The 144179-nt window shown below is 39.3% G+C and overlaps 1 protein-coding gene, 3 long non-coding RNA genes and 5 pseudogenes across 5 annotated transcripts; 3 read left to right on the top strand and 6 right to left on the bottom strand.

Annotated features, from left to right (window-relative positions):
- Window positions 1-20875: 20875 nt before the first annotated feature.
- Window positions 20876-26352, bottom strand: LOC114284104 (G-type lectin S-receptor-like serine/threonine-protein kinase At4g27290). Its single transcript, XM_082880015.1, has 7 exons — window positions 24947-26352; window positions 23406-23546; window positions 23146-23303; window positions 22316-22526; window positions 21779-22016; window positions 21538-21694; window positions 20876-21299 (listed from the first exon to the last, which is right to left on the bottom strand). Exons 1-7 carry the CDS (start codon window positions 26208-26210, stop codon window positions 20994-20996), a joined length of 2475 nt encoding a protein of 824 aa, XP_082736141.1. The 5' UTR covers window positions 26211-26352; the 3' UTR covers window positions 20876-20993.
- A 5328-nt stretch (window positions 26353-31680) lies between these two features.
- Window positions 31681-73752, bottom strand: LOC114284077 (G-type lectin S-receptor-like serine/threonine-protein kinase At4g27290; annotated as a pseudogene). The gene is made up of 6 exons (XR_014336844.1): window positions 73734-73752; window positions 34332-34462; window positions 33745-33953; window positions 32462-32699; window positions 32232-32382; window positions 31681-31968 (listed from the first exon to the last, which is right to left on the bottom strand). The product of XR_014336844.1 is annotated as a G-type lectin S-receptor-like serine/threonine-protein kinase At4g27290 (transcript).
- Window positions 73753-73754: 2 nt separating this feature from the next.
- LOC145796344 (G-type lectin S-receptor-like serine/threonine-protein kinase At4g27290 pseudogene) lies at window positions 73755-77596 on the bottom strand (annotated as a pseudogene).
- Window positions 77597-78322: 726 nt separating this feature from the next.
- LOC145796343 (G-type lectin S-receptor-like serine/threonine-protein kinase At4g27290 pseudogene) lies at window positions 78323-81327 on the top strand (annotated as a pseudogene).
- A 6120-nt stretch (window positions 81328-87447) lies between these two features.
- LOC114284089 (uncharacterized) lies at window positions 87448-93515 on the top strand. Its single transcript, XR_003636773.2, has 5 exons — window positions 87448-88248; window positions 88615-88667; window positions 91396-91503; window positions 91687-91743; window positions 93157-93515. It is a non-coding gene; the product is annotated as an uncharacterized LOC114284089 (long non-coding RNA).
- Window positions 93516-100997: 7482 nt separating this feature from the next.
- On the bottom strand, window positions 100998-105512 carry LOC145796342 (G-type lectin S-receptor-like serine/threonine-protein kinase SD1-1; annotated as a pseudogene).
- Window positions 105513-114313: 8801 nt separating this feature from the next.
- On the top strand, window positions 114314-114630 carry LOC114322417 (uncharacterized). The gene is made up of 3 exons (XR_014334823.1): window positions 114314-114346; window positions 114431-114508; window positions 114589-114630. It is a non-coding gene; the product is annotated as an uncharacterized LOC114322417 (long non-coding RNA).
- A 2647-nt stretch (window positions 114631-117277) lies between these two features.
- Window positions 117278-118553, bottom strand: LOC145796341 (G-type lectin S-receptor-like serine/threonine-protein kinase At4g27290 pseudogene; annotated as a pseudogene).
- A 1640-nt stretch (window positions 118554-120193) lies between these two features.
- LOC145794862 (uncharacterized) lies at window positions 120194-122292 on the bottom strand. Its single transcript, XR_014334822.1, has 2 exons — window positions 122188-122292; window positions 120194-120429 (listed from the first exon to the last, which is right to left on the bottom strand). It is a non-coding gene; the product is annotated as an uncharacterized LOC145794862 (long non-coding RNA).
- Window positions 122293-144179: the final 21887 nt, after the last annotated feature.

The following is a 144179-nucleotide window of genomic DNA, read 5'->3' as shown; positions in this document are numbered from 1 at the left end:
GGAATGCTCAAAGATGGCTATGTAACGCATTCTCAAAACAAGCTTTACATGAGTGTAAATGATCCGACATTTCTTTCCAAAATTAAGTCAAGACAAAGAAAACATATGCTGGGAGTTAAATTATTATTTTTCATCTAGGGAAAACATGCTGGGTACCAACCAGGTTTTGGAATGGATGCACAGAGATGATCTAGGCCAAAATGACCTAGCTGGGTGAACTCGGGAGGTCTTGGCTGAGGTGTGGTCTCCTAGGCTTCGGTGTGCAGCTGCCTGCTGAGGTGTTACAAGGTGCCGGCAAAGGTGTACCATAGTCGGCCTAGGTGTGCAGGGGTCGGCCTAGGTGTGCATGCAAGATAAACCAAATGCAAGTGATCGTGCAAGGTAGGCCAAGGTGAGGTACGATGCTTGGCCTAGGTGTGTGATCTAGGCAAGAGTGGGTCTCAGTGACCACACTTAGGGAACAGTGAAGTCTGGAAATCTGGGTTTCCTTCCTTGAAGAACATGAAGAACATGAATGCTAAAATCATAACCTTTATTCCAAAATCAGACATTTCATGAGATGAGTTCAAAAACATGGACCTGGGTACCCATACTTGAAGATTTCATGAAAACAAACACAAAAACATGGATCTTGATACAAACTTTCAGATCAAAACATGGTTTTTCTTTAAGAACACATGAACATCACTTTCTCTTTCTAAAACAAACTTTAAATCAATGCATGGCTCATGAATCATGCTAGACCATGCAATGTGATCGGATCAATATAAAGAACAACAAGAGTAGATCAATAATCTAACCTCAAAACACGACTCTAACGGTTCAACGTGTGAAGATCAAGCTTGGAAATCTAGCTCTCTCTCTAAGAACTTCTTCCTATTCTTCCTAGAGCTTCTCTCTCTTCAAGGGTATGATATGACAAAATGATATGGGTTTATCACTGCTAGCTGGCTACTACCCACTTCTGGGACACGTGGCAATGTCTGGTTGGATCTCCTCAAAAAGGTGCCAGAATGACAAGACAAGAGTATGACAAAGTGTGTACAACAAGTAAGGTGACAAGGGCATTCAGACAAGGCAAGGATCTCGGATCAAGACATAGGCTTCAACAAGTAAGGTCTCAATGATCTCGGCTAGGAAGGATAACACTTGACCTAGTTGTGCCACACCTTGGCCTAGATGTGCCACACCTCGGTCTAGGTCATACCAGTCCCGAAACAAGATCGCTAGGTGCAAGGATCAAAGATGTTGGATGCCTAGATGATAACATCTCAGCCTAGATGATACAACTCTTGGCCTAGGTGATGCACACCTCGTCCTAGATTATGCACATCTCGGCCAATATACCTAGGTGACGAGGGAGGTCAACCAAGGTGGTTCCAAGATGGTCCTAGGTGTTGGTGCTCAATGGCCTACGTGTGAGAGGTTCAAAGGAGTGACCTAGGCTTGAGATGACCTAGGCTTCAGACAGCTAGCAAGGAACAAAGCATGCATATAACACTTAGGCAAAACACATAAGCACAAAACAAGACAGGGACCTTCACTTAGGCAAAACAAGTCAAAGTCTACAAATGCAAGCTTAACAAGACAAAATCATGCAAATGCACATGAGCATTACTAAGGCAAGAATGTGGGTTATTACAGTTCATTATTGACGGTATCCGACAAGGAGGCCTTTTGGTTCTTTTCTCCACCATTTTCTCCACATTGTATTTCTCGGCCAAGGCAACCCTATCATCATCCCCCAGTGCTTCAGTCCTCAGGACGGGAGTTTTCTTTCAGGCCATCTCTCTCTCATTTCTGGAGATTGCTTTTGTTGCGGGAGCCAAGAAGTCAGAAATATGGAAGATATGAGAATCACACAAACTGAAAGAGGTAAAGTCTAGAATGTGTCAATTTTTTGCAATATGATATGTGACACGCACAAATGCAAAGGCCCAAGGTTTGCCTGTTTTCCATGGGTCGCAGTCACAATTTAGATTTGCTAGTTTGGAACTTTGCCAAGGATTGAGGGAAAAGAGGAAAGCCAAAAGGGTTTATTCCTGAAACCCTTCAACTCCACGCACTTTAGCGACTTTTCACCTCCGAAATAATTAAAAATCTCCATCAACGATCTAGATTGCTCCATGTAGACAGTCGGGATTAATTCCCCCACCGAGCATCTCTCTTTTTCCACTCCCACCTCATATCCGCTTAACATACTCACATGCATTCCTGCTCCTTTAGCCCCGCACCTTGCCGAAACATTTAACCCTTCACCTCCCCATTTTTTGGGCAATTCGGTCTACCACTCAGCCACCCTCGACCAGTCGGCGTTGTGACTCAGTCAGACACCTCGCCAGTCAGACATGCTCAGTCGGTCATTTTGACGGTCGGGCACCTCGCCAGTTGGACCCCATTGATTGGCCATCATGATGGTCGGCCACTCTGTTGGTCGGACACCTTTGCTTGACCACGTTTTTATAGTTTAGAGGACGAAGTGATACTTCTCAGTACTGAGTCCATTTATACATTTTTATAATGTAGGGGTCAAAATAATATTTCTCAATATTTTAAGGAGTCTTCGTGTAAATAACACACCAAAAAAAAAAAAATCCAAAAATAGTAAATTTTATCATATAAGTTTTGGGATGAAACTGTGAAATTTCATCCTATTGATATTTTTGCAAAAAGATCAAGAAGTTGAAAATTTTCTCCATGATTTTAGAAACATGGAAATTTTGTACAAACTTAGTAAATTTGACAAATGAAAATGAGAAATTCTTACCAAAAAATTGTAAATTTCATCCTAATAAGAGAGAAATTTCATCTCGAAAAGGAAAATTTGGAATAAAATTGGGAAACATTATTCAAATTTCTGAATTTTAGAAAACTAAAAATTTCTCAATTAAATTTTATAAATTTCACTTCTATGAAATTAAGAAAATTTTCATTTTAGAACTTCTTAGTTTGCAATAGTCAATTGAAAATTAAAACAAATAAAATATCTCACACATTTTTCATAATTTTGAGAAGTTTCACAATTTTGAATTGGAAGTCCCTCAATTGACAAACTTTTCAATTTCCAGAAAATATTTTCTAATTATTCATGAGCATCAATTGATTCTATTTCACCGAATTCTTTCACCTTCTATGTGGCTGCTTAAATAGTGGGCCTATTATTTTCCCTTCACCATAAAAATAAGAGAGACAAATAAATATTAGTATTAGAAGTCTATTATGGATAGGGTAAATTCCACTAAATTTCCCTTGAGGTTTCTAGCTAATAAATTCGGTTTTGAAAATTACATGCCCCTCCCTATATTTTTTAGTCGCATTACAATTTTCTTTATCTGTTAATCAACTGTTAGGTTGACAAATACATAGAGATGATCTCAGCTATTAAGAATTGTTAGGACCCTACTTGTTGTCAAATTCCATAGACAAACTTGTGTTTAAAATTGAGTTGTAATTTTCCAGTTTTTGGTCTTCCCGCTTGAGCAGGCAAAGTGGCGCTCGAGCGGAGATTGCACTCTCACAGTATTTTGTGCGCCTGCAAAAATACTGAGTGGTGTGTTTTTACGCTTGAGCACTCTCACCCTCACCCTCCCTATATTTTTTGCGTCTGCACTCTCACCCTCCCTATATTTCCCTTGAGGGTAAAATATGTAAATTTGGGCCGAGCTAGGAATGGGAAGAAGCGAGCCGAGCTGTGGGCCGAGTAGAGTGGACTTCCCCATTGGGCCTAGCTAGCTTGGCCATAAGTCTGAGGTAGCCCGATTTGAGTATGCTAAACCGAGGTGCAGAGAGCTGAATTACGAGAACAATATGGAAACCTAGCTAGGTGAAGCTCGGTTAAAACTGGCACTTAAGCATGGCAGTATTCACTCGGTCGTCTTGTCATGCTACCGAGGTAAAACGCGGTGCGGTTCAGAGCAGGTTATCTCGGTTAGGCATCAGCAGTCGAACAGAGTGTGGCCATCTCACTTGGCTTATAGTGATGAGGGTGTTGTAAGGATAAACATCATCCTTGGGCACGAGACTCCTAGGAGGACTTTGCTAAGAAGAGTAGAGTCCTACTAGGATTGTGCAAACCATCTCACTTGGTTAGTAGTGAGCAGGGTGTGTGATTTCTAGAAGGACTCTTAGAAGGAGAGTTGGAATCCTACTAGAATTGAGCCAGACAAAATCTATAAAAGCTTCTAGCAGGACCTTTGTACAGGTATCATAACTTTGATTCTCGAACACACTGAGCTTTTTGTCTATTTGTCTATTTTGCTGACTTAGGCATCAGAAAGGTATCCGGCACACACCTGCCAGCTAGCTCACGTTTGTGTTTTCAAGGACTAAATCGACGACGTTTGGAGGAGCGCAGACTTGATCAACAGGATTATACGAGAACATTATTTTGTGCTCGTACAATTAGCGCCGTCTGTGGGAATTACACAAAGAACAAAACCTTTTGATCAAGTTTTCCTCTCTAGTTGAAAGCAATGGCGCACAATGAAGACTTGCCGGAATCTGCTATTGATGGGTAGACCTCGGAGGGAGGTGGGAGGCGCGAAGGTTTGCCTTCTATCCCACTAATGGCGGACTTGGAACCCTAGCGACGGAACTCCTGGAGGGACACAAGGGAGAGACGGGGTGCTAGTCCCCGTTGCTCTCAAAGTCCTGAAAGACAGACGCGGAGGCTAGATCCTCAAGTTCTAGAGGATCGTGTAAGGGAGCAGGATGAGTTAATAAAGAGGATGGCGGCAGACATGGAGACAATGAAGTGCCAGATAAATGGGAAAGGAGTGGCGACAGGAGAGGGGCGCAAAGGCAACACGCCCCCTCGCCACTCGGAGGATCATGATAGGCATATCACACCATCGCAAGCAGAAAGTAGGAGCCTTAGAACAGGCGACAGTCAATCGAGGACTTCCAGGACTCGTTACTCCAGGTCTGAGAGAACGAGAACTAAGAGGTCGTGTACTGAGGGAAGCACCTATCGGCCCTCACACACGCACCAGACGTCATCTAGGCACATGGAGTTGCCTAGATCATCTGACTTGCGAACTGTGCATGAAGAAAGGGCCCAATAGAAGGAGGACACTAGGGCTCGCGACCCACGCAGAGTCTCAGCACTACAGTGATTGGCCTTTAGGGCACATGGGAGTGTCGAGGTAGGAATGACAATGCCGCACCTTGCTTACGAACCAGCGGACAAAGCATTAGCAAGGTTACAGAGCTTGCCATTTATTTCAGCAATAGAGAACGCAACACTACCTTCAGGCTTCCACCAGCCCAAATTCACTACTTATGAGGGGAAGACAGACCCCTACATGCACTTAAGCCACTTTCGCCAGGTTATGGCAGTATACCGGCGGAACGAGGCCTTGATGTGTATCCTGTTCCCATCTAGCCTTGCCGACCTAGGTCTGACCTGGTTCGAAAGGCTACCAGAAGGCAGCATCGCCTCATGGGCACAATTGGCAGAGGCGTTCGTGACTAGATTCAGAACGAACACCAAGACACCGGTGGAGATTGATCAGCTACTCTCCATTGACATGGGTGAAAAAGAAACATTGAGATCTTACAACAGTCGCTATTGGGAGACCTTCAACCAGATTGGGGATTGCCCTACCAATCTAGCCATTGCACAATATAAACGAGGTTTACCAGTCAGAAACAAACTAAGGGACTCAATAACAATGATGCCACCCCTCATAATGGAGGCCCTAATTGAGAGAGTGCATCAACATATTCGCATAGAGGAAGAAAGCGCCCGTGCCAAAGCAAAATCTGGCACAACAGCAATACCAGATAAAAAGACTACAACAAAAGTCAACACAGTAGAACAACCAAGCAGGAATGGGCGAGCCAGGTGGGCTAACAGAGAGGACCCAGACAAAAAGTGGTTAACAGTCCGCACTGCCATTACCACAGTGTTCAATAAACCGATCTATCGAGTTCTCAGCGAGATACGCAATGAACCCTTCGTCCGGTGGCTAGCCAAATTGGGAGAAGCACAAAAAGGCTATGACGAGAGGTCCCGGTGCACCTTCCATGATGAAAAGGGGCACCGCACTGAAAATTGCACGCCATTGAGGCAACATCTGGAGGAGTTAGTGGCTGCTGGACACTTGGATCAGTACATAGAAGGGGAAACACAGCCAGCCCCCCAGGACCTCAACGGACCGAACGGGATGCCAGTCGATGGTCCACCCCAAGGCATAATCAACGTTATTCATGGGATCATCGAACCTGAGCAGATATGTGAACTCAGGGGGATGATAAAGAAGGTAGAGCACTTGAAAGAGGTACTAAGTGCACAACTAACTGTCAAAAAAGGCAAAACAGAATTCGCAAACGTCATATCCTTCTCTGATAGAGACTTAGCAAGGCTACATTGCCCCCACAATGACGCACTAGTGGTCACGTTGCGCGTCAAGAATTTCGATATTAAACGGATTCTGATTGACCAAGGAAGCTCATGCGAGATAATGTACTACGAGACCTTCAAACAGCTGAAGTTGAAGGACAAAGACTTGGCCCTACAACATCTCCCCTAGTCGGCTTTAACTCAATGCTAGAGTGGCCAGTAGGCAAGATAATCCTCCCAGTCAAAGCAGGAACAGTGACAAAACAGGTGGAATTCTAGGTATTGAAAGTCCCTTCCACTTACAACATAATCCTGGGGAGAACATGGTTGCACGCCATGCGATCGGTAGCATCGACCTACCATCAAGCATTGCGGTTCCCCAACGAAGCTGGAGTAATTGAAAAGGTCTTGGGAGACCAAATTATGTCAAAATAGTGCTTCGTCACAGTAAATGGCAGCCGGGCTGCCAAAGGGTATGTACAGATGGTGGAAGAGCCTAAAAGCAATGAACTGTTTGCGGATGTTGGCAAGGCAGCTGAACAGAAGGCAGTGGAAGACCTGGTTGAGGTAAGGATAGATGAAAAGAACCCAGAAAAGTTATTTCTGCTCGGCTCATCTCTGTCTAGTACTAAGAGGTTAGAGGTCATGGAATTCTTAACCTCTAACATCAAAGTGTTTGCCTGGACACCATGCGACATGCCTGGCATTGACCCAAACTTCATCTGTCATCAACTGAACGTCCACCCAACTGCCAGACCGATTATACAGCGTACTCGTAGATCAGCACTCCACCACGCAGAAATAGTGGTAGAGAAAGTGGGAAACTTGCTGGAGGCAAGACCCATCAGAGAAGTGCACTATCCCAGGTGGATCTCCAATACTGTAGTAGTACTAAAGAAGAACGGAAAATGGCGTGTCTGCGTGGATTACAAAATAGTCAACAAGGCGTGCCCAAAGGACAGCTTTCCCTTACCACGGATAGACCAACTGGTGGACCTAACGGCAGGACATAGCCGACTTAGCTTTCTTGATGCGTATAGAGGTTACCATCAGATCGTTATGTATGAACCAGACCAGGAGGTCACATTTTTTACAATGCCTAGAGGATTGTATTGTTACAAGGTCATGCCCTTTGGCCTAAAAAACGCAAGGGCTATGTTCCAACGAATGGTCACCAAAATGTTTGAACCATTGTTAGGCAGAACAATGGAGGCTTACATAGATGACATGGTGGTCAAAAGCAAGGATGAGAAGGACCATCTCAGGGATCTAGATGAGATGTTCCAAATTTTGAAGAAGAACAAGTTGCGCCTAAATGCATCCAAGTGTGCATTCGGCGTAGGATCAGGTAAATTCCTAGGCTTTCTGGTGACCAACTGAGGTATAGAAGCAGACCCCTCTCAGATCAAAGCAATTTAGGATCTTGAGAGGCCCAACATAGTTAAAGAGGTGCAACATCTCACTGGCCTAGCTGCCGCACTCAACCGGTTCATAAGCCGGCCATTAGACAGATGTCGACCGTTCTTCCAAGCACTGAAGGCCAAATTTGAGTGGAATGAAGAATGCGACCGCGCCCTAGAGAGCTTGAAAGACTATATGGCCTCTCCTCCGTTTCTAGTAACCCCACTACTTGGAGAAGAGCTTTTCTTGTACTTAGCAGTTTCGCAGCACGCAGTCAGCGCAGTGTTAGTTAGAGCAGAAGGAATCCAACACATGCCTATCTTTTATGTTAGCAAAACCTTACTGGGTGCAGAAACCAGGTACCTACCATTAGAAAAGCTGGCCTTAGCTTTGATGATGGCTTCAAGGAAGTTATCGCATTACTTCCACGCCCACACCATAAATGTCCTAACAGCTTTTCCCTTAAAAGCTTTGTTTGAGATAGCAGATTTTTCAGGATGAATCTTGAAGTGGGCAGTGGAATTGGGACAGTTCGATGTCAAGTTTTAACCCAGAACCGCAATAAAAGCCCAAGCTTTGGCAGACTTTGTGGTTGAGTTCACACCAGGAAGTCATCATATCTGCCCAGTTGACTTGACTGGTACAACCGAAATGGGGATGGAAAGTGCCGCAGGAAATGCGCAACCCCTGATACAGGATACCCAACCATATTGCAAGCCTCACAGGCTTGAGGATCAGAAGGAATGAATGAACCATGTTATTCCCAATGAGGACTCATCAAAATGCAAAGACTTGAGGCAGTCTGACAGTGAAGATACAACACCTACAACTGGTATGGACTTGGAAGAAAACACCAGTAACACTCATGATCTCAAAACATCGTCCGATCCATCTACTTGCTGGAAGCTATTCGTTGGAGAGATGTGGAAACTCTTTGTGGATGGAGCATCCAACAGGCACAGTGCAAGACTTGGCATAGTCCTCATCTCACCAGATGGCCTAATAGTGGAACAAGCAATCAACCTTGGCTTCCCAGCATCAAACAATGAGGCGGAGTATGAAGCGCTTTTAGCAGGCCTAAAATCAACAATTTTCATGCAGGCCACCGAGCTAATGGTTTACAGTGACTCCCAGCTGGTAGTAAACCAGATTTCAGGCGACTACGAGATGAAAGATGAGAGGATGGCTAAGTACCAAGAGTTAGTCAAAAAGCAAATCATGAAATTCGAAGTAGTGCGGATAGAGCAGATCAGCCGAGAAGAAAACAGTAGAGCAGACGAACTAGCTGGCTTTGCTTCAATGGCAGATACATCCATCCCACATCCATTACTGATTGACTTCCTACCAAGACCAAGCATTGAAGAACCCGAAGTAGCGGAGGTATGTTGCGTCGAACTAGGCCCTTCATGGATGGATCCCATTATAGTATTCTTAAAAGACGGCATCTTACCCGAAGAGAAGAAAGAGGCCAACAAAATAAAAGCAAAGTCACAGCGATTTTGGCTCTCTTCATCACTGGCCTTGTACAGGAAATCCTTCACAGGACCTTGCCTGAAATGTGTTCATCCCAGCAAGGTCGAAGCATTCTTGTTCGAGATACACGAAGGCGTATGCGGAAGTCACGAAGGGGGAAGATCATTGGCCTACAGAGCAATTTCACAAGGATATTGGTGGTCGTACATGCAGGTAGATTCTGAGAAGTATGTCAAAAAGTGCAAGAAATGTTAGAAGTTCACACACCAGATACATCAACCAGCCAGAGAGCTTCTACCATTAACTAGCCCATGGCCCTTCGCAATGTGGGGCTTGGACATAGTAGGACCACTTCCAACAGCACCCGGCAACAGAAAGTTCTTTCTTGCAGCAACAGACTACTTCACAAAGTGGGTGGAGGCAAAAGCACTCGCATCAATAAAGGAGAAAGATGTGAAGAAGTTCATCTAGCAGAATATCATCACTCGATTCGGCATACCCAAGGCTCTAAAATCTGACAACGGCACCCAGTTCGATGGCAAAATTTTTAGAGGCTTTTGTAAAGAATACAAGATAGAATTTTACAACTCTACACCAGCATACCCCCAAGCAAATGGCCAGGTGGAAGCATCAAACAAAGTCGTCTTAGATGGATTGAAGAAAAGTTTGGAGAAGGCAAAAGGCAAGCGGGAAGAGGAGCTTCCTCATGTTTTATGGGCTTACGTACCACACCTCGGCGGTCAACTGGAGAGACGCTTTTTTCCTTGGCTTATGGCATGGAGGCAGTAATCCCTCTGGAAGTCAGTCTCCCCACAATTAGAAGTGAAAATTTTGACCCAGACTTGAACGGAGAAGCCATAGCCTTGGAACTCGACCTTGCAGAAGAGAGAAAGGAAAAAGCTCTAGTTCACATTGCCTCATACCAGCAGGAGTTATCCAGAAAATATAACAAAACGGTGCATCCGAGGCAATTCAAGATTGGGGATTGGGTATTACACAAAGTAATGGGCAACACTTTGATACCCGGAGACGACAAGTTAGGACCTAACTGGGAAGGGCCATACAAAGTGGTTGGTTTGGCTGGAAAAGGGGCATATCACTTGGAAGATGGAGACAGCAAGGCTATCTCCAGGCCATGGAACACTGCCAATCTCAAGTTATTTTATTTTTAGCTTTCTCTTAGAGTACTTGTAATTTTTCTTTTTTAAATAAAATAAGTAGTTTCCTTTTTAACATAATTCTTTCTACTGTAAAAGTTGTCCTCAGTCATTGCCAGCAAGGGGCAATCATAAAGTTTGGCCGGAATAACCAAACATTTAGCTCTTTTCAGCCGAGATATGGATCTAGGCTGAAGAATGTTGGCCGAAATAACCAACATTGAGCTCTCTTCATCTGAGATCAGGATCTGGGCTGAAGAGGTTGGCAGGAATAACCAACATTTATCTCTCTTCAGCCGAGATCGGGATCTAGGCTGAAGAAGTTGGCAGGAATAACCAACATTAAGCTCTCTTCAGCCGAGATCAAGATCTAGGCTGAAGAAGGCTGGCAGGAATAACCAAGATTTATCTCTCTTCAGCCGAGATCAGGATCTAGGCTGAAGAAGTTGGCTGGAACAACCAACATTTATCTTTCTTCAGCCGAGATCAGGATCTAGGCTGAAGAAGTTGGCTGGAATAACCAACATTTATCTCTCTTCAGCCGAGATCAAGATCTAGGCTGAAGAGGTTGGCAGGAATAACCAACATTAGGCTCTCTTCAGCCAAGATAAGGATCTAAGCTGAAGAAGGTTGGCAGGAGTAACCAACACTTAGCTCTCTTCAGCCGAGATAAGGATCTGGGCTGAAGAAGCAAGAGATTACTGGGCTCATTGAACCATGATGGGTTTCACGGTCTCATACAATTATAAGTTGAAAAATAAATGCAAGAATGGAGTAAACCGAACAAAAAGACAGGCAAAATAGTGGATTTCATTTAAGTTTGAAAAACTACGACTTCAGCCTGGTTACAAGTGCTTTCAGAAATTGGTATCAAAAGAAGAAAATGCAAAATCAAGCAAACATATCATCTAACTTGGTATCCAAGTCAACCCGAATATCACCTACTGGTAGCTCAGCTATAAGGTTAGCCGCTTGATTGGGCTCGGTTGAAGGCACCTCATCACTCACAGCATTCAAGGGGGGGCTGGACTCCACTGGAAAAGTGGAGAAAGACTGACGGTCGAGCTGGGTGTTCGCAACTTTCTCAGGAGCTGGGACCTCTTCCACCCCCACCTGAAGAAACTTCTGTTGGACCGCCATGTAGCCCGGTATGAAGTGGGGAGGAGGATTTAGGAAGACGTTGGAGTCATGTCCGCAACCGAGCTTTTCTGTAGCAGCTTTCCAACCGCACTTGAAGAAAATATCCTTCGCAGCTTCGCACTGTTGGACGTATGTCTCTTCGCCCTCCTTGAAACCTCGGTCTTTAGCGTCTTGCATCTTTTTCTTCATGTCTTCCAGCTCGGCATTTTTCTTCCTCTCCAGCTTGGCCAACTCGCATAAGTAGCAGTCTTCCTTCTCAGCTAGCGCCTTCTGCTTGTCAGCCTCCGCCGTGCTAACCAGTCCTGTGAGTCTTGAATTTTCGGCCTCCAGTTCGGCCAGCTTGGCTTGTAAATCCTTCAGCTCGGTTACTTTGGATTCTGCCTCGGCAATGGCTGATTGTGCCATCTTCCTGAGCTCAAGAACTCGTTTATGAGCTACTTGGCTCTTTTGCAGAGCCTGCATTGTTTAAGACCGGTTAGGAGACAACCAATACACTTAGACCGTAAGAAATGTTCAAAAGTTTGAAGGGATTTTTTGGGGCTTACCAGAATCATTGATTTTGACGCCGAGGGAATAGCCTTCAGCTCGGTTAGACTCTCATGCTGCTCCATGTCGGCAGGAAGGCAGACAATCTTTGTTAGATTGAAGGCTAGCAGATGGTCCTTCTCAGCACTGACAGAGTCTGAAGCCGTAATAGCTCGGCCCCTGAGTGTGGCTGTTTGCGTCCAGACTGGCAGAGAGGGGAATCTTGAAGAGCTAGGTCAGTTGCGGCCTTGGGAGATTGTCACATCTTCAAGCTCGGTTTGGGATGGATCATCTTCATCCCTCAGGCTTTGTGCGCGCGGCTGTTTGCGGGGTTGGGATGAAGTAGCTTGGGCTGAGGGGAGGGCCACCACTACTTCATGTGTCTGACCTACTTGTGGAATCTCAGTCTGAACATCAGCAATGGGAGCGGTTTTTTGTTCAGTGATTAAGGCCAGAACAGGTCGGCACTTGGCCATTTCTTGCTCTTCGGTCAAAGGGATGAGGTTGATTTGTGGCAAGTTTGGGTCCAGCTCTGGAGATGGTTCGAGGAGGAAGTCAGTTACCCTGGTCTTCCTCCTACCACTGTATCTGTATGTTGGTTCAAAATTGAGTAGCTCGGCCCAACCTCGATCGCGGTACTGAAGCGCGGCGCGGAGTGCGTCTAAATTGGGGTATTGGCACTGCGACTTTAGCTGGTTCAAGTCTGCATAAAGACAAAGGCAACTGTTAGCACGATGTAAAACTTATAAACAGTAGGAGTAAAGAACGCACAAGCTAAGTCGAGGTATTCATACCGGCTCCTCCTTTATTCCAATTAATACTGTATCCTAGTATTAGGGCTTCCTGGTCTTCAAAATTACCAGAAACCCAAAAAAAGTCGTCGTCATTCACGTCTTTGTCCGGTGTGTTTTTAATTATTTTCTCTCGGCATCTTTTTATTCTTAAATAATATACCCAGCCGTCTTCATTTTGGCCAAGCGAGTATTGATGATATAGCTCGGCTAAACCGAGGTTGAGGCCAAGCCGGCGGTTTAGCTCGGCGATGCCATTTATTATTCTATATGAGTTTGTGGAGAGCTGAGTGGGGCAGAGTCTTGTTTGCCTAAGGAATTCACAAAGGAGTGGCTGGATTGGGAATCGAAGACCGGCTTCAACAATGGATGTTATGGTAAATGGAACGAAACCTTGTTTTCCCCAGGGCATGGTATCTAGTTCGGCTAAAGAGAGATGAACATCATCAGGGATGTTGTAGTCCTTACGGAATTCGACAATGGCCCCAGGTGAGTTTACTAAGAACCGGTATTTACCCATTTCAAATAAACTAATGTATAAAATAGCTCGGGATCTTAGCTCGGTGCTGAGATGACGTTGAGTGTCACGGTTGAGTGTGCAAGGGTGTGCCTGGCCAACCTAGTCAAAGTCTGCAGAGTGGAGATGAAAAGTGTTATGCCCAAATCATGGAGCCGGGCTAAAAAAGAAGGATAAAAAAAAATAATAAAACCCTAGTACGGTGGAATGGAATATAGCCCGTTCTTAGTTCGATTGTGACACAAGGGATGGCTCCAAGTTTTAGCTCGATCCATGGGTAAGGGTTCTAGTTCGGTCTAATACGCATCTATGACAAACAAGTTCCTATCGCGGTCGTAGTATTATTTTGGATCAAAAGCATCATTTTACAGATTGTTTGTGAATCCAGCGGAGGATCTATTACGTGGTTTTTGGGACCAAGTGGTTCCAAACCCATTGATTTGAAAACTATACTAGTATGTGTTTTGAAAAGCTACTGTGCTATATGTTGCTATATTATACAAAATAAACGAAAAGGAAAAAGATTAGGGCCACTTACAGCTTGGAGATGAAGTGATGGAGATCAAGATCGTAAGGATGGTGGTGAAAGTGCAAGCCTTACAGGAGGTACAGTCGTGAAAATGGAGGTTCAGAGGACAAGAGCAAGAAGATGAACAGTGGTGTATTTGGTTCGAAAAGTAGAGTTTTTGTATAAAGCTAAAATTTGGGGGGGACTGTTCAAAATTTGCGAGGTACGAGGATGGCTGTAACAGCTGTGCTTGGCCAATGGGAGCTTGCCACGTGTCCAAGAGAATAAAAAATGGTTCAGACGTGCAGAGCAATTGAAAAGACGTTTGTGGACCGAACTTGTCGGTAGCTCAGTGGAAGGTGAGCTCGGTTGGCTTGAATATTTTTAGCTCGGCAGGAGAAGTATAATCCCAAATCATGCGTTGTAGATGGCATGAAGGGGCAATTGAGAGGGTAAAATGTGTAAATTTGGGCCGAGTTAGGAATGGGAAGAAGCGAGCCGAGCTGTGGGCTGAGTAGAGTGGACTTCCTCATTGGGCCTAGCTAGCCCGGTCATAAGTCTGAGGTAGCCCGGTTTGAGTATGCTAAACCGAGGTGCAGGGAGCTGAATTACGAGAACAAGGTGGAAACCGAGCTAGGTGAAGCTCGGTTAAAACTGGCACGTAAGCATGGCAGTATTCACTTGGTTGTCTTGTCATGCTACTGAGGTAAAACGCGGTGCGGTTCAGAGCATGTTATCTCAGTTAGGCATCAGCAGCCGAACAGAGTGCGGCCATCTCACTCGGCTTACAGTGATGAGGGTGTTGGAAGGATAAGCATCATCCTTGGGCACGAGACTTCTAGGAGGACTCTGCTAAGGAGAGTAGAGTCCTACTAGGATTGTGCAAACCATCTCACTTGGTTAGTAGTGAGCAGGGTGTGTGATTCCTAGAAGGACTCTTAGAAGAAGAGTTGGAATCCTACTAGGATTGAGCTAGACAAAATCTATAAAAGCTCCTAGTAGGACCTCTGTACAGGTATCATAACTTTGATTCTCGAACACACTGAGCTTTTTGTCTATTTGTCTATTTTGCTGACTTAGGCATCGGAGAGGTATCCGGCACACACCCGCCGGCTAGCTCACGTTTGTGTTTTGAGAGAGTAAAGCGACGACGTATGGAGGAGCGCAGACTTGATCAACAGGATTATACGAGAACATTATTTCGTGCTCGTACACAACCAATTGCCAAAAAAAAAAAAAATAGAAACTTATCACTAGAATTGTTGTAAAACACACAACACAACACATTTATAAAATTATAGAATTCAAAGAAAATGAGACAAAGCTAAAGAAGCTTACAATAAATGTGGGTATTATAGCTTGACCTCTGATGCAGACTGGTTAATGCTTACTCATTGTGGGAGAATTTCCACAGTAGATATCACACTCACAGCTGGTGGCCGCAGAACATGAGTCTAGCAGCTGCATAATTTTTGAAAATAAGTACAATTACTCAAAATAATTTTTTCAACTTTTCTTAATCTCCTAATCGTTCATTAACTCTTTCAAATCCTTTCTTATAATACACTTAACACGATTGAAAGTTTTTGGTAGTGTTTGGTAGAATTTTCTAAATATGATTTGAGATCTGTATTTTGAGTTTGTAAGTTTTGGAATTATGATTTGAGTGTGGAAATTTGTTTGGTTATGAGTTTTGAAAAAAGTTTTGAATTGAGTTTTGGAGGAAGTTTTTGAAATTAGAAAAGTTATTTGATTCAAAAACTTACAACTCATAACCAAACACACAACTCAAAATTCTATTTAAAGCTCGTATAAAAATTTAAAAAATTTCTGAAAATATTTTTTATTTACAATATAACAATAATAGGTGCCAAAAAAAAAATACCGAACACTGTTCCGGTCAACTGGCCAGATGTCAGGGGGACATCTGGGAGGACGACTAAATTAGCCAAATTTTCCTGCCTGGAAAGGAGTTTTCAAAAGTAGGTGTGCAATTATAATTTGAAAGCTCAAAACAAACACCACACTCAAGTTAGTAGATAGAAATGTGTTTGGAACACATAACCAAACACAACTTTGTTTTCCTTTCTCTTATTTTAGCAAGATTGTAAACATTACTTTCTTTTCTCCATCTTACTATTTAATCTAGTATAAAGTTCTTGTTTTCCCCCTCATTAGGTCGTTATTTAGAAAAGCATTTAGTTTTCTAAATTCTAAATGCACATTTCAAAATTCACTGGAATACAAGATTCATTGACCATATAAATTCTTGTTTGCTTGTTCGTTGTTGATTGGGTAAATGGCTTGGGAAGTCCTTATTTTGTGTAATGCTCATATAATAATTATATGTTTGTTGAGTCTTGTTAATGAGTGCTCGAAAATAGTTAGTTAAGAAAATTTAAAATGGTAGGGAATTTTATTTGATACACTTTTATAAATAATGTATAACCATTTCAAACTTCTTAACAAGTGTTTTTAGGGAAATTGTTTGCAAAATTCATATTTTTAATGCATCTTTTGTAAATCCCAAGTTTTTTTTATCTGTGACAAGCTTTAATTATCCTTTTACTTTTTTATTTAATTTAAAAAAAATTAAAATCATTAGATGGTAGTTTGAAAAAAAATATTGTCTTCATTTTGAAAGTTTTGATGATTTTTATAAAATTGACGGTTTAGATTTATTTTCCAAATTAAAAGTTTTCAAAGAATTCACACAAATATGAGGAAAGGAAAATATACCAATTGGCATACTAAATTATATTTTAAAAAATCTAGATTCTTTTTCAAATGCATGTATTGCTTACAAAATATTATTAACAATATGCGTAACAATTCACTACAACAAAAAGCAATTTTGGCAACCAAAATTGCATTTTTCGTCGCTGAAAGTAATAGAATTGGCGACTAAAATGGAATTAGTCGCTAAAATTGATCACTTTTGCCGACTAAAAGAGTATAGTCGCCAAATATAAGGATATTAGCGACTAAAAGGCAGTTTAGTCGCCGAATGTAGGGGTTTTAGCGACTAAAGGTTGTTTAGTAGCCAAAAGTCACGGTTTTTGGCGACTGAAAATGATTTAGTAGCCAAAAGTGATGGTTTTGGCGACTAAACGGCAGTTTGGTCGCCGATTATAGGTGTTTTGCCAACTAAAAACAGTTTAGTCGCTGAAAGTGAAGCTTTTTGGCTACAAAAAAAAAAATAGTAGCTAAAGGTCAAGAATTGCCGACTAAAATGCAGTTTAGTCGCCCAAAGTAGAGGTTTTGGCGACTAAAATTCAGTTTAGTCGCCAAAAGTGCTATCCTTAGGCGGGATTTAATTCTTTTAGCGACAGAAAACAAATTAGTAGCCAAAAAATGGAGAATTGGCGACTAAAATTCAGATTTAGTCGCCAAAAGTGCTATCCTATTTTTTTTAGTAAATAATTTATTTTATACATAAAATATATTAAATAAAAATAATTATTTTTATATATATAATTTTGTATTAATACCAGTTAATATAGTATATAAATAATAAATGTTGCATTAATATTCATGTGATGTTGTAGTGGCGTAGTGGGGAGAAAGTGTTGGTAAAGGTTGAGAATGTTGGGACGTTGCGGGTTCGAAACTTGGGACTAGCAGAGGCAATTTTTTTTTTTTTTCTAAAAAATGGTTTTGGCGACTAAAGTCTGTGGTCGCCAAAAGGTGTACTTTTTGGCGACAAAAAGTTTAGTCTGCAAATGTTTAAATAATAAAAAAAATCAGTATTGGCGACTAAAAGTTTAGTCACAAAATGTATAATTTCCAAAAATGGAATTGCATTTGGCGACAAATTCTTTCGTCGCTGAAGACCTGTATATTGCCGACTAACAGTTTTTTAGTCGGCACAGGTATTCGCGACCATGTATTCGCAACAAAACCGGCGACTAAAAGTTTTTGTCGGGGAAAGTGAAAATTCGACATTTGGCGACTAAAAAAGGACTTTTGACGACTAAAAATTTAGTCGCCAAAGGTGTTTTTTGTTGTAGTGATTGCTTCAATAGAAAAAAAGTATTTCTAAAATTTATAAAGTTCTACCTATGGTTAATTATATCACAAGAAAGATTAAATGTATTTGAAATTTATCCTTGAAAATGATATGTTTAGAAACCTGATTACAAAAGCTTAATTAGTAATTTTGCATCACAAAAACTAACAAAAATTAATTTTTGATGAAACTAAAATAATAAAAATTAATATTTAAATATAAAATGTCTCATTTTTAAAATTTTGCATCCAACCAGCCAAAGGGTTGGCCACCCCATATGGCTTGATATGTTCTTCTCTGATGGGGCCTGATGAAGCTATTCTCATTAACACTGAAGAAGTTTCAAACACATATCAAGTCATCCCTCTTAAAGACTATCAAATTCGAGAGCATACTATTTTTTTGGAAAAGTTATACAGATTCCTATCAATTAGTGGTCCAAAGTGGTTGAGTATGAACAATCAGTTATGGTCAATAGAATACTCTAAACCAAATTGGCACTAGAATTAAACAACTTAAATCCCAGTTGATCTGGACTTTTTGAGAAAAGCAAGGCATTTGAAAAACACACAATATAACAACAAAATTATGGAATTCAAATGAAAAGGAGGCAAAGCTAAAGAAGCTTACATTAAAATGGGTATTATAGCTTGGCCTGGTAAACAGTGGTGGCATTGAAGAGAGAGAGAGAGTGATGAGAGAAAGTGGGGCACGAGTTTTGCTACCAGCCCTGTTCTACCCGACCCAATATGGAAGTGGGGTAGGTACCAATTTTGCTACCCGTCCCGTTTTCTCGACTATCTGATTATTAAATATATTAATAATAATATAGATAATATATATATTTTTTTAATTATAATAATATTAAAATATTATACTTAATATTAATTTTTACATATTTATTTTTTATCTTATATTTTTTTTGCTCATATCTTGTATCTTAAAATTCTTATTAAGTATAAATTGTTATCCATAATATACTATATTATTCATAATTTTTATTAATATTTCTATTGTTTAACTTATAAAATTAATCCATTTCTTGTCCCGCACCCACCACTCCCGATTTGTCCCTTCCTTAATATGATACGGGACGAAAGTAAATTACCACAAAAGCCTATTTTATCAATTGGGTTAAAAGTCAGCTTTTTAGTTTTTTTGGCTTTTTTGAGTCACATCACCTCTTTATTTTTTTATGCATTATTTTTATAAAAAAAAAAGGCAAAAAAAAAAAAAATCAAATAACTGACTTTTAACCTACTTTGAAAATAACCCATCCCAAGCCCACCCTGTAAAGCAAAGAACTTAGACTAAGGAATGAAGGTGATTGTAATATAGTAATTTCATTTATTTCGTTAATTTATTAAGATGACTGTTGCTCCTTTGTCTCTCCCAATTTCTCTTTTGGTAGCTTCTAAAAAAAATAAAACTCTTTCTATCTATTGTTTAATTAAAGAATTTAATCAAAACCTCTTCATAATAAAATTTCATACATTAAGTACAAACACAAATTTTTTTTCTTTCAAAAGTTCAGCACGCATCATTATTATCAAAATATTCTTAGTAAGTAATTTAAAATTTAAAATTTTAAAATGATATAACTTTTTATCTAAATGTTGGTTTTTTTATAAAATTAGTATTTTTAGAATTTTCTTATCAATATCTATTAAACAAGTTTTATGTTGGTTATGAATTTCTTTTAAAAAAGTAAAATATAATTTTCACCATCGAAATTAATGTCAACAGTAAAATTTTACTCTATCTCATAGTAAAATTTTATTCTAATTTACAATAATATTCCTATAAAATTTTAATATTTACATAGTAAAATATTATCATCAACACTAAGCACAGTAGTCACTATAATAATTAATAAATAAGGGAGTTTTGGCCAAAGTAAGTCTACCGTCATTTATAAATAGATTGTCACTAAACGAAACTTAAATAAAATTTTTACATCACAAAAATGGTCCAAGGAGAGGGTTTTTGCCAAAAACACCCTTTTTAATTCTGCTACCTTTAAAAAAAATAATTAAAAAGTATTTTATCTCTTTATTACACTGCAAAATTCCACTCATACCCTTATTTCTCTTTTTTCAAAATTTGTGTCCCTAATATTTCTCTTTTTTTAAATGAAAATAAGTCAAATTTTCAAGCCAAAATATTCTAACACAAATTTTGAGAGAAATAAATATAATTTATCTTTCTAAATATAATAAGTTTTATACATATATATAACATTTATTGTATGAATGAAGATAAAAAGAATTTGGACATGTTTACTAGGAAGCAATATAGATACACTTCTCTAGCTTTAGGTAATGAATAGGTGCCAAATTCAATCTCTGATTTATTATGTTTGTAGAAACTACCCAATATATTTGGTAGGAAAAACAATTATTCACTGTCGCATGTGATAATAATGTAATCGTGCCACAAGTAGATCTAAATCGCCCATTTACATAGATTTATAAATAAATAGTTCAAATCTATTTTTGAAATGACCACTTTTGATGTGAAATTTTTTTTGTGACAGAAGACAATTCATGATGATGTTTAATTGTTATGGTCCAAGACCCGTGAGTCTGTTTAGCAAATTAACACAATGTTAAGGCTGTCTATCTTTCTTGGCAACTAGCTTCAGAGATCTTGTATAAGAACAATGTTAAGCCCTATTTTCTTCTCTTACAACCTTACCTAGCTAGGTCATTTGCTTAGTTTGGTTTGGTTGTTTTTCCTTGTCCCGTGTTGACTATTTGAAGCCTTTGAATGTTGTTCCACGTACATATCTGAATCCCTATAGCAATTGTATATAACATTGTAATGTGTTTGGACTGGGCAAATTCACGAATAAACAAAGATTTGGTGCTAAGTTGTAGATACACATGCTCGTTCTCAAAATAAAGTTCCCTTTCACATGTACAAGTAGGCAAACTAGAATTAGTTACATAAAACAAAGAGTAATGAATGCAAACATGAAAACCAAATTTGTATACACAAAAAGAGTACATGTTCATGATACTTTTTGATTTAATTTCGTGCATGTGAACTTTTTTGTGGGTGAATCGTGCATGTAAACTTGTAACCAGAAACAATGATTAAGCTTTCACCTTGTACATGGTATAATTTCTATCGAGCACTTAACGTAGTACTGGTGACTTCATTGCCCGTAGTTGTTGCTTCCTTGCTTGACGAAGAACCAGTCTGATGAACATTTCTTGCACTGAAGAAGCCAGGCTGTTGGGCTTGAGGCAATGCAGCTTCACTGCCCAACATCAGAACTACAGATGACATGCTCGGCCTATCATTTGGACTTTCTTGCACACATAAAAGACCAACATGGATTGATCGCAACATTTCAATTTGGTAGCATGAGTCCCATAGAGCCTCATCAATCAATTCCAATGACTTGCCTTCTTCATAGAGTCTCCATGCCTGAATAATCCACTACAATATTAGCAGTACGAGACACAAGATCCTCTATCTCAAAATTTCTCTATTCTCCTTTCTCAAGACACTCACAGTTAGATTACACCCCAAGATACCCGTACCTCAAGATTCTCAAGGATCCAATGATTGAGTGTTTCAAAATAGAAGAGAGAGATAATTTAGGAATAGAGGATCTTTTATCGTTATTGGAGCACATGCATATGAGATTACTTCTAATCAGTACACTTAAATGGCCAAGGAGGTTGTGGTTGTGCCCTGGATGATAAAAACCTTTGTTTTTCTTTCCACTCACAATTTCTAACACCAAAACACCAAAGCTGAATACATCTGATTTTACTGAAAATAACCCATCCATTGCATACTCTGGAGACATGTACCCACTGCAACAAAACACGGAATGAAAAACTGGATTTTGACACAACAATATAAGTGAATTAGACAAAACATATTACAGAGATTCTTACTATGTTCCAATCACTCTATTTGTATTTGCTTCTGTCTCATTTCCTCCAAAACTTCTAGCTATTCCAAAATCTGATATTTTTGGGTTCATGTCAATATCTATCAAAATATTGCTAGCTTTGAGATCTCTGTGAATAATTCTCAACCTAGAATCTTGATGAAGATAAAGAAGTCCCCGTGCAATCCCATTGATAATGTGGAAGCGCTTCGACCAATCCAGTAATGTGCTTTGGCTTTGATCTGTCCAAATTTTTTGTCTAATTTAGTCCACACTCTTGCTAATTTGACAGACAAATTTAACAAGATTCCTCAATGGAAAATCCCAAATTTTGGAAGACCATGTTCATGCAAATGCACATATAATAAAACCACATATAATTTTGTTGCCCTTATCAAATAAAGCACAAGGTTTATATAAAACCAAAAATAAACAAAAAAAAAAGTATAGGAAAAAGGAAAGAAAGAATGACTGCTGGTTGTGGTCTTAGAGTGGAATAGGTGCAATATATATAGTATTATAGTTTTGAAGAGAGCCAAACCAAATATAAAATAGTCCAAGCTTTTGTTGGGCATGTATTCATAGATTAACATCATTTCTTCTCCTTGAATGCAGCATCCTAGAAGCTTCACGAGATTTCGGTGCTGAAGTTTGGCAATACAGATAACTTCATTCTTGAACTCATCAAGTCCTTGGCTAGAATTCTTTGAGAGCCGTTTCACAGCTATTTCTTGTCCTCCTTCCAGTATACCCTGAGAATTACCTTTATAATTGATAGAATGATCTTCTGCTACAATTAGCTTGAAAGCAAACAATTTATTTATTTATATATTTATTTTTTGCCATTCTTAGTAATTGTGTCTTTACTTACTGTTTTTATGCTGCTCTGGCTAACATTATTTCAACAAGTGCAGCTATGACCAGTGATTTATGTTACAACTACTTAAAAGAAAAAATTGCACAGATTTATGAAGTTTCATAGGGAGAAAGGATGAATCAAACCAATTGTCTTCTTTGAAAGTTGAAAGAAAAATATAAAATTCAACTTCTCAAAAGTAGGCATATTTATAAAAATTTTACCTTTAGAATAGTGGGGTTTGTATTAAAAGATTTAGTAAGTTTAGGAATACAATTTTTTTTTTTTTTTTTTTTTCTGAAAGTGGGGACCCAAACTTCAAGATGAATGCAGTGCTGCTGCCTGCAGAACAACATTCTATGCACCTTTCTGTAGAAAATTTTATGTGTTTGTAGCATTACTATTTATGAAAAAGCAGTGATAAAAAAGTTGAATGGTTTTATGGCTTCTGGATAGGCTCCATGAGATTGGGCATTGATCTTGTAGACTACATAAGAGTGTCTTTACATTATTACCTTGTAAACAGGTCCAAATCCACCCTCTCCAAGCTTATTGTTGATTGAAAAATTATTTGTGGAATCAGCTATTACAGTTAAGTCGAACAATGGTAACTCTAGATCTTCGTTTTGGGTTTTGTCAGTGTAACCTTGTTCAGACTTGTGCATTAGAATTCCTACAAAGCGGGGACAAAATGGATATCAAGATGACAAGTAGTTCAAAAAATGTAGCATACCAGTACATAGTTTCACACAGAATGACATGTATGGATATATACCTTCTCTGTTCAGTTGTGAATTCCTCCTTTTCCTTTTTCGGAGATACACGATCAGGCTTATACCCAGCAGAAGAAGTCCAATTAACAATGCCACGATCACTACCACTATCTCTCTTTTCTTGCTATGGGCTGTTGAATCCTCTATCCATTTAACAGAAATGGTCAATTGATTAGTTAGATAATACAATCAGGAAGCACAAACCTAAAGGGATTGCTTTAGATTTCTATCCCTTGATGTATTGAAATTGTTATGGCAAAAGGGATGAATAACGCTAAACAAAACAAACACACAAGAATTTAGAAGCTTATGCAGGGGCAAAAATAGAATTGCGACTTGAGGAGGCCAAATCAAAAGAAAGTATTTTCACCAATCAAGGCGACTCGAGATGCCCTTGATAAAGCCGAAAGGAGAAGAAGGATTTATGTAGCCGATCTCATTTGATGGGACTTAAGGCTTGGTTTGGTTTGGTTAGGGCGACTCGAGATAATTTGACGTCTAAAGGGATAATTTTAAATGAGGTTCTCTACAATTTTCAGTATTGTTTTAATTTTTTTATTTAAAATTTATTCTCTTTTTGAGATGAGAAAATAACTAATAATTAAATCTTCTATTCAAATTTCATTAATATATTCTTTTACTTGATAATATGGCTAATTCACTTAATCTTTCTTGTGACAGACAATTTTAGGTAGAATTTTATCATTTTTAATTTTAGAATTGCTATGAGCAAATCTTTCTATAATTTTATATAAGATAGACATAAAGTTATAAAAATCATATAATAAAATATCTCAACAATATAAGTTTAGTCATTTGATAAGGTTTTGAAAATTTATTTTGAGATTTAAAGTTGATCAAAAAGAGAGTTCTGTAGTAGAAAGACAGTTTAGGTGTTGATAAAAGTGAAGATGGCAACTAATTGGACTTTTTTTATCGCTATTCTTGTATTGATAAATAAATCTGGTTGTCATGTCTTTTTTTTTTTTTTTTTTGGCCAATGCATTTTTTTTTTTTTTAAAGTTGACTAGCTTAGTTGATTTCCAGCCTTCATTTTTAAACCAGGGTCTTCATTAAAATAAAAGTAAGGTTGTGTTCTAATCAAAAGATTTGTAGAGAGAAAGGAAAAGGGTAGGAAAAAGTAAATGATGCAGTTTCACTTTGAGTATAGAGATCAAAGATAATCATAACTCTAGACCTCTGAAATAACACAAAATAAACAAAAATCCAAACGATAATAAACCGGGGTCAAAATTGACTCAAATACAAATACAAGTATAACCTACTGTGGTGGGCATGTGGGTTTAGATGGGTAATAAGTATCATCCAGATTGAATTCCCACAACAAAGATCAACATTCAAGATGAAACCAAAATGAACTCTCCGTTTGCTAAATTATAGTTAGATGTAGAAAAGTAATATAGTGAGGAATTTTTTAAGGAAGAAATGTAAAGGTTCAGTATAGTTAGCTACATGGTTCTTACAGAGGTATAATCTAATCAATCTATGTTCACTAATCTATGTGTTTGGTATGAATTCTTACCTAACTCAGAGGAAGCCATCCTTATGTAAACGTCTTGCTCATTTGTATTTAACTCTCTCATATCAATCAACTCACCAAACCAAAGCAAGCAGCCACTTCCACCTCTTCTTATGTCTAAATTTGAGTAAGCCATACAAGAGCAGTTTTTCAAGCATACCATCTCACATTCCCCGAGTGTCATGTTCCTGTCAAACCAGGAGTTCCGTGTGTCCGGCATTTTATAGCCTGAATACTTGACAAATCCATCTCCATTATGGCAATCCAACGGTGTCCTCCGAACACACCCATTAGACCAATCTCCATTTCCCCATTCCCTTTGGTTATGGGGCACAAATTTGCTCAAACAACCACATACCGGATTGTTTCCAACGATACAGTTACCATTCGGACCACACAGTTTATAGGCATCACAGTTATCTGTCGGCGAAGTCAGGACACGGACCCATTGCTGGGTTCGATCAATCCAGTTCCAGCGCTGCACAACGCCAGTATGATTCAGAGAAAACCTTGAAACAACTGAGCTGAGGAGTTTATAATCATAATACACCTCCTCCTTGGTGTAAACCAATTCAAATGCGTAGATAGAATTAGATTTAAGGCTTGGTCTCCCGCTGAATCCGATACCATTCCATGGCCCAGTTCGGAACACCTCAGCAGAACCACTGCTCAGAATATTTTGTGGGTACCCTTGAGGATCACACTGGTATGTAAACTCACCTGGAGCTGGATCATCGCTGCTCTTCCAGGAGGAGAGGTGGCGCTCTAGGCCCGTTACAAAGTTCTTTCCAAGCTTCATGCCCGGTAAAAGAGTATCACACGGATAATCAAAACTTTGCCACAGAAAATGCCCAGACTTATCGTTGGCATCTTGCACAACAAGATTTCCAGTCTCCATCAGTCGTGCAACAGGGTCCCGTGTAGATCCTGTCATATTGGGATACCAAATGACTCTGCCAGTACCATTGACAAGGGCAAGAATTCCAGGGTTGATTATAGTTAAGACGCTTGACGAATCAAGGAGTGGGATTTCTCTATTGGCAACCCATACAACGGTTCTAGGAGAAATATTCTTGTACCATATTCCTAAGTATTGATTCCGGGAACTGCCAGGGCTGAAAAAACCCATCTCAAAGCTTCCACCAGAAGAGACTATGGTGTTGCTGCCTGTAATCGAGTGAGTTTTAGTTATGGTGTCTACTGTATTGGAGACTATTAAGATGGAAAATAAAGAGGAAAAAAATAGAGGTATTTTAAGGCTTTCCATTGACAGTCTCCTCTTCAATCCATGGACTACCTTTGTTTTTCCATTGTTTATGCAATTTAAAAGAAATGTAGTAAATAAATAAATAAAAAGAAACAGAGAAAGAAGAAGAAAAAAGAAAGAAAGAGGAAGACTCAAGACCTCTTGCAGTAAGTCTTCCTTTGGCCCACATTGGTTTGCTATTTGCAATAAATCTTAAGTCATTATTTAGAAAAGCATAATTTTCTAAATTTTAAGTGTACCTTTCGATTGGAACAGCTAGATATTGGGAATCTTGGATAACAAAATTCATAGACCATGCGATTTTTTGTGTCTCCTTGTTTGCTTGTCTGTTGTTGATTGCATAAATGGCTTGATATCTTTTCTGATGGAGCATGGAGAAGCTGCTCTCACTGAAACTGAAGAAATTTCAAACACATATTCAGTCATCCCTGCAATGTCAACTTCAGAAATTGTCATTTTTTTTTTCTACTGATCAGTTTATTTATTTATTTTCATTTAATCTGTAGGATAAGCATACAGATAACAAACTCTGATATCACAATCAGCACACCATGCCCTTCTTTTTCTCTCTATTAGACACTAAATTGGAGAGCAGGTAAAGATTCCTTTCAATTATTGGTCCAAAGGGTTGGAATACCATTGAGGGAATCCCATTGCGTATAAACAATCAGTCATGCCCATCAGAATAGTCTAAACCAACTTGGCACTAAATTCAACTGACCAAATTAACAATCGATTTGGACATTTTTAGAAAAGCAAGGCATTTGCAAATTCATAAGACAGGAAAAGTAAGCTAGTAAATAGAATGAAAATCATTCCAACAACTCTTCAATAGTCTTGTTTCTTCTTCTTTTACTTTTCTTTTAACAGAGTAGTCTAGCTTCTCAACTGAACAACTCCATTTCATGCATACTGGAAAATAAAAGTCCAGTCTGCTATCACTATCGCCTTCTTTATTACCATAGATTTTTGGACATCTCATCATGTGCAGCTTCTTCAAACAGGGGCTTCCTAAGGATTATGTATGAGATAAAAGGAGCATCAATTGATTCTATTTCACCAAATTCTTTCACCTTCTATGTGGCTGTTTAGTAATATAGTAGGCCTATTGTTTTCCCTTCACCATAAAAATAAGAGGGACAAAGAAAGATTAGTATTAGAAGTCTGTTATGGACAGGGTAAATTCCACTGAATTTCCCTCGAGGTTTCTAGCTAATACATTGGTACCCCTGTAGTTTTGGAAATTACATACTCCTCCCTATATTTTTTAGTCGCACTACAATTTCCTCCATCTGTTAATCAGCTGTTAGGTTAACTAATACATAGGGATGATGTCAGCTATTAAGAATTTTAAAATTCCAATTTTAACTCTATTAACATATTCGTGTTCCCTTTGATCTGTCACTCCACTGCCTTGTAACAAACTAACAACAGGCATAAAAACGCAACAAAAAGACTGCTTCTCCCCAAAGCTAATAACACAACAATCTCAAACCACCCAATTTTATGAAAAGTATCAAAGACGTAAAGCCCAATTTACCAAATAAAGCCATAAAACCAATCCATTAACACTGACTGAAGATTATGGCTCACCAGCCATGAGTACTTAAGGGGAAATCTGTTGATCTACAAATCACCAATTGCAAAAAACAAAAACAAAAAAAAAAAAAAAAAAAAAAACGAGCAGAAACCCGTCACCAGAATTGTTGTAAAGCACACAATACAACAATAAATTTATTAAATTATAGAATTCAAAGAAAACGGAGACAAAGCAAAAAGCCTATCCCAAATAAGACTTTTTAGTTCAAGACTTAAAAGAGCCAAAGAGCCAACCCACATCCCAAATGAAGCCATTGTCAACATCTAGGCCATTGTCAACATCTAGCAATTGCTAGCTTTGACATTTTTATGAATTATTCTGAGTCTGAAATCTTGATGAAGATAAAAAAAAAAAAAACCACCAAGAGATACCATTGGTAATGTGAAAGTGCTTAGTCCAATCCAATAATGTGCCACGGGTTAGATTTGTGCAACATTTTGGCTTTGTTAATCCATGCTTTGCTCGTTGAATTTTTGAATATATCAAGAAATGAACTTCTAAATATAAAACCACTTCAATGTTGAGAGAACTAAAATAAAGAGTGGAGTTGTTAAGCTTGAGAGAGAAGAACCAAAAATAAAGAAGTCAGAAGCTTTTGTTAGGCATGTATTCACACCATAATCCCCTTGTTGATGCATCATGTTTGGATTTAACAACCAGTAAGTAGCTTGCGTATGTTCTTATTACTAACAAAGACCATTCCTTGGACCTCCGTGACAAAACTTTCTAAATGACTGTTAAAATTTACCTTCACCTACCACACCTACTACACCTACCACCACCTACTACCACCTACTCCTCCACCTACTCCACTACATCTCCTATATAAAGAACCCTCACCATTTGTAATAAATAGAACATATCAATCAATAATACATCAATTCTAACATGGTATCAGAGCAAGATTAAGAATTTAGTATTTTTCGCTTCACCGGCGGGCGGCAACCTCGCCTTGGCCGCCCGCCGGACCTCAACCAATTTGAGACCTCCATCAACTCGCAAGACCTCTCTCACACTTTCTCTCTCTACTTTCTCTTTCTAGAACAAGCCTGGGCTCGAAACCCTGCGTTCGTTTTTCCATTTCTGTTCTTCATAGTGTCCGGCGTCGGAGCTCAGTCTCCGGCTTCTTCTCCTCCGGCTGTGGCTGTTCCATCGCCGGCTCCGAGCAAGAAGAAGACTAAGAAGAAGCTCAATAGGAGCCGTTGCTATATGTTTTTCCTTCATCATCAAGCTCGAGACGAGGCAGCTGCCTTAAGAACGGGTTCATGTCATCCATTTCTCTCTGATAATCTGTTGGCGGAGTTCATCTCAACGTTAATCTTCGTCTTCGCAAGAGAAGGCTCCGGCATGGCCTTCAACAAGCTGACTGGCGACGGCGCCGCCACCCCCTCCGGTGTCCTCTCTGCTGCCATCGCCCATGTTTTTGCTCTTTTCGTCGCCGTCTCGATCGGAGCTAACATCTCCGGCGGCCACGTCAACCCCGCCGTCACCTTCGGCGCCTTCATCGGCGGCCACATCACCCTCCTACGTGGCATCCTCTACTGGATTGCCCAGTTGCTTGGTTCCATCGTGGCTTGTTTATTACTCAAGTTTTCCACCAATGGCATGTCAACATCGGCATTTTCGTTGTCCTCCGGAGTGAGCGTATGGAACGCTTTCATGTTTGAGATCGTGATGACCTTTGGATTAATCTACACCTCTCTCTCTCTCTCTTTTTTTTTTTTTTACTTTCCAACCCATGTGCATTTTTTTTTATTCTACTTTTTTGACAACCCATAGGGTCCCAAGTCTCTCTCTTCTTTTTTCCAACATAATCATCTCTCCCAGAGCATCATACACACAAACCCATTCTTCTTTCTAGATTCTCTCCCCTTCACTCCACTTTCTCACATGGATTTTGTCCCCTCTTTTCGTTTCTTTTTCTTTTACTATTCTCTACCAATTAAAAAAAAAAAAGAAGCAGACGAAGACGATCTGCACACCAAACTCCTTTTATTCATGTCGGGGCTCACCCCCGTTCACCATTTTTATATCAAAAAAAAAAAAAAAAAAAAACAACACACAAACAAAACAACCACACCCACAGTGGGCTTTTTCTTCTCTACTCTACTGCAGGTCTCTTCTTTTTGCCTCCGTCCTGAGCGGCCCTTGCCGGTGTTGTCTCCGTGTTTCCCCCGCCACCGAGCACGTTCACTCCACCCTGCTCCTCCACTACAGCATATGGCGGACCTCCAAATCGGAACATCACGGTGGCCTTCCGCTTCAGCTCCTTGTTTTCTGCCTTTAGCACACTTATCTCTGCTCGCACATCCTTATACATGCGTTGGAACAGAGCCAGTTGGGCATTTAACTGCTGCACCTCATTCGTCCTACTCTGCAGCCGGTGCGACAAGTTAGTGACCGCCGTCATGGTCTCCACACATGACTTTAAAGTATACTGATTGGCCTCAATATCAGTTTGCACCGCCATTTTTTGCTCCACCGACCGCATCGAAAAGTTCAACGGAGCAAACACAGAGGTGTTTGGTTGAGGTTCACTGGCCACCGCACCAGTTCTCTCTCTTGTTGCCTCATTGAGGTCGGGAAAGAGAGTGAGTAGACCACGGGATGAAGAGGCCATATTCTGGGTAGCTGAACGGGAAGAAGAGGCCATTGTTCAGATGTTTCAGAATGCAAATATTCCGATGTTTCCGAATGAAAATGTTCAGCGGTTTCAGACTGGTTTGCACAGCCTCCGCCTCAACCTTGGTTTAAATAGCCAGGGCCGATCCCCGCATCGCGCGCCACTTGACGCCAGATGACAAAACGGGCGCGCAAGCCAATGTAATCACGTGCCTCGCCATTATGTCCGGTACACCTTTTGATAAATTGGGCACGCCTTTTGATGGCACGCTTTTTGACAAAATTGGGCACACCTTTTGAGAGTGCAACTTTTACAACGGTCCGACATGACCCCATAAACTGTCCCGACATTTGATTCCGGTTAGCATACAGTGTCCTCTACAACGTTATGACACACCCCTCCAGTGTCCTCTACCCCGTTATGACACAACCATCCAGTGTCCTCTACAACGTTATGACACACCCATCCAGTGTCCTCTACAACGTTATGATACAACCATCCAGTGTCCTCTACAACGTTATGACACAACCATACAGTGTCCTCTACAACGTTATGACACCACCATACAGTGCCTTCACCAACGGTCTGACACGACCATACAGTGTCTCCTATCCTCTTTTATTTTTATGTATTTTCTTGTTTTGTTACTCTCTCCAAACTCAAGTTGGTTAGTTCCTATCCTCCTTGAGTTTGCGGGGGGTTGTTAAAATTTACCTTCACCTACCACACCTACTACACCTACCACCACCTACTACCACCTACTCCTCCACCTACTCCACTACATCTTCTATATAAAGAACCCTCACCATTTGTAATAAATAGAACATATCAATCAATAATACATCAATTCTAACAATGACGGACTATTGGTCAATTTTCCGTAGTAAAAATGAAACCAAAGTCATTACGGTATTCAAAACCTTGTGTTATATACAATATCTGTTGGGATTAAAAGATATGATTACCCATTGTTTATATTTAGATACACATGTGAAACAACATTCAAAGTCTGCAAATAGCCAACACAAGACAAGGAAAAGCAACCAAACCAAGTAAAAGACATAGGTAAGCCAGATTGTAGCATAGAAAACAGGGCTTAACATTTTGTTTATCAGCCAAGATTTCTGAAGCTGGTTGCCAAGAAAGACAGCTTTGACATTATGTTCATTAGCTAAACAAACTCAAAGGTCTTGCTTGGATCATAACAATTACACATCAACAAGAATTGTCTTCTATCGGGCCTCTAACTATGTTATGGTGGCCATATTGGCGGAACATTGTTCAATCTCTCTTCTTTCTATTTCAAGAAGATTTCTTTCAGTGAAAAAACCAGGTTGTTTAGGCTGATGAGTCAGAGCACCCTCTTTGCCGAACATCCAAACCACACTTTCCATGCTAGGCCTATCCTCAGGCCGTTGTTGCACACACAATAAACCCACGTGAATTGAATGCAACACTTCAGTTAGATTGCATGAGTTCCGTAGTTGTACATCAATCAATTCTGTAGCCTTGCCTTCCTTGTATAATCTCCAGGCCTGAATAGTAGAACACACTTTCAAGTTGTCATTTGAATTATTCAAAAAGTGACATTGAAAGTATTGTACATAATTTTTATACAAAATCATGCAGTTGAATTGAGGCATTTTATTTTAAAATAAAATATCCTTCAACGTGGCTCATAATTGGATTTAGAGATATTATTGCTACATCATTATAGATAAATTTTCTGTATATAACCCTTTTTTGTAAGATCACGATTTTCCTTTTCAAAAGAAAAATTATTCAACTTTATGGTTACATGCCCAAGAAGGTTGAGGTCGTGACTTGGGTGAAAAAATCCCCTGTTTCTCTGCCCACTCACTACTTCTAATACCAAAGCACCAAAGCTAAATATATCGGACTTTACTGAGAATAGCCCCTCCATTGCATATTCTAGAGACATGTACCCACTAAAGGAAAGCAATAAAAAATTAACAAATTTATATAGTTGAAAAAAGAAAACTTTTGAACTAGTTAGAAGATTCTTACTATGTTCCAACCACTCTTTTCGTATTTGCTACCGTCTCATTTCCTCCAAATATTCTAGCTAAGCCAAAGTCTGATATTTTTGGATTCATCTCTTGATCTAGTAAAATATTGCTACCTTTCAAATCTCTATGGATAATTTTCACTCTGGAATCTTGATGAAGATAAAGAAGCCCCTGAGCAATTCCATTGATGATGTGGAAGCGCATAGGCCAATCCAGTAGGATCTTTTGTGATTGATCTGTCCAATTTTTCGCCCAAGTTAAACAAAGCTGCTAGATGGTTTCTCGATTATAAATGCAAAATGATTCCAATAAATAAAAATATAATTTTGCATTGGAGGAAGTCTAAGAGGTCAATTAGTAAGACCTTCATCCTTGATTCATAAAATGGGAAGGTTCCCATTGAAGGGGGCATAAAAGACAAAAATGTCACTGGTTTGTAAAGTAGAAGTGCCTCCCTTTTGGCTATGAACCTCGTAATTCACCTTTTACAATGAGACATTGGTCACAATGTTGCTCCAATATGAAATAAAATGATTGCTTCATTGGTGGGCTGGGTTTAAATTTAAGAAGCTTGAGTGGATGATTTGGAAAACAATTCCTATGCCTTTGCTGTGGTCCATCTGGAAGTGCAGGAATGATTGTGTTTTTAGAGGAGTTCAGCCACAGGTGATAGATCTTTGTGAGATGGTAAAAATTATGATTGCTTTGTGAGTTAAGTATAATAACCCAAGCTTTGCTTTTTCAGTGCATGATCTGGTTCATAATCTGCAGCTGATTAGGGGCCACGCATCGTGATCTTCAAGGACTTGGTGGACTGATGGAGTTGGGAATCTGGGTGGTCTGAAGCTTGATGGTTGCTCCATGCTAGTAATGACAGAGGTGAAGTAGAGAAGGAGTACATCATTGTTCATTATGCTGTTGCTGATATTGCTGTGTGATATATGAGGATTTGGGAGGTTAGTTTGGCAGTGTGATTTAGTAGGTTAGTTTGGTACTGTGCTGATATTGTGTCATATATGGTGGGTTGTTGATTTTGGTGTCTTTATGTTGGTCTCTCACCAACTTTTTTGGCTTGAGCTTGCATATGATTCGGTGTTTTTCTTGGTGCCAACCTAGTTAGGATTAGGAGGTTCACTATGATGCGTGTTTCTCTTGCCCTCTTTATTGATGTATTTAATGTGTAATGCATTTTGTTTCCATCAATAAAATTTATTTTCTTTAGCCGATTAAAAAAAAAATGAAATAGAATGAAACTAGCTAATGGTTTTAAGAAAGCCATACTGAAAATAAAGGAGTCCAAATTATTGTTGGGCATGTATTCATATTAACAACCTTTCTTCTCCTTGAATGCAATATCCTAAAAGCTTTACAAGATTCCGATGCTGAAGCTTGGCAATGCAGATGACTTCATTCTTGAACTCATCGACTCCTTGTTTTGAATTCTTCGAAAGCAACTTCACAGCAATTTCTTGTCCCCCTTCTAGCATACCCTGACAATTAAAAATAATCTTGTTTGTTAGGTACAATATGGTGCCATTGAAAGAAGCCACATCAATTTTTCTGCATTTTTCCTTTATGCTTTTTCTTCTGTATAATGTTTATGTTTGATTCTACCCCATGCTTAGCATAAAGTCTATGTTGAAAGTCACTCTACATCTTCATTGGAGCTTGTTCAGATAATAACACTATTAAATATGTGTGCTTCTTAAAAATTTTAAAATGTAGAGTTATTAATTCTGCATGACATAATGGGAAGTTTGTGGCAAAATACTGAATCAGTCATTGAATTAGGCAATCTACTGTCAAAAGTTCATGTGGTTGGGCATCAGTTAGTTTTCAAAAAACTGGAAGTGTAGTTATATTTTTACCTTGTAAACAGGTCCAAATCCGCCCTCTCCAAGCTTATTGTTAATTGCAAAGTTTTTTGTAGCTTTAGTGATTGTAGAAAAGTGAAATAACAGTAATTCTATATCTTCATTCTTGGCTTCTTTGTAGCAAGCTGCTCCAGAATGATGTCTTATTTGTCTTGCAGAAGGGAGCCGTTGAGAAGATGTAAATGAAACAACTTGTTCAAAACAGGTAAACGTTCAAGCAAGCACACCTACAAACGTGAGATACTGAAGCATCAATGACTAATTTTTATTTCCTTCTCTCTTTGGCTGCCACTTTTTCTTCCAAATGTACGATGAAATGCCCAAGGCAAGTGTTCCTGTCAAGATTACTGAGATGACTACAATCCTCTTTCCTGCCTTCCAGTTGTGGCCAGCTTGACCTAATACCGAAGGAATTTAATTAAAATCATTTAAAAGCCGGGCAAAGATGCTCAATCTTCCATCCAAACTGCATCAAGCATGGGAGCTCAAGTGGAAGAGTTGTTTGTTCCCGCAAAGAGTCCAATTTACCCACCTCGTATGAAATGTCCAATCAATAAAGAAGATGCAAACTTATTGAAACCGAAAATAAGTGGTTAATAGTTAGATTAGCACCTGTGGAGTTGAACTGTCACACCCCAAATCCAAGCATGACCGGCCGTAGCCCACAGGGACTCAGCCCAAGGCACACGTAAGCCTCACCACTAATCCATAATCACATTGAACAACTATACAAAAGTCCAATAACAAATAACCAAACTCAAACCAGTGACATGCCACAAGTATAAACGGCAAAACCAACCGTAATCAATACCATCCAAACTTATGGGATATAAATAGCCCACATATCAAAATAATCCTAAATGAACCTCAATAAAAATAAAAATAAATATGCACAACTTTGACATAACAATCTAAACCAAAATCAATGAATGTCCTAGAGGTCCATGCAATCGAGTCCCCACTATGTCATGAGTCCACTCTAAATCCTTCTAACACCTGGAAATGGTAAACAACTAAGTCAGCTGATAGCTTAGTGAGTAACAACATGGATAGTAAATACAGTTTTGAAAACAGGGATCAATTCCAAAATAAGATATATCTCACAGAAACTAGATTGGCATACAGTTTTGATAAAGATAATCTGTTTCAAAAAGAAGGTTCCACAGTTCAACAGTTAAAATACTTATGTCTCTCATGATCATGATAAATGACATTTTCCACTTAAAACAGGTTACAACATGAACACCAATAATTTTCTGGGTACCAAGAAAATAACAAGTAACATGCCACACAGTTTTCAAGGCTGTAAGCCTCGATGGATCCAATACCGAACTAAGAGTCATCCTCAAGTTGGCAACCTGGGCCTTTTCTTTAAGACGATCCGATTGAAGGTCACCTAGCTTAACCTAGGTCTTTTCCTTACAATCGTTGAGCACTAGAGTCAACACGGCCCAACCCGGATCTGTTCCCTAGTGGCCAGAGTCACCACACACAGTGGAATAATTTTCCTGCACTAAATACACAGATGGTCCCAATAATCAATACACATCAGTTTCGCAAAACATGGTACTTCATCATAATAAACATGGGACCAAAACAAATAGTTTATAGTATGCCAAGTTCACACATGTTTCACAAATAATTTGATTCCATTGATAATATAATAATTTATCAAAACTGTTTAGTCTTGAAACAACAATTAAATTTTCCAACAGTTCACAACATTTATAAAAATATGTAGCATGAAACTACTCATATGAAAACGAAATAATATAATCCTCGAATAGAGTATGAAAGTCCAACCAGTGCCCTGAACCAAGTATGAAAACTACACGTCACTATTAATTTAAAAATACTAAAGAATAGGAACTAAATAACCTCAACTAAAGCGCACTAACACGGCTCAATTCAACTCACCGTTACTCTTAAATATTACCTAAGCTCATGTTCTTCAAGGTCTAAAATCACCCAAGACATGGGTTCAAATCGAAACTTAATTAAAAGTGACTTTAAGATAAAATAGAATTTTAAACTAGTTTTCCCAATCTATTCGCTAACTTTGAAAATTAAAAACCCACTCCACATTGTTTGAAAAATTTTAAAACCCTCCCGATATCAACTAATATATCCTAAGTTTCAAATTGGTTTCACTTGATTTGCTTATCAAAATAATTATTTACAATTAATTATATTCAAACAGGTTGTTTTCTGCAGCACTTTAAAGAAATTGACGGTTCTCTTAGTATACATGAGCAATCAATGCAAGGTAAAAAATGTAAGAAACTAGACTCGTAACCGGTTCTAATGACACTGATTTGATAATTTTCGGATTTATACCCAAAGAGAACAACACTCCCGAACTTACTGTTTAAAACCAGTTTTCTGGACAGATTTCAACGTATCGGTTTATATGGATTTTGACTCCCAAAAATTATGAAAAAATTCATATATTCAATTCAATATGTAATTAATCTACTGTAAAAATTTCAGTTCAAAATTCATTCTTTTGATATGGTTTCTTGATTTTTAAATTTCGTGATTATGCACAGAATTTTTGAACTAAGAATAATACCCATTCTTTATACATGAATTTAACTCCTCAGATTTCATAGCAATATATATATACAGACACAAAATACATACACCTACAACCTCTCCATAAATGAATTATATAACAATAGAATAAGGATAAAGAACAAAGAAAGAAGCAAAGAAAACCTAAGAGGCCACAAGGCACAACACACACAAAGCTCTCCTTGGCTACAACAATAATCTTGATGATTGAATCATCCCTCACTTTCCTTCATAACCCACGGCTGCTAGGGAAATTGTTAGAAGAGTGTAAAACCCAAATTGTGTGTAGGATTATTTTATTGGATAGATTAGTAATTAAATTAATTTATATGGGTCATTTATTAATATCAAAGAATTAGTTATGAGATGGCATTATATTTTCTATTACTTAGATGGGTAATTTTGTAACTTTGAGAAATTAGGTTAATAAGCCCACCTATTGTGGCTTTAAGTCTTGGGAAACAAACAAAATAGAGGCTGGGAATTGCTCCATAGGCGGCTAGGGTTTGAGAAGGTAAAAGAAAAATTAAAGAAAACAAAACAAAACCAAAGTGAAGAAGGAGGATTCATAGAGTGGTGATTTTTCTTTATTCATCACTTAAGGTAAGATTTATTTTATTGCATTCTTATCTATGATTTTGGTGTTAATATATCAATAGATGATTTTATGGGCATATATGATTAAATAGATATATTGATGTAGTCTATGTTGGGGGTCTCGATTTTGCTCAATTTTAGAGTGTATTTTGCATCCCGTTTGGGTGGTTCATATTTTGAGATTGATATGTGATGGGTTAAGTTTAATGGTGGTGTATTTGTGGGATACACGATTGACTACAAGCAATTACAAATTTTTACATGTATATAAACAACAATAGAATAATATGGGTTGAGAATTTCTGAAGCCGTGATGACTTTGTTTTGATGCTAAATCGTGGGAGTTCCTAATAGACTATTGGGATAATTTATTCTATTGTTGTTACAAGAAGAGATGGATGGGTGCACATAATAATTGTTTAAGCGGTGTAATATTTTATTAGGTTTGTGAGATTGAGGTGGATCTTGGTAATTTGAGATTAGCTTGGAAAATATTATTTTAGCTGTTTGAAGGTAAGTAACCCTCTATCACTGTTGGTTCATTTTTATTCCTGGTGAATCGTTTAAAATTATAACTATTTATTTATAGCCTTCATGTTCTCTTAAAATAAAATATGGGTCAAGTATAAAATAATATCGAATATTATTATGAAAGTTATTTGACTATTTTGTGAAACTATTCTGAAAATTGTACCAAATGTTTATTCTGAAAATATCGAATATTTTATTTAAAAGTTGTGTATTGTTTGAATTTTGAATATCACTCTAGTCTGGCTATGATTTGGACCCTAGCCAATGGGGGTTATTTATTGGCATAGAAACTAGTTTTTTTTGGGGCTTTACCACCGGCCTATGTGTGGTTTTGGGCCTTGTCACGGGCTAAGTGACCGTAGTCATTAAGACTTGGGTTTTGTGAATCAAATCATTGAACCATCTGAATATCGAACCATCGATTTGAACAACGAATTACTTTGAATTATCTTGTTGGCTTTTCATTTAAAATGTATTGTACATTGTTTATTTTTAGCTATGAAACCACCTTACAAATAATTGTTCATTTATTGAACTATAGAAAAAATTATATTTATTGGTTATCGATTTATTTATTTATTTATTTACTTTTGTATACTTGATCCAGCTAGCAGTGATGGTTGGTTATTTACTGGGCTATCTAGCTTACCCTTATTTTTTTTCAGATTCTGATGAGTAGAGCTGCGCGGGATTTTTTCTACATGTGAGAGTGCCGAGAGTAGGACCATGATTTAAGTACTTGGATTATTGTTTTGTTAGTGGATTAAATTAGTGGACTTAGCGGACATTTTCATATAAGAACTATTTATTTTTATGGATTTTGGCATTATGACAATTAAGGATTTAATTTGAGTATTTTACATTGTGGGTTATGTGATTGGATTCTTAGCCTTGCATGCTCACTTATATGAGTGTGCGGCGTTGTCACGGAGCTTGGGGCGTGACAAAGAGCTAGGGTTTTGTTTTGTTTTTATTTTATACTAGTGGTTGGGTACACCTAAAGCATGTGTAGGTCAAATAAATATATAAATATACAAAATATATGTGTAAGTTATATGCATCTCAAATGGTATGAGCCTTATTTATTAATTTTGTGGTTTAGATTTTAAGTCACACCCTCTTCTCTATTTTTTTTTTTTTTTATTTATTTATAATAAACCTTGCCTCTAAATTAAAGACTTTCACCATAAATTTATTTTAGGTTTTAAAATTAATTAAAAGACCTTCCAAATATTTATTTTGCACTTTAAGATTCACCACCAAAATATTTGAGATTGTAATATTATTATTATTTAATTATTTACTTGGTTTATATATTCGGGTTCTCACATGAACTCCCACCCTATCCTTACAAGCCCTTTAAGTTTTGTCTCTCATTCCACTCCCAATCGTAGGAGACACTTCGCTTGGTTAATATTTAATGATTTCATGCGCCATAAATTTATAATGCACCACTAGTACTTTGCTGTTATTTATTTTATTATTGATAGTTATAGACTTATAATATTATGTTATGTTGTGCTTCAAATTTGTAGATTATGTATGTTCAACAAATAAACTTGAGTGCCATTTGTAACACGTCCGCGAGGGACCCCGCTACAGTTCAGACTCGATTTGTGTCACGGTTCTTAATCTGAACCAAAGAGTCCAAATCCGGCAAATCGTTTTGAGAAACAGATTTTTGAAAAGAAGTGCCAAACATGGACTGCTTTGCCAGATACAGAGTCGCCGCCTAAATATTTTTTAAGGGGGAATTTAGGAAACCCTGACTCGGTGCCAAAGGCCACGTGTCCGTCATCACCAAAGTTACCGCGGCTCGGGAGCTAGGGTACGATTGGGGAAGGTCAGCTATGAGCACCCCCTCTCGCCCGATCCGAAGATCGGCCTCTACTAACCATGATATCCGTTTTTGAAAACGTTATGTGTCCTTATCCCAATCATTAGCCTAGAATTACTATGTTATGCGCACAACAAACAAGTATAGACTAGATTGCCTATTTGGGAACAAACTTTGCATATCCGTTTGTTTTGAAAAAATATTTTGGAATTTGCTACTCGCAAGTAGGCTAAAACACGGATTTCAATGAGCCATTCCAACTCAGACAATCCAACCTTCACCCACAGGCATTCAAGCAGTTATATCACATAAGCAGCTAGCCTCATGGTGATCATGCTATCATGGCAACACTCATACGCATGCAAGAATGCTAAAGCATAAATGCTTACATCGTACTCCGTGCCAAAACAAAGAACTCGTTAGCAATCAATGCATGATCCAAGTCCATGTTTAAATGTCCAATGCAACACATACGGAATGTCACTAGAGTAGGCTCGGCTATTCTATGAATGACATGTGAAAATGCACAAGTAGCATGTATTCAAGTTAGATTTGAAATACTAATATAGTTAGCATGATGCGCCGAGCCCGGTGCATGCAATACTGATGAATGATGCACGCATGCATAGCATAAGGTATGCTAAATTAAACATGTCCTATTACTAACCATCAAAGCAGGTAAGTAAAAGGGAGAAAGAAGTGAGGGTTGGAAGACATACACACACTCACCCACACTTATTACAAATTCGCCCTCGCTCGGAGGGACCAAAAGAATAATACAACTCAAATAATGAATTAACTAACCTAGCTAATTAATTATTACAGACCAACTAAATTAATTAAACGAATTAATTAATTTAAGAAAGCAAGAAAAAGGGCCTCGGGAAGAGAGCTCAATGCACGCGTGCTTGGGTCTTGCTCGGAAGTCCAATGCCATGCGTAGGCTGCCTCTGTTTTCCCTGCTCTTCCCCTCTGAAGACTGCTAAAGTCTCAGAATTGCTTCTTTGGACATTGGGGGATGCCACCGGCTGGAGGGAATCATCATCGGCTGTGATTTGGTGGCGATCGGCCAAAAATGAATCCATCGGCGACCGATGGATTGCCGGTCGGCACTCCATGCAGTCGATCGGCAAAAAGCTCCTGCAGAATCTGTTTGACAGCAGTAGAGGATAGAGCTTTGCATGGCAATGCAATTCAAGCAATGTATGCACCAACCATATCCCTTGTCATGTTTATGACTCAAAGGGACATGGTCCTTGGTTCTCGGACCATCAATCGCGCATTTCAATGCGTGATGACCCAAGAGACCAAGTTATGCATGTTGATTTCAAATGTAATGCAATGCACATAGTCAAACCAAAGGGCTTCCACCTCTATCATGACTCACTTCAAGAGTGAGGCAATGCATGCATAATGCAATGCAACCTAGGCATGCGAGCTAAGGATGCAACATGGCAATGCAATACATTTATGCAAGTATGGAAGCAAATATGAAAGGCAAGCATGCAAACAAGCAAAGGATGGACTTAAGCATGGTTTAGGCAGCCCTCACTAGGCCTAAAACAGTGGCCAAGGTGCTCAAAAATGAAGGACTAATAGGCACACAAACATGCATGCAAATGATCTCCAACACTTCAAGCATTAAAGAGCAATTCTCAAGCACACTCAAGAGGATGCAAACATGGACATATGGCATGCACACGAGCTTTGAAAATCAGGTTAATGATGGTGCTAAACCAAGCAAACGAGACAAACAAAGCATGAAATTGGTCCAAATACTTGAGGCGAGGCAAGGCAAGGAGACTTAAACCATGGCCAAGCCAACCAAGCCCCACAAGGCCAAGAAGGCTTAAAACATGTTCAAGGCAGACCTAAACAATGCTAAGGGAACACCTAGATGGCATCTAAGTATCCTAAAAATGGAAGCATGCAAAAGAGACCAAACATGGAGCATTCAACACAAGCTTTTAAAGCATCAAAGAAGCTGTAATAACCCTCACCACTACTTACCGATAAACATTGATTACCGTCAAACTGAACTGATTACGACTGATAATTGAACTGATTAAAGATACCGAACTGACTGACTGGAATTCAGAATTAATTGACTGACTGTATCTGTTTAAATGCATAATCCATCTGTTTGACTGTTTGAATATCTGTTCATGTTTTATGCTTTTAACTGTTAATTGAAGGCCCTATCGGCGGCCGAATCCGGAATTGATCAACGTTCTACGATCCTTAGAATTAATATGATTTTATAGTGTATTTATCTGAAAACTGATCAGGTATGATTAAATTAGATTAAATATTGGGTTAATTGCAAAGTTTGACTTAATTACCAAACTAACCCTTAGTGCCCCACTCAATATAACATATTTGAGCCTTACACTTGACCACATAACACATTTGCTCAGCCTTTCTCCTTGCCATAGCCGACCAAGAGAGAAGAGAGGGAGAGAGTGAGAGAAATTGGATTCCATCTTAGGTTTTGCTTGCTAATTGAAGGTTGATTGTTAATCTGAGCTCCTAAATCTTGAATACAAGACTAAGGTAGGAAACTCATCTTCTTATTGTTGCCATCGAGCTAGTTCTTGCATGATTCATGCTTCATTGTAGAACTAAGTCATGTTTTGGTTCATTGTTGTTGAATTGAAGCTCATTCCTCGCATGCATGGTTGTATTGTAGATGTTGAGTTGTTTTCATGGCAAAATGTTACATGCATGTTCACAATTATGTTTAAGTCCATGATTTCATCATGTTTTGGAAACAATTGGCTCCTTAGAGCATCAAATTGAAGCTTTGAATTGATTTGAATTCTTGCATGTTTGCATGTTCTCCATATTCATGAAATTGGTTTGAAATTGGGTTTGAATTAAACACCCTTGGGCTTTGATTTCTCAAATTGAGTTTTGAATCATGTTTAACTATGAGTTTATAAGAGTTTTCCAGAAAATGGGCCCAAGAGGATCGAAAATCATGCTTTTGAACTTGAGTTGAGCTTGGAGGTGCAATCTGGAATTTCCAGATTTTGCACTCCCGCTCGAGCGTGCAAAGTGATGCTCGAGCGTGGAATCCGAGCATCCAGTATCTCTGCACTGTTTTACAATCCGCTCGAGCGGAGGACTGGGCGCCCGAGCGGAGTCATGTGTCTCAAGCTCGAGCAGGCGTCGAGCGTCTGTCGAGCGGAGATTTCACCCATCCAGTACTTTTGCAGTACGCTCGAGCGGTGGATTTGCCGCTCGAGCGGGTACCTTTGTCTGCATGTCCGCTCAAGCGGAGTGACCTACGCTCGAGCGAGACCCCTGTTTTCTGAAAAATCTGAAATGCTTTTAAAAGTACATCTTTGCATCCTCATCTCATTCTAGGCATTCTTAGGCCTAGTTCATAGCATCTTAATGAGGACATAGATGTAGAACACACCGAGGCAATTAGGGATTAAGTTATTATCTTTCCCAGCTGTATAGCTTAGTGTGTTCAATCTGTTAACTGTGTAGGGTTGGCAACTGGGGAGACACGCTCTAGCATACTGTAGCCCAAACTCTGTGAGTAACGATTGTGTAAAGATATGTTCACAAATGATTATCTTCTGAACAACTAAACTGTACTGTTTTCTGAACTGATTACTGTTAACGGAATGAATTTATGTCCTATATTCTGAACTGTATTGTGGTATCCTTAGCACCTACTGTTTACTGTTACTGTTATAGAGATCTCTGTCGGTTCCCTTGTTGGAACCACTACTGTTACTGATTGATGGCCATCATTTACTGCTCGGTCTTTTAAGACCTACTGTTTACTGTACTGTCATGCTAATGGATGTACCACATATGACTGTACTGACTGAACGACTGAAATACTGATTTAATGAATTGTTTTCATTACTGTAAGGACATTCATTCTTAACCTCTTTACGCATTATGTTATTCACTGGGCTTTAGCTCACTGCTCATATATATATGTAGGTGTACAGGCACCGGACCGCGGCTAGGAGCGTCAGGGTTACTCCAGTTTTGTCAAGCCAACTACTGTGCCTCACTGCGAGGTTCCAAGCCTATCATGCTAAGGCTTAGGGGTGTTTTAGGACTCCTCTTTCTGCACTGTCTTGCTGTTTTGTTAACCGAATGGATTGTATGGACTGAATGTTTACTGTACCGTTATATAGGGATTGAGTCCCTATTCTGAATGATTGTATATATATTGTGTATACCTTTCCACTAAATGTAAATATGTTTGGAAAGTCTTTTTGCATGCAGACTATCACAGCTCATTGGGCATTGTTTCTTTACTGTTTTGGCTTCCGCCAGGCCCTGTACTCTGTTTTACTGTACTACTGTTAAACAGGCCTTCGGTAATCTCGGATTACTGGCCGGTTACGATGCTAAACCCATAGGGCCGGGTTTGGGTCGTGACAGAGTGGTATCAGAGCGATACTTACCACGAGTTATACCGCACACACGTGTCTAAATGAGCTATAGGGTGTCCTAGAAAAGTAATTAGGGCATCTCATTGTAGACGCGCCCGCGTGGGGCCCTCGCTACTACAGTTCAGACTCGATTTTGTGTCACGGTTCTAAGTCTGAACCAAAGAGTCCAAATCCGACAAATCGTTTTGAGAAACAGATTTTTTGAAAAGAAGTGCCAAACATGGACTGCTTTGCCAGATACAGAGTCGCCACCTAAATATTTTAAAATAGGGAAATTTAGGAAACCCTGACTCGGTGCCAAAGGCCACGTGTCCGTCATCACCAAAGTTGCCTTGGCTCGGGAGCTTGGGTACGATTGGGGAAGGTCAGCTATGAGCACCCCCTCTCGCCCGATCCGAAGATCGGCCTCTACTTACCGTGATATCCGTTTTTGAAAACGTTATGTGTTCTTAAACCAATTATTAGCCTAGAATTACTATGTTATGCGTGCAGCAAACAAGTATAGACTAGATTTCCTAATTTGGAAAGAAACATTGCATATCCGTTTGTTTTGGAAAATGTTTTGGAATTTGCTACTCGCAAGTAGGCTAAAATACGGATTTCAACGAGTTTTTCCAACTCAAACAATCCAACCTTCACCCACAGGCATTCAAACAGTTTATCACATAAGCATCTAGCCACATGGTAAACATGTTGTCATGATAGCACTTACACACATGCGATATGCTAAAACATGAAAATACTTACATAGTACTCCAAAGCTAAAACAGGGAACTCGTTAGTAATCAATGCATGATCCAAGTCCATGTTCAAATGCCTGATGCAACGCATACAGAATGCAATTAGAATAGGCTCGGCTAACCTAAACATGGCATGTGAAATGCAATCAATTGGTGCACGTATTCAATTTGGAATTTGAAATACAAATGCAGTTAGCATGATGTACCGAGCCCGGTGCATGCGAGACAAATGTATGAATGCACGCATGCATAGCATAAGGTATGCTAATTTAGATATGCCCTAATACTAACCATTGAAAGCAGGTAAATAAAAGGGAAGAAAGACGTGGGGTTGGAAGACATACACACACGCACCCACACTTATTACAAATTCGCCCTCGCCCGGAGGGACCAAAAGAATATACAATTTAATTAACCTACAAGCTAATTAAATATTACAAGCCCTTAATTAATTAATAAATTAACTAAGCTATGGAAAGCAGTAAAAGGCCTCGGGAAGAAGAATGAATGCATGCATGCTCGGCTTTGCTCGGAAATCCAACGCCATGCACAAGTTTGCCTCTGTTTTCTCTACTCTGCTCCTCTGAAAATTGCACAGCTTCCAAGGTTGCTTCTCTGAGTGTTGTGGAATACTACCGGCTGAGTGAGATCATCACCGGCCATTTAGAATGGTCATCGGCTAAACATTATACTCTCCGCCAGACCTGTTTTGCCGGTCGGCACCCAACACTGCCGGCCGGCCAATTCTTCCTGCTGAAACCTGTTTGACAGCAACAGAGGGCAAAACATGGCATGGCAATGCATTTCAAGCAATGTTTGCACCAACCACACTCCTTATCATGTTTATGACTCAAAGGAGGAAGGTGCTTGACCCTCGGACCACCAATCGCGCATTTCAATGCGTGATGGCCCAAGAAACCAAGTTATGCATTTGGATTTCAAATGACATACAAACCAATTAAACACATAAGCCCAACCTCTATCATACTCAATTCAAGAGGCAAAGCATGCATGCTCTATGCAATGCAACCTAGGCATGGAGGCTAAGTATGCAACATGAACATGGGAATATGTATAGCATGCAACAATCATGCAAAATGGAGCAAGGATGTGACAATATGCAAGACAAGCATGCAACATCATGCAAAGATGGACTTAAACTAATATAGGTAGCTCTCAAGCATGCCAAAATCAATGGCCACAATGATGCAAGTGAGGCAACGAAATACATGGAATGCATGCACAATGCATTAACCAAGCTTAAGGCACAAAAATGCAACTCTACCAAAGCATGGCAAGGAGGAAATATGGCATACAATGGTGCATGTTCCAGATCTGAAATGGCATACCAAATGACTCCAAAATGACCCCAAAACATGAAAACACTACCATTTAAGCATGCAAGAAGCTTCAAAACTCAAAGCTAGACAAGGGCATTGCACTACAAGCATGCATAACAGGCATTATTGGACCATGAGGCATGAAAACAGTGCTAAGGCAGTCCAAAACATGCATGAAATCAGTTCAAGGCATGGCCAAAATGTGTTAGCAAGATGGGCTAAAATAGCATGCAACTTTGACTAGCAAACATGGGTTGTATGGCAAGTATATGTTGCACATGGAATCTCACCAAACCATCAAAAATCAGTGAATAAAACATGTGAAAATAAGCCCAAATAACCACTGATATGCAACCATGGCATGCAAAAATGATGAGTTACTTTAGAGGGCCATGCAAGGAGTTATTAAGCACATGCAAGAGGGACACTCAATATGACCAAAACAACTCTGGAAATGGCTTATGGGGATCCTAAAACCCACTAAAAAATGCCTGAACTGAGCTCAAGAAGTGTGCAAATATAGGCCCCTTTGTAAGGCCAAAAAGGGCATCAAACAAGACAACAAGGAGAGGGGATGGCCCTCTCCTTCTTAGGACCTTAAACCACCATCCTCACCACTGAAATCCCTCAAGATTTCAGTGGTGAGGAGGCCCAAACAAGGTGGTCCCGAAACTCACCAAAAATAGCACAAAATGGGGCCAAACAAGGCCTAAGAGGGGGTAAACGACCCCAAACACAAAAGTGGTTTTAATGAAGTATCTTAAACACAAAAAAACAGAAATTTTTTATGTTATACACAAAGCCCAAATCCGAAAGCAAGACAGGCTAAAAGGGTGTGCAAAAACGGGGAATAAAGAGGGAAAATGGATTACCTTTGTAGCCAAAAGGGGACAGCAACCTCTAGACCCAAAAATGCAACCCTCAACCTCTGAAAACAAGACCCAAGGACCTCCAAGTGATGATGGAAGTGTTGTGCTAGGAGGTGTAGTTCAAATGGCCAAGAACTAGACCCTTTTGGACCTTCCAACCCACCCAAATGTAGAGAGAGAGGGAGATATAGAGAGGGAGTGATATATATATGATATATATCAGATTTTTCTAACCCTCTAAAGGGGAGGAGAGGCTCTCTTTATATAGAGAAACCAATAGGGCAAAGCTTCTCTTAGAAGCTTTGAGCAAAAAGGCCAAGCTTCTCTTAGAAGCTTGGATCAAAAGGGCCAAGCTTCTTGGAGAAGCTAGGCAAAGGGGTCAAGAGGTTCAAGCTTCTTCAAGAAGCTTTTAAAAAAAAAAGGGGTCAAGCTTCTTCAAGAAGCTTTTGAAAAAAGGGGGTCAAGCTTCTTGGAGAAGCTAAAAAAGGTCAAGCTTCTTGGACAAGCTAAAAAAGGGTCGAAAGGGTCAAGCTTCTTGGAGAAGCTAAAAAAAGGGTCAAGCTTCTTGGAGAAGCTAAAAAGAAAAGGTTCAAAAGGGCCAAGCTTCTTGGAGAAGCTAAAAAAGGGTCAAGCTTCTTGGAGAAGCTAAAAAAGGTCAAGCTTCTTGGAGAAGCATAAAAAAAGGTTCAAAAGGGTCAAGCTCCCTCAAGAAAAGGTCTCGGTCAGGACAAGTGGCCGATTGATCAAAAACAGTGGCCGGCCGGCCAAACATAATGCCGACCGACAACAAAAGGTGCCGACCGGCAGAAAAGATTGCCGATGGCAGTAAAAACCAGACGGTGGCCTCTAGCCACTGCCGGTGGTGTGTGGGGATGCCTCACAAGGCATTCCCTGCCCCTCCAAGGCAAAACACAAGTGTTTGGTGTGAAACCAGACACTAAACAGTCGAGTCGAGAGATCCTGAGGCAGGGCGCGTAACCGAGACCTCCGGGAACTCAAGACGAACACGAACAAGGATGATCACCGAGTGTTCAAACGATGACGTCCAAGTCTTAAGGACGGTCAAAAATGGGGTGTCTACACTCATGAGCATGATAAGTGTGTAGTTATGTTATAACTGAATATATGCTAACGTGTTAAACTGTTAAACAAATGACTACTTATGTTTAAAACTCTTATAACTGCTTATAGTGAAATGGATAACGCAAACACTGCAAATGAAACTGAATCCTCATCCTCTGAGGCCAGAATGGCCAGACTGGAGCAAATGATGGAACTGATAACTGCGAGACTGGATCAACAACTGAACCAACAGCCCCTACCTCCTCCTCTTTCGGCTGTACCGGAACAAAATGTAAATGTGAATGTACAAAATATGAATTATAATGATGGGGACATAATTGCACTGACCCATAAGTTCAGCAAAATGAAACCGCCGTCCTTTCAGGGAGGCCTAGAACCGTTGAAAGCTGAAGCATGGGTTCTGGAGACTGAAAAATTGTTTGAAGTTTTCCCGTGCTCTGAAGCACACAAGGTACTGTTAGCCACCTTTACATTGCAAGAAGAAGCTAGAAGGTGGTGGATGCTCATCCGTGATGAAAATACCGTTCTGACTTGGGCTCAATTCAAAGGAGCCTTCTTTGAAAAGTACTTCCCTCAGTGTGTTAGGGACAGAAAAGTAACTGAGTTTGAACAGCTGAGACAAGGGGCAATGTCTGTGGCTGAATATGAGACGAAATTCACTGAGCTTGCTAGATATGCATAGCATATGGTAGATACTGAGTATAAGAAGGCCAGAAAATTTGAAGGCGGCCTTAATGTTGCAATTCTTGACAGAATAAATGTTCTGAAACTACCGAATTATGTAAATGTTCTTGACAGAGCCTTGATGGCTAAATCAAATATTGAAGCACTGAAAACTGAAACGCCATTGCCTGAATGGCGGGGTAAAAGGCAGAGTTTTAAGTTTAAGAAAGGCAAGCATAGTCCATTGAACAAGAAACAGAATACGAGGTCAACGACTACGTCTAGTCAAGGGAACCGTACCGCCCTGTTCTGAGTGTGGTAAAAATCACAAGGGAGTTTGTTACAAGATATCAGGAGCCTGTTATAGGTGTGGCAAAGTGGGCCACATGGTTAAAGACTGTCCCTCTGCTCCACAAGCTAGTAGTAAAGTTACACCAAGCGTAGCGGCATCAACTGTTACACCAAAACCGAACCCCAAAGCTACCGGGAAAGAGCCTATGAGGCAGGGCCGAGTGTTCGCCCTAGTATCGGGAGACGTCCAGAATACCGAGACCGTTGTGTCAGGTATTCTCTCTATTTGTACTCAGAATGCTTATGTACTGATTGATTCGGGGTCTACGCATTCTTATGTGTCGCATGCTTTTTCGCGTAAATTGAATAGACCCTTAAAACCTATGAATTATCTGTTAGCTGTATCATTACCCGTTGGGGGATCTATGACCTGTGCATACATGTACCCTACTTGTGAAATCATTGTTGGAGATGCACATCTGTTTATCGATTCACTGCCATTGAACATTGATCATTTTGATGTAATATTGGGGATGGACTGGTTAACGAAATATCATGCCACCATAGACTGTGTAACGAAACAAGTAGTTTTCCATCCACCTGGTCTACTTGAATTTGTGTTTAATGGGGTTGGAGTAGTACCTCCCCCGTATCTGATTTCATCTGTGAAAGCTGTAAAATTGATTAGAAAGGGCTGTAAGGGATATCTGTGTTCTGTATTGACTGTGTCTACTGATGATAATGCTAATGTGAACTGTATTCCTATAGTCAGAGAATTCACAGATGTTTTTCCAGATAATCTTCCAGGAGATTTGACTGACAGGGAGATTGAATTTACCGTTGATGTGATTCCCGGAATACAGCCAGTTTCTAAAGCTCCTTACCGAATGGCTCCAACTGAACTAAAAGAACTGAAAGTGCAGCTGCAAGAACTGTTAGATAAGAAGTTCATCAAACCTAGTACCTCACCGTGGGGCGCACCTATTTTGTTTGTAAAGAAGAAAGACGGCTCACTGAGACTGTACATTGACTATCGTGAACTGAATAAGGTAACTGTAAAGAATAAATACCCATTACCGCGTATTGATGACCTGTTTGATCAGTTACAGGGTGCTAAAGTATTTTCGAAGATTGATCTCAGATCCGGATACCATCAGTTGAAAGTTAAATCAGATGACATTGATAAAACTGCTTTTAGAACGAGGTATGGACATTACGAATTCTTAGTTATGCCTTTTGGAGTCACGAACGCACCAGCTGCATTTATGGACCTTATGAATAGAATTTTTAAACCATACCTTGACAATTTCATTGTTGTATTTATTGATGACATATTGATTTACTCCAAGAATATAGAGGAACATGAACATCATCTGAGACTTGCCCTACAAACCTTAAGAGAACAGAAACTGTATGCTAAGCTGGCTAAATGTGAATTTTGGCTTGACCATGTTATGTTTTTGGGGCATGTTGTTAGCAAAGATGGAATTTCTGTTGATCCGCAAAAAATCGAAGCTGTAGTGAACTGGCCTAGACTAACCAACGTGACTGAAGTCCAAAGCTTTTTGGGTTTGGCTGGATATTACAGAAGATTTGTCAGAGATTTCTCCAAAATTGCTTTACCGTTGACTCAACTGACTCAGAAGGGGATATCATTTGACTGGACTGACCGAAGGGAATCTGCCTTCCAGGAGTTAAAAACTCGATTAGTGACTGCACCGGTTCTTACATTACCTTCAGGTACGGATGGTTATGCTGTATTTAGTGATGCTTCTCATAAGGGTTTGGGATGTGTTTTAATGCAGAATGGGAGAGTAATTGCCTATGCTTCCCGACAACTGAGACCGCATGAAAAGAACTACCCGACCCATGATCTGGAACTTGCTGCAGTGGTATTTGCATTGAAAATTTGGCGTCACTATCTATACGGGGTGACATGTGAAGTATACACCGACCACAAGAGCTTAAAGTATTTCTTCACACAGAAAGAACTGAACATGAGACAGCGGAGATGGCTAGAACTAATTAAAGATTATGACCTACAGATTTTGTACCATCCGAGAAAAGCCAATACCGTTGCCGATGCATTGAGCCGGAAATCGATTGGAAACTTAGCATGTTTGCTTACCGGACAGAAAGAGTTGCTTTGTGACCTTGAAAAATCTAAGATTGAAATTGTTTTGCGAGAACAAGGTGGAACCTTAGCTGCTATATTTGCTCAACCAGCATTGATTGAAGAGATTAAAGAGAAACAGCAACTGGATGACTTCTTGAAAAAGATCATCGAGGAAAGAGAATCTAAACCGAGACCGGGATTCAAATTTGAGCATAATGTACTGAAATTTCAAGAAAGACTGTGCGTACCAAATGATACTGAACTGAAAAGAAGAGTTCTGCAAGAGGGCCACAACTCAAGATTTTCTATCCATCCGGGGAATACGAAAATGTACCAAGACCTGAAACTGAACTTCTGGTGGTCGGGAATGAAGAAAGAGATTGCTGATTTTGTATCGAAATGTCTTCATTGCCAACAAGTTAAAGCCGAACATCAACGACCCGCAGGCTTATTGCAGCCCTTACCGATACCGGAGTGGAAATGGGAGCATATCACCATGGATTTTATAGTGGGATTGCCTCGCTCTAGTAAAGGTATGGACTCGATTTGGGTTATTGTCGATAGACTGACGAAATCTGCTCACTTCTTGCCTGTTAAGACAATTTATAATGCGGACAAATTGGCTATACTCTATATTGACGAAATTGTTAGACTGCATGGAGTACCTATATCCATTGTTTCTGACAGGGATTCGAAGTTTACATCGAGATTTTGGCAAAGCCTACAGACTGCACTGGGTACAGAACTAAGACTGAGTAGTGCCTACCATCCTCAGACAGATGGCCAGTCAGAAAGGACCATCCAAACTCTGGAGGATTTACTGAGATTGTGTGTCCTTGATTTTCAGGGAAACTGGGAAAGCCATTTACCATTGGCTGAATTCGCCTACAACAACAGCTACCATTCGAGTATTGGTATGGCGCCTTTCGAGGCATTGTATGGCAGAAAATGTAGATCTCCGATTTGCTGGGCAGAAGTTGGAGATGGGCCTTTGCTTGGGCCCGAGATTGTTTATGAAACAACCGAGAAAGTGAAACTGATACAACAGAGACTGAAAACTGCGCAGAGCAGACAAAAGAGTTATGCTGATGTCAGAAGACGAGACAGAGAGTATGAAGTGGGTGATCACGTGTTTGTGAAAGTGACACCGATGAAAAGCCAGACTCATTTTGGAGTCAAAGGCAAATTAGCACCGAGATACGTCGGACCATATGAGATTATTGAGAAAATCAATCCGGTGGCGTATCAAGTTGCACTTCCTCCTGAAATAGAGCATATGTATAACGTCTTCCACATTTCTATGTTGAGAGACTACCTCCAGGATCCTTTCCATGTAATAGAGCCTACCCGTGTAGTGCTGAGTGATGACTATACTTACGAGGAACGGCCTATACAGATTGTAAACAGACGGATCAAGAAACTGAGAAACAAAGAAATCCCGCTGGTAAAAGTCGACTGGCAGAACCACGGTGGCATGTATGCCACTTGGGAAAGGGAAGATGACATGGCTAAAAGATATCCTGAACTATTTCCACTGAATCCTATTTTCTTCCAAAACGAAGGTAACCCGAGTTTAGAGGACTAAACTCTTTTTAAAGAGGGAAGACTGTAATAACCCTCACCACTACTTACTGATAAACATTGATTACCGTTAAACTGAACTGATTACGACTGATAATTGAACTGATTAAAGATACTGAACTGACTGACTGGAATCCGGAATTAATTAACTGACTGTATCTATTTAAATGCATAATCCATCTGTTTGACTGTTTGACTATTTGTTCATGTTTTATGCTTTTAACTGTTAATTGAAGGCCCTATCGGCGGCCGAATCCGGAATTGATCGACGTTCTACGATCCTTAGAATTAATGTGATTTTATAGTGTATTTATCTGAAAACTGATTAGGTATGATTAAATTAGATTAAATATTGGGTTAATTGCAAAGTTTGACTTAATTACCAAACTAACCCTTAGTGGCCCACTCAATATAACATATTTGAGCCTTACACTTGACCACATAACACATTTGCTCAGCCTTTCTCCTTGCCATAGCCGACCAAGAGAGAAGAGAGGGAGAGAGTGAGAGAAATTGGATTCCATCTTAGGTTTTGCTTGCTAATTGAAGGTTGATTGTTAATCTGAGCTCCTAAATCTTGAATACAAGACTAAGGTAGGAAACTCATCTTCTTATTGTTGCCATCGAGCTAGTTCTTGCATGATTCATGCTTCATTGTAGAACTAAGTCATGTTTTGGTTCATTGTTGTTGAATTGAAGCTCATTCCTCGCATGCATGGTTGTATTGTAGATGTTGAGTTGTTTTCATGGAAAAATGTTACATGCATGTTCACAATTATGTTTAAGTCCATGATTTCATCATGTTTTGGAAACAATTGGCTCCTTAGAGCATCAAATTGAAGCTTTGAATTGATTTGAATTCTTGCATGTTTGCATGTTCTCCATGTTCATGAAATTGGTTTGAAATTGGGTTTGAATTAAACACCCTTGGGCTTTGATTTCTCAAATTGAGTTTTGAATCATGTTTAACTATGAGTTTATAAGAGTTTTCCAGAAAATGGGCCCAAGAGGATCGAAAATTATGCTTTTGAACTTGAGTTGAGCTTGGAGGTGCAATTTGGAATTTTCAGATTTTGCACTCCCGCTCGAGCGTGCAAAGTGACGCTCGAGCGTGGAATCCAAGCATCCAGTATCTCTGCACTGTTTTACAATCCGCTCGAGCGGAGGACTGGGCGCCCGAGCGGAGTCATGTGTCTCAAGCTCGAGCGAGCGTCGAGCGTCCGTCGAGCGGAGATTTCACCCATCCAGTACTTTTGCAGTACGCTCGAGCGGTGGATTTGCCGCTCGAGCGGGTACCTTTGTCTGCATGTCTGCTCGAGCGGAGTGACCTACGCTCGAGCGAGACCCTTGTTTTCTGAAAAATCTGAAATGCTTTTAAAAGTACATCTTTGCATCCTCATCTCATTCTAGGCATTCTTAGGCCTAGTTTATAGCATCTTAATGAGGACATAGATGTAGAACACACCGAGGCAATTAGGGATTAAGTTATTATCTTTCCCAGCTGTATAGCTTAGTGTGTTCAATCTGTTAACTGTGTAGGGTTGGCGACTGGGGAGACACGCTCTAGCATACTGTAGCCCAAACTCTGTGAGTAACGATTGTGTAAAGATATGTTCACAAATGATTATCTTCTGAACAACTGAACTGTACTGTTTTCTGAACTGATTACTGTTAACAGAATGAATTTATGTCCTATATTCTGAACTGTATTGTGGTATCCTTAGCACCTACTGTTTACTGTTACTGTTACAGAGATCTCTGTCGGTTCCCTTGTTGGAACCACTACTGTTACTGATTGATGGCCATCATTTACTGCTCGGTCTTTTAAGACCTACTGTTTACTGTACTGTCATGCTAATGGATGTACCACATATGACTGTACTGACTGAACGATTGAAATACTGATTTAATGAATTGTTTTCATTACTGTAAGGACATTCATTCTTAACCTCTTTATGCATTATGTTATTCACTGGGCTTTAGCTCACTGCTCATATATATATGTAGGTGTACAGGCACCGGACCGCGGCTAGGAGCGTCAGGGTTACTCCAGTTTCGTCAAGCCAACTACCGTGCCTCACTGCGAGGTTCCAAGCCTATCATGCTAAGGCTTAGGGGTGTTTTAGGACTCCCCCTTCTGCACTGTCTTGCTATTTTGTTAACTGAATGGATTGTATGGACTGAATGTTTACTGTACCGTTATATAGGGATTGAGTCCCTATTCTAAATGATTGTATATATATTGTGTATACCTTTCCACTGAATGTAAATATGTTTGGAAAGTCTTTTTGCATGCAGACTGTCACAGCTTATTGGGCATTGTTTCTTTACTGTTTTGGCTTCCGCCAGGCCCTGTACTCTGTTTTACTGTACTACTGTTAAGCAGGCCTTTGGTAATCTCGGATTACTGGCCGGTTACGGTGCTAAACCCATAGGGCCGGGTTTGGGTCGTGACAGAAGCATCAAGAGGCAAGCATGCAAGCATGTTATGAGGACTGAAATAGCATGGCAAGTGGTCCCAAACCACTGAAAATGATGCAAGTAATGCATACCACACAATCACACACTTGAGGCCAATAAGCCAAAATGCAAAGGGACTATGCAATACATGCTAAAAGTCGACCCAAACAACTCAGGACAGACCTTAATCATGACAAAATAAACATGAAAGCTTCACAAAGCCAAGCCTAAAATATACTAGAACAATGGTTTACAACCTAAGACATGTTAAGGCAACAAAATGGCATTACAAGGCATGTATGCTAAGCAAGCATGGTGTACCAAAACCAACTTAAAACAATGCTATTTCATGGCAAAATAAGCATAAATAACAGCTAAGGCATGGTCAACAAGAGCCTAAGCTAGGTGCTCCCTCAAGAGGCAAAAATGGTCCTTTTCAAGGACAACAAGGAGAGGGGGTGGCCCTCTCCTTCTTGGGACCTCAAGGCACCATCCTTACCACTGAAATCCCTCAAGATTTCAGTGGTGAGGAGGCCTAAATACCAAAGTCCCGGAGCTCACACAAAATAACACAAAACAAGGGCCAAACAAGGCTTAAGAGGGGTCAAACAACCCCAAAGCTTAAAATACTCTTAACAAACTATTTAGACGCCTTAAAAACAGAACTTTTATGTATTATATGCAAAGCCAAAAAATAGTTGCAAGATAGGTAAAAGTAGTGTGCAAAAATGGGGTAAAAAGGACTAGTTTCTTACCCTTGAAGTCCTCCTTCACAAATGATGATCTTGTTGCCTCCTTGAGCTCAAATCCAGTCAAGAACACCAAGAACAACCCTCTGGTCCCTCAACAACCAAGAGAAGGTGTAACACTATGTGTTTGTGTGCAATAGTAAGGACAAACACACACTAGACACACACAAGAGAGAGATAGAGATAGGAAATATGTATCAACCCTAACCCTAATCCAGAGCTCCCTCTGAATTTTTTTTGTAACCCTAATGCCAAGAGAGGAGCCCCCTTCTTATAGGCAATTCCCTCTTGTGGGGCTTCCAAAACAAGCCATCCAAGAGGGAAATCCCCCCATACGTGTATGGAGGGGAGCAGAGTGGGTGCCAGCTATCACAGTTGGCACAAAATATCTACCAAAAGTAGATGAACAGTGATCGGCCATTCAAAATTGCCATTTTGGCAAAATAAATGGCCGACCGGCAACAAAGAGTGCCGACCGGCAATATACATTGCCGATGGCATAAAATCACTGGCTGGTGGCCTCAAGCCATGGCCGGTGATGTGTGGGGATGCCTCACAAGGCATTCCCTGCCCCTCCAAGGCAAAACACAAGTGTTTGGTGCAAAACCAGACACAACACGGTCGAGTCGAGAGATCCTGAGGCAAGGCGCGCAACCGAGACCTCCGGGAACTCAAGACGAACACAAACAAGGGTAATCACCAAGTGTTCCAATGGTGACGTCCAAGTCTTGAGGACGGTCAAAAATGGGGTGTCTACAGTTACCCCTCTTTAACAGAACTCGAAAGTCATAACAATGACGGAGTGAATGTCAAAGCCTAGAGACGACCCATTTTTGACAAGGCCGAAGACTTAGACAAACATGCAAGACAAGCAAGATATGCGCCCGAAGGCAGGGGCAAAATGCAAGACAATGCACAAAGCCGAACATAACTTATGATCATGCAAAGAAAGCTGTAATGAAGCACACATGCGACAGTTTTAAGCTAGCATACACCAATGCAACTACATTACAAATACAGAAAGGATGTAAGAGAATTATGCAATTCTCGATACGTCTCACTCGGAGGATACAATACCTGTGCGGTTCGTCTGGTTGCACCAGCCTCAAATGAACCGTACATACAATATCGTGCCTGCAAAGAAAACAAACTTAACAGGTACAATATCGTTAGCAACCTGCAGAATATGCAAAATGAATGCAAAATGATATGCAATATATACAAAACTATGTATGAACAATGCAAATGAAAATGTAATGTAATTGAATCATAATCCAATCATGAGCGGTTCGAAACCACACCTATGTCAAATAGATTGATGGAGGTAACAAGTCCGTCTACCATAGAACGGTCAACAGAACTATGAGTAATGTAGACGGACACAAGAACAAGTATTGGGGGGGGATGACAAAGGTGGGGAAAGGACCCGCTGGGGAAAGGACTACGATCCTAATGCTGGATGCAATAATTACACTACAATGTAATATATAATGAAAATGCTGGGGAAATGGCAATGGATATGGCACGCGGGCCAAACCAAATCTTGCCTAGGAAAGGCATGTATACATACAAGCCGCGTCTAACATAGAACGGTCCACTGAACTATGCTTCGACACGAGAAGTATGGGCACATACCGGACCAAGCTCAACATGGAAAGGCACAAGCCATAAATGGAAGGTGATGCAATGAATGCATGCAAATTACAATGCAATGTGCACTGGGATGGAAAAGATACGATGGATATGGCCTGCGGGCCAAAACAAATCTTGCCTAGGAAAGGCATGTACACATACAAGCTGTGTCTAACATAGAACGGTCTACTGAACTATGTTTCGACGTGAAAAGTATGGACACATACCAGACCAAGCTCAACATGGAAAGGCGCAAGCCATAGGCGGAGGTGATGCAGTGAATGCAAGGAAGCCACAATGCAATATCTACAAATATGCAATGGAAATGGATACAATGGATATGGCCTGCGGGCCAAACCAAATCTTGCCTAGGCAAAGCATGTACACGTACAAGCCTCGTCTAACATAGAACGGTCCACTGAACTATGTTTCGACGTGAAAAGTATGGGCACATACCAGACCAAGCTCAATCATAGAAAGGCGCAAGCCATAAATGGAAGGTGATGCAATGAATGCATGCAAGCTACAATGCAATATACACTATATTATAATGATGCATGACAATGCAACTATTTACGATGGTGCATGACAATGCAACTATTTACGATGATGCATGATAATGCAATTATATTTTTTTTGTTTTGTTTTTATTTTTGAAATGCAAATGCATGATGATGCATGATTTCGAAGTGCGCGACAATGCGCGGCTTTTAAGATGCACGTGAACTTGAATATGCGACGACGCGAGTCGCTTGAAATACATGTATAATGCAACTTATCAAAAGTCGTTCGGGCACGACAAACACTGAAGGACTTGCACCTTCAGAGGATTTAGGGTCTCCTAGACCGTGTATATTGCACAAGAAATGCATAATAATGCAAGTGAACTTGAAATGCGCAACAACGTGTGGCTTAAGATATGCATGACAATGCAAACGAACTGTGCACATCAATGCGCCAAAGGTCTTGCACCTTCCAAGGATTTAAGGTCTCCTAGACCGTGTAAAATTCTCGATATGTCTCACTCGGAGTATACCATACCTGTGCGGCTCGTCTGGTTGCACCAGCCTTAAATGAACCGTACATACAATATCGTGCCTGCAAAGAAAACAACTTAACAGGTACGATGTTATTAACGACATGCATATTAATGTACGTGAAAATGCGTGACAACGCAAAGCAAGTGGGAAGCATAACAATGCTGTAAAGGTACAGACATGTAAGTGGAGCACGCGGTCTACGCAGGCAACGAAATTGATCATAAGCATGCGGTCTACGCAAGTAATGAGATTGAACATAAGAATGCGGTCAACGCAAGCAGAACATGCGGTCTACGCAAGTAATGAAATTGATCATAAGCATGCGGTCTACGCAAGCAATGAAATTGGTTACAAACATGCGGTCTATGCAAGTAAAACATGCGGTCTACGCAAGCAAAACATGCGGTCTACGCAAGTAATGGAATTTATAAACATGCGGTCTACGCAAGCAAAACATGCGGTCTATGCAAGTAATGGAATTGATTATAAACATGCGGTCTACGCAAGCAAAACATGCGGTCTACGCAAGTAATGAAATTGATTACAAACATGCGGCCTACGCCAGTAGCGTAATTAATTATAAACACGCGGTCGACGCAAGCAAAACATGCGGTCTACGCAAGTAATGAAATTGAACACAAGAATGCGGTCTACGCAACCAAAACATGCGGTCTACGCAAGTAATGAAATTGATTACAAACATGCGGTCTACGCAGGTAATGAAATTGAACGCAAGAATGCGGTCTACGCAACCAAAACATGCGGTCTACGCAAGTAATGAAATTGATTACAAACATGCGGTCTACGCAAGCAAAACATGCGGTCTATACAGGCAAAACATGCAGTCTACGCAAGGAAAACATGCGGTCTACGCAAGGAAAACACGCGGTCTACGCAAAGAAAGCATTGCGGTCTACGCAAGTAATGAATTTGATTACAAACATGCGGTCTACGCAAGCAAAACATGCAGTCTACGCAGGCAAAACACAAGAATGCGGTCCACACAAGTAAAACATGCGGTCTACGCAAGATAGCGTGATTGAATGCATGCAAAATGCAATGAGATGCGCAAAACCGCGTGATGCGTTTAGACAACGCGAGTGCATAAGATAATGCGATTGATTTGAAATGCACAAGACAGTGCAATTGACATGTGATGCGCATGGGGCAACTTTTGAGTTCTGTAAAAGCCAAAAGGATACGGAAAGGATACACCTTGCACGAATTCGAGTGCCACGCACAGAAGACACGATCCGGGGTCAAAACGAAGGCCGGTTGAGCGTCGGAGATGCACGTTTCTTGCACCGTCTTGAGCAATAAAGGCCCTGAACCACACATATAACCCAAAAAGGATGTAGGAGGCTCCAAAACCACTGTAGGAGGCCACCGGATGTCCACCGGCCATCAGAATGCATCACCGGCCATCCATCGGCCATCATAAAATTTCCATCGGCAAACTATTTTGCCGACCGGCAAAGAGTGTGGCCGACCGGCAAAGAGTCCCTGTATCGGGGCAGTTCAGTCATTTCACTACGGGCCTTTTAAAATAGGGCTTCTAGCCCTATTTTCTTCACTTCCCCTTGCTCAAAATCTCCTCATCTCTCTCTCTAAGATGTTCCGAGCCTTATTTCCTCGTTTTCCTTGGTTTTTGGCTCCGTTTCGTCGTTCGATTCGCATTCACCCTTGCGTTTCGAACGTTTTGAACCGATTGAAATTTCATTTCGGTGTTGTTTTTTCGATTTCCGCCACTCGGGGCTTGTTTCCCTCGAGTTTTTCTCGATATCTGTGCCTTTTCCGCACTTTGGCTTTTCCGGCCTTTTCCGGTCCTCTCGGGGTTGACTTTTTGTTGACTATTCACATTCTTGCCCGTTTTTTCGTCTTCCGGTCATTTTCACATTCTCTTCGAGATGACGGACGATCTTCCATAGGGCGGGGCCCCTCCCGAGCTCGAGATGGATCCCGAGGCCGACCCCTTGCCACTTCACATCCGGTCGTTCGATCCGGAGACCTACAGGCCTGCAGTTCATGTGATGCTCCCCGATGGACTACGCCAGTTCCGGAGCTTCGAGAGGAGCATGGCACCCGAGCTTCTCCTGCGTGAGCCTACTTCCCATCTGTCCTTCGGCGCTTCCGAGGTAACATTCTTTCTTCTATTTTATTATTTTCCGCAATGTAGAACATAACTGCCATTAGTTGATTCTGTTCTCTAACTGCTTAGCCCGGATGCACCAATACATTGTACACTATAGTTGATTGCAAACAAACTTACAACCGATATCTGTTTGAAACTTACACGTGCACACACACTGCATTGACCCTGAATCACCCAAACACACAGCGCACACTATATTTCACTGCATACACACTGGTACCCGATATCTGCTTGAGTCTGAAAACATGCACACATGCTGTATTTGCCCTGAACCACTCAAACACGTTGACACATCACACGTTGTAGTTCACTGTAAGTACACCGGCAACCGATGTCTATTCGAATTTGAAAACATGCACACATGCTGTATACCTGTATGCTTCTTAAAACTGTATTTTGAATATTGCCTTGCAATTGTTGTTTTTGATTACAAGGGGATTCCCATACCATCCGCGGGTATGGGAATATCGTCGCTCGGGATTGGTACATAGAGCTTCCAGACGCGGTTCGTCATATCGTCGACGAGGCCGGTTTTGGCATCTTTTGCAGGGGGCTCTCCCGGCTTACGACCTGCAGGCCCTTGCTTGCCGCTTTAGTGGAGAGGTGGTGGGATACCACCAACTCCTTCCACTTCTCCGTCGCGAGGGACATGACGATGACCCCTTACGATTTCTCGATGCTCACCGGCATCGGGGTAGGGGTGATCCGATCCCCTTCGACACCGATATGGATGAGTGGGACACCGCCTAGCTGTACCTGCTCGGCACTCAGCCTCCCCTCACTCGAGCAGGGTTTGTCAGGTACTCTTAGTTTGAGAGCCATTTCCGGATTCAGCCAGCCTTGGCGGAGGAGGCGCAGATGACCCCAGAGGAGGTGGATCAGTACGCACAGGGCTTCATCATGTTTCTGCTCGGGATGACCTTTTTCGCCGACCGGGCGAACACCGTGCCTCTATGTCTGTTGAGCGCACTGGTGGATGTCAGGTGGATCCGCCGTTATGACTGGGGTGGTGCAGGCTTGGCCACATTGTATGGTTATATGAGCTCTTCTTCCCGCCTCAGCGGACAGCTTCTCGGCGGCTACTGGCGAGCTTGGGAGGTACATCTTCTCCCCCTTTTACATTTCTGCTTCACGTTTTCTGTATGCTGTACACTGCACACACCACGGTTTGCCACTCACTGACTATACACTGCACACGCGGCACACATATACTCTGTTTTACTTTGACTGTATACTGCACACACTGTATACTCTGTACAATACACTGCACAACACACGGTTCTGCCATTTCTGCTTTGTTCTGTATTTTGCTTTATCTGATGGTCATACTTATATCTATTCTGCAGTTGTGGGTGTATGCCTACTTTTCCAGGCTTGCCCCAGTACCTGATGTGGAGACCCCACTCGGCGTCCCCTTTTCTCATCGCTGTGATGTGCGATACGTGCGGAGGCCATGAGAATCTTTTATTTTCTTCCGCCGCTACTTCGACACCATCACCGCCGCGGAGGTATGTTCATCTTTAGAATTTGCTTAGGCTTCGCTTAGCACTGTATGTTTTCAATAACAGATAGATAACAAACTGCATATTTACCCGCAGATCACCTGGCAGCCCTGGGTTCCGTTGCCGGTCGTGGTGAGGGATCACTATGAGGGCGCAGGGGAGACTGCCCGTTGTTGGATTCTGTTGGAGGGCCCGGTCTGTCGGGCTTGGTACCTGGGCGAGCGTTTCTTGCGTCAAACCCTGGGTTTACCGGAGCAGATAGTCCCGGGTCCACCTCCTACCCATATGAGAGATACTGAGAGGTTTGCCGCACAGGAGATGGGGGATTACACCGTTGGCTAGGGTGCAGAGCATCACAGAGGTGAGGGCGACTACGCAGAGTACATCCGGACCTACATTATGCGACCCTTGAGCGGTGGTAGTCGAGCTGAGAGGGAGAGGCCAGCGGCGCCGGCAGCTGGAGTGGGAGCAGGGGCTGGAGCAGGAGCGTCAAGGAGAGCTCGAGTCCGCGGCAGGGGTGGAGTTCAGAGAGGGCGGGGGACCAGCTAGCCTGCTCTGCCCCCTTTACTGACATACAGAGGGCAGGATGGGGCGACCTACCAGATCCCCTTTGCTCCTCCCCCGGCTGATCATGAGTTAGCTGGTATCCCCGACTTGCCTCCGGTATGTATTACTTCATTTTGCATCTTGCATTGGCATTTCATTTCAGTTTATTTGATATTCCGCGGAATACTGATATATCTTGTACTCTTGCAGGCGTCCTCCGAGTACACCCGGCAGTCCGTGGAGTTGAATGCCTCTATGATGGGGATGCTACAGCAGACCTTCGACCTCCTGGCCCTCTATACTATTCCGGTATGTCCTTCTGACGACGGTCTCAAACCATTCATAAGCTGATTCACGTAATCTAATGCACGACACAACACCTGACACACTGATCACACAGCATCTGATACACTGCATACACTGCACTCTACACTGATAAACTGCTCACGGCATTCATACACTATACTCATACACCGCATTCTGCACTAATAAACTGCTCATGGCATTCACACATTGTACACTGCATTCTGCACTGATACACTGCTCACAGTATTCTGATGTATTTGCCTTTTGTGCTTTTCAGCCTCCCTTCCAGATTCCTCCGGTGGGTGGTGCTCCGGCTGGGCCCTCTATTCCTGCTCGAGGAGGGCGTGGAGACACTGTACGTCCCCGTACCAGGGCGGGGCGTGTTCATGTCGGGAGTAGCTCTCGGGCGCCGACCCCTGATGATGACGATGATGAGTCCGAGGCAAAGGCAGGGACTGGGTCATCTGAGGAGGCTGGAGATGACTCAGACTCAGGCTCAGATGGCGACGCTGATGACGATGCCCCTGGACCTTCGTCCAGGAAGAGGGCGAGGACAGATCCCCGGGCCCAAGACTACTGATGACGATCCAGATTGCTGCTTTTCTTCTTTTTTGTACCTTTTTTTTTTCTTTGCTGGTAGTTAGATTACCCTGTACTGCCGCAGGCAGATTTTTGTTTTCAAAGCTATGTACTTGAAAAAATAATGAAATGAACAAACTTTTTGCTTAAAAAGTGTTACATTTACATATCTCATGTATTGCATCGCATCACATCATGTTACACCTCAATGTGAATGGAATTGACCTGTTGTCTGAAAAATCGAGCATTTGTGCTGTAATGATCAGATAACCAAATGGCCTCATAGCAAAATAGCCCAAGCAACACACTGCTCAAACTGAACGCACAGCCCATACTCTGTTGGGGATTAGTCTGCATACAGCCCCTAACACCACACTCGGTTCATTCTGCATACAGCAAATCCTGAACAAACGGCCCAATCTGACAAGACGGAACACAAAGATGGAACCAGTTGAAGTTGAAGCACGCTCAAATGCCCTGAATTTTTTTCTTCTTCTTTTGCTTCGCACAGATGTAGAGAATGGCACAGCACTCTGAGCATAAACGATTTTTGAAATAAAAAAGGATTTTCAACCGGGGTATCGAACCTAGAACTGAACACAGCGGGAAGGACTCGAACAAGAGGGTACACGACCTAAACACAACGAGACACGCTCGGAAAAGACCCAAAACAAAAGTTGAGGTGAACAAAATGAAAGACACGACACACAGACATGTTTAACGAAAGACCTCAAATCTCGAGGAGCCAGTTCCTCCGGGTATGTTTCCCACCCTTTCTGATTTGTGATTCTCACATCACTCGGCCCCCAGGCTCGGTTTTTTTTTTCTTTTTTTTTATCTCAAAACCCTTTTTCTTACTTTTCTCTCAACTTACACCTCTCTATTCTTTATTCTCTCATTTTTCGTCCCTCCCCAAGGTGATTGATGAATGAATAGGAAGTTGCGGGTTCATGCCCAACGCCGTTAGCTCACAGCTATTTCTTCTGGCGGGTAAAGTGCCCTCCTGGCAAGTATGTTGACAACGGGGGAAAGACAGAACGCCTGACTCAACTGTGCCCCTAGTTCATCATTTTGACCATTTTTTTTTGTTTTGATTTTCTGCTAAAACAATTTTGACCAAAATGAGAGTCGGATTAACACACTTGTTCGATCTTTGATTTGAAATCATGCAAGTCAGGCTATGAGCACTGAAAATTTTCCTTTTTGGGTCCAAGAAATGGTCCAGTTTTGGAAAAGATGGAACAATTTTCGAGAAAATTAGTCAACCTCAGTAAAAATTCTCAAAAACTATTTTTGCAAATGGCCGATGCTTAACAAGCGCGGAACTTATCCTCGAGATGCACAACCTTGGATCAGAGGCAATGGAAAATTGCCCATTGTTTGAAGGACGCTGCACGGCAATGGAAAGTTGCCCCTGGTTTAAACGGCGACTCATGGCAATGGAAAGTTGCCCCTTGTTTGGATGATGCCGCAGCATATTGTAAACAGTCCTTACCAGTGATGATCATGACCGAACTTTCTCGGATAGGGAGAAGACGAAGATGGTCAAAACCAATATATGGACACAGTCACTTTGAAGGTGTTGAGGGCTGGACTTCAGGACGAAGTTGCCTATGTATCCGGTTGTCACAACCGAACTATCGGATTCAGAGAAAGCAAGGATGATCAAAACCATTACATGGACTGAGGCGCTATGAAAGCGTTGAGGGCTGGACTTCAGGATGAAGTTGCCTACGTATCCCAAACATGGGAATCAAGCCTTACGTAGTTCCGGTTAAGGTACACTCGGGTATTTTAACCTTCACTTTTTAGGCTCTAACTTTTGCCAAGGTGCCCGATGCGGGTTTTCGACCTTGCGAGCTTCTTTTTATTTTTCTTTTTTTTTCGATTTTTGTATCTTTTCATTCTCTTTTTTTTTCCTTTCTTTTTTGATTTTATTTCTTCTCTTTTTTTTGTATTTTTCTCTTGCTCTAACTTTTGCCTGGGTCGCCCTTCCGGGTTTTCGGCCCAGCGAGCCTCTCAAAGGGTAAAAGTCTAACAAGTCCATGCCAAATGGTTTTTGAAGTTGAAGCCTCTCTATATCTAGGAGAACGGTTGTTGCAATGATTTGCAAAAGAATCCATCATGGTTGCTCCACGAGCTTCTTCTGGTGAGATCTAATCTTTTTGATTCGGCTTTGGTGCCTCTTGTTCGAGGGCAGCTTCAAAACTGGCCACACGGGCCTCCTCTGACAGTTGACCGTTGAATGTTCCGAATGAGTTCGAGGTTTAAAACAAACAGGTTGAATCTTGAGGCAAAGAGCGTTCCTAGGCTGCACAATCTCAAGAGCGATTCCACACAGGTCTTCACAGGGCCGCGTAAAACATTTGTTTTTGAAAGTTTTTAAGAAAGCAACAAATCGCTCGCGCCGAAGATAGTGTGGAACCAATCTGGATCAAGCCAGGGTCCTTCTCAGTACTCACGCTAACAAGCATGGTTCCATTCATTAAAGGCTTAGCATGCCTCTCTTTTTCTCAAATTGATCAAAGTTTTGCAAAACTCGAGGAATCCCTTCTTCTTTGTTTTCACCGCAGTGTTAAAGAGGTTTTGAAAAACATAGGTCAATGCAATGATTTTCAGGGAACAAGAGAACAGGTGGAATGCACGGCCGTTTGATTCAAATCCTCTGGCACAACTAGCCCAAAACAAACAATAAGCACGAAAACATGATAGCCGCAGCTGCTCCATTCAAATTCCCTGATTGTAACTAGCTCCAAAACAGAGACAAACTTAAAACAAAAGGGTATTTACAAAACCAAAATGGTGTTCAAGGCAACAACCCTAGAACCACCTAACATCCTATACAACGGGACTGACTCGGTACCACAAGACAGACCCAAAAACAAAAAGACTGACTTAAAGCAAAGAGGTAGACTCAAAAACAAAACAGAAAACTGACTCAAAACCCAAGCCAGAAGCTACAAAACTGCATTTACAAATGCTCAAAAAGTGCGTGCCAGACGCCACATCTGAAATACACCGAGCGCCGCCGGCAGGTGGTCCAACCCCTGATCACATACTCGCAGTATCCTCAAAGTCCAACAGCTCGGTGGTAACAGACTTCGCTGAGGTAGGTGGAAGAATGACCTCATTATCAATCAGATCCTGCACTTCATGGCGAAGGCGGAAACAGTTATCGGTGGCGTGACCGGTCTGTTGGTGGTATGCGCAGTACAAAGCAGCATTATGGGTGAGAGGGAGATTCTTTGGGAGAGGCCGAGGTTCAAGGGGTTTGAGGTGCCCCCCTTTTGGCAAGAATCTGAAGTGCCTTAGACAGAGGCATATAGAGAGCATGAAAGATCCTGCGCCCTCGGGGCAGGTACTTTGAAGTCTGAATATTCTTACTAGACGTACTAGCAAAAGGGTCGGCAAGCACCGCCTTGGTTTTCTGATCTTTCCCAGGTGTAGGGTTGGGAATAAGAGGAATTGTTCTGGCATGACGGGGCCTATCCGATTTTCTGACTGACTTGAACTACCCTCAGGTGGAGTGGGGAAAGCATCCTCCACAGTTTTTGCCACAATTACGGATATCTGTTGCTTGTTCATCCCCCCGGCTTTCAAAGCCTCGACTGCCCGTAGCAACTGTTCAATGGGATCGGCATCTGCCTTCATTTTGTTCTTATCTCTGGCCTCAGCTTGATCGGGGGTTTGGGTTACTACATCAGAACGAAGCCCGGTTATTGCTGACACGTCGTTGCTGTAGCTGGAGGCAACCTCTGGTTGGCTGAGCTCTATCACAATCCGCCCCAGTAGCGGGGACTCCTCTGGCATGAAATTCCCGGCATACGGTGCCGCTGGTGGCGAAGTCGACATTCCATAGGCCAGATCGGCCACGGATCTCTGGAGGTCACCAATCATTCCCATCAATTCAAATATGGTGGGCTCGCGAGCCTGATACAACTGGGGGGTCCAGACTGGGTGTGCGACAGGCGACCTAGGCGGATGCGATACATCAACATTGGTTTCATCCCGCAGGGTGATCCCTTGATCTAGTGTAGCTATCATAACCACAATCTCTTCTGAATTCTGCGTCATCATAAGTCCTGCCTCAGCAAGGGGGAACACTAGCTATTCTGTATCAATTTTCTGGACACTCTGAACTGAAAGGAAAAACAAACAGCATTTCAGCCCAAACAGATTAATCACAGGTGTAGCCGAACAACTGCACTCTATTACTGATCACTGTTCCCCAGAATCACTATCCCCAAAACTAAACTTGATACCCGCGGATAACTGACTTCTCAACAGCACTAATACTGGTGCCCTCGGGACTAATACTCAATCTTGCAAACTGGTATGTACGTTCCTGTAGAGATACACTCTAAAGCACATAACAGATAAGTGAGAGCCAAAACACCCCTATGTTGGGGTAGGGTTTCCCTGTCCTATTTTGTCAGGAGCTAGGGTTTTGCTATGCACGCAACAGTTTTCAAACGACCTAACATCGGGTAAGCAACCTGTCCTAATTTGGAACGGTCACTATGGATTTCGATATGCACTAGGTCGAATGGTCGAAAAGGGTGCCCCGGTAAAACCGGGTTTTGTGTTCCCATACTGTCAGAGCCCATAATCGGTCAGCCTTATGGTCATGTCTTGACAAGACAAGCCTCCGGCAAACCGTTCAGGAATGGCAGATGGCAAACACGGTGTCCTAGGCGCACCAATGCACATACAATGCAAAGAAACGCATAAGTGTAATCAAAACAGGATATCACGAGTTCGAATCAAGCTCTCTAAAATCCTCAGCAGAGTCGCCAGAAACTGTAACACGTCCGCGAGGGACCCCGCTACAATTCGGACTCGATTTGTGTCATGGTTCTTAATCTGAACCAAAAAGTCCAAATCTGGCAAATCGTTTTGAGAAACAGATTTTTGAAAAGAAGTGCCAAACATGGACTGCTTTGCCAGATACAAAGTCGCCACCTAAATATTTTTTAAGGGGGAATTTAGGAAACCCTGACTCGGTGCCAAAGGCCACGAGTCCGTCATCACCAAAGTTGACTCGGCTCGGGAGCTAGGGTACGATTGGGGAAGGTCAGCTATGAGCACCCCCTCTCGCCGATCCGAAGATCGGCCTCTACTAACCATGATATCCGTTTTTGAAAACGTTATGTGTCCTTATCCCGATCATTAGCCTAGAATTACTATGTTATGCGCACAGCAAAAAAGTATAGACTAGATTGCCTATTTGGGAACAAACTTTGCATATCTGTTTGTTTTGAAAAAATGTTTTGGAATTTGCTACTCGCAAGTAGGCTAAAACACGGATTTCAATGAGCCATTCCAACTCAGACAATCCAACCTTCACCCACAGGCATTCAAGCAGTTATATCACATAAGCAGCTAGCCTCATGGTGATCATGCTATCATGGCAACACTCACACGCATGCAAGAATGCTAAAGCATAAATTCTTACATCGTACTCCGTGTCAAAACAAAGAACTCGTTAGCAATCAATGCATGATCCAAGTCCATGTTTAAATGTGTAATGCAACGCATACGGAATGTCACTAGAGTAGGCTCGGCTATTCTATGAATGACATGTGAAAATGCACAAGTAGCATGTATTCAAGTTAGATTTGAAATACTAATGCAGTTAGCATGATGCGCCGAGCCCGGTGCATGCAATACTGATGAATGATGCACGCATGCATAGCATAAGGTATGCTAAATTAAACATGTCCTATTACTAACCATCAAAGCAGGTAAGTAAAAGGGAGAAAGAAGTGGGGGTTGGAAGACATACACACACTCACCCACACTTATTACAAATTCACCCTCGCTCGGAGGGACCAAAAGAATAATACAACTCAAATAATGAATTAACTAACCTAGCTAATTAATTATTACAGACCAACTAAATTAATTAAACAAATTAATTAATTTAAGAAAGCAAGAAAAAGGGCCTCGCAAAGAGAGCTCAATGCACGCGTGCTCGGGTCTTGCTCGGAAGTCCACTGCCATGCGTAGGCTGCCTCTGTTTTCCCTGCTCTGCCCCTCTGAAGACTGCTAAAGTCTCAGAATTGCTTCTTTGGACATTGGGGGATGCCACCGGCTGGAGGGAATCATCATCGGCTGTGATTTGGTGGCGATCGGCCAAAAATGAATCCATCGGCCACCGATGGATTGCCGGTCGGCACTAATTGCAGTCGATCGGCAAAAAGCTCCTGCAGAATCTGTTTGACAGCAGTAGAGGACAGAGCTTTGCATGGCAATGCAATTCAAGCAATGTATGCACCAACCATATCCCTTATCATGTTTATGACTCAAAGGGACATGGTCCTTGGTTCTCGGACCATCAATCGCGCATTTCAATGCGTGATGACCCAAGAGACCAAGTTATGCATGTTGATTTCAAATGTAATGCAATGCACATAGTCAAACCAAAGGGCTTCCACCTCTATCATGACTCACTTCAAGAGTGAGGCAATGCATGCACAATGCAATGCAACCTAGGCATGCGAGCTAAGGATGCAACATGGCAATGCAATGCATTTATGCAAGTATGCAAGCAAATATGAAAGGCAAGCATGCAAACAAGCAAAGGATGGACTTAAGCATGGTTTAGGCAGCCCTCACTAGGCCTAAAACAGTGGCCAAGGTGCTCAAAAATGAAGGACTAATAGGCACACAAACATGCATACAAATGATCTCCAACACTTCAAGCATTAAAGAGCAATTCTCAAGCACACTCAAGAGGATGCAAACATGGACATATGGCATGCACACGAGCTTTGAAAATCAGGTTAATGATGGTGCTAAACCAAGTAAACGAGACAAACAAAGCATGCAATTGGTCCAAATACTTGAGGCAAGGCAAGGAGACTTAAACCATGGCCAAGCCAACCAAGCCCCACAAGGCCAAGAAGGCCTAAAACATGTTCAAGGGAGACCTAAACAATGCTAAGGGAACACCTAGATGGCATCTAAGTATCCTAAAAATGGAAGCATGCAAAAGAGACCAAACATGGAGCATTCAACACAAGGCTTTAAAGCATCAAAGAAGCATCAAGAGGCAAGCATGCAAGCATGTTATGAGGACTGAAATAGCATGGCAAGTGGTCCCAAACCACTGAAAATGGTGCAAGTAATGCATACCACACAATCACACACTTGAGGCCAATAAGCCAAAATGCAAAGGGACTATGCAATACATGCTAAAAGTCGACCCAAACAACTTAGGACATACCTTAATCATGACAAAATAAACATGAAAGTTTCACAAAGCCAAGCCTAAAACATGCTAGAACAATGGTTTACAACCTAAGACATGTTAAGGCAACAAAATGGCATTACAAGGCATGTATGCTAAGCAAGCATGGTCTACCAAAACCAAATTAAAACAATGCTATTTCATGGCAAAATAAGCATAAATAACAGCTAAGGCATGGTCAACAAGAGCCTAAGTTAGGTGCTCCCTCAAGAGGCAAAAATGGTCCTTTTCAAGGACAACAAGGAGAGGGGGTGGCCCTCTCCTTCTTGGGACCTCAAGGCACCATCCTTACCACTGAAATCCCTCAAGATTTCAGTGGTGAGGAGGCCCAAACACCAAAGTCCCGGAGCTCACACAAAATAGCACAAAACATGGGCCAAACAAGGCTTAAGAGGGGTCAAACAACCCCAAAGCTTAAAATACTCTTAACAAACTATTTAGAGGCCTTAAAAATAGAACTTTTATGTATTATATGGAAAGCCAAAAAACAGTTGCAAGATAGGTAAAAGTAGTGTGCAAAAATAGCGTAAAAAGGACTAGTTTCTTACCCTTGAAGTCCTCCTTCACAAATGATGATCTTGTTGCCTCCTTGAGCTCAAATCCAGTCAAGAACACCAAGAACAACCCTCTGGTCCCTCAACAACCAAGAGAAGGTGTAACACTATGTGTTTGTGTGCAATAGTAAGGACAAACACACACTAGACACACACAAGAGAGAGATAGAGATAGGAAATATGTATCAACCCTAACCCTAATCCAGAGCTCCCTCTGAATTTTTTTTGTAACTCTAATGCCAAGAGAGGAGCCCCCTTCTTATAGGCAATTCCCTCTTGTGAGACTTCCAAAACAAGCCATCCAAGAGGGAAATCCCTCCATACACGTGTATGGAAGGGAGCAGAGTGGGTGCCAGCTATCACAGCTGGCACAAAATATCTACCAAAAGTAGATGAACAGTGATCGGCCATTCAAAATTGCCATTTTGGCAAAATAAATGGCCGACCGGCAACAAAGAGTGCCGACCGGCAATATATATTGCCGATGGCATAAAATCACTGGCCGGTGGCCTCAAGCCATAGCCGGTGATGTGTGGGGATGCCTCACAAGGCATTCCCTGCCCCTTCAAGGCAAAACACCTTGGAGGGGCAGGGAATGCCTTGTGAGGCATCCCCACACATCACCGGCTATGGCTTGTGTTTGGTGCAAAACCAGACACAACACGGTCGAGTCGAGGGATCCTGAGGCAAGGCGTGCAACCGAGACCTCCGGGAACTCAAGACGAACACAAACAAGGGTAATCACCAAGTGTTCCAATCGTGACGTCCAAGTCTTGAGGACAGTCAAAAATGGGGTGTCTACACCATTGTTATTTTATTAAACAAATTAAAATTATCAAGTTATAAAAGTAACATAACATATAACTACATATAAAAATTACGCTCAATCTTTAATGTTGAGTCAATAAATAAACATAGAAATTGAAAAAGAAGAAAATGATCAAAAAAATGACTTTTAAATGTAGCTGACCCTGTCGCCATTGTTACTAACGACGGTTACACTTGTGAAATTCAATCATACCGTCATAGCAGCCGTAACAGGTGGTAGTGACTGCCCACATAATTACATAACAATTTTACATAACAATTGCACTTCATTTTTGAAATCATGAGCAAATTGCATTGAGGCTTCGATTTTGAGACGATACTCCCTAAATACTTGAGAATCATAGTCTAAGGTCTACGCCTCAATTGCACCTTGTACGCCTTTTATGCGTAAGTATATGAGGATTACGCATAATAAGAGCTTGTCATAGGCTCTTGTTAAACTTAATCTAGTAGATGGTTTAAACATAAGAAAACAATAACCTCTTTTGCAATTATATTCATAGAAAAAAAATCAAGTAAATGACCAATTAAGAAAAAAATAAAATTAAGGTTCAAGTGAGAAACTTGACAACTAAAGTTAAAGGATGTCGATTTCACTTCGATGAAGGTAAGTTTCCTTGTTGTCTACAATGAAATGTTTGAGGCCTTGAGGAAAAAAAGTATCTACGCATACATATTTAATTTTAATATTTTTTGCTACTTTAAAATATTTTATTTATTTACAAATATAAAAATTTCAAATTTGAAGTGCTTACCTCTCGTTTCACAAGAGAAAAAATGTCTCGTGTTACACATTTGTCTTTAAAAACTTTGATCATCAGAATGCCTAGTGCTCAATAATAATCCAATATAAAGAAAGATCCAAAAATAATAAACAGGGCCAAAATAAACTCAAATACAAACAGACCTACTGGGTCGGGCATGTGCATGGAGACGGGTAATGAGCATCATTAGGATCGAATTCAAGACACACCGACAATAGAAATCAACCTTCAAGATGAAATAACTCTCTTTTTGCTAAACTGTAGTGAGGAATTTTCTAAGGAAGAAATGTATATGTTCAGTATAGTTGACTACATGGTTCTTGCATAGTATAATCTAATTAATCTATGTTCACTAGTCTTATGTGTTTGGTATGAATTCTTACCTAACTCAGAGGAAGCCATCCTTATGAAATGTCTTGCCCATTTTCACTGAACTCTCTCATATCAATCAATTCATCAAACCAAAGCAAGCAGCCACTTCCCCCTCCTCTCATGTCTAAATTTGTGTAAGCCATACAAGAGCAGTTTTTCAAGCACACTGTCTCACATTCCATCAGGGTCATGCTCCTGTCAAACCACGAGTTTCGTGTGTCTGGCATTTTATATCGCGAATATTTGAGAAACCCATCTTCATTATGGCAATCCAATGGTGTCCTCCGAACACACCCATTAGAATAATCTCCATTTCCCCATTCTGTTTGATTCCGGGGCACAAATTTACTTAAGCAACCACATCTTGGCGAGTTTCCAACGTTACAGCTACCATATGGACCACACAGTTTATAATAATCACAATTATCTATCGGCGCAGTCTGGTAAAGGACCCATTCCTGGGTTCGATCAATCCATGTCGAGCGCCGCATAATGCCATCATGACTTAGAGCCAACCTTGAAACAACTGAGCTGTTAACGAGATCATGACCGAAATACACCTCCTCCTTGGTGAAAACCAATCCATATGTGTAGATGGAATTTGGTTTCAGGCTTGGAGTCCCACTGAATCCAAGACCATTCCATGGTCCGGTCCGGAACAGCTGAATGGAACCATTGCTCAGAATAAGTTGTGGATATCCTTGGGGATCACACAGAAATGCAAAATCACCTTGACCTGGATCATCAGAGCTCTTCCATGATGAAAGGTGCCGCTCTAAGCCACTTACAAAGTTTTTTCCAAGTTTCATGTCTGGTAAAAGAGTATCACATGGCTGATCAAAACTTTGCCAGAGAAAATGCTTTGGGTTGTCATCATTGGCATTTCTCACAACAAGATTTCCTGACTCTAAAAGTTGACCAATAGGATCCTGTATTGTGGATCTTGTCACATTGGCAGACCAAATGACACTGCCGGTACCATTGAGAAGGGCCAGAATTCGAGGGTCAATTACCTTCAAGACACCTAATGAATCGATGAGTAGGATTTCTCTGTTGGCAACCTATACAACAGTCCCAGAAGATATTTTCTTGTACCATATTCCCAAGTATTGATTCTGGGGATTGCCCGGGCTGAAAAATCCCATCTCAAAGCTCCCACCAGATGAAACTATGGTCTAGCTGCCTGTAATGAACTGGGTTTTTAGTTATAAGTCTACTGCACTGGACATTATTAAGATGGAAAATAAAGAGGTGAACAAAAAAGAAAGTTTGAGGCCTTCCATTGATGGTCTAATGTCCAAATTCATGGAGTTCATCCGATTTGCCATTATTTATTCAATTTATAAATTAACATTCAGGAACTCTTGCAGCACAATTACTATTTGCAATAAGTCTTCCTTTCCCCCTCACTGTGTCATTATTTGTTTTAAGGACCAATTTCCATTGTCACAATGAAAGTTGCTAAAAGGTCGTCCTGAAATGTAAAAAACAAGGCATTTAGTGACAAAATTTTGAAAATGTTACTAAAAAATAAACTTTTAGGGACAATAATTTGGTCTTAAAATGGTTTATTTTTTGAGCTAAAAAATTTAATCCCAAAAGGATAATAATTCATTACTAATGTGTAATTTTTATTGCTAAAAATATAATAACAACACTTCTCGTAACAAAATTATCTGGTCCTTAAAAAATAATTTTATTCCTAAATTTTAGTCTCTAAAATTTTAATTTTTTTGTAATGAGAGAAAATGATGATAGGGAAGAGTAAAGAGGTTGAAGTAGTAGTTTTTTATTAAAAAAATTAATAATTTCTTTAGTCAATTTTTAAATATAATTAATTCCAAACACCTTAAATTGAAAAGTAAAAAAAAAAAAAAAAAAACTCAATCACGTGCCCTTAGCCGTCATGGTTATAGAGGGAGAATTACCAGAGAAAACTATCCGCTTTAAAACTTGACTATTTTAATTATTTTTTTTATGACTATTTTAATATAATTAAAAAAAATTATTTGGAACGATAGTTGCCTTTTTTCAGTTAATTTGATAGTTGTGAGAGAAAAATAAAATAATTATGATTTAGATATAATATTTTATTTTATTAATTATTTTAATCTTTTGTCTTTATTGATTATTTTAGCTAAAATTTGACATCTCAAAAGTGTGAATTAAGGCAAAAAATCACATTAACAAAATAATCATTAGTCCTAACTCGTGCCATTAGAGTAAGATGTGGTTTGGTAATTTATAATTAAGGCGTTGTTTGGTAATCATTAGTATTGATATTAAAGTGTAGTTTGGTAATATTTATAATTTATAAAAAAAAATATTAAACATGTTTTTGTTTGTTTTGAATAAAAACAAAAATTGAAAATATGTTTTGTATAAAAGTGTTTTAAAATTTCATTTTGAAAAAAAAAAAGAAAGTAAATGGGTGGTTGGTGAAAGTGTTAGAGATGCTAAAGAGAGGTCGTTGTTGGCTATGTGAAGTGATAGTTAAAAGTGGTTGGCAATGGTCGAAAATAGGGATAAGTCAGTCGTTCAAGGTGGTAACCAAAGGTGATTACCACTCGTAGAAGTTGGTTCGGCAAGAGGTAAGCTATCAGATGAAGCCATCGATGTCACACCCCAAATCTAGGCATGAACGGCCGTGACTCACAGGGACTCAGCCCAAGGCACACGTAAGCCTAAACACGAATCCATACACATTGAATAACTATAAAATAGTCCATTAATAAATAACCAAAACTCAATCCAATGTCATGCCACAAGTATAAACGGTAAAACAAACCGTAATCAATACCATCCAAACTTATGGGATATAAACAACCCACATATCAAAATAATCCTAAATGAACCTCAATAAAAACAAATATAAATATGCACAAACTTGACATAACATTCTAAAACAAAATAACTGAATGTCCTAGAGGTCCATGCAATTGAGTCCCCACTATGCCATGAGTCCACTCTAAGTCCTTCTAACACCTGGAAATGATAAACAACTAAGTCAGCTGATAGCTCAGTGAGTAGCAACATGGATAGTAAATACAGCTTTGAAAACAGGGTTCAGTTCCAAAATAAGATATATATCATAGAAACTAGATTGGCATATAGTTTGGTAAAGACAATCTATTTCAAAAAGAAGGTTTCACAGTTCAACAGTTAAAATACTCATGTCTCTCAAGAACATGATAAATTTATTTTAGGTTTTAAAATTAATTGAAAGACCCTCCAAATATTTAATTTGCACTTTAGGATTCACCACCAAAATATTCGAGATTGTAATATTATTATTATTTAAATATTTACTTGATTTGTATATTTGGGTTCTCACAATTGATAATGGGTGACGATGAGTAATAGATGATCATTAGAAAGCGCGAGAGAATAGAGGGAGAAAATAAAATTAATAACAATAATAAATGAAAAAATATATATATATTAAACAGGTGTAAACCATTTTTTTGTGTTTATGAAATTTGAAAATAAAAATAGAAGTCAAATGAATTTTTTTTACAGTACCTAAAAATTCAATACATATAAATATAAACGTTAACGAATCCTAAACAAGTCTCTCTCTCTTCCCCTCTCCCATAGAGAGTGAGATTCACTCAACGCCTGTCGTTTTCTCATAATAAACTTAGTTGGCCCACCAAGAGAAGTTAGAAGCTAATTTGTCTAACTCACCAAATTGGAAGTCTAATGGAGAAAAATATGAGGAAGACTTGGTGTAAATTTGAATTTTCTCTTTTTGACTTAAACTGAAATGGATTGCTTGATTGATTCTATAGAATATCATAATTGTGCAGAAACTAAACTAGTCCTCAATGGATTCCATTACCAATCTACTACTCTCATCTTTTCCCTGTTCCATCTTAGTAGTCTCCACCACTACAGTGAACACCATATCCACAACTCAATCCACTAAAGATGGTGACACAGTAGTATCCGTTGAAGGAAGCTTCGCGCTCGGGTTTTTCATCCCTAGAAGTTCCAAAAACCAATACGTTGGCATATGGTACAACAAGAGAAACCCCTGTCACCGATTCCTCGGGCATTTTAATGGTTACCCAACAAGGCGTTCTCATCCTCCTCAACAGTACAGAAAGTATCATTTGGTCTGTTAGAATTTACCATCACCTACCACCCATTTACCACCACCTACCACCACCTACTCCCCTTCACCTACTACCTTCTTCTCTTCTATATATATGAATCCTTGTAAACACAGAAATATCAATCAATAATACATATATTTTTACATGGTATCAGAGCAAGGTTAAGAACCTGATCATTCTGCTTCACCGGCGGGCGGCAGCCTCGCCTTGGCCGCCCGCCGGACCTCAACCTATTCTGCTTATTTTTCTACACATACCTTCTTCCATAATTAAGCTCTTCTCTGCCTTTACAACGGCTGCCAACGAAGACCAAGCTTTCCCAGTCCCCAGTGGACCGAAGAGGAGATACCCTCGCTTCCACGCCATTGCTCGCCTCTGTTGTTGGTGAAGATCTTCCTCTGCCAAGACTTCACCCCAATCGCTTTCCCTTCTTCCATTACGTGATTCAAGTAAGTCCCGTTGACGATTTCTCTGTGCCGCCGATGGCTCCTGAGCTTGTAGTACAACTTCTCGTCGTTGTCTCCGTAGAAAGAGATTACAACGTTGACTGTTTCGTTCACCTTGGTATCATAGTCCCCCTCTCTCACCTTTGAACTGAACTCCTTTGTGCCAACTTGAAACAACATTTGCCGCAGACTGTGCCGCCGATGCAGCAACCATAGATAGCCTACCAAATTCTTGAGAAACGGCAGAAAGTACATCGCCTTGAGAATTATTTCTGGGCATTGGGGCCGGACTCGATCCGAAACCAACATACTTCCCACCTTGCGATGGATGTAAACCTTCAGGCTTCGATTCATTCTCCGCAATCTTACTAGCGAAAAAAAAAAAAAAAAACTCTCCTTATTCGCCGCCGAAGCCTCTAATTGCGCCTTCGTATAAATATTATCGGTCGATCTCGACCTCGACGGAACCCCTCCGCCGCCACCGCCGCTCCTGAAATCGCTCACCGACTGGTTCCGCCTCACATCCGCCGAGAGCAGAAATGAGAGGATAATTGACAAATATCGACCAAGCAGATGAAGACAGATCAGAAGTCGTTGTGGCTGTGTTTTTCATCAACGATCCAGATGAACCCACCAAATCATCCATCGTCTCTCTCTCTCTCGGGTTATGGAGGGAGAGGGCCATACACCACACCACTTACTCTTGTTCCCCACCTTTTGCACACACCCATACCCCTTTTCATTTTTTAAATCAATCTTCACCTCTGCACCCACTCACTTTTCTTTTTTAATCACACCCATCCACCGCCCCAATTTTCTTTTTTATTATAAAACTTACTTGGTGCTCTATTTTTATTTATTATTGTATATTCATCATCACCATGCTTATCATTTCATCACCATCTCCATATTTTTATTATTATTCGATTCCCTTACTTTTCACAAAAAAAAAAAAAAAAAACAAACAAACAAACAAAACCAAACAATTTACAAATTTGCACAACACCCATATTTTATTCATCTCCGGGATCAACCCTGATCACCATTTTACACAAAAAAAAAAAAAAAAAACAAACAAACAAACAAACAAACAAACATCACCCACAAACACCCACCCCCCGGCGGGATTTTTTCCTTTTCACTTCTCTACTCTACTGCAGGTCTCTTCTTTTTGCCTCCGTCCTGGGCGGTCCTTGACGGTGTTGCCTCCATGTTTCCCACTCCACTGGGCACGATCACTATCCCCTGCTCCTCCATTGCAGCATATGGCGGCCCTCCAAATCGGAACATCACGGTGGCCTTCCGCTTCAGCTCCTTATTCTCTGCCTTTAGCACACTGATCTCTGCTCGCGCATCCTTATACATGCGTTGGAGCAGAGCCAGCTGGGAATTTAACTGCTGCACCTCATTTGTCCTACTCTGCAGCCGGTGCGACAAGTTTGTAACCACCGTCATGCTCTCCACACATGACTTCAAAGTATACTGATTGGCCTCCACATCCGACTGCACTGCCATTCTTTGCTCCACAGACTGCATCGGAAAGTTCAACGGAGCAAACTCCGGGGCACTTGGTTGAGGTTCCAGTGCCACCGCACCAGTTCTCTCTCTTGTTGACTCGTTGAGGTCGGGAAAGAGGGTGAGCAGTCCACGGGAAGACGAGGACGAGGCCATTTTCTGGGGCAACAGAGTGTTACAAACTATCTCTCTCAGCAAAACGAAGAGTTTTTCAGAGGTTTTTCGCAGGTTTTTCTGCCTCAGCCTCAGCCTTCGTCTTGGTTAAATAGCCAAGGCCGATCCGCGCATTGCGCGCCTCTTGCCACCAGACGACAAAACGGGCGCGCAAGCCAAGGCGCCCACGTGCCTCGCCATCATGTCCGGCACACCTTTTTATGGATTGGGCACGCCTTTTGATGGCACGTCTTTTGAAAAATTGGGCACACCTTTTGAGGGTGCAACTTTTACAACGGTCCGACATGACCCTATAAACTGTCCCGACATTTGATTCCGGTTAGCATCTCCAACGGTCCGACATGACCCCATAAACTGTCCCGACATTGATTCCGGTTAGCATACAGTGTCCTCTACCACGTTATGACACCACCATACAGTGTCCTCTACAACGTTATGACACCACCATACAGTGTCCTCTACCACGTTATGACACCACCATACAGTGTCCTCTACAACGTTATGACACCACCATACAGTGTCCTCTACCACGTTATGACACCCCCATACAGTGTCCTCTACAATGTTATGGCACCACCATCCAGTGTCCTCTACCACGTTATGACACCACCTTTCAGTGTCTTCACCAACGGTCTGACACGACCATACAGTGTCTCCTATCTTTTTTTATTTTTATGTATTTTCTTGTTTTGTTCCTCTCTTCAAACTCAAGTTGGTTAGTTTCTATCCTCCTTGAGTTTGCGGGGGGGCTGTTAGAATTTGCCATCACCTACCACCCATTTACCATCACCTACCACCACCTACTCCCCTTCACCTACTACCTTCTTCTCTTCTATATATATGAATCCTTGTAAACACAGAAATATCAATCAATAATACATATATTTTTACATTCCAATTTGACAAAACCCGGAAAAAACCCAGTTGCAGAGCTCCTGGAGTCAGGGAATTTTGTTCTGAGAAATGCTGATGATGATAACCCAGAGAAGTATTTGTGCCAGAGTTTTGACTATCCGACTGACACCTTTTTACCGGGTGTGAAGTTTGGAATTCACTATGAAACTGGGCTTAATATGAGCCTGTGGTCGTGGCAGAGCAGTGGAAATCCAACTCAAGGAGATTATACATACAGTATGGATTCTCATGGATTTCCACAGTATTTTCTCAGAAAGGACACTGTCAAGGTGTTTCGATCAGGGCCATGGAATGGTGTCCGGTTCAGTGGAATGCCTACTATAGCTTCAAACCCCATTTACTATTTCACTTTTGTGTTGAATCAGAATGAGACTTATTTCAATTATGATCTTCTCAATAGCTCGGTTGTTACAAGAAATAGAAGGATCATCCACTAGTTGGGTTGGACACTTGACTACAGAGATAACAAATTGCGATACTTTCGCATTTTGTGGTCCTTATGGTCTCTGTATTGTTAGTAACTCCCCAGAATGCGGTTGTTTGCAAGGATTTGAACCACAATTTCCTAAAGATTAGGGTACGGAGTTGTCAAATGGGTGTGTTCGAAGAACACCCATGAATTGCAGTGGTGTTAATGGAGATAAGTTTTAGAAGTACTCCGGTGTTAAAGTGCTGGATACAGAAAATTCACGGTTCAATGTGAGCATGACCCTTAAGGAATGTGAGACCATGTGTTTGAAGAATTGCTCGTGTATGTCTTATGCGAATTCAGATGCAAGTGGAGAGGGAAGTGGGTGTTTGCTTTGGTTTGATGAACTTGTTAATATTAGAGTCATTGAAAATGACCAAGATCTTTATGTCAGAATGGCTGCCTCTGAATTTGGTAAGAATTCTTACCCATTAAGAGCATTGATGCTATAAAATTTTTAGCCCTCTTCAAATTTAGTCCTCCATACATTTTAGGTCTCATTGAATCGAGATTTGCATGATCAAATTCATTATCTTGCTCATTCTCAATCGTATATCATGCTATGTAACCTGTGCTTTTCTTAGTTTTCTATACTCATCTAACACTACACATAACGCAAACAATCACAACTGATGCTAATATATGCATATTAATTTCCACAAAGAATTTTGATATATAAAATTTCATGTCTGAATTTGGTTTCAAATTAGGAAAAAATGGAGAGTTATAATAAGTTTGCATCATCTTTATTGATCACACATTTCACTTGAGTAGATAAATTGGGATGAAATTGTTGGAACAATCTTCTGTGTACAATAAATAAATTGAAACTAAATCAAACAAATAAAATAAATAACTTACAGAATTTATTTTACCAAACTGAATGAAAAATTAAAAGATCAAGTCGAGTATGTGACACTCTGTCCTTAAGACAGATTCACTCCGCTTTGGTGCTTACAGACTTATGGTGTCTATCTCCTAGGATACAATGATCTTCACAAATTGTAGTAGCACTGCAAACAATTTGTTCGGCGAACTAGAACATGTGTTCTATAATCTCTTTAATTTTCCTAAAAAACTAATACGAAGAATATATGCAATAGAGAAGAAAATTGGACAGCAAAAAAGTAATTGTTAGACTATTTTTCGAATGTCCAAACTGCTGGAACAATGTAGGTATTTATAGGCAAAATGATCTGCCCGAACAGGTGCAAATTTTGAATGAACAAATGCAGTCCAAAATTCAACAAATCTGTTGGACAGATTGAACTGTGCAGTTTGTATCTATGTAACTGCAGCAGTTTCTGGCAGTTCCGACCTGACCCACAACCCACACCCGCGCCCGGCCAGTCGGACTAACGAACGGCGGCGGCGCACGCGTGTGTGTGGTGGTTTGGACTAAGGTTCACGTTGTTCATAACTCCTCCCTTCTACAAACTTGGGGTGCCCCTTAGGGCCCAACCCAAGTTAGTACACCAAGAGCTTATATAAATACATAAGTTCTCTTCATGTTTCAATGTGGGACAACCCATTTCAAGGAAACCCACATTTACTTCTTTAATTGTCCATTCCATGAACTCAAAAATGACGTCAACTTCCCATTCACTCATAAGTGGTTTTGACGAACCGTTTTCACTGTGTGAGTTGCCACGTGGCAAGGAACACGTCACCTCTTCAGACCCACCCCAAAAGACGTTTGGGGCCCATTCAATTTTGTGCTCAAAGATGGCCCAAAATAAGCCTATAAAACCAAATTTTCCAACAATCCCCCACATGAATGGAATTTGACGGAGAGAAAATGCAACAACATGATCTAATTACAGAGAGTATAGAAATTGGAAATATTCTGCAAAGGATATGTAGCTTTTGGCTTTGAACCTTCCCTTATGAGACACTATCAGATTTACTAGTCAACCAGTGAACATGATGTCTTGAACTGTGCAGCCGTTTGTGTAAACCAAGACAATAGAACTCACACAGTATATCTCCAGACACAGTTTAGTTCTCACTATTGTGTTCATTTTGGCCCCGAACAACCTGGTCTTTCATGAGTACTCTAGAGAATTGTAGCCCTTCACAAATCTCATAGAATTGATCCAGTTCACACTGACATAGGTGATTCTTATGAAGAGTATCTTGCCATACTCCACTAGGTTTACCTAGATATAAGAATTATTAAAAGTATTACTTAACCTGAAACGCTGCAGACATCACTATTTCATCATAGAAATGGGTAGGAGTTTGACTCCCCAGTGATCCTTCTGAGTCATACACAACTCGGTTGTCCCTTTGAACCTAGATCTTAGGATCTCCAGTCAACTAGGTTGGGTTGCCGTTGTGGTAACTCTTATTTAATAGGCTTAAGTCCCATTCCCCTCGACGAGTTCTCAACTAACTCTCTTGCTAACCATTTGGTTAGTGGATCCGTTATGTTGTCTTTAGACTTCACATATTCAACGAAAATAATTCCATTAGAGAGTAGTTGTCTCATGGTGCTATGTTGACGACGAATGTGTCGGGACTTACCGTTATACATATGACTCTGTGCTCTACCTATTGCTGATTGAGTATCGCAATGTATGCATATAGCAGGCACCGGTTTTGGCCATATTTGAATATCTTTAAGGAAGTGATGAATCCATTCTACTTCTTCCCCAGCTTTATCTAAAGCTGTGAATTCTGATTCCATAGTAGACCTAGCTATGCAAGTCTGTTTAGAAGATTTCCAAGACATAGCTGCACCACTAAGAGTAAAGACATACCCACTGGTAGACTTTGAGTCTCTAGTATCCGATATCTAGTTTGTATCACAATATCCTTCAAGACTACTAGATATCTAGTATAATTTAGCCCAATGTTACGAGTAAATCGGAGAGATCTTAGAACCCTTATAATTGCTTTCCAGTGTTCTACTCTTGGGTTACTTGTATATCTACTTAATTTACTTACTACATAAGCTATATCTGGGCGAGTGCAGTTCATCAAGTACATTAAGCTTCCAATAATTAGGGCATACTCTAATTGAGAAATATTTTCCTGTACATTCTTAGAAAGAAACAAATTAACATCCACAGGCATTCTAGCAAGATGATCATCATCTTTGCTGAATTTGTCAAGGATTTTCTAAATGTAATGAGATTGTGACAAAGCATATCATTTTGATGTTTTGGTAATTTTCATACCAAGAATTACATCAGCAATGCCCATGCCCTTCATGTCAAAATGTTTATTCAACATTTTCTTGGTAGTTTTAATCATTTCATTATTACTACCTATGATGAGCATATCATCCACATAAAGACATACAATGACATAACCTTTGTCTGTGTTTTTAATATAAACACATTTGTTACACTCATTAATTTTAAATCCATTTAACATAATTGCCTTATCAAATTTTTCATGCCATTGCTTTGGCGCCTGTTTTAAACCATATAATGATTTAACCAATTTACACACTTTTTTTTCTTTTCCTGGAACAGAAAATCCTTCTGGTTGTTCCATGTAAATTTCTTCATCTAACTCACCATTTAAGAAAGCGGTTTTCACATCCATTTGATGAATTTCTAGATTGTACAACGATGCAATATCAATTAGCATTCTAATGGATGTTATTCTAGTAACCGGTGAGCATGTGTCAAAGTAATCAAGACATTCTTTTTGTCTAAAACCATTGACCACAAGTCTCTCATTGTATTTGTCAATTGATCCATCTGTTTTCATTTTTCTTTTGAAAATCCACTTATATCCAAGAGGTTTACACCCTGGTGGCAAATCCACCAATTCCCAAGTGTGATTTTGCAAGATTGATTCAACTTCGCTATTTACAGCTTCTTTCCATAAAGGAGCCTCGGGATTAGACATAGCCTCTTTAAAAGTTAAAAGCTCTTTTTCTAACAAAAATGTTAGAAAATTTGGACCAAAAGATTTTGAGGTTCTAGCACGTTTACTACACCTAGGTTCATCTTCCTCATTTTGATCTATTTCTTGCTCTTGTTCTTGATTATGTTCTCGATCATTATAAGTTATAGCATCAAAATATATTTTCTTATTACTAGTCTCTTGTCCAATCTTATTCGGAAATTCATGTTCAAAGAAAAATGCATTTCAAGATTCAATAATAGTATTTACATGTATTTCGGAATGTTCTGATTTATGAATAAAAAATCGATATGCACTACTATTTATGGCATAACCATTGAAAATACAATCAATAATTTTAGGACCTATCTTAGTCTTTTTAGGACTAGGAATAGCTACTTTAGTCAAACACCCCCACACTTTTAAATATTTGTAGGATGATACTCTCCCATGCCACAATTCATAAGGTGTTTGATTCACTTTCTTTCGGGTACTTTATTAAGTATATAATTAGTAGAAAGTATTGCTTCCCTCCACAAGTTCTGAGGTAATCCAGAACTTATTAACATGACATTCATCATTTCTTTTAAAGTCCTATTTTTCCTTTCAGTAATTCCATTTTGCTGAGGTGAGTAAGGAGCGGTGATTTGATGAATTATTCCATGTTCTTTACAAAACTCACCAAAAGGTGATTCATATTTACCACCTCTATCACTTCTTAGTTTTTTGATTTTCTAACCAAGTTGATTTTCAACTTCATTCTTATATTGAATGAAAGTTTCCAAAGCTTCATCCTTGGTTCGAATTAAATAAACATAACTATATCTAGTATAGTCATAAAAGTGATAAAATACTTTTTCCCACCTCTAGCTTGAATTGATTTAAAATCACAAATGTCACTATGAATTAATTCAAGTGGTTTCGTACTTTTTTCAATTGAATGGAAAGGAGTTTTGGATAATTTTTCCTCAACGCAAATTTCACATTTGTGATTTAAATCAATATCAAATTTAGGTAAACATTCCATATTAATTAACCTACGCAAAGATCCATAATTAACATGTCCAAGTCTACCATGCCATAAATTTGAAGACTTAAGCAAGTAAGAAGAAGATATATTTTTGTTAATAACAGAGGGTATAACAGTCATTACATTCATTTTGAAAAGGCCATCAGACATGTAACATTTTCCTACATACATCCCGTTTTTGGTAAGTACAAACTTGTCACTTTCAAAAACTAGCCTAAACCCATTTTTACTCAACAAAGATCCGGAAACAAGATTCTTGCGAATGTCCGGTACATGCAGCACATTGTTGAGAGTGAGTTCCTTTCCAGATGTCATCTTCAGAATAATCTTTCCTTGTCCTTCAACTTTAGAAGTCGAAGAGTTGCCCATAAAAAGTTGTTCACCGTTGTCCACTATAGAATAAGGTGTGAACATCTTTTTGTCGGCACAGATATGGTGAGTAGCTCCAATGTTTACCCACCACTCTTTAGGATTTCTGACAAGGTTTGCCTTGGAAACAACTGCATAAAGATTTATGACATCTACACCATTGGAAATTTATCCACTTCGGTCATATCGGCTTGAGTAGGCTTCTTATTTGATCTTCCTTTGCCTTTGCAAAAATTAGTTCCTAAGAACTTTTTTGGTATTTTACCAAGCACTACAGGAATTTACACATTCGGCGACTAAAAATGCCGACTAACACAAATTTAGTCGCCAAAGATATACACTTTAGCTACCAAAATAAATTTAGTTGCCAAAGATAGGCACTTTAGCTACTAAAAGAAATTTGGTCGGGAAAGGTTCTATTTTCAGCTACTAAGAATTATTTTTTAGTCGGTACTGATGTTACTTTTGGCGACTAATTTAAGTTTAGTCGTTGAAAATAGGATTTTGGGCTGCAAAAAAAAATCTTGGTCCCTAAATGTACAATCTTTAGCTACAAAGAATAATTTAGTAGCTAAACATATTACTTTTGGCGACTAATTTAAGTTTTGTCGTTGAAAATAGGATTTAAGGCTACAAAAAAAAAAAATTGGTCCCTAAATGTACAATGTTTAGCTACTAAGAATAATTTAGTCGCTATTTATCTTACTTCTACCGACCAAACTATGTGGTCGGCAATTGTAATTAAGTTCTGTAGGGAAGATTTCCAATTTTAGAGGGATTCCTAAAATAATTAGTGATTAAATTATTCAGTTCATCGGGAAAAACTAGTTTTATTTCTTTTTGGCAACTAATAGACACTGGTCGGGAAAAAACTAAACCTAAGAAATTAAGTCCAAGGTCGATCTGTCTCTCTCTCATTCATGCCTCTGTGTGACTGTCTCTCTTACTCGTGCCTCACGCCTCCGTGACTCTCTCTCTCTCACTCTCGCCTTTGCCCTCCTCTCTGTCAATTTTTCTCCGTTTGTTACACGAGCACCACCGCAAGGGTTACACGAACACCACAGTCACTTCCAGGTATCTCCTCTATTTCGCCCTCTCTCTATTTGTCTCTATGTCTTCCTCTCTCTGTTTTCCTCCATTCGGAACTGTGAGGCGCCATATGTTGAAGAAGTGGAACAAGTATTGTTCCTTCCATCTCCATCGACCTCTTCATCATAGAGATCTTGTGTATTATCCATCTAATTCACTACAAAACCACACTACACCCAACAATCAAACCACTAGTTTTCGAAGCATTGTCGTTTGGTGATGATGAACAGACCTTGCTGAATTGATTGGAGTTTAATAATCGACCTAGCCCCAAATCGACGCAGCCCCAAGCTTCTTTTCCATACTCCATCTATGAGGATGTTGGTCATGACCCATTAACAAACATAGCATCGATTCCCATTGAGTTCCATTCATTGAATCACCCACAAAAACTACTCTCTTCCCTCTGATCAAAACCAGCATTTTTGTTGCATTGAACCTAAGAAAAATAACAACCTTCTCTCTCTCTCTCTCTCTCTCTCTCTCATTCCTTCTTCTCTCTCTGATTTCAATGGCGTCAGATTGAACACCTCTATTCAGGTACCCCTCTCTCTCCTCCCAATCTAGTTTGGTAGAACTATTGTGCGTTATCTAAGATTGGTGACTGACAGTGATACATATATATTTACTATCAAGAGCACAATGAGTTCGATCTATGTGATGTGTGCATTTATTCAAACATGTTCTGCTTTCCAGGTATATATATCTTTAAACATGTGCTGTGTGATGTGTGCATTTGATCTTTTATCTATGTCATCCATGTGATGTGTGCATTTCATCCATGTGATGTGTGCATTTATTCAAACATGGGTTTGTTTTTTTGTCTTCTTAGACATGGGACTTTGCTTTCCAGGTATATATATCTTTAAACATGTTCTTCATTTCACATCCTCTTCTCTTGTGCAGATCACTCCATTGCATAAACAAGAGAAGGCTGCTCTGCATTTCTCTGGTTGAAGGTATTTCATTTCATATCTTTGAACATGTTCTTTATTTTTGTTTTGTGATTGTTTATTTATTTATATTAATGGAAAGAATATGGAGGTTTTAAATTAGATTTTTTTGGGCTTACCCAGTAAACTGGTCCCATCTGCTAAAACTTTAGATGCATAACCATACACCACTGTCATTAGTTAACTACATAGAGCCATTTAGAATTGCAAAGAATTTCTCCTAATTTACGCTCTCTTTAATTTTAGCAACCAAACATAGCATAATTTGGTTAATCTTCGAATATTTTTCAAGTTTATAATCTTGTTGTTCTGCTTTGAATTCTTCTTGGTTACATGTTTTAGTCGTAGTTGAATTCTTCTTGGTATTTTTATATAGTTTTAGGCTTAACAAGCTCCAAAATGTGTTCAAGATTAGTTTATTTACTTAACAAACTGAGCTCGAACAAGCTTTTAATGAGTTGAACATGAGTTGAGCTTGAGCTGTTTGGTTTGTTTATCACTCACCCCTATTTCAAACATAGCCTAGAAGTTATTACAATTTCACTACTTTAAGCTGGGCTGGTTTGATTTGAAGCAGTGAAAATTTTCTTTTCCCTTTTTTTTCCTCAAACTAATTTATGGATTATTTATTTATTTATTTATATTTTCATTTCTCGTACTGTTTTGTTTGTGCTAAACATTTACAGATAAAAAACTTATATATGTATGCATGAAGATAAGATTTGGTTATCTGCTTGATCTAATTCTGATTTTTATAATCATGTATAGGCAAATGCATCTATTCAATTGAATATGTTGTGAAGAACAATGTTTCTTAACTACAGCTAACCTAGTTTTGGTCATAATGTAGGACTTTATCATTTTAAGGATTTTATTTTCTTCGATAGGATATTTTTGCAGCATCTTTCTACACTATAGATGGTCTGGCAATGGTTTTGTGATGTAGTATTATTGAAAAGTACATAGATGAAACTTTAAATCACACTATCCAAAGTCCAAACCCATACCCTTCCTACAAGAGAATGATATTTATCCAATTGATTCAGTAGAAAGGTTCAAGTTTGTTACCTGAGTGGTTTCTTAAAGAACCATTTGATCCAAGTGTTGCGCATTACTAAGGCCTCGTTTGGAAAGTAATAGTTTTAGCTAAAAATCAAAAAGTTAAATATTTGATTAATTGAATATAGCTGAATATAGCTAAATATAATTGATTAACTGAATATAGCTGAATATACTTGAAATCAAGCAACCCAAGATACAGCTGAATATAGCTTCTGATATTACTAAATATTTGATTACTTCAACCTCCCCACTTGATTAGATACATGATACATCAAGTTTGTATAGGAACACAGTCTGAAAGTTATTGGAATATCCAAACTTCGTATTAAATGCTAAATACTTCCCAAAAAGACTAGTCAAAATTATGGAAGAATGTAGACCAAGACTTGTTAACGGTAGACTGGAAAATGCTATATAAACAATTTTTTTTACAAACTGATGTGGTGTGCAATAATAAAGCATTAAAATTTGAAATGGACCCACTGAAATCAAATTATTGGAACAACTTGACTGCCACACATGGTTTTCTCTTAGTGCACACATCTTTTTAGTTTAGAAATCAACTTCCAAATAAATCTATTTGGTTCAGTTGTATCTTCTAAACAAAACTATTTGGTTCAGTTGTATCTTTTATTCGGAAGTTGATTTCCAAATGAACCTTATTGGTTCGGAAGATTCGGAAATCATCTTCCGAATCAAAATTTTGGAAATTAAGTGTGTGAACTGAGATAATGTGGTGTGTGGAAATAGAAGCTCCCTCAACTCAATTGCTGCATCAATCTATATGAAAAGTTTGTTTGTTAGCACTACTCACTGTAGGTCCTACGCTCAATGATGAAGGGGATGAGGCTTACTGTGACTTGAAATTGTTGTCTGTCTAGAGGTCTTCTCAATGCTGTGCTATCCCCTGCTTTCCTTCCATTAAAAGATTAATCCATCTTTAACAGATTCCATGACCTTAAAAATCTCTTTACTGATCTTTTGCTTAAAAGTTGATGATGCCCTTGTGAGGGAAACTGCAATATCTTTTGATGCTTACTTGAGCTGCTTGGGTTATATATAAAAATCTGTTCATTGTGTTATGATAGATATATAATTGCATGATTTTCTCCTTAAACAAACAATTATTCTTTGTAATATTGTAGCTGATGTACTACTTAACATCAGATTTCCAGTATTTAAATTAACCTCCTACAGTCTGTGGTGTTTGGAAGAAGGGCTCTTACGTTGTCTAGAAAGATTATTTGTGGCTTCACTGAGTCCAGAAGGCTGTTGGTGTCTAGGCTTTGAAATGATTGGGAATATAGAACTCATGAGATTGAGAAACTAACTGATGAATTGCTACTTATGTGGCTTGTAAATTTTTTTTTTAATGGTATTGGCTACAAAGGTTTGGTTTAGTTTGGCCACAAAGCTGGATATTTTGTAGGTAATTTTCTTTCCTTTATAATGCAATTTTTTTTTTTTGCTTGTGACTTTAATTTATCTGAGATTTTGTGTTGTCTTGACATGATTTTTTGATGCTGATAAATATTAGAGGTGAAGGAGTTAGAACCGCAGCAGTTTTTCCTTCTTAGTATATTAGTATGAATTTTAGTGTGAATGAGATTACCTATGTTCTTATTCTTCTTTTTATTTGTTTATACATATTCAATGGATGACACTTTTGCAGAGTTCATTTGAGATCCCTCGTGGCCAAGGTACAGGTGGAGATATTGAAATGGGAAGACATCGTCCAGTGAATTCAGGAGAATTGGGCCTGGATAACTTTTTTAAGCAGGTGACTATAAATTGTTGTCGTTCCTTTGTTGGCCAATCAAGAAGATGATGGCATTTCTTCTTCTGCCTCCTGTTTCCTCCCTTTTATTATTTCCTCAAGTTTCTCTGCATCTGGAATAAAAGAATATGTTTAAACCATCTTTCATCCAATGTCATCAAGCTTGCCTGTTTTGTTCTTTGTTAGGTTCAAGATATTGAGAAACAATATGAGGCTCTGAATAAGCTACTCAAAAAGCTCCAGGTACGTGGGTTTCACATTTTTCTCTTTTCCCAATTATTCCTTGCCTGTGTTGTGATGTTCATTTATTTGTTACACGAACAAATTTTGTGTGTTTCAAAAGTATGCTGTAAGGTACCAACATCAAATTGCACTTGCTGTTTTAAGTTCTTTCAAGTAGGCCCCTCAATAACTTTCAGGAGATGTCCAATGCCTTGGAGGTGATGCTATTTTGTATTTTGACTTCAACTAGTGATAAGACGGATCTTATGTTGATAAACGGGCATCACAGTATCTTCAATGAGCTGTTCGATATGCTCTATTGAAGGTCTTGAGCTTCCATTGCTTACTGGAATCCTTGAGCTGTTTGACTTCAACTAGTGAATTTTTTTTTTTGGCCCTAAAGTATTTGTTTTGTCATTTTCCTTAAAATTAAAATGCTTATTCTAGAAAACTTTTACTTTCTGTTATCTGTTTTACTTTCTCTCCCATGATTATGCTTTTCTCTTCCCATGATTCATCTTTGTTTTTTGACAAGTAAATTTATTAGAGAAAGGCATCAAAAAGCATGGAGATATTTGAACATAATAATGGTATTTTTTTGGTCATCGAACATAATAATGGTGTCATTACAAAGAATTGTAGACATGCTCCAGATTGACAAGAAGAAATGTAAGTGTCCTTGTTATGTACTTTTCTCTTTCTTTCTCTCTGCGTTGGCTATGATGGGGAGTTGGCTAATATTACATAATAATGCTATTAAACCTTAAAATCCAATTATTCAAAAGTTTTGTGGATCTGTATAACTGTGCAGAGTATGTGGATAGAAACCTTCACAGTTTTCCACTGCAGAAATCTTACTGGCCTCGTAGTTACATGTATCTAGATACTTGATCAAGTATTAGTTATTCGATAGCTCTCCATAAGCTTATGATTTTCTATGAGATGCATTTGTAATGCTGCTTGATTCATGATTTATGGAATGCCAACAGGGAGCAGCACATATGGGTTTGTGGCATGTTTTTTTTGAACTGATGTTTCAGTTATTATGGGTTCTTGAAGGACTAATATGTATATATTAATCTATGTTGTATGTACTCAGATTGAACATCAAATAGAGCAACTAGATTCAAGTGTTTGAATTTCCAATTATTATTAGGATTACTTTTATAGCAACATCAATTTATTAGGAACATCAATATATTAGCAACATCAAATAGAGCAACTAGATTCATATGTTGTATGTACTCAGATTGAACATCAAAAAGTTTATTTCATATATATTCGAGTATGCAAAACTAATGATTAATTTGAAAAGATTACTTAATTTCGAGTTTTATATGTTTTTTTAATAATTTTAAATTGGTCAATATTTAGTCAATACTAATGATTATTTTTTATTTTTTATTTATTTTTATTTTTTTATTTATTTTGCAGATGGTTTTTGATGTACAAATGTGGATATGACTTTTTTTGACAAGTACAAAATGGCACTTTTTTTATATCTCCATTCGTATATATAGTGGTACGTACAAATTAGTTTTTTGGCGTGGTAAATATCCAAAATTTGGCCTGATAGAAATTAGCATTGGACGTGGTACAAATTAGTTTTTGGGGCGGTACAGAATAAATTTTTGGGGTGGTACAGATTTCCTTTTGGATATTAAATTTGGTTAATCCTCAATTATGTATGGAATTAAATTATTGGGGTTGGATTATACTTGGTTCGTATGGAATTTGTATTACATTTAGAATTAGACGTTGAATATAATTTTTTTGGATGGTTGGAAGTGAAATGTGTGCACGTTGTTGAATGGTTGATAATATATTCAGTATTGATGGATTATATTATTTATACAGGGTACAAGTTGCACTAATAATGGATATAGGTGGTTCAGAAATTTAAAAAAAAAAAAATTAATATAGTATTTGCGACTAAATATGTTGGTAGCCAAAAATGTAAGCAAATGTTTTGGCGACCAATAATTTAGTAGCAAAAAATAACCAAATGAATTTTTGCGACCAAACCACATAGTAGCTAAAACAAATCAGAATGAGGGAAGTTTAATTGCCGACTAAATATTTTAGTCACTAAAAACACGACATCTTTTGGTGACTAAAGTGTTTGGTCGCTAAATGTATGTATTCTATTAGCAACTAAAATTTTAGTCTCTAATAGTTTAATTTAGTTTTATGTGAGAACTTTCGGCGACTAATATTTTAGTCGCCAAAAGATACCTTTGTCGACTAACCAAAGTTTAGTAGCCAAAAGTTCAATTTCGGCGACCAATAATTTAGTCACCAAAAGAACACCTTTCCCGACTAACTAAAGTTTTGTAGCCAAATGTTTAACTTTCAGCGACCAAAAAAAGTTTAGTCGCCAATACTAACGCCGACAGGGTATAGGCGATGAACTTGGCGACAAAAAAATTTAGTCGCTAATTAGATTTGGCGACCAAAAATGGGACTTTTGGCCACCAATATTTTGGTCGCCAAAACTGTCATTTCCTATAGTGAAGATTCGCTGGCACAGTCCCAACATAAGGCGGGGTTGATGCAATTGCAGCCACCATACCAGTACTGGTTTGAACATAAGTCTGACCAGTTTTTGTAATCATGAATTCTAAATTATAAAACAAAATTATAATTAGAATTTTATACTACACAAAAAAATTAAACCAAAACTACATAATTAAATTCTGTAAAAATAAAAGAAACAAGAAATGTAACTTTTATTTTTCAATTAATTTGGAAACAAAATAAAATTTTATTTAACCAAATTAATTCCACATAGAAAATTAAATTTTTGTAGCACATCAATAATTAAAATACTGAAATAGAATTTTAATTAATGAACACTCAGAAAATAATTTCTGAAAACCAAAATTAGTTTCTGACAAAATTTCACAAATAAATATTTTGAATTGTTAATGACACCAGTATATTACTACTAGTTGTCAAAGATAATAGACAGTATATTACTACTATTTGTCAAACAGTATATTACTGCTATTTGTTTTCCAACCAGAATATTATTTTGTAAAAATACAGAAATTAATTTCTGTAAGAAGAAGAAAGAAGAAAGGAAACAAACGAAAAATTATGTATAAACAAAATATTTCGAATCTGTCTTAAGATTGTTGGAACAATCTTCTGTGTACAATAAATAAATTGAAACTAAATCAAACAAATAAAATAAATAACTTACAAAATTTATTTTACCAAACCGAATGAAAAATTAAAAGATTAAGTCGAGTGTGTGACACTCTACCCTTAAAACAGATTCACCCCGCTTTGGTGCTTACGGACTTATGGTGTCTATCTCCTAGGATACAATGATCTTCACAAATTGTAGTAGCACTCCAAACAATTTGTTAATTTTCCTAAAAAACTAATATGAAGAATATATGCAACAGAGTAGAAAATTGGACAGCAAAAAAGTAATTTCAAACTGTTTTTCGGATGTCTAGACTTCTGGAACAATGCAAGTATTTATAGGCAAAATGATCTGCCTGAACAAGTTCAATTTTGAACCGAATAAGTGCAAATTTTGAATGAACAGATACAGTCCAAAATTCAACAACTGTGCAGTTTGCATCTGTGTAACTGCAGTAGTTTCTGGCAGTTTAATAACTGTAAAACTAGTTGAATCTGTTAGGAAATTTCAGACTAAAGGAGATAAAAATGGACAGAAAATTAATTCAATTTTTGGCACAAAATTTTAAATTTGATTTCATAAAAAATTGAAATAAATTTTGTCCAAAAAATTAATATAACAACCGACCAGACCCACAACCACGCCCGGTCTGGCCGGTCGGACGACGGCGCCACGCGCGTGTGGTGGTTTGGGCTAAGGTTCACTTTGTCCATAACTCCTCCCTTCTACAAACTTGGGATGCCCCTTGGGGCCTAACCCAAGTTAGTACACCAAGAGCTTATATACATACATAAGTTCTCTTCAACTTTCAATGTGGTACAACCCATTTCAAGGAAACCCACATTTATTTAATTGTCCATTCCACGAACCCGAAAACGACGTCAACTTCCCATTCACTCTTAAATGGTTTTGACGAACCATATTCACCGTGTGACTTGTCACGTGGCAAGGAACGCATCACCTCTTTAGACCCACCTGAAAATACGTTTGGAGCCCACTCAATTTTGGGCTCAAAGATGGCCGAAAATAAGCCTATAAAACCAAATTTTCCAACAGAAATCACCATAAATCCTTTATAATCGACCTAGAATTTCTTAGTTTCCCCAAATTAAATGATTTTAACTATATCGTTTCGGTATTACGTCAAGCTGGCCACAATTGGAACAAGGCAAAGACGAGCATAGTCATCTCAGTAGTCTCAACAACAACACTTATTATGGACCTTGGCATTTCATTGTACATTTCGAAGAAGGGTTGGACAAAGAGAGAAGGTAATAAAAATTAGTCATTAATTCTTCAATATCTCACCTTTGTAGGTGTTCCTGCGTGTACATATACTTATTTTGAACAAATTGCTTCATTTAAATGTTCTTGACACCCGCTTTCTGCAGGAAGAACAATAGATCATCTTGAACAAGTTTACTACAAAGAATCCTAGAATGAAGATATAGAATTACCATTATTCCACTTGGTTACAATCAGTAAAGCTATGGATAACTTTGCAATCAACAATAAGCTTGGAGAGGGCAGATTTGGGTCTGTTTACAAGGTAACAATATTATAGATACACCAAGAGTTTTCAATATCTGAACTTGTTTTAACAAACAAAAATGGTGTAAAATTTTCCAGGGTATGTTGGAAGGGGGACAAGAAATAGCTGTGAAGTTGCTTTCGAAGTATTCCAAGTAAGGAGTTGATGAGTTCAAGAATGAAGTGATTTGTATCGCCAAGCTTCAGCATCAAAATCTTGTAAAGCTTCTAGGATATTGCATTCAAGGAGATGAAAGGATGTTAATATATGAATTCATGCCGAACAATAACTTGGACTCCTTCATTTTCGGTATGGCTTTCTTATACATACTCGAGAAGTTAACTACTAACTAGAAGCTTGGTTTAACTTAGGTGAAAAATTGAACAGATCAATCACAGAAGATGCTACTAGATTGGCCTAAGCACTTCCACATCATTAATGGAATTGCTCGGGGGCCTCTTTATCTTCATCAAGATTCCAGACTGAGAATTATCCATAAAGATATGAAAGGAAGCAATATTCTACTAGATCATAAGATGAACCTAAAAATATCAGACTTTGGCTTAGCCAAAATCTTTGGAGCAAACGAAACGCAAGAAAATACGAGAAGAGTGGTTGGAACATAGTAAGAATCTTCAAACCAATTCAAAATTTTCCTCCTTGAACTGTATAAATTGGTTTATTTGTTCATTTTTTTTCCTGTAGTGGCTACATGTCTCCTGAATATGCAATTGAAGGACTCTTCTTAGTAAAAATTGGTATTAGAAATAGTGAGTGGGAAGAGAAACAGGGATTCTATCACCAAGACCACCACCTCAACCTTCTTAGGCATGTAAGCATAGAGTTTAATAATATAATCTTACAAAAGAAAGTTACAAAATGATGTAGCAATGATATCTCTAAAACTAATTTAGAGCCATTTCAAAGGGTGTTTAATACAAAGGCTCAATTCAACAACGTTATTCTGTATAAAAATTAAAATAATAGCTTAAAAGTGTTTCTAACTGTTTAGGCAAGAGATTATACAAGGAAGATAGAACCAGAGAATTGATTGATGAACCAATACAAAACTCATGTAATCTACCCGAGGTGTTACGTTCGATTCATGTTGGTCTATTGTGTGTGCAACAACGGCCAGAGGATAGGCCTAAAATGGCAAGTGTGGTTCTGATGTTGGGCGGAGAGGGTGCACTGACTCACCCCAAACAACCTGGTTTTTTCACTGAAAGGAATACGCTCAAAACAGAGTCAACAGGAAGCGAGGTTGAACAATGTTCAACCAACATGGTTAGCACAACAGTGGTAGTGTGAGAACCCAAATATGAAAATAAAATGAATAATTAAATAATACTAATTTTACAAATCCCAAATATTTTGCTTGTAAATCTTTAAGTGCAAATTAAATATTGTTAGAAGGTTTTTTAATTAATTTTAAACCTAAAATAAATTCATGGTGAAAGTCTTTAATTTAGAGGTAAGATTTAAAAAAAAAAAAAAAAAAATAGAGAAGAGGGTGTGTGACTTGAACTCTAGACCATAAAATTAATAAATAAGGCTCTTACCATTTGAGTTGCATATAACTTATATATACATTTTGTATATTATTTATTTATTCGACCTACACATGCTATAGGTGTACCCAACCACTAGTATTAAATAAAATATACATAAAACCCTACCTTCTTATTTGTTCTTCACAGCATGTGAGAGAGAGAGAGAGAGAGAGAGAGAGAGATGAGAGAAACTTTTGGCAACATTAGTGGTCAACAACTCTAACGTATTGTCCTATTTTATTATATCTATATATTGTGATGGTTCATATGTATAATATGCTTGTTGTTGGGAAGGAATAGGAGAAACGGGTGTGTTGTTTGGGTGCTAAGTCAGTGATTGGTGATGAGAAATTGGGTGTAGTTCTTAATCCAAAAAAAAAACAAATTCTGTACAGAAGCACAAACTTTAAAAATCAAGAAACCATATCAAATGGATGAATTTTGAACTGAAATTTTTAAAGTAGATTAATTACATATTGAATTGCATATCTGAAGTTTCTCATAATTTTTGGGATTCAAAATCTATATTAACTGCTGTGTTCAAATCTGTCCAGAAAATTGGTTTAAAATAGTAACTTCGGAAGTGTCGTTCTCTTTGGGTATAAATCCAAATATTATCAACTTAGCGTCATTAGAGTCTGTTACGAGTCTAGTTTCTTATATTTTTGGCCTTGCATTGATTGCTCGTGTATACTAAGAGAACCATTAATTTCTTTAAAGTGTCGCAGAAAACAACCTGTTTGGGTGTAATTAATTGTAAATAATTATTTTGATGAGCAAATAAAGTAAAACCAATTAGGTTTGAAACTTAGGATATATTAGTTGATATCTGAAGGGTTTTGGAATTTTTCGAACAGCATGGAGTGGGTTTTTAATTTTCAAAGTTAGCGAATAAATTGGGAAAACTTGTTTAAAACTCTGTTTTATCTTAAAGTTACTTTTAGTTAAGTTTCGATCGAAACCCATGTCTTGGGTAATTTTAGACCTTGAAGAACATGAACTTAGGTATTATTTAAGAGTAGCAGTGAGTGGGGTTGAGCTGTGTTAGTACACTTTAGTGTGGGGTACTTAGTTTATTATTCTTTTTAGTACTTTTAAATTAGTAGTGACGTGTAGTCTTTGTACTTGGTTCAGGCCACTAATTGGACTTTCATACTCTATTCGAGGATTATATTATTTTGTTTTCAGGTGAGTAGTTGCATGCTACATATTTTTATAAATGTTTACCTACCCTGAATTGTTGGAAAATTGAATTGTTGTTTCAGGACTAAACTGTTTTGATAAATTATTATAGTATCAATGGAATTAAATTATTTCTGAAACAAGTGCAAACTTGGCATACTGTAAACTATTTGCTATAGTCTCATGTTTATAATGGTGAACTACCATATTTTGCGAAACTGAATTGTATTGATTATCATGACCATCTGTATATTTAGTCTAGGGAAATTATTCCACTACATGTGGTGACTCTGGCCACTAGAGAAAAGATCCGAGTTGGGTCATGATGACTCTAGTGCTCAACGATTGTAAGGAAAAGACCTGGGTTGGGCTAGGTGACCTTCAATTAGATCATCTTAGAGAAAAGGCATGGGTTGCCACCCCGAGGATGACTCTTGGTTCGATATTGGATCCAACGGGCTTATTGCCTTGAGAATTGTGGCATGTTACTTGTTATTCTTGGTACCCAGAAAATTATTGGTGTTCATGTTGTAAAATGTTTTAAGTGAAAATGTCATTTATCATGTTCTTGAGAGACATGAGTATTTTTACTGTTGAACTGCGAAACCTTCTTTTTGAAACAGATTATCTTTATCAAAAGTGTATGCCAATCTAGTTTCTGTGATATATATCTTATTTTGAAATTGAGCCCTGTTTTCAAAACTGTATTTACTATCCATGTTGCTACTCACTGAGCTATCAGCTGACTTAGTTGTTTATCACTTCCAGGTGTTAGAAGGACTTAGACTGGACTTATGGCATAGCGGGGACTCAATTGCATGGACCTCTAGGACATTTATTTATTTTGTTTTAGCTTGTTATGTCGGGTTTTGTGCATACTTTATGGTTGGATTTTTTTTATTTAGAATTATTTTATTTTGTGGGCGATTTGTGTTCCATTTAGTATATAATTTTTGGAAGTTGGTTATGGTTGGTTTTACTTTTTATACTTGTGACTTGTCACTGGATCGAGTTTTGATTTATTCATTTATGGGCTATCATCACATTATTCTTCGTGATTTTGGATTCATGTTTAAGCTTACGTACTGTGCCTTAGACTGAGTCCTTGTGGACCACTGCCGGTCATGCCCAGATTTGGGGTGTGACAGGTAGAGGCACTATAGAAGACAATTCCTAGTGATATTTTAATCGTTATGGTTGAAGACCTTTGAGTCTGTTTAGCTAATGAACACAATGTGAAAGGAATGTTTGTTTTTGGAAGTTTTCCATATAGTATGTAAATTTTAGGGTTTTTGTCTTCTACATATGGGTGTTATAATTGTTGTAAAGAGATCCGTGTTAATATATAATATGTCTTGTTCTTTCATAAAACTTAAAGGATATTTGTAGCCTTTGAATGGTGTTTTACATATGTATCTGAATATAGAGAATGTGAAATCATATCTTTTAATCCTTAAAGATATGACATTGTAATGTGCTTGGGCTAAGCAAATTGAGAAATAAAAATGTTGAAATGAAGTTCCATTTCACATGTACAAATAGACAAACAATAATTAGTTATGAAACAAAGAGTAATGACATGCAAACATAAAAATTATAAAGAACATTTATATAGAATGATGTGACAAATTTGTCTACAGAAAAGAGTGCGCATGTTGTCAATATGTATATTCTTGATACTTTGTGTGCATGTAAACTTGTAACCAGAAACAATGATTAAGGTTTCACCTTAATCATGGTATAATTTCTATCGACCACTTAACAAAGTAACAGTGATTTCATTGCCCGTAATTGTTGCTTCCTTGCTTGACAAATAACCAGGCTCAACAACATTTCTTGCAGTGAAGAAACCGGGCTATTTGGCCCGAGGCAATGCAACTTCACTACCTAACATCATAACCACAGATGACATGCGTGGCCTATCCGCTAGACATTCTCACACACATAAAAAGACCCACATGGATTGATCACAATATTTCAATTTGGTAGCATGATTCCCATAGAGCCTCATTAATCAATTCCAATGGCTTTTCTTCTTTATAGAGATTCCATGCCTGAACAATCCACTACAACATTAGCAGTATGAGGGAGTTATTAGATCCTCTCTCCCCAAATCTAACTATTCCTTTGTCTCAAAATACTCAGTTACGAGAGTTTTGAAATGATAGGACATAAAACTTTGAAGACACAAGATCCTTGAACCTTATTGGAACACATGCATATAATATAAGAATACTTTTAAACTTGGTACACTTACATGGCCAAGTAGGTAGAGGCGGTGCCCTAGAAGATAGAAACCTCTTTTTTTTTTTTTTCCACTCACAATCTCTAACACCAAAACACCAAAGCTGAATACATCCGAATTTACAAAAAATACCCCATCTATTGCATACTCTGGAGACATGTACCCACTGCAACAAAGCACAGGATGAAAAACTGGATTTTGAAGCAACAATATAAGTGAATTAGACAAAACATATTATAGAGATTCTTACTATGTTCCAATCACTCTATTTGTATTTGCTTCTATCTCATTTCCTCCAAAACTTCTAGCTATTCCAAAATCTGATATTTTTGGGTTCATGTCAATATCTAGCAAAATATTGCTAGCTTTGAGATCTCTGTGAATAATTCTCAGCCTAGAATTTTGATGAAGATAAAGAAGCCCCCGTGCAATCCCATTAATAATGTAGAAGCGCTTTGACCAATCCAATAATGTGCTTTGGCTTTGATCTGTCCAAATTTTTTGTCTGATTTAGTCCACACTCCTGCTAATCCGATGGATAAATTTAATTGGATTCCTCAATGGAAAATCCCAAATTTTGGAAGACCATGTTCATCCAAATGCACATGTAATAAAAACCACATATAATTGTGTTTCCATCATCAAATAAAGCACAAGATTTATATGAAACCAAAAATAAACAAAAAAAAAAAAGTATAGGAAAAAGGAAAGAAAAAACGACTGCTGGTTGTGGTCTTGGAGTGGAATAGTTACAGTATATATAGTATTATAGTTTTGAAGAGAGCCAAACCAAATATAAAATAGTCCAGGCTTTTGTTGGGCATGGATTCATAGATTAATATCGTTTCTTCTCCTTGAATGCAGCATCTTAGAAGCTTCACGAGGTTTTGGTGCTAAAGTTTGGCAATACAGATAACTTCTTTCTTGAACTCATCAAGTCCTTGGCTAGAATTCTTTGAGAGTCATTTCACAGCTATTTCTTGTCCTCCTTCCAGTGTACCCTGAGAATTAGCATTATAATTGATAGAATGATCTTCTGCTAGAATTTGCTTGAAAGCAAACAATTTTTTTTTTTTTTTTTTGTTGCCATTCTTATTAATTGTATCTTTACTTACTATTTTTATGTTGCTCTGGCTAACATTGTTCTAACAGGTGTAGCCATGACCAATGATTTATGTTACAACTACTTAAAAGACAAAATTACATAGATTTATTAAGTTTCATAGGGAGAAAGGATGCTTCAAACCAATTGTCTTCTTTAAATATAAAATTCCTCTTCTCAAAAGTAGACATATTTATAAAATTTTTTGCTTCGGAATAGTAGGGCCTGTATTGAAAAATTTTGAATAGTAACTTTAGGAACACGATTTTGTTTTTCTAAAGTAGGCCCAAACACCAAGATGAATGCAATGCTACAGCAAGCAGAACAACATTCTATGCAATTTTTTGTAGAAAAATTTATGTGTTTTGTAACATTACTATTTATGAAAAAGCAGTGATAAAAAAGTTGAATGGTTTTAAGGCTTTTGGATAGGCTCCATGAGATTGGGCATCAATCACATTCCTATAGACTACACAAGAGTGTCTTTACATTGTTACCTTGTAAACAGGTCTGAATCCACCCTCTCCAATCTTATTATTGATTGAAAAATTATTTGTGGAATCAACTATTACAGTTAAGTCGAACAATGGTAACTCTAGATCTTCCTTTTGGGTTTTGTTAGTGTAACCTTGTTCAGACTTGTGCATCAAAATTCCTATAAAGCCAGGACAAAAATGGATATCAATATGACAAGTAGTTCTAAAAATGTAACATACTAGTACATTGTTTAACACAGAATGACACAAATGGATATATACCTTCTCTGTTGAATCCTCAATCTACTTAACAATATTGGGCAATTGATCAGTTAGATAATACAATCATGAAAGCACAAACTTAAAGGGATTGCTTTAGATTTCAAACCCTTGATGTATCGAAATTGTTTATGGCAAAAAGGATGAAAAAAGCTAAACAAAACAAACACACAAGCATGCAAGAATTTAAAAGCTTATGCAGGGGCAGAATCAAAATTGTGACTTGAGGGGACCAAACCAGAAGAAAGTTTTTTCACCAATCAGGGTGACTCAAGATGCCTTTGATAGAGTCGAAAGGAGAAAAATGATTCATATAGCCGACTCTATTTGATGGGATTTAAGATTTGGTTTGGTTACGGCGACTCGAGATAATTTGAGGTCTAAAGGGATCATTTTAAATGAGGTTCTCTACATTTTTCAGTATTGTTTTAATTTTTTTATTTAAAATTTATCCTCTTTTTGAGATGAAAAAATAACTAATAATTAAATCTCCTATTCAAATTTCATTAATATATTCTTTTACTTGATAATATGGCTAATTCACTTAATCTTTCTTGTGATAGACAATTTAGCTAGAATTTTATCATTTTTAATTTTAACATTACTATGAGCAAATCTTTCTATAATTTTATATAAGATGTTAGGTTTTTATTCTTGGCAATCCTGTTTGACAAAACTTCTTTTAGTTGTATTTGTTTTCGCATTTTTATTTCAGTGAGGTTATGAGTTTTTAGATGCGAATCCAATCCGAATTATGCCTTGTAGAGAAGTTTGTGATGTTAATACTTTCAAGATTGCCACTTCGCTGATTATGACGGAGATCGAGCTGCCAGTCAGCTCGCGGGGGTAGAGGGAGCAGCGCCCCTTGGCGGGTCCGGGGTAGCGCCCGGGCAGGGTCGAGGGGTAGCGCCCTCGAAGCAAAATGCAATTTTGCATTCGAAGTTGCATGTCCGTCTTTGCTCGCTCGAGCGAAGGAGTTCTCGCTCGAGCGAAGGCTGCGTCTAGCAAAAAACTGAAAATGATGATTTTACGCTCGAGCGTAGGTTGTTTGGCTCGAGCGAAGCCACTTATGGAAAGCACGCATTTTTGGTTCCTCGCTCGAGCGAGAGAGTCTTCGCTCGAGGGAGCATCGCGATTCAGATTTCTATAAGTTCATGTTTCTGTTAGATTTTAGGATTACTTCTCCAGATCTTCTTCTTGGATTCTAGGATTTTTATTTGGGGATATTTTGCTAGTTTTCTTTGATTTTTTTTGATTGAGTATTCAACTCATGGTTTAAAGAGTATACATCGAAGGATTATTTGTTTGTTCTACACAAAAGAGAGAGTTGTTCTTCGGTAGATTCTGAAGAATTTGAGCCTGAAGCTTTGGTGGATTCTGGAGTGGCTCATCGTCAAGACAATTCTGAGATGAAGACGGGGTTGGAAGAGGCACATAGAGGTTGGTTCAATTTGGGCGTGGATTCGCTAGGTAATTGAGAGTATACCTGTGTAATTCTTTTATGTCTTCTTAGTGGATTGTTTTGTAGTTATTACCCGTGGTTTTTTTTATCACAATTAGAGGTGCGCCAATTGTGGTTTTTCCATATTAAAATCATTATGTCGATTTGTCTTGATTGTTTGATTGGAATTGTTGTATTGCTTTAAATTGATACATAATCACAAATCAATATCTAGCGGATTTCTAGATTTTTCAATTGGTATCAGAGCGGGTTGATCTTTTGTTTTTTAAAACTTTTGAGCGAGATCTTGTTTGATTTGTGATAATGGATTCAATTCGTGAGGGAAATTCTATGGTTCGACCACCCCTACTTGACGGATCCAATTATTCGTTTTGGAAAGCTCGGATGAGATCGTTTTTAAAATCTATTGATGAAAAAATTATGCAATCTGTCATGTATAGGTGGACTGAACCGATGATTACCGTTGATGGAGTAACTTTCCCCAAACCAATCGAAAAGTGGGACACAATTGATTACCAAAATAGTAGCTGGAATAGTAAAGCTATCAATTCTCTCTTTTGCACTGTCACATTTGAAGAGTTTAGTCGTATTTGCAATTGTGAAGTCGCAAAAGAGGCTTGGGATATTTTACAAACTATTCATGAGGGCACTCTTTCTGTTAAACACTCAAAACTTCAAAGGCTCACGTCTAGTTTCGAAAGCCTTTCAATGAAAGATAGTGAGACCTTTGATGAATTTTATGCAAAGTTGAGTGACATTGTAAATTCCAGCTTTAATTTAGGTGAAAAAATACCGGAATCCAACATTGTAGGAAAAATTTTGAGGTCCTTGCCCGATCGGTTCCAACCAAAAGTTACGACTATTGAGGAGGCCCAAGATGTTGACAACCTCAAGCTATAGATCATTTGGTTGGAAATCTCCAAACTTATGAGGCACATAGGAATTTCAAAAAGAAACAAAAAGATGTTGCTTTTAGTAGTGCTCAGAGCTGGAGAGGATTCTGATGAGGATTGTGAGATAGATTCCAAGATTACGGATGCTTTTGTAAAACAATTTAAAAAATCTTTTTTGAAAAAGAATCCTAAACTTTTGAAATCTACTCATACTCATAAATCTAAAGGCAAAGATAAACTAAAAATTAATTCTATAGCCAAGAAGGAGAAAGGAAAGATACAAGGGAACTCCGAAAGAGTCTAATGCTATGAATGCCAAGGATTTGGTCACTTTTCTCAAGAATGCCCCACTCGTTTGAGGAAGAAGAAAGCCCTCGCTATCACTTGGGATGATGAATCAGAATCTGATAAAGATGAAAGCGACAATGAAGATCAAGGTGAAGAGGGACATAAACAATTCCTTGCTTTCATGGCGGCTTCTGAAACTGAAGGACGAACAGAGTATCCGAAGAGGCCGGTTGAGAATGCCACTGATGATGAATCCTCGGGAAGTGATGATGAAGAGCTTGAGCAAGCTTATGAAAAGTTGTATAAGGAATCTCTTAACTTATCCAAATTGAATGACAAACTCACTATGAAACTCAAAGCATGTGAAAGTGAGAATGTCAAATTAAAGAAAGAGATTTCCGAGGCTAGGAATGATGCCCTTAAGATTTCTAATGATCGACAAGCTCTTTGTGAAAAACTCTTGACTTATGAGACAGAAAGGAATGAGCTACAGCAAATCTATGCAACATATGAAGAAAAGATTGAAACTCTTGTGATGTCTCAAGTTGCTTTAGAAGAACTAATGATTAAGAAAGAGGAAGAACTCAAGTGTGCTATGGCTACCATTGGTTTTTGGAACAAAGGATCAAAGACTTTGGAGGATATCATTGGGTCTCAACAAATGTGTTGTGACAAGAGTGGCATTGGCTTTGGTGATAACAAAGAGCAAAAACAGAGTGCATCTACATCTCATGATATAAGAACTCAAGGAAAGAGAGAACAAAAAATTCAACATAAGGATGGACTTCTCAAACTTCCTAGAGTTGGTAAGGTAAAAGAAAAGAAGGTACACCTGTTTTTATTTGTCATCATTGTGGTATGCATGGTCATATTCGCCCTTATTGTTATAAGTTGCATGGGAGAGTGTCTCATAGAGATGGAAGAAATTCTAACATCTCGTGGGGTAGGAGACACTTCATTGGTAGTAATGAGGTTAAAGGTAATATTAGACCTCGTTATTTTGATTTGCTTGAGACCAAACATGAACAAAGGTTTTGTTTGTCTAGACCTAGGAGTAGAAAGTTGGACACCAAGTCTAGACGGGTTCGCATTGAAGGATAAGGGAACCGTAACGTCAAGACACCACCCAAGAACTGCAATTCTCATAACTTTTTTCATACTAAAGCGGTTTGGGTGAGAAAACTTGACTTGTGTTAATTTGTTTATTCTTTTTAGTTTTTGGGTTTCTGTGTGTTTTTTTCTTTTTGAGTCGTTTAATGTGTGCATGTTTGTTTTCTGTCTTGCTTTGTTTCAGAAAAGAAAAAAATAATAATAAAAACCAAAAACCAAAAAGATTTTCTTAGTATGGTTTAGCAAGCTTGAAATTTTTGAGTGGTCCTTGGTGCATATTGGAATTGATGAGAATATCCATTACATGTTAATATGTGTGTGCTTTCTGTGGTCTTTGATTAGTATGTCCCATTCTGTACACACTCTTGGATTAGCAAATATTGGAGTCTTCCGCCTTAGTGATTATTTTTTCTCTATGGACTTCTGGCATGGTATCTTTTGTTTTTCTAGAGGAATTGACCTATACTAGCATATCATGGGTGTTGTTGAGTCTCTTCACCATCTTCCATCTTTTTGCATCTCCACGGCTTTCCCCTCTGTTCTTTGTAGTCCAGGCATGAGGAAAAGGCTACCTCAGAGTCACCAACCAGGCCATCCTTATTACATCCATGCTTCTCTGGTTCGGTTTCCATAGTCTTGAGCGTATCAGCCACCAATGAGTATGCAAAAGAATGAAAAAATGTGCTAAAGAAAGAAACAAAAAAAAGATATGCAAAAGAAAGAAAAGAAAAAGGTGTGAAAAAAAAGGGTAAAATAAATAAAGGATTCATTGATTGAGGGGGAGCCTCTGCCTTTACTCACCAAATACCCCTTGATTCCTAGTGGTTTGACTTTCCTTAGTTGTGCTTAGATTCTTTTTTCGGAGGTCCAGCTATCAAATCACTACTAGGATTTGAATCTTGTGTTTGTTGAACTCCAAGAGTCACACACACACTTTTATCATGGGATCTATGCTTTTCACATGTGGCATCACTTTCTTTGATGAGGAATCTTCTACAGACTGTGCACATTGTGTTTACTAGTAATTGTGCTTCTTGGATAATCTTGTGTGTTTCAAGGTACATCTGAAATTCCTTGCTTGCTCCACCATATTATTTTTTGTTGTTTTCTTCTTGTTCATTGTTTTCAGTGTTTGTGGTTGCTTTGAGAGAGAGGGAGTTTGATTTATCACTGCAAGAGTTTGTTAGCATGAACACTTTAATTGGTTTTGTAAGGGAGTTTGGCATTAGTTGGTTTACCTGTTGTTATGCCTGTTGTTATGCTTTGCTGCTTTATTGTTTCCTTCTTGCATACTTCTGTTATTTACGTCATCATGTCATTGCTTGTGTGGTTTCTGATCTTGGTTTAGTTGATTGAGCTTCCTTTGTCAATTCATGACAAAAAGGGGGAGTGATGTTGTCCGGTGCATGTGTCTTAGGATTTCATGTATTCATGTCTTAGGATTTCATGTATCCATGTCTTAGGATTTCAAGTTTTCATGCCATGGGTCGGTTGGGTGCATGTGTCTTAGTTTTCATCTATTCATGCTACATGTTTTTAAAGTCTCCAAGTCGCATTTATTCGTGTTTTCTATCTCATGCTTCAAGATAATCTTGTCATATGTTTATTGTTTTTTTCATATACTCTTGTGGGACTAATAGTTGTTTTGGAGATTATGGCACTAATAGTTGTTTTGCAGATCTTAACTGTCAGAAAAAAGTTTGTTTTTGTTGGTTGTAATGGGTTGGGGTGATTAGGATTTTATTTGTTAGGTGTGTTTTGTCATGGCATTGCCAAAGGGGGTATTATTAGGTTTTTATTCTTGGCAATCCCGTTTGACAAAACTCCTTTCAGTTGTATTTGTTTTTTCATTTTTATTTCAGTAAGGTTATGAGTTTTTAGATGTGAATCTAATCCGAATTATGCCTTGCAGAGAAGTTTGTGATGTTAATACTTTTAAGATTGCCACTTCACTAATTATGACGGGGATCGAGCTGCCCGATCAGCTCGTGGGGGTCGAGGGAACAGAGCCCCTTGGCGGGTCCGGGGCAGCGCCTAGGCGGGGTCGAGGGGCAGTGCCCCCGAAGCAAAATGCAATTTTGCATTCGAAATTGCATGTCCGCCCATGCTCGCTCGAGCAAAGGAGTTCTCGCTCAAGCGAAGGCTGCGTCTAGCAAAAAACCTGAAAATGATGATTTTACGCTCGAGTGCAGGTTGTTTGGCTCGAGCGAAGCCACTTATGGAAAACACGCGTTTTTTGTTCCTCGCTCGAGCGAGAGAGTCTTCACACGAGCACTCGAGTGAGCGTCGTGATTCGGATTTCTATAAGTACGTGTTTCTGTCAGATTTTAAGATTACTTCTCCAGATCTTCTTCTTGGGTTCTAGAGTTTATATCTGGGGATATTTTGCTAGTTTTCTTTGATGTTTTCTTGATTGAGTATTCAACTCATGGTTTAAAGAGTATACATCAAAGGATTATTTGTTTGTTCTACACAAAAGAGAGAGTTGTTCTTCGATGGATTCTAAAGAATTCGAACCTGAAGCTTTGGTGGATTCTGGAGTGGCTCATCGTCAAGACAATTTCGAGGTGAAGACGGGGTTGGAAGAGGCACATAAAGGTTGGTTCAATTCGGGCGTGGATTCGCTAGGTAATTGAGAGTATACCTGTGTAATTCCTTTATGTCTTCTTAGTAGATTGTTTTGTGGCTATTGCCCATGGTTTTTTTATCACAATTGGAGGTGCACCAATTGTGGTTTTTCCACGTTAAAATCGTTGTATCGATTTGTTTTGATTGTTTGATTGAGATTGTTGTATTGCTTTAAATTGATACATAATCACAAATCAATATCTAGCGGATTTCTAGATTCTTCATAAGATAGACATAAAGTTATAAAACTAATATAGTAAATTATCTCAACAACATAAGTTTGGTCATTGATGATAATAAGGTTTTGAAAATTTATTTTACGATTTAAAGTTGACCAAAAAGAGAGTTTTGTAGTAGAAAGACAGTTTAGGTGCCGACAAGAGAAAATGGCGGCTGATTGGATTTTTATATTGCTATTCTTGTATTGATAAATAAATCTGGTAGTCATGTTTTTTTTATTTTTATTTTAAGCCAATGAATTTTTAATTTTTTATTTCATTTTATTTTTAAGTTAACTAGCTTAGTTGATTTTGAGCCTTCATTTTTAAACCTGGGTCTTTGCTAAAATAAAAGTGAGGTTGGTTTTGATCAAGAATATAACAAAAGATTTGTGGAGAGAAAGAAAAAGCACTACAAGAAAATGCATGTTTGGCGACTAAAATTGGCGACCAAACCAATTTTAGTCGCCAAAAACACCTCATTCAGCGACAAAAAAACATATTTAGTCGCCATTGATTAAACCTGTTTAGCTACTAAAGTAGTTTAGTCGCCATATATTATAATTGGCGACCAAATTTCCATTTAGTCGCTGTTTAATAGAAGTTTAGGCTACTAACATCTAATTTTGTCGCCATATTGTACCATTTGGCGACTAAACACTTTTTGTCGCCAAAAAAAGGAATTTTGTGTGATTACTTTTTGCGACCAAATATGGGTTAGTCGTTGTTTATTCAGTATTACCGACGATTTTTTTAATTTAGTAGCCAAAGAGGCATCTTTAGGTGACCAATTGTTTGTCGCCGTTAAGGTTTTTGGCGACAAATAAGCGTTTAGTCGCCAAATGTTCGAAAAATTTTTTAGAGGGAAAATAAGTAATTTCGCGCCCAGTACATATATATTACACATTTTTTTTGTTCTCTTCTGTCTCACACAATGACATCAACATACCAAACCCGTCCCTACCAAACCCGTCGCTCACCACCGGCGATCATCACCATCGCAGGCCACCGGCGCTCGCCACGACCACCGCTGCAAATCGGCGATCAGCACCACCGGCCATCATCACCATCGCAGGTATGTTTCTGTCGTCTCTTTCCTTCTCTGTTGATCTGGTTCTATCTATTTGTCGATGTCTCTCACATCCCCTTCTCTCACGATTAATTTTAGGGTTTGACATTTCATTTCCCTTTATTTTGTACACAAATTTTAGGGTTTGTCCTTTCATTTCCCATTTATTTCGTACACAAATTTTCAGGCTTTTCCTGATTTCGTGAATGGGTGTGGTTGAAATTGCGATTGTCCATTTGGATTTTGGATTGTTGATTTTGGATTCTGTTTGTATCATTTAAATGTGCCTCTGTTTCTGCGATTTCTATGTTCCAAATGTGCCTCTGCTTTTTCTCCCTTTCAGGTTTTACCATGCTTATGACAACTATATGACTTATGCTTTTCCGGTCAGTTCTAGTTCCCACTATATGAGATATTATTTATATTTGATGCATATTATGAAGTTGTGGTCTATTGGTTCTATAGCATGATGAACTAAAGCCTGTAGCCAAAACATTCACCGACTCCCTTGTTCAGCTACGAAATTTGAAGGTAATTATTTATTTTTTAAATCTGTTGCAGTGTTCAGCTTTAAATGGATAATTTAAAATACCTACTGTTTCAAATTTTAACTCGAACATTTGCCACAACAGCATCATGGATCTGCCCTCACACTTGTAGAATCGCTATCTAGGTATGATATACTCTTTCTTAGAGACAAGTTCTTAAAAATCAATGTAGTTGTATTTTTATCTTATATGCCCTTCTTATGCTGTCACCAAATATCTTTTTATTTCATTTTATTTCAATATTATTACTGATTGTGCCACTGAAGTATTTGTTACAGAGTATATGTTAATACTGTTTCTGTTTCTCAGCCTTGTTATCATTGGGGAACAACACAGAATTTGAAACGGGCTGTTCTTTGGCTTTCTGAAAGTCTAACTTTTGATGTTGATGCGAGGATACATCTTTTTGAGGTATTTTAATTTTTTTAATTTAGGATTTAGTGAAGTTGTTTGAGTCAAAGTTTCATTTAATGTGGCCTCAGTTTGCTAATGAAATAAAGCTTGAGCAATGTCGCTTTTTCTTTTTCTTTTGTTTTATTCTTTAACAGGGAGTGCTAAATCAAGTTGCATTTGAAGTATCAGATTGTCTTTAATGGTGTTTTCACTATTGTGTAGTGCAACATAAGAGTTCTTGGAGGACTTGTTTCTGCTCATATTCTTGCAACTGATTCTACAAATAGCTTGGTCCAAAGAAATTATAAGAATCAACTTCTTATCCTGCCATAAGATTTACGGCCGCGCTTTCTACCTGCTTTTGATACCCCCACTGGATTGCCATATGCATGGATTAACTTGAAGGTACTTCTTATATCATGCTTAACTTATAAGACAAATTCCAAATCCCCAATTGTTTACAAATTGATATGTATCCAAGATGTTTTATTTAACCTGGTAAAGTAGCTTTGAATTTTTTGTATCTCTTCAGAATCATCAATGGTGCTTTGCATTTGCTGTAGTACCATGGTTTCAAATGTTTGCATTGTGTTAGCATTAACGTTTGGGAATTTTGTATACGTATACTATGTGGAACTCATGCCATATTGACTATACGCTGATATTTCCATTGTGTTGGCATTATTTGTCACATTTAAGTATTTGATCAATATCACTTATATATTCATAAGTTTTTACCCCTCTTCTCTTGCAGACACTTGAGGTTGATTTCTGTGGCCACCACATAAGAAATTAGGATTACAAAGTGTGATTAATCATTAGCCTAAATATTGTCACATCTTTCTACTGCAAACCTTTGGAACTCCATAGAAACAATAGAGGATAATCTGCTCAATATGATGATTAAAGAACATGGTCGTCCTTTCACGCATAATTCGTTGAAAACAGATGAAAAATAATCTCTCTGATCTCCTGGGATAGCTGTACCCTTTTAACCATACCGTTGATTTTGAAAGCACCTAACTTGACAATCTAAGTTGCACAAGAAGTTGCACTATCTTACTGTAGAATGGGACAATAATAGAATGGCAATGGCCAATGTAAGGCACCAAACCATATTCTAACTAGATTTCATTTGTCTAGGCCCTCAATAGGCTTGGGCCATCTCTAGTTCTTGAGTGCTCCTGTGATATTGTTTAGTGTCAAAATTAGAGTGAAAAATCAGCTTGTCTCTAGTTCTTGAGATATTGTTTAATATCAAAATGAAAGTGAAAATATTTTCAAAATATGTGAGAAAGAGTTTTAAAAGTAACAGACAAACTGTTTCTGAGATTGATGAAATTTATTGTTCGTTTCTGATGTTGTAATTTTTTTGTTAGATGATAGTTAAAAGGATCTCCATTTCTACAAGTGCATCATGTGTGTTTTGAACTTCTAGTTTATGTACTTAGAATAATGATATATAAACAATGTTTTTATAAAATTAAATAAAAATATTCATAATGATGTAACTTCTTGTAATCATTTTATTTTCAATCAAAATATCCATAATTATTTTCATAATTTTATAAATGTCATTGATAGATTATTGTGGATCTAGTTTCTATATACATTTTTTGTTTATAAATCGTTTTATAAAGTTCATATATGTATATTTACGATTTAAAGCTTCATTTGGTAGGAATAGAATAAAGATACAAATACTAATCCAAGAAGCTAGAGTGAGAAGAAAATTTGATAAATATTAATGATTTCTTATAAGCTTTGTCATTTTGTTTGGATGATGGAAATTTAGCTTTTGTCCTTAGAGACAATTTAAGTATTATGAAAATTATATATATAATAATTTTTAATCTCACTGATTTTAGTAAATTTTATTAAATTTGGTTACGATTATTTCTCTCCCTCTAAGATGACTCCACATAGAATTGTGAATGTATGTCAATACATGCCAAGTTAGTAGTGAAATTAGCCAACTATATGCAATTGACAAATTGGCAAAACATTCCGATCTGTTATTACTATTTTGTTAATTTCAAAAAACAATGCTAATCGAACCCCTAAACTTACTTAAGCTCTCTTCCATTACAGAGTATTTTTCGAAGTTGCCGTCCATTCGCAGGTTCATCTTCGCTTCATGTCTACTGTTCTAATAATGGACAAGAGTTGGATGATGATAACGGATAGGCTAAAAAGTAAAGAGTATGTACAAGGTGTTCAGTCATTTATTGAGTTCGCTACGAAGAATTTAGGGCCGCAGGATGAAATTTGTTGTCCTTGTGTTGATTGCTTGAACGGCACGAAATTACCTCGACATGTTGTACGGTTGCACTTGATTCGAAGAGGAATCGCATGTTCTTATCGAACTTGGGTCCACCACGGGGAACGTGTTCCTATGTTTCGTGCTCATCCTACTATGCGAAACGATGATACTCAAACCAATCGAGCTGGAACGATCAAACATATCTTGACTTGATTGTTAATCAGATCGAGGTTGGCTTTTGGTCTCTGTTGTTGTATATTGTTTTTCTTGTCTAATCTTTGCTTTCTGAAAACCATTGGTTTCATTGTTTGCAGTCCCTCAATTCTAAGCATGGATGCAATGTTCCCTTGATTTTGATGAACACAATCAGAACACATGATAGTACCCTGAAGGTGACTGATATTTTCCATTCCCATTGAGTTCTTGACATAAGATATTTGTAGAACCTAATCGCTGCACCTGTTAAATGAAGGCAGTGGAGAAATATTCGAAGAAAACTGTTGATATTCTTACTAGCGATCATCAGCGAAGACTCGAACAGCCATGTCAGCCGGTGAGTGCTCTCTCTCTCTCTCTCTGTCTCTCTCTCTCGCTCTCTCTCTCTCTCTCTCTATGCTGTAATGGAAATCTCTGATTTTGTTGGGCTCTAGTTTCTGAAAACATATTAACTGTCGTAATTTGTGTGCCCTAGTCTCTGTTTTGGTTTGCTCAAATTCGTCACGCTTGGTTATGTTGCTTATGTAATATGTTAATGAATAAGCTAGTCATGTGCTTGTTGCAATGTATATATTCAGACTAGGGAATCAAATCAAGGAAATCGGTTACAATATAGCCAGAGGAATAAACAACCAAATTTAGCCGCAAAAAGGCCTTCGAGTGCCGAAAATTGAGAGCAGCCCCCAAACCATTGCCGGGATGGGACGGGTAGCTTCCTCGTGTCAAATAGGACTTGTGGGGACAGACGGGATGTAATTAGCACATGTACGTTGGGATTGGCGTGAAAACGTCATAAACTTAGCTGAAAAAAGGCCTTTGACGGCGAAAATTGAGATCAGTCCCCGAACCACTATATTGATGGGACGGGTAGCGTCCTCGTGTCAAATAGGACTTGTGGGGACATACGGGATGTAATTAGCACGTGTACGTTGGGAGTTGGCGTGAAAACGTCATAAACTTAGCCGAAAAAAGGCCTTTGAGGGCCGAAAATTGAGAGCAGCCCCGAACAAGCATTTGATGGGACGTTCCTCGTGTGAAAGATGACCTGTGGGGATAGACGGGACGCAATTACCACGTGTACGTTGCGAGTTGGCGTGAAAAACGCATAAAGCTTATACAAATATATATATATGTTCTATAAGCATCCCTATATATGTACAGTTATGAGTAAAATATATATATGTTTACACATTAGACTAAACTTGACTTGGAGTTCACTTGGAAATTTCTTTGCACTTTCAATACAACTTAACGTGTAAAGAAACTATATTGAAATTCCTAAATTCAAACAATATTTACATACAATTGCAATTACAATTGACATGCTTGCAATTTGTGTTTTGTAGATGGCTATAACTTTTTGTTTACAATGGAACTAATGGGTGTAATTTTTGTTGTGTAGATGGCTATAACTTTTTGTTTACAATGGAACTAATGGGTGCAATTTTTGTTGTGTAGATGGCTATAACTTTCTGTTTACAATGGAACTAATGGGTGCAATTTTTGTTGTGTAGATGGCTTTTGACATTGACATGTGGATCTTCTATTTTTTGGCCTGGAAGATAATTCACACTTATGAGAAGTTGGGAAGTTTTTTGTCGTCCTATATTTTTTGTGTGGACTGTGGATGCATGGAACATACAATTTTTGGCGGGGTACAAATTTTTTTTGGAGCTTGTATTAATGGCTCTAGTATTAATTAATATAGATTACCTTTTGTCGTGGTACATATTATCATAGTAATTTGTACCTTGTCAAATGGTCATTACAATGCATAGTATATAGTAAAAATGTTGTGTATAGAGGACATTGTTTTGGTAACGTATTTGGAATGTATGACATTATTTGTAATTGAAATATATATAGTTGGTTCGTACATAAGTTTATATTATTATTTGTAGTTGGAATAGCAGGTGTTCATTTTTGTTTCATGGTTCTAAGTGAAACATATATTACAGAATAGGTGATAATATATATAGGTTGTATACGTATAGGTTGCGGTGGATATATAATATAAAATAAAACTCGACAAAATGAAATAAATGACGTTTTTGGTGACAATGAAATTGGTAGTTAAAAAGAAATAAATCTTTTGGCGACTAAATGTTTGGTAGTTAAAACTCAAACGACTTTTGGCGACTAATAATTTAGTAGTCAAAACAACTTCAAAATAGTTATGGCGACTAAATGTGCGGTAGCTAAAAATCGAAAGGCTTTTGGCGACTAAATATTTAGTAGGCAAACAACTCGAAAACATAACAAAATAACTATGGCCGACTAAGGTGTTTAGTAGCTAAAATCCAATCTTTTTAGCGACTAAAGTTTTTCGTCGCCAAAAATATATTAAGTAACTATGGCGACTAAACATGTAGTAGGTGAAAGTTACACTATTGGCGACTAAGAATTTCGTCGCCGAAGATATTTTTCCTTTTTGCGACAAAAACATTTAGTAGCTAAATATGTCAGCTAAAGGAATTAATCAACCGATTCGGCGACTAACATTTTAGTCGCAAATGTCCCTTATCAGCGACTACGGATCTTTTAGTCGCTAATACCTATTATTTTTGCCTACTAAAAGGTTAGTCGGTATTGTATACTACTTATGGCGACTAAATGTAGTTTAGTCGCTAATTCCATAGGCGACTATGTATCCCCGACGAAGCCAGCGACCAAATGATTTAGTCGGGAATGTGTTTTGGCGACGAAATTTAATACTTTTGGCGACTAAGTTTTTAGTCGCCAAAAGTGTATTTTTTTGTAGTGAAGGATAGAAAAAAGTAAATGAAATATAAGTTTTTTTTTTTTTTTTTTCCCCTTTTCTTTTTCTTCCCCTTCACAAATCTCATTCAAATCTTTGATCCAAACACAACCGTAAGTGGAGGTCACTTTAAGGGTCTATTTTTTTAAAAAAAAATATAAATATTTTATTATTATTGTTTCATTTTTTAAATGGGGGTGCCATGGCCCCTCCCGTCCCTACACAATTCTGCTGCCAAGCCTACATCCATGGCGAAGAATGATGCAGTTTCACTTTGAGCATGGAGATCAAAGATCATCATAACTCTAGAACTCTGAAGTAACACAATATAAACAAAAATCCAAACGACAATAAATCGTTGTCAAAATTGGCTTAAATACAAATACAAATACAAATACAAGTAGAACCTACTGTGGTCGGCATGTGGGTTTAGATGGGTAATAAGTATCATCCAGATTTAATTCCCACAACAAAGTTCAACATTCAAGATGAAACCAAAATGAACTCTCCGTTTGCTAAACTGTAGTTAGATGTAGAAAAGTAATATGGTGAGGAAATTTTTAAGGAAGAAATGCAAAGGTTCAGTATAGTTAACTACATGGTTCTTACAGAGGTATAATCTAATCAATCTATGTTCACTAATCTATGGGTTTGGTACGAATTCTTACCTAACTCAGAGGAAGCCATCCTTATGTAAACGTCTTGTTGATTTGTATTTAACTCTCATATCAATCAATTCATCAAACCAAAGCAAGCAGCCGCTTCCACCTCTTCTTATGTCTAAATTTGCGTAAGGGAATACAAGAGCAATTTTTCAAGCATACCATCTCGCATTCCCCAAGTGTCATGTTCCTGTCAAACCAGGAGTTCCGTGTGTCTGGCATTTTATAGCCCAAATACTTGACAAATCCATCTCTATTATGGCAATCCAACAGTGTCCTCCGGACACACCCATTAGACCAATCTCCATTTCCCCATTCCATTTGGTTTTTAGGCACAAATTTACTCAAACAACCACAGGCCGATGAGTTTCCAACGTTACAGTTACCGTTCGGATCGCACAGTTTATAGTTATCACAGTTATCTGTCGGTGAAGTCAGGACAATGACCCATTTCTGGGTTCGATCAATCCACGTCCAGCACTGCACAACGCCAGAATGATTCACAGAAAGCCTTGAAACAACTGAGCTGATGAGTTTATAATCATAATACACCTCCTCCTTGGTGTAAACCAATTCAAATGTGTAGGTTGAATTAGATAGACGGCTTGGTTTCCCACTGAATTTGATACCATTCCATGGCCCAGCTTGGAACACCTCAGTAGAACCACTGCTCAGGATATTTGGTGGGTATCCTTGAGGATCACACCGGTATGTAAACTCACCTGGAGCTGGATCATCGCTACTCTTCTGGGAGGAGAGGTGGCACTCTAGGTCCATTAAAAAGTTCTTTCCAAGCTTCATGCCCGTAAAAGAGTATCACATGGATAATCAAAACTTTGCCGCAGAAAATGCCCAGACTTATCGTTGGCATCTTGCACAACAAGATTTCTAGTCTCCATCAGTCGTGCAACAGGATCCCGTGTAGATCCTGTCATATTGGGAAACCAAATGACGCCGCCAGTACAATTGACAAGGGCAGGAATTCCAGGGTTGATTATAGTTAAGAAGCTTGACGAATTGAGGAGTGGGATTTCTCTATTGGCAACCCATACAACGGTCCTAGGAAAAATATTCTTGTACCACATTCCTAATTATTGATTCCGGGAACTGCCAGGGCTGAAAAAACCCATCTCAAAGCTTCCACCAGAAGACACTATGGTGTTGCTTCCTGTAATGGAGTGAGTTTTAGTTATGGTGTCTACTGTATTGGAGACTATTAAGATGGAAAATAAAGAGGAAAAAAAAAAACGTATTTTAAGGCTTTCCAATAGACAGTCTCATCTTCAATTCATGGACTACCTTTGTTTTTACATTATTTATTCAATTTATAAGAAATGTAATAAATAAATAAATAAAAAAGAAACAGAAAAAAGGAAGACTCAAGATCTCTTGCAATAAGTCTTCATTTCCCCCTCGTTGCGTCATTGTTTAGAAAAGCATACTTTTCTAAATTCTAAATGTACCTCGTTGGTGATAATGATTTTTTGACAATTTTAATTTGAAATTAAAGTGGGATCTAACTGCCAGTTCAGGTGGGTCTGAGTGAATTTGTATTATTTTAAGTGAGAAGACTGTAATACAAAAATAATAGGTCGAAACTGTGAATAAGAATTGTCTAATAAGGTAGGCATCAATAAAGTTGGGCTTAAATTTGGACTTAATCTTGATTTAGACTGAGCCTAGGCTTGTGCTTGTGCATGTGCTGAGTTTGGTTTTGGACTTGGACTTTGACTTAATCTTGAGCTTGGGCTAAACTATGTTGTGTTGGGCTTAGCTCGTACATGTGTCTGAGAATTGAGCTTGTATCGGGTTGTGACCCAACATTAGTATCTATTTTGTGACCCATCTAGTTGGTTTATTCAAACATCATTATATACATATTTATTTGTATCTATTAAGCACATAAGAAATATAGATTTTTGTAACTCTCATCTTTTAATGATAGAGCTGATGACCATATTAGTGGCCATAGGTTTTCTAACCCTAATGGCTAGAGTTGATGGCTTTGGTTAATGGCATTTGATAGGCCTATTATAGCCTTCGTGGCTGAGATTCCCCTATTTGTATAAATAGAGGCTTTTTCCCTCCAACTTGGTAGGATAATTTTGGAGAGATTTTTAATTGAAAATGGAGATGGTGTTTTGAGATAAAAAGTTGGAAATGTTTTTTTTTTTTTTTTTACACCAAAGAAATTTTTTTCCTATCTTCTTTTGCAAGCCCCTTCTTTGGTTCTTGTTAGAGAGAGTCCAACCATTGTCAAGTTCGCCGAAGCTATTCAAAAGGTGCTTCTGCATTACCTGGTTTCGACCGCTGTATCCAAAGAGACAGACTGTCACACCCCAAATCCGGGCATGACCGGCCGTGGCCCACAGGGACTTAGCCCAAGGCACACGTAAGCCTAAACACGAATCCAATCACATTGAACAACTGAACAATAGTCCAATAATAAATCACCAAAACTTAATTCTAAACGGCAAAATCAACCGTAATAAAAAAACCATCCAAACTTATGGGATATAAACAACTCACAAAATAAAATAATTCTAAATAAAACCCAATCACAAAGTATGCACAAAACTCGACAAAGCAACCTAAAAGAAAATTAAATAAATGCCCTAGAGGTCCATGCAATTGAGTCCCCGCTACGCCATGAGTCCACTCTAAGTCCTTCTAACACCTGGAAATGGTAAACAACTAAGTCAGCTGATAGCTCAGTGAGTAGCAACATGGATAGTAAATACAGTTTTGAAAACAGGGTCCAATTCCAAAATAAGATATATATCACAGAAACTAGATTGGCATACAGTTTGGTAAATACAATCTGTTTCAAAAAGATGGTTCCACAGTTCAACACTTAAAATACTCATGTCTCGCAAGAACATGATAAACAACATTTTCCACTTAAAACAGATTATAACATGAACACCAATACTTTTCTGGGTACCAATAAAAACAAATAATCTGCCACACATTTCTCAGGCTATAAGCCCCGTTGGATCCAATACCGAACTAAGAGTCATCCTCAGGGTGGCACCTGGGCCTTTTCTCAAAGACGATCCGATTGAAGGTCACCTAGTTGTTTTTAAAGGTCTGTTCCTTACAATCGTTGAGCACTAGAGTCATCACGGCCCAACCCGGATCTGTTCCCTAGTGGCCAGAGTCACCACACACAGTGGAATAATTTCCCTGGACTAAATACACACATGGTCCCAATAGTCAATACACATCAGTTTCGCAAAACATGGTAGTTCATCATTATAAACATGAGACCAAAACAAATAGTTTACAGTATGCCAAGTTCACAAATGTTTCAGAAATAATTTGATTCAATCGATAATATAATAATTTATCAAAACAGTTTAATCATGAAACAACAATTTAATTTTTCCAACAGTTTAGGGTAGGGGAACATTTATAAAAATATGTAGCATGAAACTACTCACCTGAAATCGAAATAATATAATCCTCGAATAGAGTGTAAAAGTCCAACTAGTGGCCTGAACCAAGTATAAAAACTACGCGTCACAACTAATTTAAAAATACTAAAAAAAAATAGGAACTAAGTAACCTCAAACTAAAGCGCACCAACACGGCTCAACCCAACTCACCGTTACTCTTAAATATTACCTAAGTTCATATTCTTCAACGTTTAAAATCGCCCAAGACATGGGTTCCGGTCAAAACTTAATTAATTGTGACTTTAAGATAAAACAGAATTTTAAACAAGCCTTCCCAACCTATTCGCTAACTTTGAAAATTACAAAAACCCACTCCACGCTATTCAAAAAATTCCAATAACCTCCAGATATGATCTAATGTATCCTAAGTTTCAAACCCAAATGGTTTCACTTGATTTGCTTATCAAAATAATTATCTACAATTTATTATATCCAAACAGGTTGTTTTCTGCAGCACTTTAAAGAAATTGACGGTTCTCTTAATATACACGAGCAATCAATGCAAGGCCAAAAATGTACGAAACTAGACTCGTAACCGGTTCTAATGACACTAATTTGATAAGTTTTGGATTTATACCCAAAGAGAACAACACTCCCGAATTTACTATTTCGGACTGGTTTCCCGGACAGATTTGAATACCTCAATTTATATGGATTTTGACTCCCAAAAATTATGAAAAAATTCAGATATACAATTCAATATGTAGTTGATCTACTGTAAAAATTTCAGTTCAAAATTCATCCATTTGATATGGTTTCTTGATTTTTAAAGTTTGTGATTCTGTGCAGAATTTTTGGACTAAGAATTACACCATTCTTTATACATGAATTTAACTCCTCAAATTTCTTAACAGTATATATATATATATACAAAATACATAAACCTACAACTTCTCCATCAATGATCTAAATAATAATAGAGTAAGAATAAAGAACAAAAACAAAGAAAAAAAAAAAGAAAGAAGAAAGATACCTACCACACCCAAAAATTACTCCTTGTTTGCAATCCCCTTTTTTCTTCTTCTTTTCTCTCAAACTTCTTCCTCCCCGTGGCTGTTGTGGCTGCTGCTATAGAATGTATTAGGAACCTAGGGTTTTTCTTTTCTTTTCTTTGTTATACATAACATAAATGACTCTAGACAAAAATGTCCTTTGTTTTATTTTATCTCTCCATTAATTTAAATAAAATACGACTACTATTAGATCAAAATATGCTTACTAATTTGACACTTAATTTTATTTTATTTATTTATTTTTAAAATAATAAATCTTGCCTTTAAATTGAAGACTTTCACCATAAATTTATTTTAGGTTTTAAAATTAATTAAAAGACCCTCCAAATATTTAATTTGCACTTTAGAATTCACCATCAAAATATTTGAAATTGTAATATTATTATTATTATTATTATTATTTAATTATTTACTTAATTTTTTTATATTTGGGTCTTCACACAGACCCCGGTATACCTCCAGCATCCATTGGAAGGCAATGAATCTATTTTAAGAAAACTGTGATATCACACATGTTTCGGTTTGCTTATTTTTTTATCATTTGTTCTTAAATTTTTTAGAATTTAGTTTACCTCGATAAGCTCTAATCTTTAGTTATCTATGTAAATAATTTGTTCTATTAGTAATGTAATCAAATTCATTTATGTATTTTTAGTTGTGTAGTTTATTCTATATTCCATTCTTTAATAAGAAAATTGTTTTGTCATTTCTATTTAATTCATTTTATATATTTTTCTTGTATTTTTATGAAAAAATACCAACAATCTTAAAACAGATTCATATGTAATTTTCGAAGATTAATGATTAATTATTAAAACAAAAATTGCATGCTATTGTTTCTTGAGAACCTAGGATATACACTATGCTAGTTCTTTATTTGTGTTAATAATAATAGGCTTTTTTTAAAACTAAATTATATAAGCAGTTTAAATAAAAAAATTTGGTTTTTTATTTTATTTTATTCTAGTGACTCTTGGAATTAAAATTAATTTAATTACCTAAATTTATTGGATTATTTTGAGTTGTTTATTTCTAGTAAATTATTCATGCAATTTATTTTATGTTAATTAGTTATTATTACACAAGTTATTTGATTGTTGGAGTTTAAGTTGGTAGAAGTTTTATAAACATAAAATAAGAAGTTTATTTCTTAAAGTTCGTACTAATTTATTTTATTTGTTTATTTGTTTATTTTGTAACTAACTTTCTGTATAAGTTTATCTAAACGCGAAAGGATGAAACAAATGAACAAAACAAATTGGAACAAATATGTTGGACTACTAATTTGTGATTTGAACAGGATTACCTTTGTGTGAAACAAAGAATAAGATGGGGCTTTTAGTTTTTTTTTTTTTTTTTGGGGACATATCTGTGAATTGAAATATTCGCTTTAATGTTGAGTTTTATTTCGGATTTATTTCGTATATTGTTTTGAAAGATTGGTAAATATTTTGATTTAATTCAATTAATTAAATTCTGAAAAAAAAAGAAGTGCTGGAATTTATGTTTTGAGAATTTCAAGAGCTTTGTCTCGTTGAGAGCTTTCCGACGATATAAAGAACGTCTCAAATGGAGTCCAAATGAACCCACACGATTGTTGGAAAGTTTGATGATTTTTGTTATAAATAATGACATCATCCTGATTCAAAGATGATGTCAGTGTCATGTAGTAGCCTAGTCAAGAGCCATATCAGTGACATGTGGCAAACCAGTGTGCAACACGTCAACAAGATTGCCATGTCATCAATTTTTTTTAAAAATTGTATTTTGGTCCCTGAATTTTAGATAATTTCATTTTGACCCAAAAACTTTTTGAAATTGTAGTTTGGCCTCTAAATTTTTTTAGTATTTGCATTATAACCCCTAAAGTACATGATAATTGTAGTTTGACCCTTCGAGCTTATGGTATTTGCAATTTAGCCCTTCGAAGTTTATGAAGTTACGTTTTGACCCCTAAAAAAGTGAAAGAGTATGTTATTGGCTAAACAAACTATTACGGATACAACCGTGAATTCCATTTTTGCAGATTTGGATAATTTTTAATTGTAATAGTTGCATTTCAATTTGTAGTAGTTTTAATTTCTAATTTATAACAGTTTCACCATAGTGAAAGGAAATGAGGAAAGAAAGAAATTATAAACTTTCAGGTTTAAATAAAATCTTTGAGATTAATTTTATTATTCCCAAAGTGGTTTGGTTTTCTGTAATAGAAACCAAAGTGTGGGTGCCGATTTCTGACCACACTGCCAAACAGGTACTCGGCTGGAGAACACCGACAGAATAGATTGTGCCTGAACAACTTGTCATAGAAAGATAAGACTCCGATGGTGGTTTGTCCACCCGGGGGCACTCCGACGATCAAGTCAATACTCAATTATCTCTCAAAGATAGCAAACAGTGCTTGACTCACTAGCCAGAATACAAAAAGTGTACCTTAGACTCATGAGGGTGCCTTATTTTTATAGCCACTACTAACCTAATCCTTGTAGAAGCCTAGCTTCACTTGGACTCAGGCTCACCTATCCTGGACCCTCAGTTAGATAAGGATTAATTCCTATAGGCTTTATCTTTACCTAGACTGAGATCCTCCCCCATTCTAGGACTCCTGTTCCTTATTCGCTCATCCCAGATTCTGGTATCTCCGCAGATAACCTCGGCGCCATGACTAGGACATGTGGCACCTCAGCTGACACTTCGCTGCCACCTTGGCCACATGTTGTCATTTACAAAATATGTCCCCACAACGGCCCCCTAGGTTCTATTACCTCGGCATCTTGAGGTGATGGAACCTACATCGTTTGTCCACATAGAACGTCAGCTAAGACTTACTCCACCCTCCATTACTGAGGTCATTACACGTCGACTCCATATGACCAAGACTGCAGTCTGCTTTACCAATGCCCAAGAACCAAGAACCAAGTTTTTCAAGTTCTTTAACCAAGATCGTCCCTCTAGCTGAGGTTCTCGCTCCATTAAATCAAGAACTTCAAGAGTTTTATCTGCGCATGAGCTGTCACGCACGATTTTTTACCCGTTTCAGCCATGCGTCCTTCTATTATTGATTCATACCTAACACACACCATTAGGTCGCATCGCTTCTGTGCACACGGCCTAACAGACATGTCGTCCAAGGTATATAATTATGGTTTGCCGCCTTTTCGTGTTTGTAACAAAACATCTCCCTCTCTCTCCGTCTCTTTACTTTTGAGAATTTAATTTTCAATCAAAATTTCTCTCTCTAACGCTTCTCTCCCAAATCCTCAATTTTCGTGCTTTAAAGCTTCTGTAACTTGCTCTAATCATCTCCTCCGGTGAGTATTTCGTCATTTGGCTCTGACTACTCATGCCGTCTGACTCTGGTGATCTTCATTCTGGCGTCCTTTCCGTCGACATTACTTTGTAAGTCCTCAGCTTCTTATTTTCATTCCCCGTTCTGTACTGTTTGTTTAATGCATCTGAATTTGCCCCATGCTCTTTGTACTGCATTCGTTAGTCTTGTGATCTTGCATTCGTAGTTGTACTCCGTTTGTATCTCCATACTTTGGCTATCGCCCCTTGTTTTTTAATCTATCTTGTTCTTCGAATTTCATCATTTTGGGTGTCAAGCATGCTTGTTTTACGACTTTGTTTTGTTCAATCTGTTTCTGTGTTTATGTATACACATTCATATTGCTCACATACTTAATACTTTAGCAATTTGTCACTGTTCTTGGTTTTTAATCTGTGTTCTTGAATTTCTGTTGTTTTCTTGAGTCAGAATCATGCTATTTTCCTATTTTCTTGTTGCATTTTCCAGATTCTTGCCCTCAATTCTTGTTTCTGTAGACCTAGGCTTGGAATTTGATCTAGAACTCTGTTCCTTAGGAAAGCCGAACCAAAATTCCCTTAGATCCTCAGAAACCTTTACTACTGTGCTCTCTAGGATTCAGCCGAGGTCCTTTAAACCCACACAAACCACTCTCTTCTAAAATCTTGCACCTTCCCCCTTTAGCCGACGTCATGGGTATGTTTAGATAGAGGGTGGACACCCCAGAAAAGCTTGAGCACTTTAGAAGAGAGTTCTCCATCCCTGCCGATGTCGAACTTAGGTTGGCTGGGGAGGAGGACTCTATCATACCCAATGACAACTTCATGCCCTTCCTAGTAGTTGCTTTTATAGAGTGCGGACTTAGGTTCCCTCTCGACATCCTTTTCTACCAAGTCCTTCATTATTACAAACTTAACCCAATGCAGCTGGCCATTAACTCTTACAAAGTCATTAACGGTATAATTGCCCTAGCTAGCCGAGAGAACGCTAGGATAACACTAGCCGACATCCAATACTGTTATACCATGTGTGGCCTAAAATCCGAAAAGGGCTACATCTATTACCTCAAGCCGAGATCCACTGTGTACAAACTCATAGCCGACCTCGCAGACTCCAACAAAGGTGTTGGAGATGATTATTTCATCGTCTCGGATAACTGGGAGTTCCCACTTGATGACAACCTCCACCTCTATCCTTTGAGCCGAACAGTGTTCAAAGAGGGTAATGGTAAGAACCAAGTGTCACTTTACATGTTCTTTAAGTCTTTATTAATTTATTCCTCTATATGTTCTAATGTATGTGTTTTGTAATTGCAGCTCGCCCTCGGCCACTAAAAGACTTTCGCAAGACTTTCTTCCCTATTAAAGACTTCAAAAGGCTGCTAGACTTGCCAGTCAACCAGCACAAAGCCCCCCTACTGCTCAACTACATCCCAACCTACAAATCTACCTTGCCCGGCATCCCTAAAAAGAGCAAGTCCCCTCCTTCTGCTACGACTCCACAAGCTGAATCATCATTAAGACTAGACTAGGGATCAACCTTTGGTCCTGTAGAGCAACTGTCTATTTCTACTCCGCAATTAATTCCTCTACCTAATCGCCGATGTCATCGCCGAGTTCCTGCCAACACTCCTACTGGTAGGACCCGTAGCCGAAAATGCCAAAGAATTAAGGCGTTGGCTTACGATCCAGCCAATCCACCCACTGCACTACCAGCAATTCACTTTGGCACCAAAGTCACTGTCGCTACCATCGCCGACGAGATGGGATGCAAACCAGCAGTGGTTGAAGATCTGCTCGCTAACATCCCCAGGGTGGTGGCAGTTCAATCCTCACCCTCTCCTTCCCAACCAACCCCAAAGCCAAAGCGGGTGAAGAAGGCCAAGGCAAAGGCCACAGTGACTTAGATCGATTCTGAGGACACTGTGCCCATCTCGAAGTTGGCTGAGGCCGAGAAGAGTACCCTTTTCACCAAAAAACGTCCAACCGAGGATCTAGCATCCGAGGCCCCTCCGGCCAAAAAACTGAGGTCTGACCACCAAAAAGCTAGCAGCTACTTCTGAAGCACGTTCTGGGCGCTCGAGATCATGCTCGACGACAGACCTCTTACCGCCGGTGACAGTACTGCGAACCTTGAGGTTAGTGCATCCCTGTCCACGGCAGTTCTTCTGCCCAAAGACATGAACCGCATGGTCGAGTTCCATGAGTATGAGAATTTTGCTCTTATGATGCAACACTCAGTTTTGGTAATCCTTTACTACTCATCTCTTCATAGTTCTTTAAATACTTAGACAAAATCTTACTAATTTGTTTTGCTTCTTGCAGGCTATTCAGCATGCGTAGACACCCCATTTTTTACTGACCTCAGGACTTAGATGTCATCGTTTGTGCACTCGATGATTATGCTTGTTTGTGCTTGTTTTGAGCGCCTTGTCTTTGAGCCTCTAAACTCTCATTGTTTTGTGCTTGTTTCTAAGCCAAACCTTGGTGCCTTTTGCCTAGAGGGGGGAAGGGCCTTGCCGGCCACTTTTGGTATTTGTTGACCACTGTTCTCTCTTGTCGGCCACTTGAAGTGGTCGGTCGGCTAGGGGAGGTGGCTGGCCGGCCACCTAAAGTGGCCGACGGCCATTTTTCTCATTTTTCAGATATCTATTTGCTAGCTGTTGTCCATTGATGCGATCTCCATGCACATGTATGGAGGGATGACGGCAAGCTTTTGGTTTGCATTTCTATATAAGGAGAGGTCTCTCCCCCATTTGAGGGGTTAGAAAATTTTATGAGAAAAATTTCCCCTCTCTCTCTCTTGAATTCTCTCTCTCTCTCTCTCTCTCTCTCTCTCCCTATTTTGTGCTTGAAAGTAAGAATTCTTTACACTTTTGCATAGAGACCCTTGACCAAACACTTTCACCTTGGAGCTGAGGTTCTTGGAGGCCTTGTTTGAGCTTCTAAGGTTGGTTGCAGCTCAAAATTTTGGCAGTTTGTTGCTGTGCTTCAAAGGTATAAATCTTACATCTTTTAAGCTTTGTTTTAGTTGCTTGCTTTTCCATCTTTTTACACTATTTTTGGCTTCATTTTCAACTACAAAAAACTCTGATTTTTGGGCCTTAACATGTTGGTTTGAAGTCATTTTGTGCTAAGGGGTTGTCCACCCTTCTTGTTGTTTGTTTGTGTGAGCTTTTGTGCCATCTTCTAGCATATTAAAATCAAAATTTTTGGCCCTTTAAACCACTGAAATTCTAAGTTATTTCGGTGGTAAAAACTTGGTTTGAGGTCCAAAATGGGAGGGGGTGGCCTTCCCTCCTTGTGTCTTGTTTGCAAGTGTAGATGGCCTAACATGTGAGCATGTTTTTCTACCTTTTTGTGACTTGATCTCAGCATGTTTTAGGCTTTGTTTTGACTTGTTTCAACTCTGTTTTGGGTTGGTTGGTGCACTTGAAGCTTGCTCTTTGTACTTGTAGTGCAATTATGCTTACTAGTCTAGCATGCCTAATGAGTTAGCTTATTATTCTAGCTTGTGTTAGCTTGACTCCAGCACATGTTTGCTAATGTTTTGACATGCTTTAACTTTTTTTTGAGTGGTCTTGGTCATATGAGCCTTGTTTTGCATGGTTGTAGTGCAAATTCTTTCACTAGCTTAGTGTTTTAAGGCCTCTAACATGTTTTTCTTGAGATGATTCCATGTTGTAGCATCATTTAGCATGTGATTTCAGTGCATATAGCTCTGTCACACTCTCACTTGTTTCACTCTTTCATTGCTTTTGAGAGTTGTGCCTTGAGCCTTGTTTGTAGCCTAACATGTGAGCATGTTTTTCTTGCCTTTTGTACTTCCATCTCAGCATGTTTTAGCCACTAGTTTGGCATGTTTTAACTCTATACTGAGCTGGTTTGGTCAGTTGGCCTTGGTATTGCATGCCTCTAGTGTAGTGCTCTTCACTAGTTTATTGTTTTGAGGCTTTAAACATGTTGTGCATGAGTTGCTTACATGTTATTGTATCATCTTTCATGCCATTTCAGCACTAAAAAGTCTGCAACCTCCCTCTATTCTTCATTTTTTATTTTGTTTTGAAAGTGGCCTTGAGCCCCTTGTTGGCTTGAGTGCGAAATTGAGGCTATCATGCCTAATGGTTTTAATCCTCTCTTGAGGGTTTCTACTAACCAACAGCATGAGGTCTCTTTCATGCTCAAGGCTCTTGTGGCTTAGACCCTCTTTCCAATTAGAGGACTCTCACTTTGGACTTAATCGGTTAAAGGACTAATCGGTAATGTAAAATGTGTAATTAAAATGAACCAAGTAAAACTTGAGCAAGATAAGCATGTTATGTTGCATTGCATGTATTTGGATCAGACGTTAATCCAAACACAAGATATGTGGGACGTTTCATACTCAAAGTGATGAAACGTGTCATGTTTCTTGGTCGCCATCACCCTTGATCATACATGATAGGGTGGTGGTCCTTTGAGTCTTATTTGTGCATTCATTGACTTTGTACAAGCTTGACTCTTTGGCCATCATGCAATGAAAATGCTTGATTGGTGGCTTGAGAGCCAAGTGCCATACTCCTTTGAGCTTGAGAAATGATAAGGAGAGTAGCAGTACACACATTCTTTGAAAAGTGCATTGCTTTGCCTCTGTTGCTCTTTGTTGCAGCAAAAACAAAAGTCTGGAAAAAGGGGTGGCTGATCGTCCACTTGATGTAGCCGACCGACCAGTTAAGGTGGTCGGCAGCCACTTTTTGTGGCCGACCGGCCACCAGTCCATTTTTGTGCAAAAGTGTTGTAACAACCCCAAAATCTATATCCGAAATTACTTTTAAGTCCTTGTGGGTTAAAGTATTTTAATTTAATGATATCTATTCAAATTGAGGAATTATCTATTGAGCCACGGCTTTAAAATTGACATTACCGACCTTTATGGGTTCAGAAATCAAAATTGAGTATTTGGGTATGTTAATGAGAATTTTTAGAACAATTTGGGAAAATTAATTGGAATTCTAATTTGTCTGATTTGTTAATGCACGCTTGGGTGGTTAATTTTGTACTACAAATTGAAGGCCTAAAGGCTTCAGAAACCGGAACAGAGGACATATTTATGATCAGCATAATTTTTAGAGTCATCTGGGAAGTTTAATTGAAATTTGATTTTGTGCGATTCGTAAGGGCGTGTTTGGCCCTCCTTATTGTGAAAAACTTAAGTGTGTGTATATTTATATATTTGGAGACATGTTATGTGAGTTGGGAACTCAAGATATTTAAGCCAAAAATATCTAAGGTAGAAAGAGAGAGAGCCGTGAAAGAGAGAGGGAGAGAAGGAGAGACAAATTCTTTAAGAAAGCTCGACATTCATGGATGATTGAAGGGAATTAAAGAGAGAAGATCAACCTTAAAGCTTGGAAGATTGAAGAGATCAAAGGGAAAAAGGAAAGGTTAAAGGTATGGGGCTCTAACTATCATCTTTGTAGATAATTCATCTACTACATGAGATCAAAGATTAACTTGGAAGTTTGATATGTAAATGAATAAGTGTGTTGGGTTATGAGTGGATTGGGTTGAATTCAAGGAATTGAACCTTGATTTCCTTTAATTTGTTTGATGTGGGTTCAATCTTAAGAATGATTTATAGAATAACAAGATTTGATGTGAGAATCAACCATGGGTAAGATGTATTTGCATGATTATGAGCATATATTATGAAAGTTTGAATATATGGAAAAGATGAGACTTGGATTCCTAACTTGAGGCAAAGATTAATTTATTTGAGATGAGATTACACTTGGTTGATTTTAGTTTATCATGTTATGAGGCAATTTTACATGTTTTTGAGTGATTTATGTTAAGAACCAAGCTTAAAAATGGAAAAGCAAGTGTTGGAGCAAAAAGAGCCATTTTCGGACTGCAAACTGCCCAGAGCCGCACGTGCGACTCTGTTTCCTGCATGTGCGGGAGACAACTCTGTTCAGCCAACTTTGAATAAGCATATCTTTTGCCTCGAGACTCCATTTTGAGTGATTCTTGAGCCTAAAATCAAGCCTCGGAAGTCTAGTTTCCATCGGTGGTAATCTCACTCTCAAATTATAAATACAAAAATGGTTATGCCCAAATTAGTGACGACTGTGCACTTTCTGTCAACCAATTTTGTACCATTTCTTCACCTAAACCATTTCCCATCGATTTCTCCTGTTTTCTGAGACATGGATTATAATTTATTAAGGAATAATGAGCTTGGTACCACTATGGCTAATTGATTGAATGATCAAAGACAATAAGTAAAGGATCGAGTATAATCTCATATTATGTGTTGTGCACTGTACTTGTAGGTCGAGACGAGGACAGCGTCCCATTATTACCGGGAGCCGATCACTGTGAGTAATAGTAGTGTATCGATATGTTTCATTTACTTCCTGTGATTATGATCTATGTATTGTTATTTGTGAATGGCCTGTTCCATTAATATTGTGCTTTGATTCAATTAATGAATATGCTTGAATAATGGCATTGATATGGACCTAAGGTCATTCTGTCCCTAGTAATAGACGTGGGCCCGAGGCCGCTATGATGTGAATTATTTTGTCCCTATTAATGCAGTGATACATTCGCCTACTGTTAATAGTTAATACTGACGTTCTGTTATTTGCAAGTTAACTATCCGAATTCATGATGAACAAATGGAACATATGTGTATTATGGAACAATGATATCTTTGTGTATCTAGAATCATTCTGCTTTGTTAATAATGGGCCTGAGGCCAATCTATTAATATCTAGGCCTGAGGCCACTCTGCATAATATGTTGGGCCCAAAGCCGTTCTGTATTATCTGTAGGCTTACAGCCGATCTGTATTATATCTGGGCTTACAGCTGTTCTGTATTATATCTGGGCTTATAGTTGTTCTGTATTATCTCTGGGCTTACAGCCGTCCTGTATCATATCTGGGCTTACAGCCGCTCTGTATTATATATGGGCCTAAGGCCGTTTTGTGTTATATGTGGGTCTGAGGCCGTTTTGAAATATGATTATGTATAAGATCTGTGTACAGTTTGATATGCATATTTACATTCTCTACATCTATGCTCAATTAACTAACCTCCTTACATTGCTATTATTCACTGAGCCTTGCTCACTTCGTTTTTATGAATATTTCTGTACGTGAGCCGTCGGAGATTGACAAGCCGCCTGGGGTACGCCGCCGTATTGAGGCCTTAATTTGTGTTGGGAGTCATATAAATTATTAAGTCTTATGTAAGTGTGTGTGAGATCTATATAAATTCTGTGATTGTATGTGTAACTCTGGGAATGTATTTAAATGCTCGAATCTAATTAAACCATCATGTATGCACAAGCTCAATAGATGTTGTCTTTTATTGATATTGCTTCCGCTTAAGGCCCCGTACGTGTTTAAATATTATTCTAAATTCTGTTTGAGGCCTATGTACGGGCCAGTCATGAACCAAACTTTTAGGGGCGGGTTTGGGTCATGACAAGTGTTCATGTGTTGGAGCAGTGGCAATCTGGAAATTGGTGCAATGTTTAGAGATCAAAGCAAAGTGCAAACAGAGGCATCCAAAGGCAAGGCAGTGGATTTTCAGAAGGCAGCCAACTGAGCATGCATGCATCCCTCGCCTACGAGGCCCCCTTAATTGCTTTGTTAGTTAGCGTAGCCAATCTTTTCAATTCAAGTGTTGTAATTATTTAATTAGCTTAGATAGTTAATTAGATTAATTGCTTTAATTAGCTTAGCATAGCTAGTTATTCAATTGTGTTGTAATAATTAATTAGCTAGAATAGTTAATTAGTTGTTTTGTAATAATTAGCTTAGCTTAGCTTAGTGTAGCTTAACTTATTCATTCGGACCCCCCCTTCGTGAGTGTGGTGATGTGGTTTGGAAATACTCTTCAGATCCTGAGTGACGCTGTTGATCCTCAGCTAGTCACCTGAAAAGATACAAACACTCTGGTCGGGGGTGCCAGAATTAGCACTCTGACGGACATGTCAGTTTAGACACTCAGGATAGCTTCTTTACTAAGTTAAGTGAAGTGATTCTTACATACCTTTCTCAATCCATTGTTCCTGTATTTATACCAGTTCCTTTTGATCCTCGGGGCCAGGGCTTACTTTTTAATCATTGTCCTTTCTATTATTCGGCTGTAAGGATCTACACTTATTCGACACATATATTGTATTCGGCTTTCCATTCTCGTAGGATACAGCCGATTAATATCAGTCTTCTAAAGTACGCACCTTCTGATTTACACCAATATTCAGCTCCCACAATTGCCCCCCGAACTCCCCATTGACGGTAGTTAATCGGCGTGTTTGGTCTTGAATTGGAAAAGTCAAAATAGGTTAGGCGGCTTCGCGTGCCTCAATACTGATGTCAGAATGCGCACACCTTTTCGGTCCCCATTACACTTTCCCGCCTCATTCGTGCGTCTCTCATTTATTGCGATTTGAAATTTCAGTCCTTTCGAGTGCACATTTTGTCGAGTATTCGAGACTCTTGGACCGCCAGTGGGCATCCCTTCTCTAACTTGCGTTTACTGCAATTCTTCTCCGTCTATCCTTGCCCCATCTACTCGTAAGTCTTCTTCTCTCTTCTTTGCAACCCTATTTTCTGTTTGTCATTTTGATTTCGGCGGAACCTTGAATCCCCGCGAAAATGGCTAAACACTTGAAAGACCTCCTTTCTGAGGGTCGTATTTCTGAATTCCGGCGACACTTTTCCATTCCCGACGATGTCCAGTTATCTCTTGTAACGAACAGTACTCTTGATATGGAGAGAGAGGATTAAAATACGATCGTCTACCCTCTCTTATCCATAGCGGAGGGCAGAGTCCGTTTTCCCCTACATCCATTGCTTAGGGCTGTCCTTCACTATTGGACTCTGATTCCTTCTCAACCCAACGTAAATTTCTTTTGAATCATCATGGGGGTGATAGAGTTGAACTGACGCCTTAGGATCAACCTTGGCATTCCGGCGATTCGGCACTGCTACGCTTTGGCCAAATCTTCCGGTCGGCTGGGGTGACACTTTCTCAGGGCCAAGGACACTAACCATCACTTGATAACCATGCTTGCCAGTTCTGGTAAGAGAGTTGACGACGTAATGGTCAATGTCCGAGGTAATTGGGAGTTCGGTGAAGGCGAAGACCGCCTAGACCCTATTCCCAGACGGAAGGGTGATCCAGGTTGCCATGTAACGCCTCGTGTTTGTTGATCTATCTTTTATTCGGCTTTTTTCCTTTAATCACCCCTTATTCTTTGCTGGTAACAGATTGAAGAAGATTCTTTCCTCAACCGACGATGTAGTCCTTGAGGATATTAAGTCTGCACTCAGATACTTCGGCCGTCCAAACGTACAAAAGCAAGGGAGAGCTGCTCACATACTCCTCCGATACGAACCTACTTATACTACATTCTCAGCCGCGGACGGCATTCCAATTCCATCCGGCAATCAACACCTTTCGGCTCTTCTCTTCCCCAGCATCAAGAGCCTTAGGCAAATTGGCCTCGAAGATTCGGATTCGGGGGAAGACGAGGAGCCGGTGGTAGAGGTAGTTGCCCAACCAACCAGAGAGGTCGCTGAGGAGGCCGAAGAGGTCGACGAGGCGATACGCTCGACGTTCGAGGCTGCCGGACTTAACCATCCTTCACCGTCTACTTTGGGTCGGGCAAAGTTTTCTTCTGGAGATATTTTTGTGAATTTGGGAGACCTACCCGGCGATTTTTCCGAAGGTATGGCTGGGGAAAGCCTTACGCAGATGGTGCAAAAGAAAAATGCCGAGCGAATGGCTGCTCGAAAGAAGGCCGAGGCCGCCCATTCTGAGCCCACCTTGATTAAAACTTTCGTACCCGTTATTGAAGAGACAGCCCAGGTTGCTGCGGCCGAAGTGGGAAAAGAGGTTGAACAGGTCATTGACGAACGACTGATTCTGGAGTAGCGGGGCAAAAAGCGTAGTGGCGAGGGAGAGGCTGGGTCAGAGATTAGCCCTGCTTCCAAACGACCTCGTTTAGAAGAGTCGGACGTGGTTGCTCCTTTTATTGTTCGGCCAAAGATCAAAGATACGCCGATCTCTTCTGACGCTTCAGCCATTGAGGATCCAGCCGTGGCGTTGAGCCTAGCAGCTTCAATTTCCTTGCCGGTTGACACCGCTGCCTTTCACGCCGTGTCGAATGTTATGGCCGTAGCCCTATCTGCGCAGTCGGCGCTCCTGGTAAGTGACCATTCTCAAATTCTCTTGAATTTTTTTTCATTAAGGTATTTGACGATCCCAACTTGTTTTGCAGACGGTTGGCAGGATCGCGGACCTAGGCCGCTGCCTGCATGATGCCCTTGGCAGGATTGATCGTTTACAAACGGAGGCGGACGGTCAAAAGAGTAGGGCCGAGTTCGAAGTCATGAGAGCCGCAATGGAGAATGCGCGAGCTGAAGCAGAAGAAGAGAGGGCTCGCTCAGCTGAACAGCTCCGCTCTGACATTAAGAGTAGGGCAAATGCGAGCGAAGAGTCGCTCAAGTTAGCCAAGGAGGCGCTTGCTGTAACAGCGCCCGCGTGGGACCTCGTGCTACTACAGTTCGGACTCTCGATTTTTGTTGTCGCGGTTCTTAATCTGAACCAAAGAGTCCAAATCTGGCAAATCGTTTTGAGAAACAGATTTTTGAAAAAGTAGTGCCAAACATGGACTGCTTTGCCAGATACAGAGTCGCCACCTAAATATTTTTTAAAATGGGGAAATTTAGGAAACCCTGACTCGGTGCCGAAGGCCACATGTCCGTCATCACCGGAGTTGTCTCGGCTCGGGAGCTTGGGTACGATCGGGGAAGGTCAGCTATGAGCACCCCCTTTCGCCCGGTCCGAAGACCGGCCTCTACTAACCGTGATATCCGTTTTTGAAAACGTTATGTGTTCTTATTCCATTTATTAGCCTAGAATTACTATGTTATGCACGCAGCAAACAAGTATAGACTAGATTGCCTAATTTGGAAAGAAACATTGCATATCCGTTCATTTCGAAAATGCTTTGGAATTTGCTACTCGCAAGTAGGCTAAAATACGGATTTCAACGAGTTTTTCCAACTCAAACAATCCAACCTTCACCCACAGGCATTCAAAACAGTTTAACACATAAGCATCTAGCCACATGGTAAACATACTGTCATGGTAGCATTCACACACATGTGACGTGCTAAAGCATTAAAATACTTACACAGTACTCCATGCCAAAATAAAGAACTTGTTAGCAAATATGCATGATCCAAGTCCATGTGAAGTGCCTAATGCATCACATACAAAATGTTGCTAGAATAGGCTCGGCTATCCTAAATATGTCACGTGAAAATGCGCACATATTCAGTTTGGAATTTGAAGTATTGATGCAATTAGCGTGATGTACCGAGCCTAATGCATGCAATACAAATGCATGGATGCACACATGCATAGCATAAGGTATGCTAAATTAGACGTGCCCTAATACTAACCATCAAAGCAGGTAAGTAAAAGGGAAGAAAGAAGTGGGGATTGGAAGACATTCACACACCCACACACTTATTACAGATTTGCCCTCGCTCGGAGGGACCGAATAAATATTACAAATTAATTAACTACGCAAGCTAATTAATATTACAAATTAACTAATTTAATTAACAAATTAAATTAAATTAATTAAAGCAGGAAAACGTCTCGGGAAACGCGCCACCATGCGCAAGCTGCCTCTGTTTTCCTTCCTTTCCTCCTCTGGAGGCTGTCAAAACCTCAGGACTGCATCCTTGGACAGAGGGAATCATCACCGGCTGAATGAAACTTCCACCGGCAGTGTAGTATGGCCATCGGCACAAAATAGGATCTGTCGGCAGAGAAAAATGTGCCGGTCGGCACATTACACTGCCGGTCGGCAGAGTATTCCTGCAGAACCTGCAACTCACAGCAACAGAGGGCAAAACAAGGCATGGCAGCATATTTCAAGGCATGTATGCATCAACCATGTCTCTTATCATTGTGATGACTCAAAGGGACATGTGCCTCGGTTCTCGGACCACCAATCACGCATTTCCATGCATGATGGCCCAAAGAACCGAGTATGCAACTTTGATTTCAAATGCATGCAAACCAATCAAACAAACAAGGCCCTATTCCTATCACCAATTCAAGGAACAAGGTACGCATGCAAGATGCAATGCAACCTAGGCATACAAGCTAGGAATGCAACATGACATGGCAATGCACTTATGCAATCATGCAAGCACGCATATGGCAATGCAAATGGATGGCAAAGATGGACTTAAACATGAATTAGGCAGCTCTAAAATAGGCCTAAAACAGTAGCCATTGTGCTAAAAGGTGAGGGCTAAATGGCATGCACACACACACGCACATAAGGACCAACACTTAAGCATAAATCAAACAACATTCAAGCACACTTGAAAGAAGGAAACATGGACAAATTAGCATGCAACATGAGCCCTAAAATCATGTTATAAAATGATGCCAAATCAAGTTATAAATCAAGTCAAGCATGCAACAAATAGTCCAAGTGTTCAAGGCAAATCAATAATGCATTGAACTACACTTATCATGACCAAACATGGCATGCATTAAACAACTAAAAACAGATTCTTAGCATGTTAAAACAAGACTAAAAGACTCCTTAGATGGCATCTAAGTGGCCCAAATACAAAGGCATACACCATGGCCAAAACATGGAGCATTGCAACACATGCTTCCAAAGCATTAAAGAGGCATGCAAGGCAATCAAACAAGCATGGAAATGGGACTGAAATGGCATGTAGGATGATTCCAAATCATCAAAACAATGCAAAGATTGCATGCTACACATGCACATACTCAAGGCCAACAAGCCCAAATACAAAGGAGCTATATAATGCATGCAAAGATCAACCCAAACGACTATGGACAGAGCTAAAACATGGCAAAATAAGCACCTAATCTTCACAAATGCAAGCCTAAAACATGCTCTAACAAAGGCTAACAACCTAGAACATGTTAAGCCACAAATGAGACATTACATGGCAACTATGCTAAACATGCATAAGGTTCCAAAACCAACTTGAAATCATGTTATATCATGGATATATAAGCATGAAAAACAAACCAAACATGCTCAACACACACTCAAGCATAGGCTTCCTTAAGAGGCCAAAATATGCCCTTTTCAAGGACAACAAGGAGAGGGGTTGGCCCTCTCCTTCTTGGGACTTCAAAGCATCATCTTCACCACTGAAATCCCTCAAGATTTCAGTGGTGAAGAGACCTCAACACCAAAATCCCGGAGCTAGCACAAAATGGCTCAAAATGAGGCCTTTTGAGGCCTAAGGGTGGTCAACAACCCTCAAACAACAAAACACTCTTAATAAACAATAAAGAGGGCTTAAAAATAGAACTTTTTTATGTTATACAATAATCACAAAAACAGCTCTAAGACTAGTAGAAAATTGATGCAAAAAAGGGGAAAAAAAGGACTAGTTTCTCACCCTTGATGCCTTCTTTAACAAAGATGCTCCAATGGCCTCCTTGAGCTTGAATCCAAGACAAAAACTTCAAAACACACTCTTTAGAACCTCAGCTCCTAGAGGAAGGTGAAACACTAGGTGTTTGTGTGCAATAGTGAGACACAAAACACCTAGTATGCAAAATGAGAGGAAAAGAGAGATAGGTTGTGTATGTCTAACCCTAACCCTAGAAAACCAGAGCTCTTCTCTGTATTTTCTCTCTCAAAAATGTCTAAAGCCTTTTCTTTTGCCTTAGAGAGAGTTCCTCTCTATAAGCCTCTTGTAAAGCTTACAAGACAAGCTTTGCAAGAGGGAGATCCCTCCATACACGTGTATGGAGGGGGGCAAAATCAATACAGCTGTCCAAAAATATCTGCAAAAGCAGGTGAACAGCAATCGGCCGGCAAAAAATGCCATCTTGGCCAAACAAAGTGCCGACCGGCACAAAAAAGTGCTGACCGGCAACAAATAGTGCCGACCGGCAAACTACATTGCCGGTGGCAGCAAAAACCAGCCGGTGGCATCTAGCCACTGCCGGTGATGGGTGGGGATGGTCTACAAGCCCCACCCTGCCTCTCAAAGGCAAGATGTAAGTGTTTGGTGCAAAACCAGACACTAAACGGTCGAGTTCGGGGATCCTGAGGCGGGGCGCGCGAGCCGAGACCTCCGGGAACTCCAAACGAACACAAACATGGATAATCACCGAGTGTTCAAACGGTGACGTCCAAGTCTTGAGGACGGTAAAAAATGGGGTGTCTACACTTGCCGAGGTGGAGGCTCAGTTAGAGGAGCTCAAGGCGGCCAAGGAAAAAGCTGATTCTGAGGCTTCTGCGGCATTTGAGGTAGGAAAAAATGCCGCCTACACGGAATATGTAGATGAAGTCCCCAAATTCGAGAATCGAGGGTTCAAACATGGGTGGCTCAACGCCCTTGCTGCCACTGGAGTTACATTGGCCTTGCCAATTCCCTACGAGCAAGTGGACGTTGAGCCACTTGAATCTGACCCCGAGGATTGATCTAGGAGACATTTCAATTTTATTAAGTATTTTTAATTCTGATGTAAGTTTTTGTTCGGTAGATTTTTGTTGGTTCAGGGTAGTTTTCATGTATAAATTGGTTACTATTTGCGCTCAATTTATTAATGAAATTTTCCTTGTTATTTCACCGCCACTTGTATACAGTTTGTGAAGTTACGTTAATGAAGAATGTTTTGCCTTTAACTACTTTGGATAAAATCATTGCTGTGTTTGAGCTTTCAGAGATTGAATATCTTATGACAATATTGACTTATCACTCATATGCCGAGTATTGTGGGCATTCAAGCCAAATAGGTTGGTGAAATTGCCCTGGCCCCAGGTGGTTCATGATTGTTCGGATGGCTCATGAATCGACCTTAAGAATTTTGAAGTCGATTCATGAGCCGACTGGGGTACTTGAGCCGTACAGATTGATGAATCTGCCCTTGCCACAGGCGGTGCGTGGTCATTCGGGAGCCGGACGGGACGACCTTAAGAATTTTGAAGTCGATTCATGAGCCAGCTGGGGTACTTGAGCCGAATAGATTGATGAATCTGCCCTTGCCCCAGGCGGTGCATGGTCATTCGGGAGCCGGATGAGACGGCCTTAAGAATTTTCAAGTCGATTCATGAGCCGGCTGGGGTACTTGAGTCGAATAGATTGATGAATCTGCCCTTGCCCCAGGCGGTGCATGGTCATTCGGGAGCCGGATGAGACGACCTTAAGAATTTTGAAGTCGATTTATGAGCCGGTTGGGGTACTTGAGCCAAATAGATTGATGAATCTGCCCTTGCCCCAGGCGGTGCATGGTCATTCGGGAGCCGGATGAGATGACCTTAAGAATTTTCAAGTCGAATCATGAGCCGGCTGGGGTACTTGAGCCGAATAGATTGACGAATCTGCCCTTGCCCCAGGCGGTGCATGATCATTCGGGAACCGGATGAGATGACCTTAAGAATTTTCAAGTCGATTCATGAGCCGATTGGGGTACTTGAGTCGAATAGATTGATGAATCTGCCCTTGCCCCAGGCGGTGCATGTTCATTCGGGCGCCGGACGATTAAGGTTTTCTTAATTAATGAGTTTGCCTCGAGGGCGCTGCCTCTGTAAATGATAAATGAATCAAAGGTACAACCTTTATGAGCTTAGTAAGCAGCTGACTCCAGCTCTTGGAGGAAGATCTATCATGTGAATGTCGAACAGACTCTTCTTTAACAGCAGAGGGGAAGCGAGGACGCTAGCTAAGCTGGGAGGAGACATGAATCGAGGTGGTGAACCTTCGCGCACAAGAAGTAGGAGTTCTAGGGATCGAGAGAGGCGTCAGTCTCCTTGACGTCAAAGCAGGTCACCCAGGCGGGACAAGCAGTCGCAGGGCAGATCTCCGCAACTCAAAGTTGAGAGAGGATCTGACGCGAATCCGTGCCCATTAAGCTTTGCGGTATTTGTGGGGAATAGACCCATGACAGAGGCAGACTTGATCGTTCGAGACCCAAATGTAGCGGTCGAGTTTGCCCGACATATTTTTCCTCCTAAGGTTCAGCAGTCAATGGTAGGTCACCAGGACTATGACGTATTTCACGAAGGCATTCACGGGGTGGTGAAAGGGCTTTACACTGCCTATGAAATTGGTATGCAGCTGCGTGCTGACCGTCGAGAATTGGAGAAGAAGGAGGAACATATTCAAAGTTTGGAGGCTAGTGCAGAGGTGGCTGAGCGTGAGTTAAGGAAGACCAGGGTGGCTCAGGCACAACCCACCAGGCAGGAAAACCCAATTGTGGAGGAAAGGGTGACCAGTCGGCTTATTAGTGCCGCGCTCGCCGATCATGAGACGGTGAGTATGTTTGCAATGGAGTCTGCGAAGGGGAGGGCCTATGAAAAAGGTTTTCATGAAGGCCGAAAAGTTGGAATCGAAAAGACCAAGGAGAAGCTTGCCGAAGAGGTTTGCCAATGTGAGAATCGTGGATTTAGGCACGGTTGGATCAAGGCATCTCAAGCCGCGGAAGCTCTTTGAGCGTCGGGCATTGGTTCGGCATCGCCACTCTACCATAGTAAACATTTTTCGTTTTCCGCTTTTGAAGTCGAGAAAAGTGAGGATGAGGGTGACGGCGTATAAGAATATGCATTGTAAGGTTGAAACGCAACAAAAACTATGTAATTTATTGTTGGATCGAATAAAAATGTTCTATTATAAATATTTCGTCGTAGTTCGTATTCGGCATATATGTGTTTCATTTTATTCCATGAATGTTTGAATAAATGTACAAACATTGATTGTATAGTGATACGCTGGCTTATAGGCGGGGTTGGCCCAATCGTAATGGCTGTTTATTCTTGAATGTGGCCACTGTAATTTCAAGAGGCCAAAAGCTAGTACGTGGAGTGGCTGTGGCAAATTCCAGTCGGCGCAGGGTCTAAATGCTTGGCCGGTTGGATTGATAGCGCTGCCCCTATCCCAGTCAGTGCATGTGTTCAAAAAAGCTGTTCAGATACCTAGGCCGTGGTGAATGTCAACCGACGTTCGTCTCTTGGGGTTTTGGCGTTAATGAAATTGCCTCGGGGTCACTACTAGCATTTAAAAATAAATGGAATGGACTCTTCGTGCCAGTGACCTCATTAATATAACGCCATTTGTTGCGTGGGGTTATATAATATTGTGGATGTAAAACAGAGTTTCTTTAATCAGCCAAACTCGAACTTTGGCCGAGCTTGATGCCGCAATGGATTGCAGCGGAGAATTCTCTGGTGTGGGAGGTAGGTCGTTAAAAAAGAAGCAGGAGGCGCGCCAGCCTCCAAGTCATCGAAGCAGATCGCCCCGAAAGGAGACACGACGACCGTTGCCCTTAACCTTCCTTGTCTTGGATCTTGACCTTGACATTGTCGATGGTGTCAGAGGGAGGTCCAGAGATAAGCTAATTCGGGCATGGTCGGATCAAGGCATTTTGAGTCGCGGAGGGCTTCCAAACGACGTGCATTGATTCGGGGCCTCCGTTGTATCAACGTGATTAATTCCCCTTTTCTCCTTAGAAGTTAAAGATAGATATTGTAATGTTCGAACGCGGATTGCGTCTATGTAACAACTGTTTGATCAAATAAAAAGTTTTATTTCAAACATTTGCGTCTTGCTCTGGATTTTTTTTTTTTATTTTTTTTTATGCTTAGCTAAGCACCTTATTTCGAATGTTGGCATGTTTTGTTTTGTTTTGTTCGTGTCGAAGGGTGCTCTGAATCCGGAGACTTTCATCGGCCCTAAGGTGTCATGCACCAAAGGGGGCTCCGAATTCGGAGACTTTAATCGGCCCTAAGGTGTCATGCACCAAAGGGGGCTTCGAATCCGGAGACTTAGTTTGGCCAATCGTGAAATCCACGAAGGGCGCTCCGAATCCGGAGTCTTAGTCGGCCCCAAGGTGTCATGCACCAAAGGGGGCTCTGAATCTGGAGACTTAGTTTGGCAGATCGTGATATCCACGAAGGGCGCTCCGAATCCGGAGTCTTAGTCGGCCCTAAGGTGTCATGCACCAAAGGGGGCTCCGAATGCGGAGACTTTAATCGGCCCTAAGGTGTCATGCACCAAAAGGGGGCTCCGAATCCGGAGACTTTAATCAGCCCTAAGGTGTCATGCACCAAAAGGGGCTCCAAATCCGGAGACTTTAATTGGCCCTAAGGTGTCATGCACCAAGGGGGCTCCGAATCCGGAGACTTAGTTTGGCCAATCGTGAAATCCACGAAGGGCGCTCCGAATCCGGAGTCTTAGTCGGCCCTAAGGTGTCATGCACCAAAGGGGGCTCCGAATCCGTAGACTTAGTTTAGCAGATCGTGATATCCACGAAGGGCGCTCTAAATCCGGAGTCTTAGTCAGCCCTAAGGTGTCATGCACGAAAGGGGTCTCCGAATCCGGAGACTTGGTTTGGCCAATCGTGATATCCACGAAGTGCGCTCCGAATCCGGAGACTTTAATCGGCCCTAAGGTGTCATGCACCAAAGGGGGCTCTGAATCCGGAGACTTAGTTTGGCGAATCATGATATCCACGAAGGGCACTCCGAATCCGGAGACTTTAATCACCCCTAAGGTGTCATACACCAAAGGGGGCTCCGAATCCGGAGACTTAGTTTGGCCAATCGTGATATCCACGAAGGGC

The sequence above is a fragment of the Camellia sinensis genome, chromosome 7 (assembly GCF_055761805.1).
Source record: "Camellia sinensis isolate YWXY chromosome 7, ASM5576180v1, whole genome shotgun sequence".
NCBI classification, from domain to species: Eukaryota; Viridiplantae; Streptophyta; class Magnoliopsida; order Ericales; family Theaceae; genus Camellia; species Camellia sinensis.
Note: the sequence above shows the minus strand (reverse complement) of the source record. Positions and strands in the feature narration are given on the sequence as shown.

Excerpts from the sequence above, each read along its gene's own strand:
- LOC114284104 (XM_082880015.1), bottom strand. The coding sequence starts at position 26,210 with ATGGAAAGCCTTAAAATACCTCTATTTTTTTCCTCTTTATTTTCCATC. Across the intron at positions 23,304-23,405 it reads TTCACAACTGAACAGAGAAG|GAATTCTAATGCACAAGTCT; the intron begins GTATATATCCAT and ends CCCGCTTTGTAG. Across the intron at positions 22,017-22,315 it reads CTTGGACTATTTTATATTTG|ATCAAAGCCAAAGCACATTA; the intron begins GTTTGGCTCTCT and ends AAATTTGGACAG.